This window comes from Vicugna pacos, chromosome 16, assembly GCF_048564905.1.
Source record: "Vicugna pacos chromosome 16, VicPac4, whole genome shotgun sequence".
In the NCBI taxonomy this organism is placed as follows: Eukaryota; Metazoa; Chordata; class Mammalia; order Artiodactyla; family Camelidae; genus Vicugna; species Vicugna pacos.
This window is the reverse complement of record NC_133002.1, coordinates 62155456-62286595: the sequence shown is the minus strand read 5'-3', so window position 1 is coordinate 62286595 and position 131140 is coordinate 62155456. Positions and strand designations below refer to the sequence as shown.

At 59.7% G+C, this 131140-nt stretch overlaps 12 protein-coding genes and 1 long non-coding RNA gene across 23 annotated transcripts in view; 7 read left to right on the top strand and 6 right to left on the bottom strand.

The window, feature by feature from the left end:
* SLC25A10 (solute carrier family 25 member 10) overlaps positions 1-2807 on the bottom strand; it is a 5827-nt gene extending 3020 nt beyond the window's left edge. The window contains exons 1-3 of one of the 2 annotated variants that reach the window (XM_072939839.1): positions 2448-2807; positions 744-797; positions 298-417 (exon numbers count right to left, since the gene is read on the bottom strand). In XM_072939839.1, the coding sequence (XP_072795940.1) occupies positions 298-381 (84 nt within the window). In that variant the 5' untranslated portion in view covers positions 382-417; positions 744-797; positions 2448-2807. The remainder of the gene's footprint in view (positions 1-297; positions 418-743; positions 798-2447) is intronic. The other variant, XM_072939838.1, reaches the window with a different exon arrangement.
* A 3516-nt stretch (positions 2808-6323) lies between these two features.
* MRPL12 (mitochondrial ribosomal protein L12) lies at positions 6324-9846 on the bottom strand. 2 transcript variants are annotated; one of them, XM_072939840.1, is made up of 5 exons: positions 9714-9846; positions 8930-9116; positions 8674-8757; positions 6791-6925; positions 6324-6715 (listed from the first exon to the last, which is right to left on the bottom strand). In XM_072939840.1, exons 1-5 carry the CDS (start codon positions 9785-9787, stop codon positions 6599-6601), a joined length of 597 nt encoding a protein of 198 aa, XP_072795941.1. In that variant the 5' UTR covers positions 9788-9846; the 3' UTR covers positions 6324-6598. The 2 variants fall into 2 exon arrangements, with proteins under 2 accessions (XP_072795941.1, XP_072795942.1); XM_072939841.1 differs by having other exon boundaries at positions 8930-9145; positions 9714-9845.
* A 263-nt stretch (positions 9847-10109) lies between these two features.
* Positions 10110-12446, top strand: LOC140686227 (uncharacterized). Its single transcript, XR_012059903.1, has 2 exons — positions 10110-10246; positions 10355-12446. It is a non-coding gene; the product is annotated as an uncharacterized lncRNA (long non-coding RNA).
* On the bottom strand, positions 11168-23722 carry HGS (hepatocyte growth factor-regulated tyrosine kinase substrate). Of its 4 annotated transcripts, none has more exons than XM_072939833.1 (21): positions 23571-23722; positions 22035-22119; positions 21728-21803; positions 21370-21462; positions 19700-19823; positions 19059-19111; positions 18560-18628; positions 17790-17914; positions 16709-16787; positions 16537-16635; positions 16349-16444; positions 15715-15753; positions 15497-15637; positions 15339-15398; positions 14636-14843; positions 13967-14280; positions 13709-13886; positions 12866-12999; positions 12658-12777; positions 12356-12445; positions 11168-11865 (listed from the first exon to the last, which is right to left on the bottom strand). In XM_072939833.1, exons 1-21 carry the CDS (start codon positions 23605-23607, stop codon positions 11755-11757), a joined length of 2331 nt encoding a protein of 776 aa, XP_072795934.1. In that variant the 5' UTR covers positions 23608-23722; the 3' UTR covers positions 11168-11754. The 4 variants fall into 4 exon arrangements, with proteins under 4 accessions (XP_072795934.1, XP_072795936.1, XP_072795935.1 ...); XM_072939835.1 differs by lacking the exon at positions 23571-23722 and adding an exon at positions 23304-23401; XM_072939834.1 differs by lacking the exon at positions 23571-23722 and adding an exon at positions 22605-22729.
* Positions 23723-23867: 145 nt separating this feature from the next.
* Positions 23868-26720, top strand: ARL16 (ARF like GTPase 16). 3 transcript variants are annotated; one of them, XM_072939845.1, is made up of 5 exons: positions 23874-23947; positions 24145-24205; positions 24635-24748; positions 25291-25406; positions 25543-26720. In XM_072939845.1, the coding sequence occupies exons 1-5, from the start codon at positions 23889-23891 to the stop codon at positions 25712-25714; spliced, it is 522 nt and encodes a 173-aa protein (XP_072795946.1). In that variant the 5' UTR covers positions 23874-23888; the 3' UTR covers positions 25715-26720. The 3 variants fall into 3 exon arrangements, with proteins under 3 accessions (XP_072795944.1, XP_072795946.1, XP_072795945.1); XM_072939844.1 differs by lacking the exon at positions 23874-23947 and adding an exon at positions 24285-24539 and having other exon boundaries at positions 23987-24205; XM_072939843.1 differs by lacking the exon at positions 24145-24205 and having other exon boundaries at positions 23868-23929.
* Positions 26721-29238: 2518 nt separating this feature from the next.
* CCDC137 (coiled-coil domain containing 137) lies at positions 29239-38272 on the bottom strand. Its single transcript, XM_072939837.1, has 6 exons — positions 38084-38272; positions 37592-37725; positions 36006-36228; positions 34820-34902; positions 34601-34680; positions 29239-34479 (listed from the first exon to the last, which is right to left on the bottom strand). The coding sequence occupies exons 1-6, from the start codon at positions 38212-38214 to the stop codon at positions 34219-34221; spliced, it is 912 nt and encodes a 303-aa protein (XP_072795938.1). The 5' UTR covers positions 38215-38272; the 3' UTR covers positions 29239-34218.
* An 80-nt stretch (positions 38273-38352) lies between these two features.
* OXLD1 (oxidoreductase like domain containing 1) lies at positions 38353-39894 on the top strand. Its single transcript, XM_031675923.2, has 2 exons — positions 38353-38497; positions 39362-39894. The coding sequence occupies exons 1-2, from the start codon at positions 38438-38440 to the stop codon at positions 39761-39763; spliced, it is 462 nt and encodes a 153-aa protein (XP_031531783.1). The 5' UTR covers positions 38353-38437; the 3' UTR covers positions 39764-39894.
* Positions 39895-40044: 150 nt separating this feature from the next.
* On the top strand, positions 40045-44612 carry PDE6G (phosphodiesterase 6G). Its single transcript, XM_031675926.2, has 4 exons — positions 40045-41593; positions 42982-43187; positions 43609-43649; positions 44073-44612. The coding sequence occupies exons 2-4, from the start codon at positions 43042-43044 to the stop codon at positions 44147-44149; spliced, it is 264 nt and encodes an 87-aa protein (XP_031531786.1). The 5' UTR covers positions 40045-41593; positions 42982-43041; the 3' UTR covers positions 44150-44612.
* Positions 44613-45145: 533 nt separating this feature from the next.
* Positions 45146-49091, bottom strand: TSPAN10 (tetraspanin 10). 2 transcript variants are annotated; one of them, XM_031675929.2, is made up of 3 exons: positions 48924-49091; positions 47418-47998; positions 45146-46089 (listed from the first exon to the last, which is right to left on the bottom strand). In XM_031675929.2, the coding sequence occupies exons 1-3, from the start codon at positions 49089-49091 to the stop codon at positions 45627-45629; spliced, it is 1212 nt and encodes a 403-aa protein (XP_031531789.2). In that variant the 3' UTR covers positions 45146-45626. The 2 variants fall into 2 exon arrangements, with proteins under 2 accessions (XP_031531789.2, XP_072796194.1); XM_072940093.1 differs by having other exon boundaries at positions 45146-46058; positions 48924-49046.
* A 3789-nt stretch (positions 49092-52880) lies between these two features.
* On the top strand, positions 52881-95943 carry NPLOC4 (NPL4 homolog, ubiquitin recognition factor). 2 transcript variants are annotated; one of them, XR_012059901.1, is made up of 18 exons: positions 52939-53110; positions 56443-56523; positions 61124-61236; positions 64556-64732; positions 66143-66191; positions 67504-67598; positions 69247-69370; positions 70220-70399; positions 72763-72849; positions 74762-74833; positions 75229-75355; positions 79518-79678; positions 86221-86292; positions 88754-88849; positions 89938-90054; positions 91246-91348; positions 93945-94191; positions 94732-95943. XR_012059901.1 is itself a non-coding variant. In XM_072939831.1 (17 exons), exons 1-17 carry the CDS (start codon positions 53096-53098, stop codon positions 94100-94102), a joined length of 1827 nt encoding a protein of 608 aa, XP_072795932.1. In that variant the 5' UTR covers positions 52881-53095; the 3' UTR covers positions 94103-95943. The 2 variants fall into 2 exon arrangements, 1 of the variants encoding a protein (XP_072795932.1); XM_072939831.1 differs by having other exon boundaries at positions 52881-53110; positions 93945-95943.
* A 2997-nt stretch (positions 95944-98940) lies between these two features.
* FAAP100 (FA core complex associated protein 100) lies at positions 98941-108767 on the top strand. 2 transcript variants are annotated; one of them, XM_006199579.4, is made up of 10 exons: positions 98941-99196; positions 99333-99451; positions 100209-101158; positions 102252-102408; positions 102999-103771; positions 103865-104001; positions 105199-105315; positions 107212-107298; positions 107710-107847; positions 108138-108767. In XM_006199579.4, the coding sequence occupies exons 1-9, from the start codon at positions 99032-99034 to the stop codon at positions 107839-107841; spliced, it is 2637 nt and encodes an 878-aa protein (XP_006199641.2). In that variant the 5' UTR covers positions 98941-99031; the 3' UTR covers positions 107842-107847; positions 108138-108767. The 2 variants fall into 2 exon arrangements, with proteins under 2 accessions (XP_006199641.2, XP_072795931.1); XM_072939830.1 differs by lacking the exon at positions 108138-108767 and having other exon boundaries at positions 107601-107735.
* Positions 108768-110450: 1683 nt separating this feature from the next.
* On the bottom strand, positions 110451-116028 carry FSCN2 (fascin actin-bundling protein 2, retinal). Its single transcript, XM_072939829.1, has 5 exons — positions 115052-116028; positions 111686-111842; positions 111337-111458; positions 110787-110954; positions 110451-110681 (listed from the first exon to the last, which is right to left on the bottom strand). Exons 1-5 carry the CDS (start codon positions 115875-115877, stop codon positions 110476-110478), a joined length of 1479 nt encoding a protein of 492 aa, XP_072795930.1. The 5' UTR covers positions 115878-116028; the 3' UTR covers positions 110451-110475.
* Positions 116029-130401: 14373 nt separating this feature from the next.
* The window catches only part of ACTG1 (actin gamma 1), a 2800-nt gene continuing 2061 nt past the window's right edge, over positions 130402-131140 (top strand). The window contains exons 1-2 of the mRNA XM_072939827.1: positions 130402-130538; positions 130890-131140. The exon at positions 130890-131140 is cut by the window's right edge and continues 118 nt beyond it. Of these exons, the coding sequence (XP_072795928.1) occupies positions 130896-131140 (245 nt within the window). The 5' untranslated portion in view covers positions 130402-130538; positions 130890-130895. The remainder of the gene's footprint in view (positions 130539-130889) is intronic.

Below are 131140 nucleotides of genomic sequence, written 5' to 3'. Positions count from 1 at the left end.
TGGGGCTGAGTCCAGGCCTCACACCCTCCTCTCCCCTCCCTGGGCTCAGTTTCCCACCCGAAGGTGGAGGTCTCGGGCCGCTGTGACAGTGGCTGACCCTGTGCAAGGCAGAAGCACCTCCCACCCCCACCCTGGGCGCTGTTGGCTCCCCTGCCTGAGGTTCCTCCCGTGTAAGCAGCCACAACTAGCCTGGGGGCCAGGGGGCAGCGACCTTCCTGCCTGCTGGGACTGAGTGCGGGCTCTGGGACCAGGACCTCAGGGACCCGCCACCCGGGGTGGGGGAGCCCCCAGATGCACCTGTCTGCACAGGGAGGCACTCAGCCCATTGTAGAGCGCCAGCACGCCGTCAGAGCGCACCACCTGCAGCGCCATGCCAGTCATGCGCAGCTTCACCTCCTGCTGCGTCTGCAGGTGCACCTGCGGGGAAGCGGCCACACCAGCTCAGAGAGGTACTCCACCTGGGGCCCATCCAGGCCAGCTCTGCCCTGAGCCCTTTTCACAACCTTCCACCTTTACAGCCTCACACTAACCTTGTGGGCCAAGTGCTACCAGCACCCCCTTTGGCAGGGCACCAGCCGGGGAGTGGGGCTAGGACTCTGTGTCCACACCCGGAGCCAACCTCCGCTGGATACCACCAGCCGACACATGAGCCTACCAGGCCCATGAGAAACATCCCACCTGCCGTGGGGCAGTCATCAACCCCACACTTTAGGTGAAGACACTGGGCAAGTCTAGAGGCCCACCTTGTAGCCACACCTGACTTCCGAGAGGGACAGAGTTACGGGGACTCAGATGACCTGAAGAAACATGGGAGACTCGGAAGACAGGGGTGGGAATCTGGGGGTACACAGGGAAAGGGCGCCCTGGAGTCCATCCCTGTGGACCCCACTCTGTCCAGCCCAGCCACATCCTGGGGGGACCCGCTGGGGAAGGCTATTGACTCTGCTGCCTCAGTTTCTCTCAGCGTGCAGTGAGCCGGGAACAGAGGGCCTAGGCCTGGGGGCAGGGTGGCCACACCGGCAGCAGCCCTCGTCCAGGTGAGAAACCACTGAGAGAGTTGAGCCAAGACATAAGGCAAATGGAGAGACCAAGTTACTTTAGAATACTTTTTCCAAAGACTGGGCAGAGAGATAAAAATCCTGGCCAGGGTCTCCCTCCGAGGTCTCCACAGCTGCTGGCACTTCCTGTTGCACCCCAGCACATGGCCACGTGCTTCCTGGGCCAGAGGGCGGCCAGGCTCCGGAGGCCGCAGGCCTCCCCACCCCCGCCCCCAGTGCTCTGCAGCAAAACAGCACCTGGGGGGTGGGGCAAGGGGCAGTGACGCCCAAAGGAGCCTTGGCCCACAGACCATGACTCTAGGCTGGCCTGGTGCCACGGAGGGCTCCAAAAGCTCCCGGAGGCTGTGCCCACGCTGGGCAGGGACAGTGAGCCTGATCCTCCAGGCGCGCGGTCGGGGGTGGGGGATGAGGGAGCGCAGGGACCTGCGGGGGCATCCAGAAAGTAAAACAGAACAGGCACGAGAAGGGAAAACGCACCTTCCTACCTGGCCCTGGGGGCTATCAGGGCCTGTACTGGCCTCTCCCAGGATGAGCTAGGTCTCAGAAACGCTCCCGGCTTAAGCCCCACCCCCAACTTTTGCTAATCCTGCCTTTGCTGGTGGACACTCTGAGGCTTGAGGGATGGCTGGGTCAGCCAGGGACACAGGTGCCAATCCCTCCCAGGGGTCCAGCGTGGGACCCAGGCTGCTCTGGGTGGCCAGGTGGCTGCCCTTGCCCACAGGACCCACAGGGCCACAGCCCAGGTTCCCTGGCGCAGGGCCAACGGCCAGAACATGCTTTGTGCCTCTGGCCCTTTGTTGTTTGTGGTGAGAGCACCAGAAAACCAACCTCCCTCGGCTGGCCTGCCCTGAGACAAGGGAAGCTCTGTCTTACTCTGCCCCACAAGCATTCTTAGAAAAAAAAGCGAAAAGTGTGATTACTTCTCGCTCTGGGAAACACCCTCACTGGACAGGACCTGCACGCAGGCAGAGCTCAAGGCTTCCAGGTGTCCCCCCCACCTTTCAGGAGGAAGCAGCCCCTAAGAGGGGCTATCGACCACATCCCGCCTCTGTCTCCCTCAGTGTGTGCCGGGCACCCGCTCGGCAGAGGGGGCGCGTGGGCCGTGCCGGTGTGTGCTGAAGTCCGGACGCCTTTTCAAGTGCCAACAGCTGTGCTCCCAGAGAACCACCCCCTCAACGTGTCACCCAGCAGAACGTGTGTCCGCAAAAGTGCGGCGGGCGGGTCGGGAAACAGGCTCAGAGAGGCCAAGGGACGGGCCCAAGGTCACACAGGTAGCAGCAAAGTGGGATGGGGGCCCCGAGGGGCACCGCCATCGCCGCCTGCCCGCAGGGCCCCCGACGGGGGCGGGAGCGAGGGCCCGGCCCGAGGCCCTCCGCGCGCCGCGCTCACCTTGAGCAGGTCCAGCGGGTGCGTGCAGCAGGCGGCCCCGCACGACGCCAGCCCGCCGAAGTACCAGCGCGACACGCGCGCCTCGGCCGCCATGGCCCGGACGCGGCCGCCGACGCCGAGGAGCGCAGGCACCCGCCCGACCCTGGCCCCCGAAGCCCGGACACCTCCCCGGCCCCAACCGGACTCGATCCGGCCCGACCCGGCCAAACCCGGCCCGATCCGCGCCGCCGCCCGCCGCGGGTTCAAAGTGCCGCTGGCCGCCCGCGCCCGGCACAGCCAATGCGCCCGCGCGGCCCGGGGGCGGGCCTGGTGGGCGGGGTCATCTAGACCCCGCCCCGAGACCGGGGGCGGGCCCCGGGCCTTAAAGCGGCCGCAGCCGGGTGGGCCCCACCGAGCCCCCTCGGGGACCCCCGGGGCCCAGGCCGCGCGGACCGCGGGGAACCTGCCGGGTGAGCCCTCCCCACTCCCCCTCGGAACCTGCGTCCGCCCCCTTCCTACGCTGGCCTGGCCGCCGGCCACTCCGGCGCCTAGGGCACGTCTGCGAAGGTCACGGCCCGAGTGGCCTGGGCGCTCTGCCCCCGACCCCTCCTGGAGGCCGGCCTCCCGCAAACGCCCGCCCTCGCGGGGCCCTGAACTTATACCCAGTGTCCCACCCCAGCCGCGCAGGCCCCGGGGGTTCGTCCTGGGACACGTCCCGCTGCAGGAGGGGCCAACCTGCGGGTTACAAGAAAACTAGGGGCAAAGGCAATTGGGAGACTAGCCGCTCCGCCTACCCACCCCTCCCAGAACTCCTAGCCGAGGCCAGCCTCAGGCCTGCTCTGACCACACAGCCCCTGGCAGCCACCCTGGGGCGGCCCAGGAGGGAGTTTCTGGGCGTACGGCTCACGCTCCTGGGAGGCGGCAGTCAGCAAACTGCCTGCCCCTGCCTGGCCCCAGCGGGAGACGCCCACCTCCCTGCTGACCGGAAGTGCAGGTGTGCTGCTAGCCCAAAGGCGCACCTGCCGAGCAGTGAGATCTGAGTCCCCAGGGCCGCTCTGGGACAGGGCCACATGGATCTCAGAGGAGGCGGAGAAATGTGGAGGAGCCCAGGGTGGGGTGGGGGGTAGTATCGCCCATGCTGGGAGCCTGCGTTATTTGAAAGGAAGGTAGAGTAGGATTGAGAAAAATGGCCCAGGGGCTTCTGGAGATCAGAGAGGGTGGGAGACACATACCGAAGATCCACAAGGAAAGGCAAAAACGTGTCAATGAGCAGCTACACACAAGAATCCCAGAGACAGCAGTTTGTTCAGAAAGCCGGCGCTAACAGACCTGACTGTTACGGTGCAGGAGCAAGCCGCTTCTTCGTCCATGGTCCTCCAAGCCCACTCCCAGCACAGACCCTGCTGCCCTGGCACCTGGATCTCATTTGGACTCAGCCAAGATGCCCGAATCTGCCATCAGCCCCAGGGCACTGTCAGGGCTCCTGACTACATTGCAAACACAGCAGTGAAGCAGAGATGACAGAAGCCTCTGGAGTCCCTGGGTCTCCATGACAGCCCAGAAGCGGGGAGCCAGGCCCTGGCGGGGGCAGCTGTCCCCTTACTGGGGTCATCAGCAAAACAGGGCCCTGAACCTGGTGCTGGCAGGGAGACCCCAGGGTTTGCTCCTCACAGAACACAGACCGTCCCCAAATTGGGAAGGGCAGGGCCCAGAGACTTGGGATTGGGAACTGAAGGGATATCACAAACATAAAAATATCAAGGGCAGCAGGGCGCTGAGACACCTATCTCCCGTTACCTGCAATGCTGTGAAAAGGCAGTCAGATGTGGGAGGAACCCTGGAACACGGGAAATGCAAGGCTGGAACACCCTCTTAAGAAAGGGGTGGATTTTGCAAACTATAGGCCAAGGAACTAAAAAAGATCCCAGCCAATTTCTCAAATGGACCGTGGAGACTCACGCAGAAGCCCGAGAGGGCAAAGGGGAGGGCGGGTGCAGTCCTGAGAACAGGGCTGCCCGGGCAGGCCTCTGGGTGGGGGCTGGTGTGTGCTCTGTGGCCCTTACACATCTCCTCTTGGTGCCTGGGCAGGGAGGACCGTGCTTCATGGGTGGCCTGGCAGACTTCTGGGGCCCCTGGAATAGGGGGGAGGTCTGTGGAGGTGAGGCACCTGCGGGGGCCCTGGATTTGCCTCCGCTGTGTCCTGTGACCGCGAGCCTGGACAAAGGTGCAACGCCAGCTCCTATCAGGATCTATAAGGGCTTCTGTGGGTGCCAAGAGAGCAACTCGTGACACGCAGCAAGCCTGCCTCCCGCTGCCAAGCATGAGGGCCAAGGCCAAGTGGGCTTCAAGGACCCGGGGCAATCCCCAGAGGCACACCGCACCTATCTCCAGGTCTGAGACACTTAAGAGCAGCTTGCAGTCCGGGGCAAGTCAGGGGGAGCTGGAGGGGCCAGGACCCCCATCAGGAGGCTGAGCCAGGATGCTGCCTAGGAAGACAAGGCCCAGGGTCTCCAGGTAGGACTTTTGAGCTCAGGCAGGAGCACCGCCCTAGTCTGCCATAAGTGAGGCAGGATAGGTTGGCCTGGTGGCCCTCAAGGTGCAGGGCCACCCTCACCTTTGATCAGCCACCCCCAGCAAGACCAGCAGAGAACAGAAAGCCCCATCCTTGCGGGAGCCCCAGTCTTCACCCCAGCTGCCTTGGGAAGATGGGGAGGGGGCCTAGAGCATAAGCAGCCTCCCCAGGTTACTGGCAGAGGGGCCTGTGACCATGCAGATCTGGGCTGGGGAGTGTCCCTGAGCCCTGGGAAAGGGCAGCAGGCCCAGCAGGCCACACCCAGCCCCAGGTAGCCGCAGTCCCCTCTGCTGAGTGAAGGCACGCCCAGTGATCTGCTGATGGTGAATCATTAACCCCCTGGGGATGGTGCCAGGGGCCACAGGCTTGGCCAGTGGGGCTCTGGTCAGGGAGTGGCCTCATCTGCTCCTTGGACCCTTCCTACGAGGCCCAGCAGGGAGCAAGACCTCAGAGAGGACACTGAGCTGGTGGGGGGTGGGGTGGCGGCTACGCATGCACACCAGGGAGCCTGGCAGCTCCCACCCAGACACAGTGTCCCTTTCTGGTCCCCCAGCTGACCTTGCAGCTCATTCTTCCAACAGGGCCAAGGGAGAGGGCCAGGGAGTAGGCAGCCTGGAGACTCAGGCCAGAGGATGCGGGCCTCCAAGGGTCATAGGAACAATGCCTCTCCAGAATGGCCACTCAGAACGTCTTGCAGCCCCCTCCACCCAAGCCCCAGGGGTCTCCCACCTGAGCCTGCGAGGAAGGAATCCACTGCCCCTTCCAGGCATGGTTGAGGTGGGGCCTGACTCAAGAGAAGGAAGCCATAGGTCCTTGGGCCAGGCAGGCACTGAGCAGGGCATGTAGGCTTGGGCAGCCACTGCCATCTGTAAATGCCACACTCTGGCAGCAGGCCACCTCCTTCACTTCCCTTCTGGCTCCAAGACGCAGCTCCCTGAGGCCCAGCCCCCAAGGCTCCTCTAAGCACCTGTGGGAGCAAATGACACCCTCAAGGGCTGCAGAGCACATCCTCCAGCCTGTCAGGCTGTCTCTCGCGGGGCTGCTGTACCCACCCAGGGTATAGGCCTTATTCCCACTGCCCGGGGCCGGGGCTGCATTTCCTGTTAAGGACCACCAATGTTTAAGGACAGGGAGTTCCACAGGTGCCCTACACCAGCTCCTGGGGGAAGATCTGGTACCAGCCATGCAGCAGCTGCTGCCCCTGCAAGCAGGATGCGCACTGCCCAGTCCCACCACACTGCTGTTGGCACCTGCCTGACATGGGTCTGGGAGGACAGATCCCTGCACCCACAGCCCACCCCAACACAGGACTCAGCACACACGGAGCCTGAACAATGCATTTTTCTCAACAGCCACCAGGGGGCGCGTGAACTCGCCGTAGGTTCTCGAGTCCTCCTCCCTGGGGCTTGCACGGGCAGTGGCTGCCACTCCCTCCCCATCTCAGTAGGTCCATCGTCTGTCCCAGAAGGGAACTGGCCACATGGTGCGGGTACCCGGTTCTGCTCCAGCGCAAGTGGGTCCGCTGAGCCTGGGTGCGGGGCGAGGAGCAGGTGGAGCCCTGCCCAGCGCCTGGGACCCGGTCCATAGTCGTCTGGACGGCCTACTCCAGGACCACGGTGCCGCCCACTGCCTCCAGGGCCGCCTTGATCTTCTCGGCCTCGGCCTTGGCCACGTTGGCTTTGATTTCCTGGGGCAGGGATTCCACCAGCTTCTTTGCCTGCCAGAGAGCAAAGTCAGAGCCAGCCTAGGCCGGGAAGGGGGCCGGGGAACCGAGCGGTGCCTGGAGACTCACCTGCACGAGGTTGATGCCCTGGACGTAGTTCTTGATTTCCTTGATCAGCTTCACTTTGTCCACGGGCTTTGCCTCTGTCAGGCGGACAGTGAAATGTGTCCGTTCTTTTTGTTTGGGGATGTCTTCTTCTGCTGCCTGGGGGAGGGAGGGCAAAGTGGCGGCAGGGTGAGAAAGGACAGGGTGAAGCAGGCAGATTCGCTCCCTGGCCATCCCGGCCTGTAACTCCAAAGGTGAGGCCTAGGCGGGCAGCCCAGTGAAGCCTACAATTGGAGCGGGAGGCCACGGCAGGCCAGAGAGGCCCATGCTACTGCCGGGCCAGTCCCTGGACCCCTCAGGGCTCTCCCTCCCTCATCTGCCCTCCCGTCTCCCAAAGGCTGCTCTGAAACTGCCCTCTGCCCCCACCACCAGCACTCTAGGTCCCTGTCCCTTAAAATTGTAAGTTACAAGACAGGAAGAGTGACACTGAAAGTGCTTTGCTGCAGAAACGGTGCTGCCGTGGTCTTCAGCCAAGCCCAAGGCCACACCGATGACAAGCATACGACCAAATTCAGCTCCATCTTCACCAAATAACCAGCTACGGGGCAAGAGGCATGGCAGAGCTCCTGCTGCCACTTGTGGGGACTGTAGCACCTGCTGGAGCAGGGCCCATGGGCCCACAAAGCCCTGGTGTGGGGCTGCTGTCCAATTATTAATGTTCTTAGACGTGCTCCAGTTTAAATAAGTCACGTAGTAATTCTCTCTTCCCTTGCCCCAAGTGTTCAGTCTGTAAAGCCACCTTCCAGCTCACAGCACAGATGATGCTGGTGGAACCACCAGACACATCTGGGACAGGGGCGGCTCTCCAGGACCCCTGAGCTGGTTTCCTCAGTAGGGTGAAGACTGGCAGAAGGGGAGCTGAGAGCGGTAACCGAGACTTAAGAGGTTCAAGAGACCCAACAACCAAATGCAGCAGAGACCTTGTTTGGATTTGGGCATGGAAAGTCTGGAACTATCGGTGGCACTCAAATAGGCTAGGGTGGGAACCCTGCTGGCTGCATCCACGTGCAAACAGCACACGACAACACGAGGAAACACCTGTGCCATGAGATGTGGATGCTCGGGGATACAGGAGGGACAAATCCAAAACCTGCCATAAGCTTCAACAGACAGGCGGGGCAAATGTGACAAAAACTTTATAACTATCAAGCCTGGGTGATGAGCATAGAAACAACCATGTTATTATTTCTATTTGCGGATAAGTATGAGATTTTTCGTAACAAAAATTAAAAAACAAAAAAACAAAGCAAAAACCCCCCAAAAAACTCCTCCAAAACTCCCAAATTAGCTTGTGGATTCAAGCCTTCCAGTTTCCACAGAGCCCCAGACGTGTCCCAGGCACCCAGAGGACGGACATGCCCCCTCCCTGCGCCCACTCTCTCCTCCAGCCCGACAGACTTCATGGTCACGTGTCCACCACCCCTCTGCGGAGAATGCCTTGTTCTTGTCCTCAAATCCTCATGTCCTCCCTCAGAGTGTCACGTCCTTGAAACTGTTCCCCTCCCCTCCCTTAAGCTTCTTCCTTCCCTGTAGCATTTATAACTGTCCTACTGTTTGGCACAATTTCTTTTTTTCTTTCCCCTCTCCTGTGGCTCAAGGACTATTCCCCTTCACAACAAACATGGTCTCCACGTGGGTAGGGACCTGCACTTCCTTGGCAGGGAGGAGGTCACAGGGAGGGAGGGGAGCCCACAGCCAAAAAGTGCACACAGATCTGTAAGGCATGTTGACTGATGCAGAACCCAGAAAAGGGACAGAAGAGAAACCTGGCTGCGTGAGGTGAGGCAAGATGGGGCCAGACACCAGAGAAACACTCTTCTGTGCACAGGACTCCAGCCTAGGCTCACCTCGGAGGCTGCAGCGGCAGGGGCAGCACCCGGCGCCACGCCACCCATCGGCATGAACCCGACATCCTGAATCTTCAACGTTTTCTGCAGGGACAGAGGAGAGCAGCTTCAGGAGCTGGCCGCCACTCCCAGACGCGCTCAGGGACACTCCTGGCAGTCCTCACACTCGGGGAGCCCACTTTCGACAATTTACCGAACTCTCAAGTTCCCCAGGAAGGGGTCCCAGATTTCCCCACCCAAGCCAGGGATGCTGTACCTTCAGGAGCTCGTTGAGGTCTGAGATCTCCAGCAGCGTGAGGCTGGCAATGTCCTGGACTAGCTGCTGGATCTTGGGGGGGTACTCCTTGGGGGCGTTATCCAGGGGCGCACCAGCTAGGGCCTCCCCCCTTCGACGGCTGCTGCATCTCATCAGCCTCAGGGCGCAGACACGTGGTACCTGTTGCCTAGCCCCCATTCAAACAGACCCGTCAGCCTGGCACGGGCGGATGACACAGGCCGGGCAGGTAGGTGCCATGAGTTCAGGTCTAGCTCCTTGGCGCCGACCCAGGGTCCTCAGACTCCAGGGTCCATGCCGACAAGGGGATCTCCCAGCTACTTTAACCCAAATGGCTGTTTGCAGACACGCCACCCACAACGTTAAGTTTCCGGCTTGAATGAGCCGTGTCAGCCCGTGCTGGCAGGACAGCTACTTGAATGCGTTTTGCAGCACAAAGCCTTTCAGAACCTGGGGTCGCCGGCGGCCGAACGCCGGATCCACTCAAGGGAGTCCTCGCACGTCACTGTGTTGCGGAGAAACTGACGCCCGGAAAGGGGCAGGGACCCGCCCAAGGTCATCGGGGCCACCCCCGCACTCTCGGCGGCCCGCGCGACTGGACGGTCGGCAGGCGGCGGCCCCACGCCGAGCACCCCCGCCGGGACCCGCCGAGTCCGGAGTGGCCTCCCGCCCGCCGCCCGCGGACGCCGCCCCGACCTGCACCGTCGGTGCCCGGCCGAAGGCCCCAACCCTGCCCGCCTGCCCGGCCCTCGGCGGCCCGCAGTACCTGGCGAGGAGGAGCGCGGCGGCCCGAAGCCCGAGACACGGCCCCCACAGGGGGCTTGCGGCCGCCCGCAGCATCGCTCCGCGGGCGGGAAGGTCACACGCGGATCCCAGGAGGAGGGACGCTCTAGCCGCCCGAGCCACGGGGCATGCGAGCTGCGGACGACACTCTAGCTGCCAGAGCCGCCGAGCATATGAGCTGGGGAGGACTCTCTAGCCGCCCGAGTCGCGGGGCCTAAGAGCTGGGCGCGGACGCTCTAGCCGCGCGTGGACTTGCCTCCTCTCGCTCCTCGAGATTACCCACAAGGCAGCGGGCCGCGCAGGCGCAGAGCCGCGTTGGTGGCCTCGGCCGGCTCCGGCCCGTGGCGCGCTGGGCGAACGAAGGCCGGAGAAGGCTGAGGCTTGGCGCCGGGTTCCGACGGGCCGGGACCTGGCCTTGTTGGACAGCGCAGCGACGCCTGCCCCCCGAGCCCGGGCTCGTGACGTTTGCGCTGCCTCAGGGCGGGCCGGAGGGTCCCCAGTGCCCTTCCTCGGCAGGTCTGTTCCAGGGATCCGGCTTGTGATCTCCTAGCGGGAGGAGCGCCCTGTCCTCTCGGCCGCCTTCTCTTCGATTTCTTCTTGTACCTAAAGCGACTGCTTTTCCAGGCAGCACGCGGGCACGTTTTGTCCTGTCGGGGCCGCCCTGGGAGCGAGGCCGCCGCCCTCCGGAGTACCAGCCCGCAGCGAGCTCGGGAATCGGCTAAGAGTTGTGACTGAGCTGAGCCCGGATGGGGTCCTTGGCGGAAGGGCCAGCATTTCACCTGGGAGAAGAGGATTTGTAAGCTTGGGCTCTGCCTCCTTTGCAGTGCTGCCCCCCTCTCTGTCCAGCTCCCGAACGTCTGGACGTGGGTGTCTCCAGCTCCTTGAGTCCTCTGTTGCTCTTGAATGCAAGCGGCAGCCCCCTCTCCCTGCTGTCCCAGATTTAAGGGCCCAGGGGGAACAGACCCCCACTTTAGGTCGAGTGGAGAAGGCAGGGCTGCCCTCTGCCCAGCGTTCCTATGATCCTGGCCCTGCCTGTGACCTGAGCTCAAGTAGCTTATCTGTGCCTATTTAGAAGGGCTGATGTGGAGGTCACTTAAGAGGTTTGGGCACTTAAGGTGTTCAAAATGTTAGGGTTGTCTTAAACACTTTTCCTAGGCTACAACTAACCAGCATTGTAGAATCGGACTGAAGCCCTGGGGCCTGCCAGTCTCTCCCAGGAGTCAGGGCAGTGCAGGGCTGCATGGGCAGGATGGTTGCTCAGCTCCTTGGTGCTTGGTCTCAGGGAGGAACAGCAGATCTGCAGCTAAGGCCAGAGCAGCGTCCACTGGTGGAGACTGTGGAACTGGGCCTGGGGCAAGGGACAGGCTGGCCTTTGGGAGCACCCCATCTAGAGTTAGACCGGCTGCCCTCCACCTGCCTTCTGAGCAGACACTTGAATACTTGTTGAAAGACGTTTTATTATCACCGTTCCATTCCGTCTACTGAGCAGGGCACTGGATGAGATGACAGCTCAGAAGCAGAGAAGCTGGAGACAGGCCCCCAGCCTTCCTGCGAGGGCCAGGAGTACCCCTGCTGACAGCGTGGGGGGGCCACACTGGAGGGCTCTGGGGAGCACTCACACGAGTCACAGGCCCACGGTCTCATGGGTAGGGGTGGGAGGGCGAGAGCTGTGAGGCACAGAGACCCCACTCCAGCCAGCCATCGCAGGACCTGACACAGGGGGCTGGGGGCTTCCTCTCAGAGAAGGTCCTTCCCTTCCACCCTCCTACCCGAGGCCCAGCCCTAGCGAAAGAAGTCAGACCGACTCACGGAGACAGGGACAGGGATGGGGCCTGGGGGGAGGAGGAGCCAGCAGGCGAGAACAAAGGAGGAGGCCTGGGATGAAGGACCACCCCAGCTCACATGGAGCAGGGACACTACAGGCAAGAGAGGAGAGAGCAACGCGGGTGGACGACGCTAGTTAGAGACGGAGGCAGCGGTTTGAACCGTAGTGTTACTCTGGATGGCGAGCTCCCCGGCTAGGGTCAGTCAAACGAGATGAGCTGGGCTTCGCTGCCCTGCACCGGTGGCCCCTGTGCAGGTGGCTGCTGGGCCACTGGGGGCTGCTGCTGGGGAGGGCCGCTGGAGGGCGCCATCTAGGGGGACACATGGGGGCTGTTGGTCTGTCCTCCCTCCCTCTTCCCTCCCTAGGCCCCCGCCTCCCCACCCTCTAATGGCTCTTCTAGAACACTTGTGTCCCAACCTTGCCCCAGGTCTGCAGGCCCCCAACTAGGCCCAGCCTGGGCTGCGCCAGCGGTGGTCTCTTGACTCCCTCTTTCCACTTGTCACGGGCTCCCGGTCCTCCTGTCCCCAGCAGAGCACAGACCCCAGGAAATTCTGATTAATGTCTATGGAGTTGAGCTGATATGGCCTAGGGCTCTTAAGTAAACACGTGCTTTCGACATCCCCAGGTGTGACTGTGTTTACGTCGGGTTCTGCCTGCAAAGCAGCAGTCCTTGCCAGCACTGGCCACCTTCCCAGGGCAGCCCTGCGGCCGATGGGGGCTCAGAGCGAAGCCTGAGCTGGCTTCCAGCACGGCCCTCCCTGGGGTCATGAGCTGTGATGGCGGCCCTGGGAGAGGCTCACCTGCTGGTACATGGGCTGCTGCCCCGAGATGTAGGGCTGCTGCGGGGGTGGCAGAGATGCATCCTGGCTGGGGAGGGTGGTCATGAGGTTCTGTGGAGAATAAAATGAACCTGAAAAGGGAGCTCTGAAACCAGAGAAACAGCATTTCTGACTTGGAAAATCAAATGCCAACCAGCAAAGAGAGCCCAGTGGAGAGGACATGGGGTGGGGAGAAGGGCGGAGCCTGACAGTGCACCCCCAGCCTCTTGCCAAGGGTCCCCAGCCCGCCCCTGGCTGCTGACCCCACAGCCACGGCCTCTCACCTGCATGCTGTAAGGCTGGTAGCCCATGGACACGGACTGGCTCCCCATGTAACCCATGGTGCCCGACTGTGGGGGCTGGGAGATGGCCGGGAGGCTCTGCGGGGCCTGGGAGGCCACGTTCTGTGGAGGGAAGGGGGAACGGGAGAGAGCTGGGCCCAAGTGCCTCACAGTGGGGCTTTGTGGGGAGAGACGTGGCCCACCCGCCTACCTGGTACCCCTGCGTAGGGGTGGGCTGGTAGGACGAGTAGGCTGGGCTGGCGGTGGGCCCTGGGGGGCCCTGGGGGGCTGCCTGGGTGCCAGCGGCCCCCGCTGGGTACATGTAGGCACTCACCATGCTGGGATCTGCAGGGGAAAGGAGGCATGAGCCCCCACCCTGAGGGTGGGGGGGTGCGGGGGGCCTTCCTCTAAGTTGTCCTTTTCGTTGTGACTTTGGAACCAAGTTCACGTTTCATGTTCTCACAAGAGGGTGATAAATGAAACTGACGAGGACGAGAGAGACCCCTGCAACGTGTGCCATCAGGAGACCCGACACCCAAACTGACGGGTGGTCTGCAAGATGGCGGGGCTGGTGCTCTTTGGGAAGTCTGTCACAGAACCCTAAGGCAGACTGAGGAATGTTCTAGATTAAAGGAGATGAATGAGGCAGAACAGCTGAACACAACACTTGACAGGTTTCCTGTTGGCACAAAGGGTGTCTCGGGCCATGCATGAGAGCCCAGCTGGGGGGGACACAGTCGCACCACGGCCTGAGAAGCCCCTGGCCTGGCGTCTGTGCCGAGGCCACACGGAAGCGTCCTGGTTGAGGAAACACACTGAAGCCTCTAACAGTAGAGGGCGCCCGGCTTGCCACTCACCCTAACCTGCGCCAGAAGCGAGTGCGCGTGGGAAGAGGCAGGGTGGGGCATGGGAACACCCGGGGAACCTAAGCACCTCTCTGAACCGCTCTTCTAGTAAGTCTGACGTCACATCGAGGGAAAACAGAAGAACAGGGTAGTGATCTGGGCTCGTCTCGGCTGCTCCGTGGCTCCCCCACCGCCCGCCAGCCCATTACCTGCTGTGGCCCCGGGCATGCTGGCGTAGGGGCCGCTGGTGGCCGGGGCCGCCTGGCTCATGTACATGGCGTGCATGGGGGAGCCCTCAACTGAGCCCGCGGGGCTGAAGGTCCCTGCGAAGCTTGCGGGGCCTGAGGGCTGGTACAGCACGCCCCCTGCCGCGGGCATGGCCTGGAGCTGAGGACAGAGACAGGACGTCAGAGCAGTTCTCGGTCCCCAGCGTCCCCCGAGGGCACGGGGCAAGGCTGAGCACGTGCCTGGGCATAGGGCAGGGAGAAGGCGGGCATCTGGGCCCGCATCTGGATGGTCTGCTTCTGCTGCTCCAGGCGCATCTGCCGCTCCTTCTCCTGCTCCTGCAGGCGCTGGATGGCCAGCTGCCGCTGCACCTCCAGGTATTCCTGCTTCTTCTGCCGCATGATCTCCAGCTTCTGGGCCAGCTGGATCTGGCGCTGGCGCTCCGCCTCCTCGGCCGCGCGGCGCAGCTTCTCCCGGTGCTCCTCCCGCAGGGCGCTGAGGGCCCCCCGGGCGTCCCGGATCTGCGCCAGCTTGTCCTGCAGCCCCTCGTAGTACACTGCGGGGGAGGGCAGAGCTGGGGGACCCTGGCATTGGCCAGAAGCACGGGATGCCCAGCGGTGGGCACCTGCTCCGGGCACTGCCTGGGCCTCCCTCGGCCCTGCCGAGTGCTTGTCAGCAGGACAGCGGGCAGCTGGGCTCCAGGAAGGGCGCACGTGTGCACGCACACACGCGCGCACACTCTCTCCCCTGGGCTGGCTGGCCTGCGCTTAGTGGGTATTTCCTGCCACGGGGGTGGCCTGCTGTGGAGCCCGAGGCCCACACCTCCCCCGGCCGGACAACGCCTGGCCCAGAAGGCACCCCCAGCCCTGAGAGGGTGCAGTGGCCCCTGACCGGAGCCCCGTGGCACCTACGCCTGCGCTCGTCCAGCTGGTTGAGCAGCTCGAGCAGCTGGGGGTGCATGCCGTTGATGGACTGGAAGAGCGACAGCACGGCCGAGTCGTTGGTGATGCTGCGGCCTCGCACGTGGTTGCTCTTCATGCGGTTGACGAAGGTGGTAACAGCGTTCTGCAGGGCCTTCAGGAACTGTGCGTGGCTCTCCTCCGACTCCCCGTTCTGGCACTGCAGGGGCACAGTGCGGTCTGGTGAGCACCTCCTACGTGCCCAGGCCCGAGCAGGCACCCTCCGTCCGGCTCTGCCAGGCACTGAGCTCCAAGCCTGCTGCCCACCTGACCGGGCGCTCCCGGCAGCTCTGTGAGGGGCACCCTCAGCACCCGGCTCACAAGTGAGGAAACAGAAGCACAGGCACAGCATGGCTGAGAAGAAGCTGCCCGGCCCTGGTCTCTCACTCCAACGGGCAACAAAATGCACAGCCCCAGGAAGGCCCCGGACTCGTCCTGGTGGTTCTGGTCTGCCCGAGAGCATTACGATCATTCAGGGTAGGCTGCGAGTGTCCGAGCTCTGGCCCACAGCCAGCCCAGACAGAGCTGATGGAGGGTTCTGAGCCGGAGAAGCCCAGCTCCAGGAGGCCACTGCAGGCACCACTAGGCCCTCCTGACACTCTGTGCTCCCGGACACCCAGATTTCCCCTAACCCAAGGAGGGAACCGCAGCTTACCTCACTGAAGGAGCCACCGGCGGGAGTTACAGGCTGAGGATCCATCTCCGGGAGGGGAGTCTGGAAGAGACGAGAGGGTGAATGGGGCTCCACCTTTGGCCTGTCCCTGTGTCCCCGTCCCAAGGACTGCGGGCAGCAGCCCGAGAGCAGCCCCTCACCTCCACACTCGCAGGGCCTGAGTGGCCCTCGGCGGGCTGGACAGTGGGCTCCGTCAGAGGCACTGGAGCGGACGGCGTGGGGCTCCTCCGAGCCTCCTCCTGCTTCTTCTCCCAGTAGTTGCGGTTGAGGTACCGGGCGAGCTGCACGGGCAAAAGGGGGTCACTCTCGAGAGCCAGGAGGCAGCGAGGGGAAATTGCCACCTGCAGGGCGTCCTCACCTCGGGGTCGATGTCCTCGGCCAGAGGCGCCGACGAGTTCTGGGGAGACGTGGGGGGTGTGAGGGGCCGTGGGCCAGAGGAGCAGCAACCCTGGCCGTCGCTCAGGAAGTGTGGATGGCGCAGTGCTGACAGTGGACCCCAGAGGCTGGCCAGAGCCAGTCCAGTCCCCAAGGGGCTGTACACAAGGTGCAGGGTGGTTCCCCGCCAGCCCTCCCAAGTACCCTCCAACACCCAGGAGGCAGGGGCAGGGCCACTCTCAGCCCCACCCCTGGAGCCCTGCACAACTTGCAAATGACTTTCTGAACCTTCTGTCCCACCTGCTACCCATCCACTTTCTACAGAGGGGACTGGGGCCAGAGAGAGGTTGGGCCATCCCCCAGAAAGCAGGCCTGGGAGAGCTGCAAGGGAGGCTAGAAAAAGGCAGGGCCCTTGTGACCCCAGGCTCCCCACCTCCTCCTGCCTTTGCATCATCCTCTGCCCGACAGGGGCCCCAGCCAGGGAGCAGAGGCCTGTGAGAGCCAAGCTGCACCATGACCACTGCCGGCGAGATGCCGTGTCCTTGCCCCAGCGCCTGCCCCCCACACCTTCCCACCCACCACGGGAAGGCGTCTAAGCAGAGGCTGGGGCGGCTCACCACGGGTGAAGAGTACAGGCTGCTGGCAGGGGGCGCTGACGAGGCCACGGGCGCGGGCTCCGCCTTAGGGTACGCGGTGTAGGCCGACTTCTGTCTCTGCAGGAGAACCAGGAAGAGGGTGTCGCCATGTGCTCCTCTCGGTCACCCCCACTTCCCTCCACCCGCCTCTGCCCCCATCCCCAGCTCACCATCCTCTCCTTCTCCTCGGCCTCTGACTGCGATAGGGCCAGTGCCAGCTGCAGCTCCTCCTCCTCCTGCAGGGCCGTCTCATCCCTCTTGGGGGGCAGCTGGGAAGGCAGGGCAGGTGGGTGGGGTGCCCGGGGCCCAGGAGCGAGGCGCAGCCTGGGGCCCAGGCGGTACCTGGGACTGCTGGGACAGGGGACTGGTCAGGTACTCCGGGGGCAGCTCCGTTGATGAGGCAGCCTTTCCCTCCGCTTTCCTGGAGGAGACAGGACACCGTGGGTAACCAGGCACCAGATGCCGGGCCCCCAAGTTCTCGAGGACACTGCCTGGGCTTCCCTCCCATGTCCCCACAGAAGGATGACGGAGGTTCCACCGGCCACTCCAGAGAGTAGCTGGACCCTCAAAGCAGCTGTCACATCCGGGCTGCAGGGCTCCGGGCGGGTCACCAGCCTGCGCTGCAGCCTCCCTCCTGGAAGCGAGGCTCCGACACCCACTGGCCAGGCCACGGCCCACGGAAAGGCCTCCCCATAGAACGGCCCGTGGACACCACCTCTCTGGGGGTCAGGACCCACACCCAGCGCTGGGACAGGTGGACAGCAGGGCCTCCAGACCAACCGCACAGAGCCCGACCCTAATCATGAGGAAATCTCGGACCCACACCCAGAGACACTACGATAACCTGAACCCCGGCAATGTCCTGTCACGAAAGATGAGGGGGCTGAGGCACAGCCGGGTTAGGCAGCTGAGGTGACCGGTCCTGACAGAACAGAACTGCCAGGGGCCCTCCTGGGACTCGGGAAGCCCGCACAGTAGGTGTCGGCAACTACTGACGCCAGATGCCCCAACTCCACGACTGCGAGGAGAACGTGCCCCTGGGCGGCCACGTGGGAGGCCGAGGGGAGGGGGTCCGGGGCCTGCTGCCCACCCCCAACCAGTCCAGGACACAAGGCGCATGCACAGGGACACAAGCAAGCGGGGCAGGTACATGCGATAAGTCAACGGGGCCACCTGGGGACCGGGGGAGGGGGCGTCCACGTGGGGTCTCCTAACCACTCCCGCCACCTCTTCTGTAAGTTTTACTCCCAAACCAGAAACTTAGAAAGACAAACTCAACCACCTGGCCGGCTGGTCTCAGACCCCGGGCGCCCGTCTGGCTCTGCCCCGAGTCTGGCGGGGCCGAGGGAGCAGGGCCCGGGTGGGCCCCCTAGACAGTGGAGACAGAAGGCCGGCCCGGCTCCAGCGCCCACGGGGGACTCACTTGTTGAGCTGCTCATAGCAGGGCTCGCACACCCGCACTTCCTTCTCGATGCCGAACTTGGGGATGGTTGAGTACTTGGAGGAGCACTTGCCACAGAAGATCTGGCCACACGCCCGGCAGTGGTGCTGCGACACAGGGCAGGTCAGGGCAGCCGGTCCGTCCCCCTTCGCGCCCACTCTGCCCAGCACCACCCACTGCAGACACCGTAGGCTGGGCCTCCCAGGCCGGGGTGGGCAGAAGGGCCTGGGAGGCCAGAGGCCCTGGGGGAGTAGGGCATACTTCCAAGCCCCGACTACAGCCTCCATTTGGGGGAAATAAGTATATATTGAAAAGAAGAAAATTTACAAAAAACGTGAATTGCCCTGATAAACAAAACTTTTGGTGGGCGGTGGGTGTGGTGAGTCTGCTCAGACGCCCGGGCCCAGCCCTCGCCACGGTCAGCCTGGACTTGGGTGGGAAGAGACGGTGGCCCGAGGGTCCAAGCCGGACAGGCTGAGTCAGCCGAGAAGACTCGGCTAATGGGCTGTTGGTCAAGGGAACGTAGACCCAGAGTGTTTCCGGCGGCGTGTAGCCTGGCCCGAGCTTTACCCAAGGGCACTGACCATCAGACACAGGACCCCAAGGTGACCATGCTCACCACACAGCTGGGGGCTCGATGTGCTCCCCCCTACCAGGTCCCCACCAAGAGGAGAAGGACCATGCTTGGGTGCAGTGGCCTCATGACAGCAGCGGGTGGCCTGGGGCCCCTCCCCCAGGGCAGGCGCACTCACCTTGCGGGTCACAACCCCGAACTGTACCCGGCAGCGGTGGCATTCCTCAGCATCCACCCAGTCTGGGGCCTGGGGACGGGCAGAGTCAGGGTCACCCAGCCCCAGCCCTCCCTGCCCAGATTCCCGCTTCCCACAGGTGGGAGAAGACCCCGGTGTGGGCAGGGGACTGGGGCCAAGTCACTGCAGACAGAGGAAGAAGTCGAGAAAGGCGCCCCCTCCAAAAACATTTCCTTTCTAAAGACACGACAGCTAGACTTCCCCCAGCTCTGGAGACATGTCACTATGTTTTAACTGTCGGCCCGTGAGCCGCAGCCCTAGGGCACCGTGAACCGGGTTCCCGTCTCCGCCTGCAGAAACGCACGTTCCCCTCGGCAAGGTCAGCGTTCTCCTTCTCAAGACCAGCAGCAGCTCCCCTGCTCCCAAAAAGTCCGGGTCCCAGGGCCCCTTCTGCTTCCTCAGAGCCACCCAGTCCCTGGACCCCAGCGCCCTGCGGACTCACTCTCTCTGCGGCGAACATGGCGTCACTCTCCTTGAACTCGGGGAAGACGTGTCCTGGAGAGAAGAGGCCACTGTCATGGCCAGGGGCCGCCCTGCACACGAGGCTCTCGGCCTCTCCAGTCCTCGCCCACCTGCCCTGAGGCTTTCAGGAGCTGTGTCCTGGCTCTCGGTATCTGCCTCCCCGACGCCTCCCCTCCGGGCTGGCACCTGCTGTGCCCTCAACAGCCAGTCAGCTCCACACTGGCCGAACCTGAGGCCCCAGTGGGACGCGGGCCCCGGCCTCCTCCTGCTGGTTCGTCGTCACGCTCAGGTCTGGTACTCTTGCCACCTGCTCTCCAGGCCTCCCCCGACCATGCGTCCTAGCCACCCCCATCCTCCTCTGGGGAGCCAGGTCCCCCTCTCGGAACCCAGCTCCTCCATCAACTCACCACTGCACTGCCTGGCCCCTGCTCTGATGGGGCATGAGGCCCATCAGAAAGCAGGGACTCAGGTGCCCAGAGCTGCACTGAGGCCACCGCTGCTCCCACGGAGAGGAGCCGCCCCCAACCTAGGTGGGGTGGACACAGCCTCCCTTGGGTCTGCCTGGTACAGGGTGCATCCTGAGCCTGGGACTGGACCCTCCTGCCCAGCTCCCCCGCTCACCTTCCACCTTCATGATCTGGTACGTGTCCTGGACCACCTTGTACTTGGGTTCGTTCCGGAAGGCGTGTGCCCAGGCCTGGATAAGGTACAGGATCTTGTTTCGGACATTTACTTCTACCTGCCTCTGCAGAGAGAGGAGAAAGAAGGGGGGGAAGGGGGGCCTTGGAGGGTGCAGGTACCAGAGACATCTTAGTACGGGGAGGCGGCTGGAAGACCCCACTACTCTGACAAACGGGGCTGGCAGAGGTGAGCACTGGGGCCACGGACTCACCCTCCTCCCTAGACACAGGCCTTCTCCAGGGCACCCTGTCTCTAAGAACAGATCCACTGTAACTGTCTGTCCACGCAGGGCCTGGACTTGTCTCTAACTGCCGGCAGAAGCCAGGGGTCCCGGAAGAGACGGCTTTCCAACCTACTTCCTGCTGTACTGGAACTACCTGCTCCCTCAACCCCGCCCAGGACTCCATCCGACCACCTCGGGAGCCCTTCAGCCTAAAACCCACTCTGGTGCCACTAATGGCCACCTCAAACAGGCAGAGCCAGCCAGGCTGAGGGAGCGAACGCCCAGCTGGCCAGCCCCGCCCTCCAGGCACAGCCACCCCAGGCACGTGGTGGGGGCGGCAGCTCCAAAAAGTTCCCCACATACAAAGCCATCACCTCAGCAGGTTAAAGCACAGCCAATCACATTTCTAAGCCTCTCTCAGGGACGCCGTCCACACTCGGCGCTCAGGATGGCAGACTGAGAAAGCTGCTTTGTGGAGACACCGACTGCAGCTCACGCACCCGGCTTGCCCCTCTTCCCTGTAATCCGTGTCAGGTCAGTGGACCCCCTTCCTGTGGCAGCTCTGCTTCTCCAAGGACCGCAGCCACACGCAGCACGAACAGGGCACAATTGTGCCCAATGGGGAGGGCAGGTCCCAATTTCTCCACCAAGGTCACCAGTCAGGCCCTCGGAGAAGCCCCACTGTCAGCTCAGCCCCAGACAGACTCCTGGCCACGAGACCCGCGGGCGCCCGATGGCAGCAGAGACAGTTGCCCACCCTGGCAGCCTCACGTCCATGGAGCCCTTCACTTCCAAGGGTGGCTGCACTGCCCAGCTCTGCATCACACAACCTCCTGGTGTCAGCACCCACGTCATAATCCCTGCAGGCAGGCAGTGAACTTGACCCCCCTAGGTGAGCCCTTGGGGCCCTGGAGGACTTTCTCTCCTTGGCCTGGGCAGGTGTGAAACCCACTGCCGCAGCGTCCCTGCTCTGCTGCACCCCCTACTCCTCCGCCACAAGCACACTGGACTTGTGTGCCTTCCTGCTTAGGGGCCTTCCCAAGCCTTTTGGGGCCCCCGAGGCCTCCGCTGGCATCTCCTGTCCGCAGCCACATGCCAAGACTACTTCCCCACCTTCTCTGCTGCTCAGTGAGCGTCCTCTGCCCTTCAAAACTCAGCTCCTGCCCCAAGGAAACCTTCCTAACCTCGCAGGAGGAGTGGGTCTCCTCTGCACCCCTTGGAAGAGCCCCAGCTGGCTTCCCGTAAGGCTTGACCTCATCAGGCAGGCGCCATGGACATTCCTGTTCCACTGTGCCTGACACTGTGCCTGCCATGCAAACCCTGAGAAGCCCATGTGCGGGGTGGCACACCCCAGGCCAGGCCTCCCCGGTCCCTGTAGGGTGCTCACCTTCAGCAGCTCCTTCAGCTCCTCCATGGTCTGCTTGTTGGCCACCTCGTCGTGGACCGTCTGGCCACAGTTCTTCACAACAGACTCCATGACCTGCAGAAGCCAGGGAGAAGGTGGGCCTCGACAGGGCCTTCAGGCCACCCAGCCAGACGGGAAAGCCCACAGGCAGCCTCCGGGGAAGGCCCTTCTAACTCCATGTTACCAATGACAGACAATGGAGTCAGCCTCGGGGCCTGCGTGCAGCAGCCTTGCCCTCATCCCGGCGTTCCACCGGGGCTGCCCTCACCCCCGGTGCCTCCACTGCTGGCAGTCCACCCAGCCCTGACATCCCCATGGTTGATGAGAGGAGTCTGGTTACCTCCAGGGCGTACAGGGCCACGTGGGGGTTCTTGTCATTGACTTTCTTCTTGATGGAACTCACGGCATATTTGGCTCTGACAGGAAAGAGCCACAGCAAAAGCAGAAACAGAAAGGGAAAGAGAACACAGTCTCTGAGACTCAGAAAAAGCCCAGCCGCCATCCGGTCCTTGAGACCTCAGGCAGTCGTGCAGGTGACCACACGCTTCCAAGCTGCACAGAAGTCCTTTAATGGCCCCAAGATCTCAAAGACCCCAGCATGCAGACCAAACAGTCGTCCAGCCCTCGGGAGGTGAGCGGGCACTCACTGTGTGTCCCCCTGGCGGATCAGATCGCAGATCTGGAGGATGGACTCCCAGTCAGTCTCCAGAAGCAGCTGGCTGGTCGCTTTGTCTAAGGCAAAAACGCACTTGTTATGGGGGCTCATCCTGCTCAGTGACTCCCTAGGTGGCCCCCCAGCTCAGTGACAGGCAGGAGGGACTGCCTCCTTCCCATGTTAGACATTTAGATCAAATGGAAAACCACTTAAAAATCTTCCTGTCTCATGGCAATAACCACAAGGGTGCGATCCTCCCCAGAATGGAAGCAGATAGCTTGGAAAACAAGAACAGAAAACGCCTACCACATACTTGTCACAAACCAAATGCTGTTTTGAACACTATGTGAACTCATTTAACCCTTACAGAACTTTATAAATCAGTTGCTATTTCTACTCTCTTACAGACAAAATGACACAGAGAGGTGAAGATGCTGCCTGAAATCACACAGCTCGCTGCGGACAGAGTCCAGGTTCAACACTGTACTCAGATGACTCTTCGCAAAAAAAGCTCTGCTGCCCTATCCCTCAGAGCCCCTGGTTTTTCCAAGGTTTAGCCTACCTAACTAGCCCTCAGCTGGGGCATGGCTGGAAAGATGCAGTGTGGACCCCAATCCTCTGCTTCAAATGTTTTGTGGGGTGAAGACAGGACGGACCTGCCAAGGAGAGTTCTCCAGCCAACCCCTCTCCTCTGTGTCAGACAGACGTGCTGTGAGGCGCTGCTGCTCCAGCCCAGCCAGCACCACCTCCCCTGGAGTCCTACAAATGATTGATATTGATCTGGCAGTAACTTCTGGGTGGACCACCAAAGGGCTGAAACACCCCATAAGCTGAGTTCCTCAGCCTGCATGTTCCACTGAGGTCTCCAAAACCACATTCAAGGAAAAAGGAGGGTGGGCTCAGGCAGACCAGGGAAGCACCCACAGCGCCTGTCCCAAACACAGAGCACACACAGTTTCATCAAGGGTGGGGGATTTGCCCATAAACATTCCTTTTCCTTCCTAAAACCTGCGACCTCCCGGAGCCTCAGAAGGATCAGCTACCCACCCCAACGCAGGGAACGCCTTCCTAAGCCCCAGACGCTTCCTGGAGCCAAACAGGGACCCACGGCGCTAGTCTGGCTCCCCAGGGAAGCAGCGCCCCAAAAGGCCTGGCAGGCTCCAGACAGGACACTGCTGGCTCCACCCTTCGGGACCCCATGTCTGGGTCAGAACTCCCAGATCCCACGCAACCTAGGCTTTCCTGGAGCGAGACGGCCTACTGAGGTTTTACTGTTTGCCTGAGTCACCCGGTTCCGTGACTCAGGACGTGAGGCTCGCTCGGCCGGACGCTGCCGGTCGCTCTCCCGGGGCTCCTGGTCGGTCTCCTGCGCGACCCTCACGCCCTCGGGCCGGCGCCAGGCCAGCGCCCCGGACCGCCGGGCCCCAAGTCGCCGGCGCGCCCGCCCAGGGCCCGGGTCGCGCGGCGGCCGCCCCGGGGCGCGGGGGCCGGGAGGCTTTCCCACGGAGGGTGGCGGGGGCCGCGTTACCTAGGAGACGCTCGAAGGTGCCGCTGCCGCGCCCCATGGCGACCCGAACCCCGATCCGACGCCGCGGCGGTCCCTGCTGCGAGCCGGCGCGCCCCCGACTTCCGCTTCCGCCTCCCCCTCGGGCGCGCGCCCGCGTACGTCTCCGGGCGGGTCCGTGTGCTGCTGGGCGCCCGTTGGGCCGCGCCTGCTGAGTTGATAAGAGCCATGAACCAATGAGAAGGCAGGAGGTGAGGCCTATCCAATGAGAGCGGGGCTGAGGGCGGGCCTTGCGTCGTCGCGCCGCCGAGATACGGGTGTCAGGTGAAGCGGGGAGCGGCGATGTGTCTCCTGCTCGGGGCCACGGGTGTCGGCAAGACGCTGTTGGTGAAACGCCTGCAGACTATCCTTCCGCGCCAGGCGGGCGGGATAGGGGCTGGGGGACTCCGGGGGTACGGGGGCGCTGGTGGGAGCGGGGCAGGGGCCGCCCGGGGCTGGAAGCGTCAGGGCCACGGTCCACCTGGGGCGGGGGGCGCCCGGGGCAGGGTCGGGCCAGCGCTCCCTCCTCTGCCCGCCTCGGAGTCCTTGACCGCCTCGCACAGCTGAGCTCCCGGGATGGGAAGGGCGACCTGGGCGATCCTCCCCCGACGCGGCCCACGGTAGGTGCCCGCCCTTCTGCAACTTTGGGAGAAGTGAGTCCCCCTGTGCGGTTAGGAAAGCGCTTTGGGTTCTTTTAAGTGGAAGCTGGAGTCCGACGGTCGGTGTGTTCAGCACAGCCCTTGGGAGGTGGTGGATGTCACCGCAGGGAGTTTGGCTTCGACGGGACAGAGTCGCAGGGGATCCGGAGCCGCCCGCCTTTCACCACCGTTCAGACTGCTTTTGCTGCTGGCCGCAGAGGGCGAATCCCGGTCGTGGGGTCCTGGACTTCTGGGAGCATCTTTAGGTCTCCTCTGTCACGGGTTCTGCCCTAGGGCCTGCGCACTCGAGATGGGGGTAACTCGCAGTGTAAAGGCTGGGCACGTTGCTATCCAGGAGTTCCCCGGGAAAACGCTTGTGTTGGCCTCTCTGCAGCCTGGTTTCTTCCACAGGTGGGCACCAACCTTACGGACATCGTGGCCCAGAGCAAGATCACCATCCGGGAGCTGGGGGGTTGCATGGGCCCCATCTGGCCCAGTTACTATGGAAACTGTCGCTCTCTTCTAGTAAGTCGTCCTCTTTTGAACTTCCTTTGGGGAAGTATGTCTCCATTCCAGCATTTAATCCCCAATTTCTCTATTTTTGGGGTAGAGTTTGGGTTCCTGGGTGACTGTGCTAGTCAAGGAAACAGGGCCCAGGCTAGAGCTGCTTCCCTCTGGGGCTGCAGCCTGATCCTGCTCCCAAGCCAACATAAAAGCTCCAGGACGGCTTGTTGAGGTCAGTGTTCATTCTCTGTAGGTACCTGTGACGTCCACTCACTGCCTTGCTGCGGTGATTGTGTTTTTTCATTTTATGTTTAAATTATATATTCCCCTGGTTCGTCCCGTTCTGTCAAGACCTGTGCCCAAGATTCCAGGAGAAGTAACCTTCCTTGGAGAAGTAACGGCCCCACGAGTAGAGAGACTTCCGTGGAGGTGCAAACAAGCAAGCAACGCCATCCTCCTGCAGGGCTCGCTCCCCTCTGCTCCTGCCTGTCCCCAGCCAGGCCTGTGATTCCAGGAGAGGAGAGCCCGCTGCAGGAGCCTAATCTCCACTTCCTCTTTCCCAGTTCATGATGGACGCCTCGAACCCCACGCAGCTCTCTGCCTCCTGCGTGCTGCTCCTGGGTCTCCTTTCAGCAGAAGAGCTTGCAGAAGCATCAGTTCTGATACTCTTCAATAAAATGTGCGTGTCCGTGAGCCAAGAGGGGTGCGGGGTGCCCCAGGGCGGAGCTCCCGTGGGGCAGCCGGGAGGGTGGCTTGTGGGGGGTTGGGGTGGGCTCCTGGCAGCCCACCCTGACGGGGCGCTTCTCTCACTCCAGTGACCTGCCCTGTTACATGACCACGGAGGAGATGAAGTCGTTGATCAGGCTCCCAGACCTCGTTGCTTGTGCCAAGCAGAATATCACCACAGCGGAAATCAGCGCCCGGAACGGCACTGGCTTGTTGGAAGTGCTGCGTTGGCTCCAGGACACCCACAGAGCTAACGGTTGACCGCAGGGCGGAGGAGCTTGGCTGGCCTGCTCTGTGGCAAGAAGGCAGAGGCGGCACTGCCTGGCTTCTGCGGTCTGTTGCTTCCATAAGGGCAGGATGGCCCAGTGTGAGCCCCAGGAGATGTGCTGAGTGCACGCAGGTCACAGAGCCTGCTGACTCTGTCCTCTGGCTCCTGCGCTCAGAGAGGAGGACAGGCCTGCCCAGTGGCTTGTGTCCTCCTGCTATCCTGGGGTCTGTCCCCCTCTCCCTAGGGGATCTGCTCTGTCTACTGCGGTACAAGTTCCAGCCTGTTGAGTTTCAGATACACCAACAGTGGGATCCCTGCAGACAACAGGAGGGACACGAATCAAGTGTTATAGCAAGAACTAAGCTTTGAGCTGAAAACAGTAAATGTTCATTACCCAGAGGAGCCTGGAGGGCACAGGGTTCCCACAGGTAGTCCAGGGTGGGGAAGCCGTGGTGGAAGGTGCCGGCCAGCTTGTGGCCAGGCCCTCGGGCCACAGTTCCCCAGGATTCCACTGTGTCCTTTTGTCTCAGCCGAGGCCGCTTGCAGCAAAACACCCAGCTGTCGATGCATTTGTGTCCTAGGCCCTGTAACGGATTAGCACAAACTGTGGCTGTAGCCACATAAACTTAGGGTCACAGTGCTGGCCTGAAATGCAGGTATCAGCAGGCTTGGTTCCTGTCGGGGTCTCCGCGAGAGAATCCGTTCCTTGTCTCTTCTGGCTTCAGTGGCTGCTGGTGATGCTTGGTGTCTGGCTGGTGGCTTGCCAGGACTTGAATCTTTGCCTCTGTCTTCACATGGTCATCTCTCTTCTTATGAGGACGCCTGTCATTGGATTTGGGGCCCACTCGCAGTCCAGAGTGATCTCATCTCAGGATCTGTAATTACACACGTAAAGACCCTTTTTCCACCTTTGAGTCTTCCGGGGTTTATGACTTGGATGTACCTTTTCAAGCCATTGTTCAACATGCTGTGATCCTGTAAGATACCCTCTGCTTCTGAGTGTGGTTGTGAGTTGTGTACAACAGCCTCTCCACCTCAGCTGGCAGGCTGGCTCGGTGGGCTGTGAAGGAACTCGGGGCTCTGCTGTCTCTCACCCTCCGTGCAGACCCCCAGCCCTGGCCCTCATCCTCCTCATGGCTTCCAGCTGGCCCCTTTGCAGGGGGAGCTCTGTTCCTGCAGAGGTTGTAAATGGTGCCCAAGCAAGCCCTACACATGCTGCAGGGCGACGCGGGCTCAAGTCTCTTCCCTCCCCAGCTGAAGTGGAAGGCCTCCGGTTGGGAAGGTTCCCGACTGCCTCTTGGCTGTCCACGGCCAGTGCCGCCGCCTCAGGCTCACTGTGCAAATCGCCCGTCCTGCTCCGCGGTCCCGCGTGCCACCAAGCAGCCGTGGGTGCCAGCGGTCTCCCTCCTGAGGCTGATCCATGGAGACTTTGGGGGACGCACGGTGACTGGCTGCCAGACATCCCCAATTCCAGGGCGCCAAGCAGAGCCTGGGCAAGACCTTAAAGTGTGGAACTACTAGGCGAGGCTGGAGCGGTGGTCAGAGCCCTGGCGGGGACACCCCATACCTGGCCCGGCGGGAGTGCTGGCCGCCAGAACGTGTGTTCCCTGGGCTCTGAGCCCACAGTTCTCACTGTCATCGTGTTGCGGGGCTTGTCACTCTCCCTGCAGGACCTGCCACCCCGCACACACCCCACACTCTGCCCCGGTGGCAGGTGACCTTCTGAATGCTGGGGTCCCACTAGGCCCCCACCTCACCTCCCAAGGTTGGCTGCCAGAGGGGCGGCCCGCCCAGACTCAGTGTCCTTGTTCGTAGGGTCACCTGAATGGCTTGTTGCCGCAGGGGCTGGGCAGGCCCGGAACTGCTGGCTCCTGGACTCTGGCTGCCCCGAGCCCTCCTTCTGCCAAGCCTTCTGCAGGCCTTGCTTCCCACCGGCTTCCCTCCCAGCCAGCCCACCAGGTTGTCCCCATGCCCAGTCTGTTCAGCGGAGTCCCCAGACTGCTTTGGGGGTGCAGTAGGGGCCTCCCAGGTGGCAGCGAAGACCGCCTCCTGCTGGCCCTAGGCGCCAAGCAGGCGTGGAGCACAGTTTTCCATAGCAGGGGTGGCCAGAGCAGGAATCCAGACCAGAGGTACATAGCAGAGAACCTGTGTCCAGAGGGCCAGCCAAGGCCGAGAGGAGGGGGCTGCGCCAGCACCCATGGTGAGACAGACCTCCGGGGCGCAGAGATGACTGTCGAGCCACCACTTCGCCCAGGACGTGAGGTTGGTTACAGGCAGTCCAGCACATTCTTTTTTTTTTTTCCCAGCACATTCTTAAGTGGAGGGTCGGGCTTTGTGCCTCTGCTCTGCCGTCTCCTGATGGAAGCTGAACTGGGTGCAGATGGCGGTGGGCTGCCCTTCTCTGTGGCCTCCCTGAGGCCCTGGATGCCACCGGGTGTGGCTTCACTTAGAGATGCCCAGATGCTTAAAAGTATACGAAACATAAATGCTTATGACGTGTAGACAGGTCCTCTTATTTATATAAAACGTTTACATAAAATGTATATATTACTCGTATAAAATACAAGTATGTAACAGTATGTTAAAGATAATTCACTTGGTGGTTAAAAATGAGTGAAAGAAAAATCGAGTTTTTAAATATCAGTGATTTGAGACAGTTTAATGAACTGTCTACAGGGCCCTGCCCAAGTGACAGCAGAACCCAGCATCACCTCGTGCAGATCCAGGCAGCCCCGGGCGAAGAGGCTCCGCCTGTAGTCCCTGGCCGGCATGGGCTGCCGTAAACCACGTCCACTGCCATCTGTGCATGGGACAGCTCTGAGCACCGCTGTCCGTTAGAGCGTTTCTCTGACACCGTCCCAGACACTGTAGCCTTCTTGGCGTTGAAGATCGTTTCACAGCCTTCAGCCGTCGGGGCGGCGTTAACTTGGGTCAGGGAGCAAGGCAGCAGACACCCCATGAGTGGAAGCTCCCTCATCCAAGGTCCCAGCAGCCCTCGTGGCAGGTGATCACAAGCTCTTGCCGTGAGCCCCAGTCCAGGCTCCGCCCGGGGCCAGCACCCCAGCTCCTACTGAGCCAGCCTCACTGGTCCCCACTTAGCATGTCCTGAAGGGCAGAGCTACACGCCCTGTTTTACAAGACCAGGTGTGAGAACGTCCTTCAGCCAGTCAGGCACAAGCTTCACCTTAGTTGATTGACTTAACTTGCCCCAAGCAGCTGCTGGTTGGGTTTCTCAGTGGTCTCTGCCTTCTGGCTTTTAAATTTCTCCAAAATGGGGTAAACAGAGTGGACTTGTTTGGGGCCCTTTAATGTTGGGGGCCAGCAGGTCCCTTTGGCTGCCCAGCCTAGGTAGCACTCTATAAAAATCTTTGCTTTAACCCTATCAATGTCTGTTTTATTCATCACACTTCTTAACAACCGCCCAAACATTTCCATCCTGCTCCGAGTCCCACGACTTCCCTTCCCCACTCCTCCGTGCTTTGTTCCACCTCTCAGCATTTGCTTTGTCCGTCTCATTTCTCAACAGCCCTTTAAAATTTTCCACTGTGTTGAGACAAGTCCCTTGACTCTCCCCTGGGCCTCTCCATCCTCCTGTTAATTAATGTACTGTTTTTATTAGCATCTGTGAGACCCAGGAGGGGAAGCTGAGACAGCAAATTCCTTAAGGCTTCCCAAACTGTTCTTCCATTTTGCAACAAAAAGGGGGTGACCATGTGAAAGGAGCCCCTTAAACACAGCATTGACACTGTGACCCAGGTAACAGGCATGTCTGGCGGCTGAATATCCCGAGCATCACAAAGCCAGCCCCCTGGGCGGCACACAGTCTACCAGCAGCTCCACCTTGGCCGTGGCAGGTGGCGCCCACAGGGGAGTGATGTTTGGATATGAAACATAAACATGTATGTCATTGTTTCTGATTTTTCTTTTATGGCCACTGACCTCCCCCAATTAAAATCAGTTTTCCTAGGCCAAATGTTATAGGCTTTAAAAATTTCAAGAACATTTAATTTTTTGTTTTGTTGGCTTTTGAGGGTTTTATTTTCATTTCGTTTTTTGTATTTCTTTTTTGGTTCTCAGGCAAGTTTTTGCACTTTCCAGGATTCCCCACAGGACAGGATGCCCCCGGTGGCCTGGGTTTGGCTATGTTTCTGGCGGCACCCCCCCCAATTGGGTAAATGCTGACAGCATGTAACGTCGCTGATGACACATGAGAAGTCGGGGACAGCTTTCATCGTCAGGGAGACCGTTCTGCCCAGTGTCCCATAGGGTCAGGTGTTACCTGTGCTGAAAAACCAGCCACAAATCAGCTTCCCCCGACCCCTCTTCAGGTCAAATGTACTTGCTAGAGCAGCCCACAGAACTCAGGGAGGCATGTTCCTTACTAGATCCCCGGTTCATTACAGAGCACGACTCAGCCAGGTGGAGGGATACACAGGGCAACACACAGCAACGGGGCAGAGCCCCAGGCCCTCTCCAGTGCACCCCTCTCCCCGGACCTCCATGTCCACCAACCCGGAGCTCTCCAAACCCTGTCCTTTAGGGTCTCATGATTGAGTAAACCACTAATCCGACCTCCAGGTCCACTCTCCTCCCTGGAGGCTGGGCGGTGGGGAGAAGCTGGGACTGGAAAGTTCAGACCCTCTAATCACCTGGTTGGTCCTCCTGGCAGCCAGCCCCCCATCCTTAGGTGGAGTCCAAAAGCAACCCATTCACCCAACAAGAGACACCTTTGTTGCTCCCATCACAGAAAATTCCAGGGGTTTTAGGAGCTCTGGGCCAGAAATGGGGATGAAAACCAAATATTTACCTACTATAAATCAGAATATCACAGGCCAACTCGACTGTTTTTCAGAATTCTGGTCTCCCAGTGGATATGGAACCCCCGGGGCAGCCTTCAACTCCACGTTCATTAACAAGGATCAGGACAGAACGGAAAACTAGGCGCACTCCAGACTTAGCTGTTCTGGCACACCAACTAGCCTGCACTCCAGACGATTCCACCAAGAAAACATCCAGCTTCCACAGAGTCCCCTCAGCAGTTCTCCCAGCCTGTCACTGCTGTACGAGGCCAGCACACTGGGAGAAAGACTGCTAGAACCCAGGACGCTGCATTCACCTTCAGTCACCCAATGTCCTCCCACCTCCCAGGGCCGGGACTCCAAGGAATGAGGAGCTTTTCCAAGCTCCCCTCTTCATCGGCTCCAAGAAACAACCCTCCAGACTGGGGATGAACTTCTCTCCGCCTCTGTGGGTCCTGATGCCATTCTCGGGGCTCAGCCCCCCTACTATAGAACGGCCCTGCCTCGGAGCACAGAGACAATGCCAGCAGCTGGATCTCCAACCAAGCTCGGCAAGCCACGGACAAAGAGCCTGGATTGGCGACGCTCGGTGCCCTTCCCACAGGGCGAACAGGCCACGCCCTCCTGCCCAGACTGCGGGGGACGCGAGGGGCAGGTGGACGCGCTGCTGCTGTGAGTTTCAGCGCCAGTGTGCAGACGTCCACGCTGCTTTCCCAGCAATGCATTCTCAGCAGATGACGTCAGATAAACATTATGCAGCATTGCTGGATCCGGGGTTGGTGTCCATATATGTTTCCAAAATACAATCCAGAACAACAGTCCACACTGCTCCCTCCCAGGCACTCCAAGTCGCCTGGTGGGCCATTTGAGGTTTGGCAAGTGGGTTTCACAGAGCTGCCCACCATCCCGTGGGTATAAGCATGTCTTGCCAGTGGTTGGCGTGTTTTCTCACTGAACGCTTTTCCATCTGAAGCTTTTCCAGAGACAGGCCACTGCCACCTCCGTGGCTAAGATCCCAAGGGAAAGGAACACTCACTGAGTTTCAGAGCTGTCAGGAAACGCACTATATCGGTCAAGTGTTTCAAGTCTATGTCGTTTGGCCAGCTCTCATCAAAACCCAACTGGCCTTTCCCGCTTGGGTCAGAGTAAGCGCCAATGAGCACGTCAGAAATCTCCCCCTAGCGTCAGGGAGCCGGCTGGCTCTGCAGCCAACAACCTGCACCCGACTCACTGGCTGACGCAGTTTCAGACACCCACGCAGCCCGACTTCCTGCCTGCCGAACAAGGGGGCATTTGCACAGTCGCAAACACCGCCCGGACAAACACCTTTGGAGAAGCAGAAACCGAGTTACACAAGATGACTCTCCCCGGTCCCGTGATTCGTCCAGCTGGCTACCTTCAGGTCCAGCGCCACGGTTTGGAACCATCACACAAATTGGGTGTCCTATTACTTTTCATTCTGCTTTGCCAAGTTATTTTAAAATTTTGTACCTGTTGCTTCTCAACCCCCTGCAGAAAGGACACGCTGAAGAGAGTGCCGGCTCGATGCCCTCAGATGGCTGCTGATGCTTGTACCTTCACAAGGCAGGACTCTAAGAGTGAAAGTTGCTGAAAGCCCCCTTTCTGCCTTCCTTGTTACTCAAACATGGCTTCATGTGGCTTCCAATCACCATGCACTTCCCTCTGACGTGGGACATGCCATCCAGGAAAGGTCCTTCCTGGCGCTGAGGGACGAAACACAATTCCACTAAAACTGATCAGGGATGCTCTCCAAGAAATATCTTGATCCAACGGGAGAAATGTGGAAACGAACGAAGGAAAGTTAAATCAGAATGGGGTCGGGAAGCCTCGAAGGGAGGGCTCTGGTGCCCCTGGCCACAGCCCACAGACCCAGCAGCAAGAAAGCCAGCAACAAGCTGCCCGCTGACTGCAGCTGATGGAAAACCGCCACAGCCCTCCAACTTCCTCCAAAAGCCTAATAAAAGCTCACCCTCCCTTTGTCTTCTCCAACTTGCCAGTTTGCTTGTTCCAAACTGCAATTTCTCTCATTCCAAACAGACTCATTTTGGCTAAAGATCTCATTTAATTTTTAAGGTCAACACCCTTAATCTGGGCTGGGCGTCGTGAATGGTTGATCCCACCTGGGCTCTGTCTCAGGGTAACCCTAGTCTGGGCTCCATTTCTGAGCAGTGACATCCAGCCTGGGGTCCAGCTCTAAAGTGCGACCCTGGCCTGGTGATGTCTCTAACAGTAAAGCCAGCCTGGGCTGAGCTGGCCAGTTTTAGGAACACTCTTGCAGGGGCCTGAGGTGACATAATTCCCGTATTTCACGTAACCAGAGGCAAATTTCCCTCACCAAAACCTGCTTCCTCACCCCCACAACCACAGCACACCTGCAACGCATCCAGGAAGCAAAGGCATTTCTCAGCGACCCCCCTCACCCCTTGCTCTAGCTGCCCTGCCCACCTTGGAGCCCTAAAAAGGATGCCAGCACCGAGCAAGAGGTGTGCTGCCCACCCCAGCTGCCACGTGACGGGGGCGAGTCCTGAGCACTGCATGGTAGCCCCTGCCTGGCCACCCCAGGCAGGGGCCAGGACCACCTGCCACCAGGAAATACACCCCTGAGAGGGCGACAGTCCTGATTCTAGGCACCGCTTCACAAATTAAATCTTTGAATTAGAAAATAAACTCCACTACATAGAACGCAAACTCGGGGAAGGGTAAGAGCCCACAGAGCTCCACACTCATCAGCGCCGTGGCCTGGCCCTGCCTCACCCAGCTGTCTGCGCCCCTCTGCCGGCCGGAGGAGCCCGAGCTGTTGCGAGCGGGGAGGGAGCCCGGGGGCTGTTCTTCTCCAGCGGGGGTATGCACAGCCCAACACCATCCCTCGATGCTGGACTGCCTGAAAGCCTCACCCCTGCTCTCTTGCCGGCACCCACATCTGGGCTGGATGCTGAGCCCAGGCGTGCCCTCCTCTGGCATCAGGGGGAGAAGCACACCTCAGCAGGCCCTGCCAAGGGCAGGGCCTCACGTGGCCCTCCAACCACAGGGAGTCCCAGGCCGGGCTCCCGTCCGCAAGGACGGGCCCGCCACCCTCCCCAGACCTCAGTGTGGCTGGCGTCAGTCTCCACACGGAACAAAAGCTGGTGTGGCTGCAGCTGCCTCCGCAGGGGCTGTGACGGCAGCGCCTGTGAGCAGGTGGAGGCGGGGCAGCTGCTGCCCCAGCCCCGTGTGTGCACGCTGCCTGCCTGGCCCGGCCCGGCCCTAGCCCAGCTGCTCTGCCAAGTCCAGCAGAGCCTTAGCTACTGATTTAGTCAGCCTGCATCAGCAGCGCCTACAGCTAACTGGCATTTAAGGGACAGGACTGTGGGACTAGTGCTCCCTAAAGTGGCCCTGAGTTGTCTCAGCCTGGACCTGTGTGTTCGGAACAAAGCTGTGAGCGATGCTAGGCTCAGGGGAACGATGCTGGCTACATTCCGCCTCAGCACGGTCCCCACCTACAGGGGCTCAGGGGACAGACGACACCCGATGTGAGACATGGGCCCGACAGATGGCCACTCACGAAATAGGAATCTTTAGGGAGAAAAAAACTGGAGCCCTCTCCCCAGCTTGAGGGCCAGGATGTGTTCCAGGGAACGGACACTCGACCACAGGCACCTGCCCGTCTCGCCCGACCCAGGGGCAGCAGCTCTGGCCCCTCACCACTGCAGGCGTGTCTCTGGCGTCTTCCTGGAAGCGGGCCGGGGTGACCCCGATGGCTGAGGCCCCTGCTGCTGCCGCTGCAGCTGCTTTAGCGCCCTGTAGGCCTGCACGGCCCGCTTTCGCTCCTCCACCACGATCCGCTGCCGGGCTGGCGAGGTGCTCTGGGGCTGGGATGCGGTGCCAGGGCTCAGGAACTTCTCCAGCATCAGTGCTCTCCCGCCAGGCTGAGGAGCAGAGCCAGGGAAGTGGAGGCACAGCTGTGGGAGGGAGGGGAGACAGCAAAGACCCTGAGCCCAGGGACAATGCGGTACAGGTCCTGTGTGCTCTGGGCCACGCAGCACTGGGGGGCAAACAGGCCAGCACCCTGCCCCTGCTTACCTGGCCCCTGCTCATGCTCATCCTGGGCTTGGCAGTCAGCTCCGGGGGCTGCAGCACCACCTCACCAAACTTCACCACATCTGGAGGGGCAGAGACAGCCACTGCAGTCCCGGCACCCGGCGCCACTGCCCGCCCAGCCACCAGCCCCGGGAGACACGGGCACCTGCACCCCACCCCGGCCCCCAGAACCAGGGCTGACGACTGCCGCGGGAAGAGCACCTTGGAGCAGCTCCTGCTCCAGCCTCTCTGCGGCCTCTTCCTCCCTCCTCTGCCGGGCCTTCTCCAGCCGCCGCTGCTGGAACCTGGGAAGAGAGCAGGGCCGTTCACACTCCTCTCATCTCACTGGACTCAGGAGGAGGCAGAGATCACCCCCTGCCCACAAGGGACGCTCCACAGCAGAGCCCCGGTGGCACATGTGATGTGGCCCCTTAATGTGACTGGAATCAACGTTCAATGAGTTTTAGAGATCACTGTGGCTTTGGGTGGTACCCGGGATGCGTCTGCTGTGCTGGAGTTTTCATTGGCTAATATGACTACACGTATGATTCAGACACGGGGAGAATCCACAAAGCTGAAAACAATCCAGTGTTCACAAGTTTTACAGAAATTTCTGGTGAAAGCTTGGTCTGGTTCATGTCAAAAGTTGCAGTGAGTGGGGGCGGGTAACAACTCAGTGGCAGAGCACACGCGTAACATGCAGGCAATCCTGGGCTCAATCCCGGGTACCTCCATCACAAAAAAAGAGAAAAAAATGTTGCAGGAAAGATAAAAATCCATCTCCAAAAGCACTTGTTTGCTGAGACCACCACCCCAGCCGCCACCGGCAGGCTCAGGGAGGTGGAGACTGGGTTGAGGGCAGAGGTGGGCCAGGGAGCTGCAGCTCGCGGAGGGCTTCCTCCTGGTTCCGATCTCCCGTGAGCCCCAAGATGCAGGTGCCAGTGTCTCCACTTCTCCCACCAGCTGAGTCTGAGAGGTCACAGAACTCGTGCAAATGACACAGCTATAGGCTTTCAAAGCTCTTTCAGGTGAAAGGTGAACCCTGGAAACCAACATCCCCCAGCGGCCAGCAGGCCCTCCTGGGAGGGCACCGAGCCCCACTTGCTACTGGTTCCCTGTACCCGACCTGCGTGGACAGCGGCCCTCGGCCCCTCTCAGCTCGTAGACCCCTGATGCTTTCCAGAGACAGGCACAGACAAAACCAGGCCTTCGGGGTTCCGTGGGTTCAGAGCCTTGCTGGAGCCGAGGTTAAGCAGGTCCCGTGCAGAGAGAAACACTGCCGACTGCCAGGTCTGTGCTTTCCCTGAATCACATGGTGGGGGAGGGTGCCCACCCGCAACAAGATGCTGTCACTGCAGGAGACAGTCGTGCACGCGGCTGGACCCCCAACCTCTCCAGCCCCACTCACGCCTTCTTCCGCTCTGACTTCTCCTTCCGGGGAGCTGCCCGTGCCTCGGGCTGCCGGCTGGCCTGGTTCTTGCTGAGGAACAGCACATGCTGGGCCTCCTGCTCCATGCGCCGCACATAGGCGCCATCGGACTCCCACTTCCTCTGCGTGAACTTCGGGACGGCGATGTCCGGCTCCTCTCCCTTTGCTTCCTTCTCCAACGTCTTCCTAAAGGCCACCTGGGCTGAGGACACAGGGAGACTTCAGAAGGGCGGGTCGTAGGGGAGGAGGGAGCAGGTGGTGCCAGGCTGGCTGCCCAGGCTCACCTCCCCTCCCGGGGCGACAGGAAGGGTAGACTAGGCTCAAGCAGGAGCTAAAAAGCATCCGAGCCGCCAGCCCGGGGCCCCCGACAGGTCATAGGTGTCCCCCGCAGCTCGGCTGGAAAAGGAAGCAAAAAACAACCTAAGTGTTCATCAATAGGTGGCTGAATGAGTGAATTCCCGTGTTCACCCAGAGACGTCACCGCTCCGCTGCAGGGCAGAGATGGGGAAGGGATGTGGAGAGATCTACAAAATCCACTGGAAGAGAAAACCTAGGACACCAAACAACGTACAGAACTAAGGTGCAGCTTTTACACAGTAAATGTGTGAAAATACACACTGTTTCCTCTGGGACGGCTCACAAGAAAACAGACGGGGAGGGAGCAAGACTCAGAGACGGGGCCGGAGGCTACCCCTCACCTCATACCGCTCAGAACTATTTAATTTTACCAAGTGTGTAAGCCTTTATCTTTTAAGTAACTTAACCAGGAAAACGGCTGATTCAGTAGAATGCGATTCAGAATGTCCCCCTCCCACCTGGGCCAGCGACCTCCTCTATCCCTCCCCATCCTCAACTCTTCATTTCACTATCCCTTTGGCAGCCATCTAACCCTCAACGAAAAGCCTAAGGTTTACAGAGACATTACAAAACCCCATTGTTGCAAAATCAGCCCTACATTTGGGAAACAAACACCTATACATGTACACAAAATGCAAACACGCTGGACTCCATTCCCCAGCAGCCAGGGTGTTACCCCTGGCAGAGGCCGACAGGTGGGCACCCTGCCTGGCCTTGGGGGAAGGGGGCACTTCTCAGGGCATCTGATCAATTCCCTCCGTAACCTCTGGAAACCATCCACTTCTCTCCACCATCGTTTCTGCCCTCTGGTCCATGGGACCACCATTTCTCACTTGCAAGAGCCTCATCGACCTGCAGTGTCCAACCTCACTCCCTCACTTGTTACACAGTGATTTTTTTTTCTACTAAGTCTGAATCTACCATCCTCTCTGATGGCTCTCCAGCACTCCTGGGAAGGAGAGGGGAGGGGAGTCAACACTCCCACCTCTGCCCATGAGGCCCAGGGGCTCCTTTTGGAGCCTGACCTGAAACCACACTGCCACCTGCCGCCAGCCCTGACACCAGCCTTCCCTCAGTCCTCTGCAGGCTCCTCGGACTGCTGGGGCCTGGCCGACTTCCTCTGCCTGAAACGCCGTTGAACACTTGGGCAATTAAATGGATTCGAACACACAAGGCTGTATTACCCCCGGCACGGGCCTGAACATTACCCTCTTTCTTCCTCTTCTTGTTACTGATGGGGTTTTTCATCTCCTGGCGGCTCCTCATAATCTCCCGGAGCCGGAAAGGGATTTCCTGTTCGTCCTGGTTCTTGGGTTTGCAATCCACTTTCTTCTTCTCTTCGCTGGGAAGGAGAACACGAGGGTGAGACACATCCCAAGTCAAGCAAAAGCAGAACCAGAGAAGCCGAAGCTGGGCCTAGACAAAGAAACTTCACAGGCCACCCTGGCCGCTGTGGTGCGTGCGGGTCAAAGGAGCACGGCCTCTGCTCTCGTCCTCACCAGCCCGGAGGCTGTCCCTGAACTGGCTCCTCGCAGGACTCTGGGCGAGGCGCTCCCGGAGCTCGTCCAGGACGGCACTGACGGCACTTGGAAGGTGGCAAGCGCCACCCCGTAGACTCCCTCGCGCCTCCACTCACCCGGCTGCCGCCGGCCGCGGGAGAGGCCCCGGGGAGTCTTCAGTGCGCTGAGACCTGCACCCACCTGCGCGGCCCCGGCCGCGGCGCCGAGCGTCGCTTCCCCAGCTGCTGCTGCAGCCGGCCCTGCCGTCGCCCCCGGGTCCCATGCCCCGCCGTCCCGGCGGGCGCCGCCGCTTCGCGCCGGGCTCGCGCCATTCCCAGGCCCGACACCCCGCGGCGAAGCCACTTCCGCACTCCCGCACAGTCCCGCCCGGTTCCCGTCACTTCCGCTTCCTGCGCTCCGCCTCGCGCCCTTTGAGGGGGGCGGTGCAGATCCCTGGAGGGTCAGGATTGGCCAGGGCGGCCGCCGTTGACGGCTTGGGCGGGGCCGACTGGGGCCGACTGGGGCGCGCACGCGCCATGGGCCGCGCCTCAGGCGATGCTGCTCCGGAGCTTGTCCCTGGGAGGCCGGGCGGCGGCCGCTGCTGCGCGGGGCCCGGCAAGTACCAGTAGGAGCAGGGCAGGGGCCCGGGTTGCGTTCGGGAGGCCGGGCCCCGCAGGGACCGAGTAGTCCCGCCCGCCTGCAGGGACCGCCCCCTGCCCTTTGTGTCCGCGCCTGGGGTGCAGGAGGGGCGCTCGGCCGCTGGGCAGAGCCAGGGTGGTACGGGCGGGTTCTGAGCTTGTCCTCTCGTGCGGCAGTACCTGTTGAGCGCCTGCTGTGCGCGAGCCCTTTGGGGAAGCCGCAGTGAACAAGGAGCTGACGCTCCTCACAGGAGGAGTTAGAGAAATAAGTGTGGGCTGTGTCAACTAGTGTTCAGTTCCCTGGAGACAGTGCAGGGAAGGGGACCGGGGCTGGAGCGGGGAGAGGGCTGCCCACGGGACCTTCTTGGGTAGACTGGGAAGGGCTGCCCACAGGGCCCTTGAGGATGACCTAGGGGCCTGGGCTCCTCTTGTTACAGAGGGAAACAGGGATGAAGGGGTGATGTGATTAGTCAGGATGGTTAGCGAGCAGGGGTGCAGCCATAGTGGCTGGCCAGAGAGGTGGCTGTGAGGGCTGGATCTCCTAGGCTTCCACCCACCAGGCAACTGCAGGAGTGCACCCCCAGTGCCAGGCCCCGAACCCAGAGCTTCCCATGAATCCTACATCACCTTGTACCAACAGTCACTTCCGTTTTACAGATGGGAACCTGAGTCTCAAGGTGAAGTAACTAGTCTAAAGTCACACAGAAACTGAGGGAGCAGAAAAGGCCATGGAGCCCCCTTCCAGTGTCAGGAGGCTGAAACTTCCCCAGAGCTGGAGAGCTGGAGACAGGCCGGGCCTCCCCAGCTTCCTGGAGACTCATGTGCTTATCTGCATCCTTAGGGGCCACCCTCCAGCTGGGACTGGTGCCAAAGGCTGCCTAGGGGCGGCAGCATTCTTCACAGTATTGGAGTGCATGACGGCCCCAGAGAGTTCGGGAAGGACCATACGGAGGTGGGCTCCCAAGCAGGTGCAGCCGACACTGGGCAGCCGAAGTCCTCCCTGCCTGGCGGGGGCCCCTCCGAGCCCCGGTACCCACCGCCGCCTGAGCTCCAGCCCCCCACAAACTGCTGCATGAGTGGCTGCCCCAACTGTGTGTGGGTGGAGTACGCAGACGCGCTGCTGCAGCACTACCAGGACGGCGGGAAGCGGGCCCTGGCCGCCCTGGAGGAGCACGTGGCTGACGAGAACCTCAAGGCCTTCATCCGGATGGAAATCCAGCTCCGCGTGAGGAGTGGAGGCTGAGCCCTCACCCAGACAGCCTCCTCCCGGGGACGCAGCACGGCCTCCTTTTTCCACGGCCCCTTTGTGCGGGAACGGGAAGAAGTGTTTGTGGACTTTCCGTGGGAGTAAATAAGTTCTCTGAGGTGGCTAGACAGGAGGCTTCCGTGTCGTTCTCTGTAGGGCTTGTGTCACCTCATTGGTGAAGGCAGGCACACAGTCATCGTCAGCCCACTGGGTACCTGTGAGGGTGAAGCTGGACCCATTTCCTTGACTGTTCATGTGACAGTTACCCCAGGGGCCCCTTCCATGTCCCAGCATCCCAGCAGTCCTGCCCAAAGGTTAGCTCTGGTTACTCTCAGTGGTGCAGCAGAGGGAGGACCATCTGGTCCAGTGAAGTTGCCGTTGGCCAAACCCTTGGCAGACAGCCTGGGAGGTGTCCCATTCATCCAGCTGCAGGCAGTCCCTCCCCACCCACCGGCCCTTCTGACCCACTTAGCAGCTCCCAAGGCAGTTGGCCGGGGCCAAGGGACCGGGAGGCCTCAGGCGTTAGCCCTGGAACCAGCCTCCTAGCATCAGACTGGTCTGGTTCTTGGCTGCTGACTGGGCCACTTGGACCATTGGTTAGAGTAGGACTTTTTCTTAGGGCCCTCACTGCCCAACCCCATCTCCTGCTCACCTTCATCCATGGAAATTTTCCCACTTCGTCTGCCTCCCCCACCCTGGCACCCAACAATTCCAAGCTCTGATACTGGTTTCCTGGACAGGTAGGGGTTAAAGGAATTTATGCCTGTTTTATTTCCTCCCATTTAAGGGAAATGACTTCACAAGGGATTTGAGCTGATAAACAGGCCTTCCCAGGTAGAGACCTTCAATATACAACCAGCATTTCCCCCGGAGACAGATCTTTGGACAAGGGAACGAAACCACACGGCCACAAGATGTGCCACTGTGCTAATGCCTGTGGACAGACACACCCAGCAGCATATGCTGTCACCTTGGCCAGTTAGTGGGTGTCACCCAGAAGGAGAGTTTTGGTTGGTTCTGAAAAATGTGATTCTGGTGATAAGTTGGTTAGACCCAAATTCAGAGCATCTGCTATCCTCCAACAGATCTGAAAATGACCCAGGAAGGGAAAGGTTTTCCCCACAGACAAAAGCACAGCCAAGCTTGGTGTGCTTAGGGCCCCAGAAAGCACCTGCAACATAAAGGTGGTTTATCTTGGGGCTGTAGGAAGAGGTTTACTGTATTTTCCTCAAAGTCATGTATTTGTAAAAGATACTCTGCGTGGATATGATGCTGGGGCAGATTTCTGAAGTCCCAGGAGGAGGGAGCTAGAGGAAAGGGGAGAGGTGTACAAAATGCAGCATGTGGGAGCAGCAGGTGCAAAGGCCCTGGGGTGGAAGGGGCTTGTTGGAGCACAGCAAGAGGGAGGGATGAGAAGTGAGGCCAAAGAAGTGGATTGGACGAGGCCATACAGGGCTTTGGGGGCCACAAAGGCAAGTCGCTCAGCAGTCAGGACTGAAAGGGGGAGGTCCAGCACAGCGGCCAGTGCTGTTTTGTCTTCACTCAGAGATGAGAGCTCTTTCCTTCGTCTGTCCGTGATCCCGTGTCCCTTGCCTGCCCTGGCCCTGTCCCTGGCTCGTCCTTCCTTCAGGCCCTTGACCTCGCTCGAGCCCCTCCCCCTGTCTCAGGGAGTCCTCTGTGGGGGTGCCCACCCCACAGTCTCATTAGTGTGGTGTCAGGGCACAGCCCTAATCAGCTTACCCAGCAGTGAGATAAATGCCCCGCCGGCAGCTTGCCGAGGGAAGCCTGTCACACACCTGTGGCCCCCGAGACCTGCCTCAGTACCTGGTGAGTAGTGCCTTTCCCAGGTTGTCTGTCCTGACGGCCACTTACCCAAGGGCCTCTGCCCAGTGGGTGGGAAGCTGGCGGGCTTTTCTCCATCATTCTGAGGTCAGGCTCTGTGGGAGTCCAGCTACTGCCCTGTTCAGAGAGGATGCCCAGCCTGTCACCTCCTCTGTTCCGCATGTCGAACAGTGCTGGTGCAGGCTGTCCCCCAGACCAGCAATGGTCTCGGAGCCTCGGGCCACACACGCTCAAGCAACTTGAGTGGGCTGAGACCTGGGCCGGGGTAGGTCAGGCAGCAGTTTCCATGGGGATGGGTTTCCATGGGGACAGCATCTAATAGTTGGAGCTTCATCAGGGCCCAGAACTGTCCATACCAGGCCCATAGCCTGGGGCTGGGGAAGGGGTCCAGCTGGGCCTGCACTGTCTGGGCTACGAGGAGTGGGTGTCATGGGTTTTGAGCCGCCAGAACCACCAGGCCTGCTGCCATCCCCCTTGGACACCTGTGCAGATCCAGCTCCCCACCCCTGGTTCCTCCCCGCTTCTGTTGGTCCTGGCACAGAGGCTGAACCTTAGTGGGGAAAGGACCATGGGGGCCTCCCGGTTGGTCTCAGCCCTGATGCTCCAGCGGGCAGCTGGCTGTGGCCCAAGGCTGGAGTCAGGCATTGCAGCCCACAAACCACAGGCAAGAAAGGGGACCCAAGGGGTGGCGCCTGGGGCGTCCAGTGCTGGGGCAGCAGCTCATGTCCGTGTCATGTAAGTAGCCCTAGAACCTTCTGGGCTCCCAGTGGCCCCTGAGGGATTAGTCTCCCTCTGCTGCTAATAGGCTTAGAGGAGTCTGAGCTGTCCCTGCAAGGGTCACTGGGGCTTAGGGCGTCTGGGGAGAGGCTCTAGGGGAGCAGGGGGGGGTCACCCTGTGTGGCAGGTGCAAGGACAGTAGTAGGTGACTGGCACCCAGAGCTAGCTCTGAGCACAGTGAGCGGCGGGGGGTGGGAATTTACCAGCAGAGGGAAGACACTGCTCCTGTAGCCTTGGTTACCCGGCGGCTTGGCTGTGAGCCGCATCCTGACACAGGCCCCTCCCCTGCCCAGGCTCCCCACCCTCCGGTCTCTCAAGTCACTCTTATTGTTAGCACGGGGTGAGACCTAGTGCCCCACCCCCGGGATGGGGTGGGGGATGCAGAAGGGGAGACTGTGGGAAGGGGCGCACCTGAGGGCCACCCAGCATGCTCTCCTGTGCCTGGCTCCAAGTGGAGCCCCACGTGGAGAAGGCAGGGGCTCCCAAGGGCCGGGGTCTTACGGGGGGTCAGGGGGTCTCATGTTTCAGGGCTTCCTCTGCTCTGGTGGGTCAGAAGCAGGAGGGCTGACTGGGATCCTGGCCTGGTCTGCACGCAGCCCACAGCGTGAGGGAGTCCAGAAGCCAAAGGTCGCTGCGGCGTCTCTGCCAACCTGGCCATGAACCTGGAGCCACCCAAGGCCGAGATCCGGTCGGCCACCAGGGTGATCGGGGGGCCCGTCACTCCCAGGAAAGGGCCTCCCAAATTTAAGCAGCGGCAAACCAGGCAGTTCAAGAGCAAGCCCCCCAAGAAAGGCGTCCAAGGGTAAGCAGGGCTGTGGGCGGGGCGCCTGGGGGGCGCGCCGCAGGGAGCGCGGCTGGCTGCAGGTCGGGTCGGGCTGGGCTCAGCCATCCTCTCCTGGCTGAAGGCAGTCTCCTCCTCCCGAGTGGGGGTCGGTTCCCAGGGGCCTGAGCTGGGCCTGTCTCTGGGCGGAGGTCGCGGGACAGGAGACCCTTTGCTGTTCCTGCCAACGGGTCTGGAAAGCACACCTACCCACTGCCACCCGGAGACTCAGCCGTGGCCCCGCCGACCACCTTGCGTCCCGCACTCACAGGCACAGGCCCCCGTGGACACACCCAGGACACACTCAGACACTCCACGTTGTCGGGAGCCTGCACTCAAGTGCCCGCAAGGCCCCGCTCGGCTCCCTTCCCAGCCACTGTCCCTGACTGCTCTGTCCTTGCAGGTTTGGGGACGACATCCCGGGAATGGAAGGCCTGGGAACAGGTATGATGGCCACGGGGGTCCGCCTAGGTCCCCCCCACCACCCGCTGCCCTGCTCTCTCTGGCAGGGGCTCATATAGGATCCTGCCCCCAGTCTCTTTCCTTTTCTTCCCCATCAAGCTTCAGACACCACAGAAGCGGGTGGTTCCTACTCAGTGGGTCCACCACATGCTTGGGGGCTGGGAAGGAACAAAGCTCTTGCTGTGCCTTCACCCCAGCAGCAAGAGCCCCCTTCCTTCCCCCGCGCCTGGCCTGCTGCACCCACTCTCTTCCTGGGCAGGGCACCCCCCAACACCCCCCCAGCTGGTGTGTCCTGGTAGGGGGGCTCTGCACTGGGACTTGTACTCTCACCGCTGGGACGGCAGGCCCCGAGGGGATAGTAGACCAGAGGACACCCCGGGACCCACTGGCCCCCTCACCCTGCAGACATCACTGTCATCTGCCCGTGGGAAGCCTTCAATCACCTGGAGCTGCACGAGCTGGCCCAGTACGGGATCATCTAGCCCTGGATCCTGACCTGGGCCCCTACCCTCCGCTGCCCGCTCCGACCGACTCCTGCTTCCTGCAAAGAGGCCTGCCCCCCAGGGCATCCAGTGTCCAGATGACCCTGTGTCTGGAGACCCTCGCAGGGCGGTGGCTTCAGGCCCCAGGAGCCCACCCCCTCCACACAGGATGCCCTCTTGGGGTGGCCAGGCCCTGCTTAGCTCCGCGGACCTTCTCCCCCAGTGGAAAGGGAAAGTGAGGACAGGGCCTCCCAGGAGTGTCTCCCACACCCTGGCCCCTGTCCTGCCCATCTAGGGGTGAGGACAAGCTGTCCCCACTGACCCTGTCGGCTGAGGCCCTTGGGCCAGCTTGGCGGGAGGTGGGTGGCAGGAGTCCTGTGGGCATCAGTGGGAGAGCGAGGCCCCTCCAGACCCATCGCACTAGCAGGAAGCTTGACCTTCCCAGCTCAGCCCGTGCTTGCTGTCCTTGTTCAAATAAAATTAGTGTCCTCCTTCCTCACGGATCTGTCTGGGGCTGTTGTCTGGTGGGGCAGGGCCCGAGGGTGGGGTCTCTTCAGCAGGAGTGGCCAGGTGAAGGCGCAGAGTGGCAGGGGCTGCGGGGCCTGGCCGGCCGAGAGGGGAGGAAACCATGGGGCGCTGAGCCCGGGCCCGTGACGGCTGGACCCAGGCAAGGCGGGCAGCCCTGCACACACACCTGTGTGAAACTGTCCCCAGCAGCAGTCATCTTCTGGGAGCTGCCCAAGCGCACGTCCACCTGGACGTAGGGGTCTGTTCACACAGCAGTGACCAGAGCGACTCTTGCGCAGGGGCCTCTGGGATCTTGTTTATGTGAAGGCCAGAAAAAGCTGTAGTAGCCAAAGGCAATGAAGGCCGAGCAGCAGCGGCCGAGGGAGGGGCCAAAGGACCTGCTGGGGCCGGATCTAGACCTGGTGGTGGGTCCGCAGGCGTGCAGACAGGTGAGAACGCCTCGTGCTGCTGCTCCGGGTTGGTGCAGTTTATTGTATGAGTAACATGTCTCAGTAAACCTCACTCCCCCAACACACACACACTAGAAGGAGAAGCCTGGGCCTCGCCCCGGACCACCACCGTGGACAGCAGAGGGGAGCTGCCTCGGGCGAAGGCAGGTGCCGGGCTGTGGTGAGGGCTGGGCTTGTGAGTGGGACTCCGAGGCGGCTGGAAGTGATCAGGGGTGAGGGTGGGGAGCGAGGACTGCAGTGGGGGTCAGGCGGCAGCATCTCACCCAGTCCCCCTCGCCCCCAGTTCTCCTTGCTGGCCAGGTGGCTTTGCCGGGCACGCTGTGTGGAAGGCAAACACTGACCAGGAAGTCGTCAGGCGGGGGCTTACACTCGGACCTCAGACCCCAGCAGCGCTTGCAAGTGAGCAGGCAGTGCAGGGGAAAGGGGACCCTGGGGAGCTGGGGCCGGCAGGTGGAGGAGGCCTGGGGGTCCACTAGGGCATCCCCTAGTGTCCAGGCAGTTTACTCTGACACCTTCCCCGAGAGGGGCAAGGAGGCCTGCAGCCCCAGACCCCGTTCCAGTGTCCTGGTCTTTCGTCCCATCCGCCAGTCAGCCGGGGGCCCATTTGGCAGAGGGTGGGGTACCGGGCCTGGGGGTCCAGAGGGCGGGCCCGCCCTCCCAGCTGCCCCCTTGTGGACAGCCAGGGCCCACACCAGCTGGATGGCCAGCAGGAGCTCTGCCCCCTGGACCACCACAACCACGATGGCATATTTGCCCGCGGTCCAGACGTGGCTGCGCAGCCACTGGCGGAGTGGGGGGCCACAGCCCTGCAGGTACACCACTCTCTGGGCCGCGTCCTCGTCCAGGCCCAGCACCCCGAAACCACACTGGTCGTTGACGGAGGCTCCATCTTTCCAGGGGTCGATGCAGCAGGAGGCAGGAAGGCTGCAGGCCTGGACCCCAGGGGAGCTGCAGTTAAAGTGCCTGCCAGGGCCCAGGGGGCATCAGTCCAGAGGGCAGGGCTGTGGGCCTGGGACCCCAGTGCCGTGCCAAACATCTCCCACCCGCCTTCAGACCTCCCAGGGCACACACGCTGTCCGTGCACGCACTCACATGCACACGTGCACGCACATGTGTGACGCACACAGCATGACTCCACACCGGCACGCAGGCACCCATGCACACGTGCACACACCTGTGCACACACAGACACACACAGCACTCAGCTCTCCGCAGCTCATCCCAGCGCCAGTAGCCCTCTGCGTGTACACACACATACATACACACACACGTACGCACGCCTCTGGGCTAGAAGGGGCGTACTGCGTGGGACGCTGGAAGGCGGCAGGCATTTGATGGGGGCTGGAAGTAGGAAGGCCCGGCCCCACGGATGCTGCTGAGTTGGCCTGAGCAGCAGGGCTGGAGTGGGAGAAAGTGGCAGAGGCTTTGGTAGGGTCAGCGTGTCGTGGTGGGGAGTGAGGGGCAGCGCTGGGCAGCGACAGGAGGCAGGAGGCTTGGGAGGGGCTCACAGGACCTCGAGGGAGTGCTGCTCTTGTCACCCACCTCAGGGAGCCCCCAGGCGCCCCTGGCCTTTGGTGCCCAGGGCCCTGCGACCTGCAGGCTTTCCCCTCGCCCTCCCTCGCGCAGCCTCATCTCCTGGAAGGGTGGGCCTCCCTACAGCAGGGGCTCAGAGGCCAGTAGGCTGGGCGGCATCACGGCCCCAGAGGAGCTGCCACCGGCCCAAGTCCCCCGCGGCCACCAAATGAGAACAAGCTCCTACAGTGCTTGGTGCATGGAAGGAAGGGCCAGCACGTCTCTTGGACCACTGGGGACAAATGGCTGGTTTTCAAGAGTCTCCCTGTGATCCTAAACACACATGTACAGAAACATACAACACGTACAGACACACACCGCACACACGTATACGTACACACGCACGCACGTGTACACACATGCACACACGTACACAGTGGAGGGAGAACGGTGACGTCATAGTTCAGGACGGTGTCTGAATTAACCTATACGTCATTTTCACTTGACACTGAGGCGTCTTGTACAATGTCCTTACCGAACCAACCCCACCCAGAGCGACTTTCTACGTCTGCTGGCTGAGCTTCTCTGTTGAGACCGCTGCCTGACCACCAGGTGTGTACACGTGCAAGTGTGTGCCCCTGAGTGTGCGCACACAGGTGAGTGTGTGTACCAGTGAGTGTGCGCGTGCAGGGGTGTGTGTGGCCCGCCTCCCCTCCAGCCCCAGAGAGCCTGCCGACCACCGCGGGGCTGGCCGCCTCACCCCGGGCCCCAGGACTCACAGGTTGCGCTGCCAGTCCTGGTAGGAGGCCGCCCCGCAGCACTGCAGCCCCAGCTGGACTTGGTCGATGAGGAAGCACAGGTCGGGGCTGTCCTGGTAGTGGGTGATGGCCACACGCAGGATGTGCTCCAGGCCATCCTGCAGCCGGCCCCAGAGGGCCACCAGCAGGGCCCCGGCCATGGCCTCCAGCACCAGAAAGGCAAGGACGCCCCCAGAGAAGCAGCGCAGCAGAAAGGTGTTCTCGCAGAGGGCACCCAGGCAGCCCGCCAAGCTCACCACGCTGACCGCCAGCCCGCCCAGCACCAGCCCCAGCATTGGGTCTGCAGGCAGGGGGCCCCCCCATCTAGTCCTCAGAGATCCCTTAACCGCCAGGCCCCAGAGCCCGACAGCCAGGGCCAGCAGGCTGAGCAGAGAGAAGAGGAAATTGGACAGAAAGATCAGGCCCTTGAGGCAGGGGAGGGAGTGGGCCAGGACTCCCCCAAGGCCTTCCCCCCGGGCCTGGTCCTCCCATGGCGCTGGCCCCGGGGGAATTGGAGTGAGCGGGCTGCTCCTGGTGCGGGCTGGCTCCTGATCCCTGGCATCCTGCAGAGAAAGGAGGAGCAGGGAGGTCTCACTAGTGAACCCGATTCACTCAGACCATGTGACAGTCAGCAGGGAGGAGACCTCATGGAGGGATGTCAGAGTCTGTTGGGGAGGAAGCTGGACTGGACGGTGGAGGCGGGGGGGGGGCACTCAGAGACTCTGCCATGCCAGGGTCATGGCAGCCTATAGGCCAGGCAGCAGAGGGGATGGTGAGGGTCCTAGCTCCCTTACAGCAGGGGTCAACAGCTGCCTGCAAGTCTGTGGTAGGAAAAAGGACCACCACAAAGGCACGCCTCTCCCTCCTGCCGTGTGATGGAGGGTGCGGGTCAGGGCCCCCGACTATCCTGCAGGACAGTCATCAGGCAGGTGGGGCCGCTGCCCCTGAGTCTGGGAGTTTGGAATGCATCTGTGTGGGTCGGTCTGCACACGTCGTCACGAGAGGGGCTTCTGCATGCGGGCCAGGAGGGGGGCCCACCAGGCAGAGGGGCCAGCCCAGGGGCCTGCCCTTTCTGCCTCCTCCTGTGATCCAGCCCCATGTCCCAGGAGCAGCTCAGCCCTACTAAGTGAGTGCAGACCTGTGCTGGGCCAGGCAGTGAGGGGGTCCTGGGGCAGGGGAGGAGCAGCCAAACCTGGTCTGGGGTGCAGGGCCTTCCAAGGGACTTAGCCCAGGCTCGGGGGCCCTGGCCTCAGCAAGGAGAAGAGTAAGGGTGCTGAATGTTGGGGGCCCACCCTCCCTCTAGGCTCCCGACAGAAGAGTGGCTCACTGATCGTGAGGTTCGGAGAAGCTTGAAGCCCTTTCCACTTGCCCCCTTGAGGGACAGTCTCTACATCAGATCTGCCTCCAGCCCCTCCGCCCTGCCCCAGGCCTCCTCCCACAGCCTTCTGAGCTGCCCAGAGAGCCCTCCAGGGCCCTGGCACTGCTTACCTGGGACAGCAGGGGCCTCTTCTCCCCCTCGTCCATCCTCTGCCCGGACAGGTGCACGGGTGCCAGGACAGGTGCGTGGGTGCCCCGCTGGCCTCTGTGGCTGGGACACAGGGGCTGGTGCTGCCCGTGCTCTGGGAGCTGTGAGCCCCACCGGGACGCCACAGTCATGACCCGATCATGTGAGGAGTTGTATTTTAGGGCTTAAGAGGACAAGCCTCTGCTGGCGAGATGCAGGATCCTCCCTCGGGAGCCCGGATTCGGCCCGGCTCTGTGCAGGCTCGACGTGGGTGAGGCTGGCGGGGGGCTGGCCTTGTGGCCAGCACCACAGGACCCCAGTGTGGGCCTCAGCCTGGCAGGTCCAGAGGATCAGACCCCTGCGAACTGGCTCTGGTTCCCATAACCATCCTGGGAGACCTGCCCACAGCTAAATGTGTTTATCCCGACTTGTCCACGGCAAGAAGGAAATCCTATGCATATATGTATATTTGAAGTGCCTTTCTTTTTCACAAACCACTGGCTACTAACCACTATATATAAAAATAGATGAAAAACAAATCTCTTCTGTACAGTACAAGGAACCATATTCAACATCTTGTAATAACTTTCAACGAAAAAGAATATGAAAACAAGTATGTGTATATGTATTCATGACTGGGACATTATGCTGTGCACCAGAAACTGACACACTGTAACCGACTGTGCTTCAATTAAAAAAAAATTACAATAGGGGGAAGGTATACCTCAGTGGTAGAGCACAAGCTTAGCAGGTACTATGTCCTGGGTTCAATCCCCAGTACCTCCATCAAACAAACAAACAAATAAATGAATCTCATTACCCTCCCATCTGTAAATAAATAGATGAATAAATAAAGGACCACACAGACTGCTGGGCTGTGGGCAGGTCAGGGCCAGGCCTTGTGCAGCTACACGGTGGCTCACCTCTTTGTCTGAGAGGACACACCCAGCCCTGTCAGTTACTGCATTGGGCTCCCAAGGTGGCTCTCAGGGAGACAGTGGTCACCTCTCTGGCTCCATCGCAGCCCTGTTCTGATACTGGGTAGCCTTTACCAGCACTGTTAGGGGCTGAATTGTGTCCCCTGCAAATTTATATTTGAAGTCCCAGCCCCAGCACCTCGGAGGTAGGACCTTTAAAGAATAATTAACTTAAAATCAGGCCTTTATACACGAAAACATGCTCAAAATCACTGATTATCAGAGAAATGCAAATCAAAACTATAATGAGGTATCATGTCACACCAGTCAGAATGGCCATCACTCAAAAGTCCACAAACGACAAATGCTGGAGAGGCTGTGGAGAAAAGGGAACCCTCCTCCACTGCTGGTGGGAGAGCAGTTTGGTGCAGCCACTGTGGAAAACAGTGTGGAGATTCCTCAAAAGACTAGGAATAGACTTACCATATGAACCAGAAATCCCGCTCCTGGGCATATATCCAGAAGGAACCCCATTTCAAAATGACACCTGCACCCCAATGTTCATAGCAGCACTATTTACAATAGCCAAGACGTGGAAACAGCCTAAATGTCCATCAACAGGTGACTGGATAAAGAAGAGGTGGTATATTTATACAATGGAATACTACTCAGCCATAAAAACCGACAACAAATGCCATTTGCAGCAACATGGATGTCCCTGGAGAATGTCATTCTAAGTGAAGTAAGCCAGAAGGAGAAAGAAAAATACCATATGAGATCGCTCATATGTGGAATCTAAAAAGAAAAAACAAACCCCATAAATATAAAACAGAAACAGACTCACAGACATAGAATACAAACTTGTGGTTGCCAGGGGGGCGGGGGGTGGGAAGGGACAGACTGGGATTTCAAAATGTAGAACAGATAAACAAGATTGTACTGTGTAGCACAGGGAAATATATAAAAGATCCTGTGGTAGCTCACAGTGAAAAAAATGTGACAATGAATATATGTATGTTCATGTACAACTGAAAAATTGTGCTCTACACTGGAGTTTGACACAACATTGTAAAATGACTATAACTCAATAAAAAAAAAAGTTAAAAAAATAAAAATAAAACCAGGCCTTTAGGGTGGGCCCTCTGCAGTGTCCTTGTAAAAAGAGGAAACTGGGATGCAGAGAGACACTAGGGATGCACCTGTAGAGAGAACAGACACAGGAAGAAGGCGGCCGTCCAACTGCAAGCTTCAGAAGAAGCTCAACTCTGTCACCTGAACTTGGTCGCACTTCCAGGCTCCAGAACTACGAGAAAATGGATTTAAGCCACCCGGCCTGCAGTGTGTTGCTACAGCAGCCCCAGAAGACAAACGCAACTACTCATATAGCTTCACAGAATCAACGTCATACCTTCACAGTCACATGACAGAGATGAAGAGGAAAGTGGGGTACGGCAGGACCGCACGCCTGTTGTCAAGCAACGCTCGCACGTAACTCCACTGGGAGACAGACGCGGCCAGAAGATGCAGCCCTGCGCTTCCCTGAAGGGATACACGTGCTGATAGGAGAAGCAGAAAGAGTCCGTTCTGTATGGGAAGAATGTGACAAGGTGACAGCAGGATGTGTCAGCAGAATGAAAACCGTACACCAGTCCTGGGGGCAACCCTCACAGCTCTTCCTCCGTTTGTCCAGGATCCAGCCACCTATAGGCCTTGGCTGCCCTCTGGACTATTGCATCAGCCTCCCCAGGGGTCTTTCTGCTTCTTCTCTGGCCATTTCCCCACTGTCAGTTCTCTGTTCAGCCTCCAGAAGAAGCCTAAAATGTAACACAGAGCCTGCCTCCTCCATCTCACCTTTCCAAAGGCCTCCTAACACACTTAGACTAGAATCCAAAGGCCTTTCCCTTTGTGGCAGGGTTCTTCATGACCTAGCCCTCCCCACCTTCTCTCTTTGCACTCTCTTTGCAGACTGGCCCCCTCAGCACGTCTCAGGCCCCTGGACCTTTGCATGTGCTTTCCCCTCCTATTCCACCCCTCTGTCAGATATCTGCATAGCTCATCTCATCTGGGACCTGCTCAGACCTCACCTCCTCAGAGATCTTTCTTGACCATCCTACTCAAAATCTCGTCTACCACTCTCTGTTCCTCTCCCCTGCTTTGGCACTTGTCCCCCTCTCCTATGTTACATATTTACATGTTGATCTCTGTAATCTGCCTCCTGCTGGCAGCTTGCCCCAGGGTAGGGGTCTCTCATTCTTGCTCTGTCCCCATACCACACACAAAGTAGACCCTTAATAAATATGTACTGATGTAATAATGAATAAGCCAAGTTCAAATAATTGCTGAAACAGGAGTTAGAGAACACAATGCTTTAGAAACACTGACTTTGGAACAGTAATAACAAAATCAGTGAAATTAAGATAGCAGGAAAGGGAGGAAGTGAGAGCAACGACTTCCCACCTGTTTTCAGCACAGTAGATAAACACAATCCGAAATTGAACCAAGGGCTTAAAAAACACAGGTTAGCCTCTTAGAGGTTTTCGTAACGTTTCCCCCACAGTCCCGGGCAAGGTCAGGCCCAAAATGTGGAAGGTGAAATGGGGAGCTCCTCGTTGAAAAGGATTAAAGGTGTCAAGCCAGAGACGGCGGAGCGTTGCACTCCGCGGGCGCCCATGGAGCTGGCCCTGGGGGCATGCATATTCCAGGATGTTACATCTCTGCGGCAAAGAAGCGTTTATCTAAAATGCAGCCTAAATTCATTTGTTCCTTTTGTGTTAGATTCAGGGGAAATGCCTTATTTAAAAAAATGTACCACGAAGCTCTGATGTCACCTTCCTGAAACTATTTCTCTACTTCTGTGCGACCAGCGAGGTGCCTGGGACGCGCGCTCCGCCGCTGCTCCGCTCGGGCTCTCGCGTCTCGCCACCGCGTGGCCAGAGGGGGCGCCAGTCCGCGCGTACTGCCGCGCGAGGTCGCCTGCGCATGCGCGGGCCGTTGTCAGACCGGAACCTAGTTGCGCGGCCGGAACCCGGTTGCGCGGCCTCGCGGCCCGGGGGGAGCGCGTCGGGGGAGGCACCGCACGTCGCGGCGGTGGCGGCAGGGCGGCGAAGCTGGAGCGGCGGTGGCGGCGGCGGCGGGAGGCCGGGGCTGAGGCCGAGGCCGAGGCCGGGGCTGCGAGGCCCGCGGGGCGGCAGGCGGCGGCGGCGGCCCGGGGCTTGAGTCCGGAGACGGGAGCGGCCGCCATGGCCGAGAGTATCGTGAGTGGGGCGGCCGGCCGGGAGGGCGCCGGGATGAGGCAGCAGATTTGCCGGCGCGGCCTGCGGGGAGGGAGGCGCCGCGGCCCGCCCGCCTCCGTCGGAGCTGGCCCGGCCGGCTGGGCTCCCGACCTCCCCTCCGCCGGCTCCTTTCGGCCCCTGGCCGGCGGGGGAGGCCGGGCGGCTCGCGGGGGAGTAGGCTGTCGCGGGGGGCTCGCCGGGCGTTCTTGAAGGGCTCCGGTCTCCCCTCCTCATCTCCTGTCGGCCTTTCCTGCCTCCTCCCGTCGCTTCAGTAAGTGCCTTGTCATGAGTCACCAGAGGGAGAGCACTTTCTGCAAACAGGGACCTTGCGGGACCCCCTCCCCGCAGAGGGAGCAGCGAAGAAGGGAAGCGGCGGCCTGGGGATGGCAAGGAGCGTTTGACAGTTATGTGTATGTAAAGGAATGTTGTGAAGGTTGACTTCACTTGGTACCTGACGTTAGGGATTGACACACTGCCTTTTACCCACCTTTAAGTTAAAAAAAAAAAAAGCCAATGAAAATCAGAAAAAACCGGCCAGGCGTTAACTTATGGAAAGTTTCCTCTCAAAAGTCAACGTGAGGGGGGAAAAAAGTCTATGTGGCAGGAAGAAAACCCAACAGACCAGCTGCACAGAGGAATTTTGGTCAACATTACGGAATCATTGGGATTTCCTGGGGGAAGGGAAAGTAGTACCCAGTGGCAAGTGATGTTCTGAACCTGGCTGTGCAGTGGCCTCTGCGGTTTTGCCCGGCGTCCAGAATGGCGTTCGTACTGCTCTCTGGATGTCCTGGGGCTGCAAGACCTCCAGCTGTGGCCTTTCAAGCTTTCTTCTAACGACTTCTCCTTACTCAGCTCTCCATTCAAGGGCCCTGCGGGCCCCCTCCTTGGTTCCCATCCTGCAGATGAGCAAAAGGAGTAAATGCCCTGGAAAAATGTGCCATCATCTTTTAAAATAAGATTTGCTAGGGGGAGGTATAGCTCAGGGGTAGAGCGCGTGCTTAGCATGCCCGAGGTCCTGGGTTCAATCCCCAGTACCTCCGTTAAAATAAGCAAATTAAATGAAAACCTAATTACTCTACCCACCAAGAAAAAGACTGATTGAAAATAAATAAATAAAATTTAAAAAATCAAAATAAGAGTTACGAATCAATTGGTGACTCATCCTAGAGTTAGCACTCAGATCTGCTTTCAGACTTTCTCTTCACTGATGTGTTTAACTGAGTTGAAGTAACTGTGGACAGCAGAGTTGTTTTGGAGAAGGCTGTGTTTTTCCCAGTGTGTGTATCAGGCTGTGCTCTCATTGATAGCGTGACTGCCTTGGCGAATTTCTCAGATTGTGAGGAATTAAAACATCCTTCTTCTGAAATTTATTATTTATTAATAAAGAGGTCTTCTAAAGATTTCTGTGGGCTAACTGGTTTTTTAATTTTCACTTTTTTGGTGGGGGAGGGAGAGAGTGTGGGCTAACTGGTTTTTATCTCACCAGTTCTTCGATTCCCCCAGGAAGTATTCTGGGCTTATTTTCTTATAAATAGGGAAACCTAAGTTACCAAGAAGTTGTGTGTCCTTGTTGCCAGGCCAGTCTCTTCTTGGGTATTTTATTTTATAGCCCATGTCAGAGGCCAAGCCAGAACTTCCTTCAGTATGAGTTCTGTTTGTCTCTTGGAGTTAAATACTGATCTTGGCTTGGAAACCTGGACTGCCATGCCCTGTTGTAAATAAACAAGGGGAATTACCTCTTAAGCTTTAGAACTCTCCAGAAGTATGTAATCCTGACCATTAGCTCCTCAAGGAGCGGAGTGTTATGCTCATGGTTCTGAGGGAACAAAGGAATGATCACAGAACCCCTCAAAGAGAAGGAGAGCTCTTTACTTCTTAACCTGCCTCAGTGTTGGAGACAGATTTCAGAAACAAATCAATGGAAATTTCTTAATGCCCAGGAGGCTGATTTCTAGGTGTTGAATCCAGAGTAAAGTGTAGCAGAAATCAAAAATCAAAAAACTTAATGTCTGCAGTGCATACAGATGAGCGAGAAAGCTAAACAGATGATATTGAGAAGCAAAAAAAAAATTATCCTTTTAACAATTGGGATTTCATGAGGAGTATTTTAAAAAATCTTAAAAATTGAGAAAATTATGAGGGTAAACCCTTTCCAGTCAAGTGAAAGTTAGTAAATGAGACAGAGTCAAGCCAGGAAAATCTAGACTGTTCTGAATTTGTGTGATAAAAGTGGACAGATCAAAAGCCATTGTGGTATTTTGTCATGTGTGTCAGTAAAAGCCTTTTCAAAGACAACTGCTTGTGTGGTTTCCATCTGTGTAGTTTTGTTTTAAATATAACGTACAGCACACTAACTGCTGAGAGGAGAAATTACAGCGGGAGAACTTTGTGGCACTTTCTGTCCATCATTCCATTCCTGTGGCAGGCGGAGCATCTTGTGTCTAGTTGGTGACAGGGCTTGCTGCTCCATGCTCCCTGGCTGAAGCAGGACCTTGTGCAGCTGGCCAGGCAGACCAGCTCACCTTCAGCAGGGCTGTGACCAGCCTAAAAGTCAGGTCTAGAAAGTGGTGCTCTTTGTCCAGTGTCTTTAGGCCTGGCACCTGTTTCAGGCTTGCTGTGAAAGTATTTTTTTTAAATCCTGCCAAGTTTGACCATGGTATTGAACACTTTTATTTCTTTTCTTTTAATCTTTCTGTTGACAGTAAATAAACTAGAAGATTTCCTGTGATTCTTTTAAATTAGTCTAACCTATGTGTGGATCCTAGAACAAAGTGAGATCTTTTCTAATGAACTTGGTCATTCATGACTCATGGTGGGTTTTTCCTGATTTTTTTTCCTTTTGGTACATCTGAAGAGAAAGATGCTAGTGTTTCAGATATACTCACTTTTTAAAAAATATACATTCATTTATTTATACTGAAGTATAATCAGCTTACAACGTTGTGTTGGTTTCTGGTACATAGCACAATACTTCAGGCACATAGGAACATACATGTATTCATTTTCACATTCTTTTTCAGATATAATCTTAATAAACGAATAAATAAGGGTTAGAAATTGAAGTTTGTATTTTCCTGAGTGAGACAATGGGAGTTGAGAATCAGGCTGTACTCTTAGGATGTCCTCCCATATGCTGGTGACTGTACCTCTGCTTCTCTTCTAGAAACCTTGGGTTGGGCGTTGCGAGGAGGAAGGGTGAAGTTTGGCGTTAAGTCTCTGACCCAAACGCTGAAGGACTGCAGGTGCTAGTTTCAGAGATAGGTCGGAGGACCTCACTAGTCTGTGCAGTAACCATCTCGTGTCATTTACGACAGATAATTCGTGTCCAGTCCCCCGACGGGGTGAAGAGGATCACAGCAACGAAGAGGGAGACAGCTGCGGCGTTTCTGAAGAAGGTACCTGTGGGCTGTCCACCTTCCCGCCCCACTGCCGTCGCCTTCCTGCTCTGTGTGTGTCTCTTTTCCTCATCTCCTGGTTCCGCCCCCTCCCAAGTTCAGCCTCTTGCATTGCTTTTCTCTGTCATGATTGGGGGGTCAGATGTGTCGCAGCTGACCACTGCTGCCCTTGTAGGACCAAGAGCCCAAGGGTAAGTAGAAGAGGATGTCACAGGAGTAATACTTATAAGCGTGAATAATCAGAGTGGAGAACTTGAATTGTCTATCAAAGGGGAGTTAAAAATGCGATTCCACTTCGTTCTAGAAAATATTAGAGCCATGTGCAACCCATCTATTGTGGGAGCACAGAATATGATTTGAAAGAGCACAAGCGAGATTCAAAAGGGGGAACACCTGGAAGGAAGGCCAAAGCGAGGAGAGCGGCTTTCGCTTTATGCCCATAGCACAGGTCGGTGCGCCGCGGCGCGGGCCTGGCCTGCCGTTTCCGTTGCAATGCGGCCACGAGTGCTGCTGTAGGCGCTGTCTGGCTGCTTTTGAGCGCCAGGGCAGGGCTGAGTAGCTTGACAGACCATGTGGCCTGCAAAACTGAAAATACTTACTGCTTGACCCTTCACAGAAAGAGTCTGCCAACCTCTATGCATTCTTTATTATTTGAATTTATTGCAAGCAGGTGTTATCTTTGTAATGATAAAAATTAGTGTTCTTCATTTTTCATGCTTTCATTTAGCATTTTATTTTATTCTTACATAAAGTGCTTTTTAAGGCTGATTTGGAATCGTGTTTATGATATAAACATAAGGAGGAGAATCCGAGTTGAATTAAGTGGGTAGGATCCCTTTGTGACACTTCATTCAGAGTCCAGCCTTCCTGAACCATTTTTTGTCTCAGCTGTCAACGTCCTTGAAGGGGTCCTCATCTGCCCTCTCAGGAGGGTCAGCGTGCCAACCGCCGACACCTGTTCTGCAGGTGCTGCTGCTGGGTTCCCTGCGTCTCACCCGTGGGGCTCAGCCGCCGAGATCGCCACTCCTTCCTTGACTGATCATTAAATGGCTTGTTTGGTAGAAATATTGGGGGGTGACAGTTGTTCAGCTTCTTGGGTGACAAGTCTGCGTGAGTCCAGGCAGTGACCGGTGTGTCAGCTCTGCTAAGACGCTGTTGCTGTAAGAGGCACCCATTCCAGCGATGTGAGATCTTACCTGTGATCGTTTGTAACCCGCTTTTTTTCACCTGATGACGGTTATGGACATGGTTCTATGTCAACAAGCGTAGATTTACATCCTTTTTTTTTTCAATAAGTTATTTCCTTTTTATTTTTGCAATGTCATTCCATATCTTTTTTTAATTGTGATTTTAAAAAAGCATAAAATTTGCCACATAAACCGTGTTTCTGCATGCCTTTCAGTCGTGTTAAACATACTCACGGTGTTATGCAGCCGTCACCCCCACCCGTCTCCAGACTTTCTTCATCTTCCCAAACGGAAACTCTCTCCCCATTGGACTGACTCCCCCTCCCCGTGCCGTGGCCCCCACCATTTCTGCTTTCTGTCTTCATGAATTTGGCTCCTCCAGGGACCTCATGTTAGTGGACTCATGCTGATTTATAATGACTCATGATGTGGCTGTGCATTTGTGCTCTATCATTGGACTTTGAGATGGCCTCCCTGTCCCCTCACAAACCTGTCTGCAAAGTGTGTGCTGGCCTCTGTGACATTGTTGTCTCTCGGTTGCTGTCTCCATACTTGACAGCCTTTACCCTGCTTTAATGTGTGGCTTTATGCCCTCTAAGGAAGTTGGTTCTGCAAGTGTGATGAGATGGCTTGTGTCAAAACTGTCTCATAGAATTTTGATTTACTGATTCCTTTGAGACCATCTAATGCTTCCTAGTCAAGAATTCCTTCTCTGTGCATCATCGGACCACAGACCCCTCCCAGACAGGCTCTTCTGGCTGTCTGTCACTCGAAGGCACCTTCCCTCTCCTCCAAGACCCAAGGCTCTGCTTCTGCTGTCGTCTCTCCCATGAAATGGCCCTCTCTGAGTCACCCTGGACCCTACCTGCCTGGGCTGGTGGCCGTGTTCAGTCCTAGCTTGATTGACCTCTCAGCAGCAGCAGGGGACACGGTGCCTTCTCCTTACAGTACTTACACGTTAAAAAAAAAATTATTTATTATTGTATTATTTAATTACTTTAATTTTAGGGGGGAGGTAATTAGTTTTATTTTTGGAGGAAGTTCTGGGGATTGAACCAAGGACCTCCTGCATGCTAAGCATGTGCTCTGCCACGGAGCTATACCCTCCCCCCTTAAACTTTTTTTTTTTTAACAGTGAAGTAAAATACCTTCTAGGAAATGCTTGAAAATGTGAACAGATTGATGATGAAGCAAACACGCAGGTCCAGGTGGAGGCAGTGCCAGCCTCCGGAAGCCACCGGTCAGCCTTCCCACTCCCTCCCCCGCTGCCACCCTCTCCTGCCCTGTTGGGTTGTGCCCACCTGTCCTGTGTTTCACCACCTCAGTATGCGTTCCTAAACCCTGCATTTAGTTTTGCCTGTTTTGGAACTTAAAATAAATGGAACCAGGCCATGCCTTCTTTTTTGTTACCTTCAACTATAAACATTTGTATTAATTTTACTCCATACCATGTTTCTGGTTTCGTTATGCTAGTTACACATCAGGATTACCTCAGGTGTGAAATACAGTTCTTAGGATTTTAGTCATGCTCTTGTAAGACTCTGCTAAGGTTTTTAGAAAATGCTTGTCACCTTAGGTTTCTGTACCTTTAGGTAAAGACCACACAGAGCTTACGGGAGCAGTTACTTTCACAGCAAAGAACCTAATGCATACATTTCTGTGTCTCGCAAAAGTGAGGTTCAGGGTATGTGAAGTACTGTTGCTGTTACCGTATTTGAAAAGGTAGCTGCATCTCAGTCCTGACAGAAAGGGCAGAGCTGGGTCGCGTGGTCACCGGGGAGTCCACTCTGTTCACGCGGCGGCCACGCAAGACTGCGTGCTGCTCTGGAGGCCGCGTTTCTTTCTTCCCGGGAGTGTTGCAGTAACTCACAGCTGACACTCTTGGAACAGGAGTTCTCGTCCTTGGCAATAGCTTGCCGTGCTTTGTCTACAGAAAAACGTTGTTTTTGCAGAATAGATAAAATGCCACAATTTGTAGTTGGAATTTGACACAACATTGTAAAATGACTATAACTCAATTTAAAAAGCTAAAAAAAAGCCGCTATTTGTTAATTTCTATTTGTATCTGTTTCAGAAAAAAGTCAAAGACATTCTTTTTAGTCTTTAGTCTCGCCTCTGTTTTTGCACTTGAGAATACAAATTTCATGGTCTTAATTTCCTGATACTTAATTTTATTAATGACACTTTTAACTTGGAGAAAAAAAATCCCATGGTATCAAATATTTATAATACATGATACAAAATCTTAACTTTGTCTTAAAGGCTATTTTTTACTGTCATTTTCTGAATTTGAGTAACAAGGTGATTTGGAATTACTTTTAATCCATTTTTTTTTAATCAGTAGAAAATAAGGTTAGTGCATAAACTTAATCATCAAATCAACTCTTGTTTTCCTTACAGTAAGTAATCACTAGGCTTTGTCAGTAATCCCCTGTTAAAGGACAGATCAGCCGTAGGTGAAAAGCAGCAGGGAGAACCAGGTGTACACTAGGGCTGAGCCGGACGCGGCCCGCTGCCGACCTGTGCCGTCCCTGCCCTGCCAGGCCCCTCTGTCAGCGGCTGCTGCCCTGCCGCGCGACTCGGAGCTGTTGCTGTCGCGTGCCCCCCGGGTGTGCGCTTCTGCCTGGCGGTCTTCAGCCTGAGCGATGTTGTGGGGGACGCCTGCCGGCAGCGGACACGCTCAGGCCTTGTTGACCTGAGAGCCTTTTCACTCTGCCCTTGTATTTGCAGGGAATTTTCTCCGGAGTGAGAGTCCTGAGTTGGCATGTGTTTCTTTCCGCCTCAGTCTTTCCGCTGATCTCTGGCTGATAGTGGTGTGAGGGCGACTTGCCGGACGTAGCTTTCTTTTTATTTATCCTTTGGCTTTGTTGAACTTCCTGGATTTGTTAGGCTTATGTTTTGCATCAAATCTGAGGGTTTCGGCCATTCTTTCTTCAAAGGTTTTTCAGTCCTACCCCTGTTCTCTTCTCCTGAGGGTCACTTGATACTGTCCTGGGTTGATTTTTCTTTCAAATCTCTGTCTTCCGATTGTGTTGTTTATGTTAACTGTCTTCAGGTTAATTGAGTTTGTTTTGTCATCTCCCTTCTGCTGATAAGCCCACCCAATGAATTTTCCACTTCATTTATTGTATTTTCAGTTGTAGAATTTCCCCTTGATTCTATTTTATCGTTTCTGTTTCTATGCCGAGATTCCCTGTCTCTTTAACTCTGATGACCCTCCAGCTCTGGCCCCTCTCCTGGTCCCAGACTCCAATTTCCTCATGAGAGAGCAAAATGACAAGAGAAATTTGATTAATGAGGAGAGTTTCTAAATTTAGTGAGTGTTTGAATAACGTCTGGTGTATCTGGTATATGTGGTCTGAGTAGCAATACTTAAATATTTTATTAAATCTCTGTTTTGGGGCTTGTTTTAGGTCGCAAAGGAGTTTGGCTTCCAAAATAATGGCTTCTCAGTTTACATCAATAGAAACAAGACTGGGGAGATCACAGCATCATCCAACAAGTCCCTCAACCTGCTGAAGATCAAGTAAGTGTCCAGCGGGCGGCGGGGTTGGGAGGCCTGAGGCCCCGGTTACGTGCCTGGGGCCACCCAGCGCTCTCCGAGCTCCTTCTCGTGCCACTGCATTCACGGTCCTGTTTGTCAACCCAGTGCCAGAGACCGTCCTTTTTGCCAGGTGTTTGGCAGCTACACTGGGGCTGCGGGTACTGGTAAGCGATTTGACTGACTTGCAGAATTCGGGAAGGGTGTTGCCGAGGAGTAGGAGTTCCCATCCCGGGGCGTGTGCTGCTGTACACTCAGCTGCTTCTCTGCAGGGAAAGGCCTTGATCGGAGCTCTGTGCAGAGTTCTGCCTCGGGGCCCATTGGGCAGATGGGGGGGTGGGGGGCGCAGGACAGGGGTCCGTCTCCCACGCCGTATTTCTCACTCGCAGGAGCCTCTGGAGTGCCTTAGAATTGATGGGTAGTGTCAGAAGGAGTTTCTGGGGTGCTGGGCCCGCCACCCCACTGTATGTCCTTTTACTTCTACACGTTCATTCATTTATGTGTTTGCACGCCACGAGGCAAGCTGAGTGACTGACAGGGACTGTATGGTCTGCAAAGGCTCTTTACAGAAAAGGTCTGCTAGCCCCTGTCTGAGCTGCCAGGGCCCACGTGCTCACAGATCAGTGAGCAGGACCCTTTGAGTCATTTCTGTCCTTGGGGAGCCGGTGGGGAGCCTGCTGCTGTGGCCCCAGCTGAGGGTGGGCCGGCCTTCACCGGCGTTGGGCCATGTGCCTTTTGCAGTCAGAGTGACGGGCTGTTTTATCAGTTTGTGTGTTCGTTTTCAGATTCAGGTTTAGTATACTGAGGGAAAAGTACTGGGTAAAAGTGTTAGTTTACCTGTCCTGCAGCCTGCTTGCTGCCGCCCCGGGGCGATGTGAGGCCCATGCTTGCTCACGTCCGTCTCCAGGGGGTGAGGGGCACCCTTCCTCCCAGCTTGTGAAGCACTTCTTCGTCCTAAGAGTCACTGCTCGCTGAGTTACACAGGTTTGGGTTCCTAACCCCACTGCTCACTGGCTGTGTGGCCAGGGAAGTCATGTCACCTGATGGGGCCTCCCACCCTTGTGTGCAAGGGGGTCGCAGCGCCTCCTTCCCGTGGTTGCCCTGCGGTGACGGGCACCAGGTGATGGACACCGCGAGGGTTCTAGCTGTGTTTCTAAAGCTGTTCCAATGGCCAGACCAGAAAGGGGCTGCGCAGTGAGACAGCTGGGAGACAGACCTGAGGTGTGCTCACACTCGGAGGGCACGCCTTTCTGAATTATCCCCGAGCTTGTCTTTCCAGTGATAGTCGTGATGCTTACTGACCAGCATGGGCGTCAACTTGAGAGCCGCCTTCTGTCACTGCCCGCGAGTTACTTGGCCCGTCTTTAAGGGGGGCCCCTTTGGAGCTCGAGGTGGGCCTCAGTGCACTGTCTCGCTCCCACTGCCGCAGCTCAGCGGTCTGCTCTAGTTCTGCGTTCACTTGTAGGCTCTGTTTTTGGTTCCCCCGGTTGCTTTTAAGCTCTGTTTGTTTTGGGGTCCTGTGGTTTCTGTTTAACCTGTCTAGGTGTGGGTCCCTGGTTGGTTGGTTGGTTGAGATGCTACCTGATGTAAGATGTATCTGCAGATCAGGTCTAGAAAATTCATGGCCCTTATCTCTTTAAATATTTCCTCTCCCCCATTCGATCTGTGTTTCAGTGATTGCATTTCCACTTTTTTCTCTGAGTCTGTCTGATTCCTCCCAACCCTGGCTGTTAGCGCTGGTGCTCAGGGCTCCTTCCGGGCTCCTGGTCTGCACGCACTGGCCTGCCAGACTGCCTGTGAGGACTCTGGTTCCCCTGCCACAGGCCTTCTGCCCGGGCCGTCTCTTACCTGTGCTGCCCTCCTGAGTCCTGAGGATCCTGTCGCAGTGTTGCCGGTGCTTTCCGTGGGTTCCTGTGTTGTCCAGCCTGTTCATCAGGGGACTTGGAAGAGCCACTGAGTGTGTGGCCCCGGGCCTGCTCCCCAGAGTCCCCGGACATTTCTGGATGCCTCTTGTTTGCATTCTTCTGGTCCATTTCCAGTCAACGTTCCACGCACACGTTTATGTTTTGTCCTGAGCGCCACAGCCGGAGCCCCTGGTGTCCACACCGGGCAGTTGTTGTCTGCTGGCTCTTACTTTGGTGGCTGTTTCTCTTGTTCGCTTGGGAGCTTTCTTTGAGAACTTGCGTGTGGCAGACTTGGTCTTGGGGGCCCTGAAGGACCTGGGCTTGGTGGCTTGTCCGCAGAGAGGCAGTTGCTTCTGTCTGCGCAAGGGGGCATCGTGGGCCCAGCCCTCCTTGGGGTAATGTCTGTCTTTGGTCTCCTGAACCAGGGAGCATCCCGATTCCACCTGGATGCGTGGCAGAGCAGGCCTCTGGTTGCTGCCTCTCAGAGGTGACTGTTTCCCCGCTGCAGGGTGGATGGAGGCAGATAGGATTCCTCCCTGGTTCCTGTTCTCAGCCGGTGGATTCTCCCAGCTATTGAGACATCCTTTGGATGTCTGGCTTTGTGTGGCGTTTCGGGCTCAGCAGCCCACCTTGGGCAGGTGGGCTCGAGGCCTCGTCTCCCGCGGATCCGGAGACCGGCTGTCAGCCAAGCTCAGGTGCCTGGGAGTGGCCAGCCAGAGGGCAGCTCTGGGCTGTGTTCTCCCACTGCTCTTGTTGAGCTGCTGTGGGTTTCTGGGACCCTCAGGGGATGCTTTCTTTATGGTCCACTGTGCATCTTGGAGCACATCTGTTAGAACTGATGGGCCAAGAGTCCTGTAGCTAGAGGGTGAGCAGCTTCGCTGCGAGACGTCTATTAGATGTAGACCATGTCCAGAGGGGTTTGTAGGGTATTTGTCACCAAAAGAGAAAAACAAATGCAGAAGTTGTGTCTCTGATCATCTCAGTTTGTGAGTTGTGGATGTCCGTCCATGTCGTGTTCACGTTTGTGTGTGAATGGAGAGAAGGAAATGGAAGGATGTGTCCCAGGGAGGTGAGTGGGGGAGCCGGGCAGCCCCACGGTCCATCCTGGGACTGCAGGTCTTCTGTGCGGAACCAGACATGTGTGGACACGTAGCGTGGACTCTGCCGGGTTCTTGTGGAGAAGTTCTATTACAGTCCAGAGAACCTGCCGCCGGTTCTCTGCACGGGGAGACGGGAGAGCGAACCCTGGTTTCTTAAAATCACAAGCCTCGATACTCAGGCCTGTGGAGCGGCTGGAGTTTGCAGGCGCCATAGATTCTCACGTGTCAGCTGCTCTCCTTTGCAGCTCAGGCTGGGAGGGAGGGCGGCCCCGACTCATGGCTGGGCTGTCGTTGGAACAGGCACGGGGACTTGCTGTTCCTGTTTCCCTCGAGCCTTGCTGGCCCCTCGGCTGAGATGGAGACGTCGGCCCCCGTGGGGCTGAAGGCCTGCGGCGCTCCCCACGTGGTGGAAGACGAGATCGACCAGTACCTGAGCCGGCAGGACGGCAAGATCTACAGAAGCCGAGACCCGCAGCTGTGAGTGCCCGGGCGGGGCGGGGCCGCAGGCGGCCGGAGGAGGCGGCAGGAGCTTTGGGTTGGACCATCTATTTTCAGCTTGCATTTCAGTGCTAGTTACTTTGTGAGCTTTCTCTCACTGTTTGAATCTTAGTGTACGCCCCATGTGGACTTTAAGGTTTCAAATGTTGGAAACTATGAGATTTGAAAGAAGGGAGGGCCTTACACCGAGTCCTCACCACGAGTGCCCCGAGATGCCTGGGTGCACGTGCAGAGTGGGCCTCGTGCGCGCAGCGGGGCAGGAGGAGGGCGGGTATTAGGCACCTGCTGGTGCCGGGTCTGCGGCCGTGGCACCTCGTCTGGCGGCGTCTCTGCGCAGCATGTTCTTTCTGCCGGAGATGCTGCTCCTTCCCCAAGGAGCCGCTTTGTGCCTGGTTGTGTGAAATGCTTAGGCTTGTGAACATGTGTGTCTTTTAGGTTCTGTGCTGTTCTGTTTAAGGAGACCAGGTAGGAAAGGCTGAGCTCACACTCAGTGACGTGAAATCATCTGAGGGAGGGTGGTTGGTCTCGGCAGTAGAGTCCTTGGTGGCTGTATCCGTCTGTGAGGGTGATGGGTGCTGCGTTAGCAGCTCATACGTCTTAGGTTAGAGCCCTGAGGGGTGCCAGGCTGCAGTTGGCGTGGGGCCACTTCCCGGTCAGGGCCGTGGGCTGGCTCACGGCCTCCATCTGCAGTCCTCCTGGGACCCAGCGACCGTGAGGCTTCACTGGGAGTCCTTCAGAGGGTGCACGTGTGTGTGTGTGCGTGTGCTCGTGCTCCGACCTGTCCCCCAGAGGAGCCTGCCTGTCAGGAGACACAGGCCCTGTCTACCTGGAAATGTAGAACGTGGTGCATCTACGAGTTGTGACTGCATGTGGGAAGTGACCTGATGGAGCCTGCCACCGCCCTTGCCACCTGAGCGTCACCTCCCCATTGTCACAGTGTGTGCGTGGAGCCGCCGAGGCTCCCTGACCAAAATGTCAGAAACTCACAGAGCCAACCACCTTTTATGCCCTTTTTACTGAAATGTGCACGAAGTGGGTGTTCTCCACACTTGGGTTTCTTACGTATTGGGCTCAGGGTTTTGCCGTGTCTGTGTACCAGCTTAGTCTTTGCGTAACGTTCCTGTTTAAATTGGCTTGAAACCCACTCTCTTCTGTATTTAGTCAGTGTCGTTCAAGCAGCTAGTACCCGTGAGGTCACAGGTTTGCTGTGCTGGTCGGCGTTTCCTGGTACACACAATGAGAGCAGTTCACTGGGCACCCCTGCAGGGAGTTTCACGTGCGTGGGGAAGCTCTCTGCTCGGTACAACGTGCATTTCAAGTGTCAGCCCGGAGTGGGCAGCACCAGCAGGGCAGGCGTGCTGACGCCACGTTTCTCTCCTGTGCCCTCAGGTGCCGGCACGGGCCCCTGGGGAAGTGTGTGCACTGTGTTCCTCTAGAGGTGAGTCCTCGCTCATGAGTCCCCGTCTGGCGTGACGCGCGGCTTCCCGGAGCCGACTAAGCGCTTTTGCTGGGTCCCTGCGTTCCCTGGGTCCCTGCTCTCCCTGGGTCCCTGCTCTCCCTGGGTGCCTGCATTCCCTGGGTCCCGGTGCTCCCTGGGTCCCTGCTCTCCCTGGGTCCCTGCTCTCCCTGGGTGCCTGCATTCCCTGGGTCCCTGCTCTCCCTGGGTCCCGGTGCTCCCTGGGTCCCTGCTCTCCCTGGGTCCCTGGTCTCCCTGGGTCCCTGCTCTCCCTGGGTCCCTGCTCTCCCTGGGTCCTGGTGCTCCCTGGGTCCCTGCTCTCCCTGGGTCCCTGCTCTCCCTGGGTGCCTGCATTCCCTGGGTCCCTGCTCTCCCTGGGTCCCTGCTCTCCCTGGGTGCCTGCTCTCCCTGGGTGCCTGCATTCCCTGGGTCCTGGTGCTCCCTGGGTCCCTGCTCTCCCTGGGTGCCTGCATTCCCTGGGTCCCTGCTCTCCCTGGGTCCCTGCTCTCCCTGGGTCCCTGCTCTCCCTGGGTCCCTGCTCTCCCTGGGTCCCGGTGCTCCCTGGGTCCCTGCTCTCCCTGGGTGCCTGCATTCCCTGGGTCCCTGCTCTCCCTGGGTCCCTGCTCTCCCTGGGTCCCTGCTCTCCCTGAGTCCCTGCACTTGGTCTGGGGTTAAAGGAGCTGCTTTGTTCCTTGCCCTGGGCCACCTGTCCCCACCAGTGCGGGCTGCCTGAGAGGATGGGCCTTTCTTTATGCGAGCAGGCTTCCTGTGGATAATGGAAGCTGCAGCCTCCGCGCTGCTGTGATGAAGGGCGGCATTTGCCCCAGGCCCCGGACAATCTTTTGAGCCCCGCACGAAGCCAGGCCTGCCGTTTTCCTGCTCGGCACTGTTGTGATTGACTTGGCGCTGACCCTCACGTCTCCTGTACCGATTCATTCTGGTGAGACTGAGAGTCACGCCGACGCGGTGGGCGAGCAGGGCCAGCCTGGCTGTTTGCTCAGCTCCTCTGGTGCTTTTTTCTTTTTTTGCAAAATGTACCTGACACTGACCTGACTTAGACCTTTGTATTTAATAGAGATTCTCTTTGACTTTGAAAAGATGACTGGTACCCAGAGAACTTGGCTCTGACCTAGAATGATAAGTGGGGACCCAGTGTCTGCTCCCCGACTGCACGCCACGGCACTGGCCAGTGAGGCAGTGGCGGCTGCGTCTCCCTGCGCGGAGCTGCCTGGTGCCTCCGGCCTCACGCGCCCAGCAGCAGGTGCCTGACGGCGTCCACTGTGTGTTTTGACAGCCGTTCGACGAGGACTACCTGAACCACCTGGAGCCTCCCGTGAAGCACATGTCCTTCCACGCCTATATCCGGAAGCTGACCGGAGGGGCCGACAAGTAAGCAGCTGGCTCGCAGGGGCGGCGCCGACGAGGGTCGGGGCTCGGATGTTTGTTCTCTGTCCCTGGCACATGCTGCTCAAGCCCCTGGGCACGTGAGTGAGAGAAGTAAAGATCAGAGTCTGGGCACAGAATGTTTGAATGTGTGAGTTTTGCCCCAAGTCTAGAAACGGGTGGGGACTCTGATGCCTGTGCCCAGGCGGGGCAAGGGCCAGGCTGGCGGGGCCGCTCTGGAGGCCCTGGGACACCTTGCCAGCCTTCCCTCGGGCTTGCGGTGCCCTGGCAACTTACTGCCTGTGAAGGTGGATGAGATAAAGTGTGGTGGTGGCCAGTCATATGTCTAGAGTCTGGGCTCTCCCTCTGTTTTGTGGAGAGCCTGAACTAGCCTGTGGTCATCTTGGCTCCGCTTCGCAGCTGCCATCAGCCCTTTGCCCTGGAGCCTGCCTCTCCATCCGCTTCATGTCGCAGCCACACGGGGCTGAGTCAGTGGCCTCCCCCGGCCTGGCCTTGCCAGGTCTCGGCATTGCCATCTGTGGTCTCAGCCGGGCGGGCAGCGGGGGCGACTGTGCCCTGGCTGCTTGGGTGCAGGCTGTGACAGCGGCCAGACGGGGCGAGCTGAGAGCATTTGACTTCTTTGAAAGCATGTCACGTCCTCGCCATTGCAGGCCCATCTGTTGCTGTTCACCTGACATTTCATCCCATGATTTTATGATCCCATCCATGCAACAAGAGGGGACGGTGGCTGAACCTGAGTCAGCAGCATTTTGTAAAGAATGTCGTGTTGGCCTGCTTGTAGTTTTTCTTGGGCAACCTGCTGACATCCTAAAATAACTTTTAAAAAGTTAGATGGGGAAAAAAACCTCAGCAGAAACCCATTCTTTCCCATCTGTGGGGTAAGCTCAGAAACGTTCTGACCCAGAGAATGAGTGTGCTGGGGTCTCTGGCTTTTTGTTGGTCTAGGTCGTGGCTCACTTGTCGCTGTCAGTAACGTGCAGGCTTGGTGGCAGTCGTGGCCTCCCAGGCGCCCTCATTCCAGCACGCTGCTGGCTTGGGAAGACAAGACTGAATCGTTGGACCATTTTGTGAACAGGAGACTGGCAGAGGGTGAAGTAACTTGTGCACGTTCACCCCAGGTTCAGAGTGGGGCCCAGGGCTTCCTCGCTGGCCATCTTCCGTCAGTGGTTTTTATCTTAGCTGAAGGGAGAGTGAAGGTATCTTTGTTGTGTGTCCTAATCAGGATTTTACTACGAATAAGAACTTTATACAGAAGCCTGAGGACTAGACTTCTAACGTCAGTGTTTCTGAGAAGCTGATGAAACGTGGAAAGAGCCCCATTTTCTCTCAGGGCTCAGGTTGGGTCGGTAGATACTCGGCAGTACCCTGGAAGATCCCTGTGGGTGCTGGTGATGGTGAGGGTTAAAGCTGTTTTGTAGGAAAATAGTTCTGTAGCCCTGTGCGGCCCAGGCGCTGCAGAGAGCAGCTGGAGCCCCAGGAGGACGGGCTTGAGCGTGTCCCCTGCTGCTGCCGCCGCGTGCTTAGCACCCGAGAACTCCGTCCAGGAGGAGCAAGACATCTGACGTTACATTTCCCGCCTTCTGCTAACCTTTCACCACTGTAATGTTTAACTAAGTGGCCTTTTCTTGTTCAGGGGTAAGTTTGTTGCCCTGGAAAACATCAGTTGCAAGATCAAATCAGGGTGTGAGGGGCACCTTCCGTGGCCCAGCGGCATCTGTACCAAGTGCCAGCCAAGCGCCATCACGCTGAACAGACAGGTGAGACGCCACCGGGCCTGCCAGCGCGGGAGCAGTGGGTTTGTGTTCACGACTGAGAGGTGCCGTGTGCGTTGCAGGTGGCGGGGTCTCGGGTGTTTTCAGACTGACCAACTGACCCTTCTGTGGAACTCACACACAGAAGGAGTTATTTATAAGATCTCCGGCTCCGCCAAGCGTAGAGGGGAGCCTTCGGTTTTCTGTTTTGTTGCCTTGTGTGAGGCAGAATTTTCTTGGTGATTTTTTAAGATGCTCAGTGGTTGTGACCTTGCCTTTTAAGAAACTGGGGCTCTGGCAGTTGGTAACAGAACTGTCCTGGGAGCAGCTCAGGGCATCTGTCTGGGGCCAGTTAAGAAAGGGGCTGGGCTTGGGAAGGAGGGAGAGCATGAGGGAGACTTATGTGAGGCTGCTCTGGCCGCTTCCACTCTTAATGCCCGGCCCCCCCTCCCTGCCGCCTGCCGCCGCTTAGCCCCTCAGAGAGTGCCACTGCGCCCTTGGCCGTCTGAGAGCTTCTTCCTCTTCTTCCCCCATCCCTCTCCTCTTTTTCAGCCTCCCTCCCGTCTTCCTTCCATTTTTTTTACCCTAGAGATTGTGAAAACCTGTATTTTAGGAGAAATTCCACTAAGAATAATCTGAATTAATTTGTTGAGGAATCCCACTCCAACCCCTCCTGCCCTCTGGAATCTGAAGTGGCCTTAAGGGCAGAGCACACTCTTAAGTGTGTGTGTGTGCATTTGTGTGCACACGCACACGTGGAGCTAGGTAAACGGCATTTACGAATGATTTGTGCTAAGCTAATTGTATATTTTTGATGGAGTGTTTTAATTTAGCCCATTGTTGTTAACTCTGCAGAAATACAGACACGTGGACAACATCATGTTTGAGAACCACACGGTGGCCGATCGCTTCCTCGACTTCTGGAGGAAGACGGGGAACCAGCACTTTGGGTACCTGTACGGACGGTACACGGAGCACAAAGACATTCCTCTCGGCATCAGGGCCGAAGTAGCTGCCATTTACGAACCTCCTCAGGTAGCTGTGAGCAGGGTTACAGTTTGCGGGCCTCTGCGTGTCTGTGTTTCAGAGGCTCTGCGGGGGGCGGGGGCGGGGGCACTTCTCAGAGGGCACGTTGCTTCCCTCGCTGCGTCCTTTCCCCAGTCTCCATCTCTCTGTACACGCAGACACAGACGCACACACAGATAGACACTCACAGACACACCAGACACAGACACAGACACACCAGACACAGACACACACACAGACACACACACACACACACACAGTTGAAGGGGTTGTTTTGGCCCCTAGGGTGTGTCCCACTGGGGACCGGCAGTCGACTACTATGCTCTAAGCTCCCACGGAAGGGCTCCTCTGTTTGAGTGTGCCACCAGCGACTTACATTTACTGTTTTATTTTTAGTACTTAGGGATTGGTTTTACATATATGTACTTTTTAACTTGGTGTACAGTTATGTAAGATATTTATGTGGTCATATGGTGTATGTTATGTAAAATACTTACTTCATTATATAAATTTACTACGAAAGTGGAGACTGGAGCCGTGCTGAATGCTGGTTCACGCCACGCTGAGATAGCTGGGGAGGGGCCTGTGCCTGCGGGTGTGTGTAGATGCAGCAGAACCATGACAGACCGAGGCTGACTGGAGGGCGACCAGAACGTAGTGAATGTTAAATATCTGAGCCTTGGTGGTGGGTTTGTGAACATTCACTGTAGAAGTCTTTAAACTTTGCTGTATGTTTGAAATTTTTCATTTAAAAAACAGGTGGAAAAGAGAAAAACCCTGCACATTTGCAAAGGCAGATGTGCAAACAGTGTATTCCCCTTCATCCGATTTCCTCTCCCCTCCCAGGGTCCCCCCTTTAAACAATTTTTGGTTTAGACCTCTAAATTTTGGTGTTTTAATGTAGGCGGACCCACAGATACTCATACTAGCCCCTCCTTTGCCTGTTCGGGGACCACAGTGCACACACTCGTGTCCCCGGGCGCCGTGTGCACGGGGTCTCGCCGTGATGGGTCTCCTCCCTAAACCAGCCAGGTTCTGGGGCTGTGGGCCTTGTGGCCGCTGCTGGTGCGCAGGCTTGAGGCTCCTGCACAGATGCCTCGTCTTTCCTTCCCTGGCTATGTTTATGCAGGTTTTGTGTGGTCTGCCCACCTTAGACATCTTCATCATGTATTGAGAGCTGCAGTTGAAGTGCAGGGCCTTTTGTGGTGGTTCAGTTGAAAGGCGACTCAAGATGGCTGCAGGGACTCTGCCCCTGCAGGTGCAGAGTCGCGCTTTAAGCGGGGGTGCTCTTGGAAGCACAGAATGCTCAGTGCGGTTTTGTGAGGGTCCCTCTCGTGAAGAGTCTGAACAGTTCTATGCAGAGTGTGATTGAACAAAAAAGTGGGACAGAAAGCTCTGGTGTCCAGCCACTGAAAGTAGCATCAGAGCTTCCAGTCTGGGGATCCTGGAGATGGAAAGAGTTGACCTCTGATTACCCCCAGCTCGTTAAAGCTCAGCGTGCACGTTGCCACACGTCAGGAGACAGAGTCCTGAGGTCTCTCCTGAGTCTGTACGTGGACTGTGCTCTGGAGGTGGTGGTGATCTCCCATGGGTAGTACCCAGAACGTGCAGTTCTTCTGTTGTTTTACCAGAACTGGACAGATGTACAGGGATGGTGCCCAGTTAGCACAGCTCGACTGGGGATCCCCGTCACTTTCCTGTTCTACCGCTGGGTCTTCGGGTCGGTACAGCGCCAGCCTTAGTGACCACAAGCTGGCTTTGTCCCCTGCAGGAAGTGGTCCCGTGGCCAGCGTTAAGTTGCGTGCAGCCAGCCCACGCCTGTCTGCTGCCCTGAGCCCAGCACTGCCCCTGCCGCTCAGCAGGGCACCGACGTGAAGTGCCTTCAGTTGGCTCAGGGTGTGTGTGTCGGTTGCTCTGCGGCCCTGCTTGCCTGGAAGCTAAGCGCTGTCCCTGCAGGAGCTCATCCAGGTTTCCCAGGGCTGTCTTCTGGGCACGAATGTTACCTTACAGCCCTCATGTTGCGTGATCTAGCCAAGCCTATTTGGAGTGAAACTATTTATACAGGGAAGGTTTGAAACTAACTTCTATCCCCGAGGAAGGAATCTTAAGGCGCAGTGAGCCTTCCTTAGTCCTGAACGACCCCACGTTTCACACAGAGCTGTCCGACATGAACCAGCCTGCCTACCGCCTTTTCATGGCCTCCGGGAAGCTTGCTTGAAAGCACAGCACAGTCCTGGCAGGGAGCAGCCTGGAGGGCTTGGCGCGTGTTACTTGGTTGTCTGGAGCGTTTGCTGCTGCCTTCTGGCCTGGGGCAGCGCAGCGTTCTTTCTCTGAGCTCACTCCTCAAAATGCGTCTCTTCCATGCCCAACAGATTGGTACACAGAATAGCTTGGAGCTTCTTGAAGACCCAAAGGCCGAAGTGGTTGATGAAATTGCTGCCAAACTTGGCTTGAGGAAGGTACTGAGCATTCTTGCCTTTGAGGGCGGGTCTGGGCTCCATACTGGGGACGTCTGGGGGATGGCACGGCCAGGCCTCATCTGGGGCTGAACTTCCAGCTGCACAAGGTCGGGTGCAGACCCGAAGCCTCGCTTGTGTTGATGGGTGCCAAAGAAAGGGTCCCAGTGCAGGGGCTGTTACTTTCCAGTCCACCAGCCGTACTTCATGAGGGCTGCCTCAGAGTGGGAGGGAAAGAAACTGTTGGAGGCAAGACCCTTCCTCCTGCCCGGGGGGGACCTGGATGCCAGGCTGTGTGTGCCGCCACCCCCCACTAGGATAGATCCTCCTGAGTCTGTTCACGCTGACCGTTCTCTGTCCCCCGCAGTGAGGCAGATCCTCCTGGGTCTGTGTCACGCTGACCATTCTCTGTCCTCCGCACTGGGAGCTGCTTGTGGTCCCTCTTCAGTCCTCACTCAATCTCCTGCTGATGGTTGAGGCATCAGAATACGGAAGCCTTCCTAGTTTTACTGGGCAGTTAGAAGTCGGGGGAGAATTTTCATTTTGAACCTGTTGCTCTAGTTTAGCTGACACCCTCGAAGAAGTTACCAGGAACCTTGCAGATGGATTCTTACAGGTGGCGTTGATCTGTGGATTTGAACGCATCTTAGAAGTTCACTATTGATAGCTGCATGAGTTTCATCTTTCATTTCCCAATCAACTTAGACAATGAAAAATGACTCCCTATAGATAAATGGGGGAACACTGGAGACGTGCTTTGTATTTATACCCCAGGAATGCTGTAGAGCAAAGTCATTGTGTCGTTTTAAGAAAACAATTTTAAGAAAAAATAATGTTTTATTGTTCCTAACAAGAAGTAGGCATCTTGATTTAGGGTCATATTTTGGTTTAAATTCTGGAAGTTTCTCTTGTTCGAAAGAGAAATTGGTGTAATTTTTTTAAACCTGTGTTTGCTGTAAACGTTTGGGTCGCGACAGGTGTAGTCACAATAGAGGATCTTCAAATTACTTAAATGCTTTTCTGCAAATTCTGGTTCCTTAGCCCTTACTTTTCTCACCTTGATTTTGGTTCTGCCTCATTTGCTGCTTAATTACATTTATCCTTCAAGTCTCATTTTCTCCACCGTCGCCCTCCTTGGGGGTTTTATTCATTTGGGCATGTGTAGAGAAGATGAAAGTCTCCACCTTTGCTTGGTCGTCTCTGCAGGAGAGGGAGCTGAAGAGCGGGGCTGAGGCTGTGCTGGGGGGTGGCGGCAGCACACCAGCCAGTGTGCGCCTGGACCCCAGCCCGCTCTCACACCTCCCGCCCGGGTTCTGGTTCTGGAAGGCCGACCGGTTACCCCGTGCCGGGGAGGCCGAGCCACCTTGAGCTCTGGGCCGGACGTTTCCGATCCCAGTACCCTCATGTGCTTCCTTCAGTCTGCGTCTGAGCTCAGAGCGGCTGGGCGAGGGCTCTGTTCTGTCACTCTTTATTTTAAGTAAATGCCTTCTCTAGGGAGTCTGCTTTCCTGTGTCACAGGGAGAGCTCTCGCGTCGGTCTTTCTCTGCTTGCTGGTTGTCTGCTTTCCTCTCGGTGTAAATTCCCTTTTCTCTGATGTGCTGCTCCTCTGGTTCACCTGGGCCCCGTGCTGGCATGGAGGTGGTGCCGAGGAGGGTTCCTGAGGAGTAAACAGGCTCTTCCCATTTGCACTTGTCCCCATCCGGCAGAACTCAGGGTGGTGGCTAGTGTCCGCGGAGGAGGGTGTGAGAGCCCTGGTGTGGCTGATGCTGGGTTGAGGAGCTGACTCACTTGGGAGGAAGGGACCAGCTCCCAGGGGCCCTGCTGAGGACCGGGGTCTTAGCTCAGGGGCGGAAGCTGGAAGACAGTCATCGTGTGCTTCAGGGAGAGACTCAAGGCATTTTTCTCTTGAATGCAGGTGGGCTGGATATTCACAGATCTGGTCTCGGAGGACACCCGGAAGGGTACAGTTCGATACAGTCGAAATAAGGTGAGATGGGGCGGGGGTGCCCGCCCGGTACCATGCTGCTGTGGCTGACGCTCCCTGCACAGCTCGCCTGGCTTTTAGGCCGCGCTGTTTTCAACACCATGTTCTTGATAAATAAAGGCTGGGTCTGTTCGTTCTGCCTTGTAGCTGAAAACCTACCTTGCCATGGTAAACCAGTGCTTTTTGGAGGTTGGCCGGTGGGGGTGGACTGCCTAGTGCTTCTGGCCTGACTAGTCCCGTGTGCCCGTCTGAGGGGTCTGCAGCAGGCAGGGGGTGCAGGCACTTCTCTCACCGCGGTTTCCAGCACGTTACGGTTTCGTTCTTACTGTTTCCTGTCGAAGGAGGAGCATATTTTGACGTGGCGCTGTAAACCTGACATACTGGTTCTCTTGTCTTAGGACACCTATTTCCTGAGCTCAGAGGAGTGTATCACCGCAGGAGACTTCCAAAATAAGCACCCCAACATATGTCGGCTCTCCCCAGATGGACATTTTGGATCCAAGTTTGTTACTGCGGTGGCTACAGGTATACGTGGGGGCAGGGCTATATTGTAAATATTATGATCTCGTTAACGTGTTTTGTTCCTCTTTCAGTAACTTTGCTTTCCTAACTAAGTTACAGTAGATTTTACTAAGGGACCTGTGAGACATAAGATTCTTCTTTTTCGTTTGTGGCTAAAATCCTGAATTTCTCAGCATCACGCAGAGTCCTAGCACGGGAGCGTCAGCATCGCCCCGCTCTAGTCCACCCTCTTGTCCTCAGGCCGAGTTCTCTTGGTTCTGGACCGGAGTTCAGGGCACCGTTGCCCCTTTCCAGTAACCAAAGGTGACTGGCTTTGCAGGAGGAGAGCCACGGTTCCTGTTACTTGTTTGTTTACAAGTGGGCGTGTCATTTTAAGAAACCATTTCCATATGGCTTTCTTGGAGTGATGCTTGTGTGTGAGAGATGCTGTATGTCATGTTACATGTTATGCAGGTCATTGTGTGTCGTAAATACGCATGTATATGTGTGTATGTCATAGGTAGTAGTAAAGGCTTGTGGCCCGTAAAAAAGTGCCACCAAACCTTTTATAACATATTTGAGATGCTGTCTTGGAAAAAAGCCAGGAGAGGACCATATGACTGAAAAAGAGAAAGAAGTTGAAACTTTGGGAACCAAGTCATAAAAACAGTCTCTTGTCAGTTTTTCAAAGTAGACACTAACCTGGAGCCTGTGAGGACCTGGTTTCTACCGTCCCAGAGATGATAATCTGGTTTGTTCATGGTAACATGCTTCCTCAAGTTGAGAAAACTCTAGTTCACAGTCAGCCCAAACATGTCAGCACCTGGAGCCTCGCTGGCCCCGGTTGGCCTGTCCACACTGTTGTGGGGGCCCTGAAGGAGGACACCGTTCGTGCTCTCTCAGTTGTTAAGATCCATTTGATTTGAGAGCCACTTAGAGTGACAGGCAGCTTCTTTTTGAAATGCATGTACTTTCGGGGCTGAGAGGCAGCGGCAGCATTGTCCATATGTTTGCGTGAACCAGTGGGATCAGGTTGATCTTCCCAGGTCGGTGTCTGGTCATCTGTTTAAGGAAGTGGGCGGGAGTTTTGAGTGGGACTAACAGAGGCAGAGTTCTGTAGCATAGAGGCCCTTCCGCAAGGGAAGACCGGGCGGGGCTGCCGAGATGGGAGACTGAATGCTGAGGAGCAGAGCAGAGCCATGTTGTACGTAACTCAGGATTTTGCCAAGCCGGCTTGTGTCTGAGGAAGGGGAGAAAAGTATTCTCTTTCTTGCCTGGTTATCAGCAAGCCCCCGCCCCCCATTGTGGGTACATGCATTTTGACTGGTGGTTCCCAGACCTGTCAGACTGGATGCCCTGTTTAGAACATTTGTGACACCCCTTTCCTGCCCAGAAAATACAGCTCATAGATGATACACTTGCCCACACAGCTGGCTGTGAAGAAGAAGGTAGGATAGTGGCCTGAGAGAACAGTGGAGAAGCGTGTGTACTAAGACGGGATGTTCCAGCAGGCTGGTGCGTGGGACCCACCCCTGCCGAGGGCCGGCGCGGGGCTGCGCCGTGTGGGATGGCCTCCGGGCCTGGTTCTCTCCACGCAGCTTGGAGCCTCAGTTCAGGCCGTGTCACACTCCTAGAGAGTCCACCGTGTGTTAAAACTGCGCAGCTGTTTCTGTGGCTGTGTATAAAATACAGTTGATTCTAATCCCAGGTCGTCACAAATGGGGGTTTTGCCGACACGCATGTGCGGGGACATTCTTGGCCCCATGGGATGGATGTGTGTCCCCTGAGCACAGCAGGACGTCTGGCTTCTTCGACTCCAGCTGAGACTGGCAGCTGCCCGCCCCACCCGTCCACCTTCACTGGGACAACCGAATGTCACCCCTGCAGGTTTCCAGAACCGCCCCTCGTGAGAACTTGTCAGGCTTCCATGGGCTCCCGGGGTGACCTAGCCCTTTTAGTTACTGTTTCCACGGGTAGTGTTTCAGTGGGCCACAAGAACTGGCCCCAGCCACGTTTTTAGAATTACCGTTTCTAACTTAGGGGCTGCCTGCACTTTCAGTTAACGAAGGTGCCTCTTCTTGGGAGTTTGGAAATTAGAGATCGTCCGTGGAATTTTTGTCTCTGAAATCGGCACTTTACTGAAAGGTTTTAGAACTGTAAGGCAGTAACTAACTCAACGGTAAAATCTGTGGTTAGTCTTCACATCTGTGCTGAGTTGTTCCTCTTGGTGATGTGAATCCTCAGACTCATAATCCCTCCTTCCCTGGGGCCAGCGATGGCAGGGTGGCGATCTGAAGTGTCGTGGACGCTCCAGCTCCACATGAAGCGTGCTCTTCTGCAGCATGGCTCCCGACTGGGGACCCGTTGTTCCCCTGTGGAGCTGTTTGAGGTGCCCTGGTTGGAGTCCCTTCCCTGAGGCCCTGATGGGACAGGAAGGAGCAGGCCTATGTGTTTGTGGCCATCTCCCCGGAGATGGCAGCTGTGTTCCAGGCCTCCTGCACTCCGCGCCACCTGCTGCCAGCCGCGCCCAGAGCTGCTGCTGCAGCTGCAAGCTCCGTGCTTCCCTCATGTCTGCGCTCCCTCCCACCCTGGCCTGGGGCTCCCGGGGGAAGAGCGGCAGTCACGTGTGCTGTTCGCTCAGGTGAACGTGAAGGAGCTTGTGGGAGGAGACTCGTCACAGAGCCCCTGTCTACGCTCCCTGCGCCACGCTGGCATCTGTGTCTCGGTCACCTGGCACAGCCACGCCTGTTTCTCGGCTGGGAATGTTATTTTCTGGGGCAGCCTGTCAGCCTCAGTAGCAGCTGAGTTCTTTATCCCGGCCCCTTCCCGCTGCGCAGTGGGTTTCCTGATGGACTGATCTGGGAAGGGAGCAGTGGCTAAGTTACCTTCGCCGCTGGGCTGGTATTAGGTTTCCAGCACGGTTAACTGAACCCCTTAGGACCTGGATTCTCGCTTTTCCATGTGGAAAAGGGAAGCTTGCGGTTCGTCTCAGTGACTTTGTCTTAAGAGCCTTCCATTTTACAAACACATTTCAATTTTTCTCTGGTTCTCACAGGCCAGATTTTCATTGCACAATCAGTCTAAAAACCAGTGCAGTTTCCCAGGGCGTACACGGGCAGCTCCTCCGCGGCCCTGCCTCGCCTTCGCCTCTGCTCCTTTGAAACCACACACTCACTGTGGTGTGACATTCGTTCCCGGAACACACTGGCGGGTGACGGTCCTGTGTTGGCCGCCTTGACGTTATTTGGTGGCCACTGCCCAGCATGTAAATTGAAGGCCTGAGAGAAGGTGCGAGGGCTGATTGTGGACGGGCCTTTGGAGCCCAGTGTGGCTTAGCGTTGGAAGCCAGCTGCTGTTGGCCTCTGGTGTGCAGAGTCACACAGATGGCAGGCCTGGCCTGTCCCTCAGAGGCTGGCCCTGCCCCACCCTTCACATTTTCAGATGCCTCACCTGCTTTTTGGTAAACGTTTGAAGGCTAGATGGAGCAGACTTATGCTTTCTGATCAGTAACTTATTCTGATTCTGTCAAAGAAACTAAGACAGATATTAAGGGGTCTTTAAAATCTCGAAAGCCCTGGAAAGTGAGGGTGTTCAGAGGGGTCTGAGTGCTAGCCAGGTTCTGCAGCCCTTCTTCCCTTGTCCACAGCCTCTGCCCTTGTCCCAGCTGTGAGTCCCTTGCAGCTTTTTGTGCGGGGGGAGGGAGAGTGGTGCGTGGTGCTGGGGGTCCCGCCTCCCGAATGTGGCGGCTGTGTAGACAGCTGAGGTTGGGGCTGCCGTCCACACTGTGCAGCTACTAGTGTTGTTTTTGACGAAAATGGATTCTGTCTTCTCCCATCCATGGCGGCATGTCTCTTGGCCTCCACAGATGAACTCATCCTGTATCCTGCACTCGAGAACAGAATTTGCTGGAGCGCAGGCTCACTCAGCACCTGGAGCCTGAGGACTAAGTAGCACCTGGAGGTTAACGGCCTTGCTTCGGATTCTGAGAGAATGTGTGGGTGGTGGGAGCTGTTTGAGGCGCCGCAGTGGCATCTCTGTGCCCTGCGTTCAAGGCCTTGTGCTCAGGGCCCCGTAAAACTGCCACCAGAAGGTTTTCTTACATAGGACATGCTCTGGAGTTTGTTCTGCTGGCCCAAAGGGAAGAACGTCATTTGGTGGATGCTCGTTGAAGATCTCTCTCTTGCAGGTGGCCCCGACAACCAGGTCCACTTTGAGGGGTACCAGGTGTCCAATCAGTGCATGGCGCTGGTCCGGGATGAGTGCCTGCTGCCCTGCAAGGACGCCCCTGAGCTCGGCTACGCCAAGGAGTCCAGCAGCGAGCAGTACGTGCCTGACGTGTTCTACAAGGTAACAATGGGAGGGCTCCGAAAGCGCGAGCTGGATGGGGTGCGGTGTGGACACGACCTGTCCTGGACGCCGCTGACTTTGGTGCACTCTGGCCATGCAGGCCGTCTGTCAGCCGTGCTTGTCCAGAGCCCAGCTTGTGGGTAAAGGAAGCCACGCGTTTCCAGGGCTGCTCGTTAGCTGCTCAGGCATCATGGTGTTAGGGCCCGTAACCAAGAGACGGTACGTAGCACAGTCCAAACTCGGCAGCACAGACAGCGCCCGCCTCTGATGAGGAGAAACGGTGTCTGCGGGGCTGCGGCTGCAGGTGGGCACGCTGGGCTCCCTGGAGGGGACCCAGTTTAGGCTGACTGCTTAGACAGACAGTCGTCCGTGTCCTGTGGAAGCTGTAAGATGACTTGTGTTGGAGACTGGCATGGTGTGAGCATTCGGGAGTCAGGTGCTTCCCCGTGGCCCAGTGCGGCTTTTGTGCTCAGCTCGGGCCTGTCCTGGCCCACTCGGTTCCCATCCAGCCCTGCTCCTCCCGGAGGACTCATTTAATGTTTCCTGCAGTGTGGAGCTCCTCTGGTTCATCCAAAAAGTATCTTGTCTTCTTTTCTGAAGGATGTGTTCACTGTGCAGAGTTGCAGGGTGACCGGCCTGCTCCCCTCTTGCCTGCCTCCCAGTGGCCGGCGGGAAGTCAGCTGTCACCCTGCAAGTTCCTCTGTCCGTCATGACAGCGCCTCTCTACCGCTGGCCTCAGCACCCGGTTCTTGACCTGCCTGGTGCCCCGGGTTTGGGGCTTGCCGGGCTCCTTGGTCTGGGGGCTGGCGGGTCGTGTTTGGCTGTTGTGTGTGTTCCTGTTGCTGCCCTGACAAATGGCGCAGGTGCAGTGGCCGCAGGACGGCAGCCCTTTATTGCCTCACAGCTCCGTGGTCAGGAGTCTGGGCAGAGCTCAGCCACGCTCTCTGCTTGGGCCTCTCCGGGCTGCTGCGGTGGTGTCAGCTGGGCTTTGATCTCGTCAGAAGCGTGAGGTTCCAGGCCCCCAGGCCATCCCTGGCCTGGCATCTTCTCCCCGAACCTGTGTGAACACGTCTCTGGCTTCTGCTGCCACCGGCCTGAGCCTCATGAGGGCTTGTGTGGCCCCCCCCCCCCGTGGGCTCTTCTCCCTCATCCTCCTTCCTGGGTTGGTTTCCCCGAACCAGGTGTCGTGGGTTTACGTGCTGCTGCACGTGGTGGGCGGGAACCGTGCTCTTTCTGCCCCGGAGACTTACCACCTGCACTTACCTTGGGCGGCCCCAGACGCACCTCCCTGGCCGGCCGCGGGTGGAGTCTCGCTGCGCCAGACCTGCACCGACCTGACCCTGAGTGTGGTCAGCGCGCTCTGTCTTTGTTATGGGCCCTCCCTGCCTCCTGCGAAGGCCGGCTCACGTCCGTTCCCGTTCCTCCCTTTTCTGCCTCCCGACCCCGGACGTTGGTGACAGCTCTGCATGCGGCTCCGGCGGTTGCCTCTTCCGAGGAGGGTCCGTTTCCCTGGGTCAGCTTCCTGACTCGTCTTTGCGGTTTGGTGTCTTGAGTCATAAAGAAAGTCTGTTGTCTTATCGTCCATGAGGTTCATGGTTTTGTCTCGCATGTTGGGGTTCCTGGTCCACCTGGAATTGGCCTACGTGTGTGGTGTGAAGTAGGGGTCTGGTTTTTCTCGAGTTTTCAGCCGTGTGGATGATCGGCTGAGCACCACTTACTGCAACTGGCCCTCCTTGGCCTGCTGACCCGTGGCGCTCCTCTGTCGTCACTTGTGGCCGTGGTCACGGCTGTGTGTCTGTCCTCTCTTCCGGCCGCTGCCCGGGCTCCGCAGCCGCACCAGCGCCAGAGTGGCCACGTCCCTGCGACTGTCCCGCCCCCGCCCATCAGGGCCCCGCCTGCTTTCCTCAGGAGCCCCGCCCGCTCCAGCCCGAGGGCGGGCGTGGGCTGCCCGTATTTTCTGGTCTTTGACATTGCTCAGAAGGTTAGGGGGCTTCTCCTTGAAAGTTTTTCTGTCATTTGCTAGCTTGTTCTGAGGTACCTTATGCTTTCTGCGTATTACGAGAAGCATCTTTTTTAAATGACATTTTCAAACTGTTGGCTGCTGGAAACTGGTGAACGCTTGGCTTTACCGTTCGCTCCCCTGACTGTGGGCTCCTGGGTCTCTGCACAGACTGCCTGCTGTCCAGGAGCAGGAGCAGGGGCTCTGGCCCTGCCCCCCATTGGCTCCTTGTGCCAGCGGGGCTTCGGAACAGGGTCTGGTGGTTCATTGCAGAGGGTGCGCTGTGGGGATTTCATCATTGACTGTGTTTGTTGTGGGGCTTTTGTGTTTTGCGATACCTTTTATCAGGTGAGAAATTTGTGTTTTATTTCCATGTCTTTTAAGTTTCTTGCACTGAAGGAGAGCTGACTCCCGTCACAGAGTGTGTGCCATTTCCTTGATCTTGCTCCTGCTTCCTCAGTTTGCTTCCCTGCCCGTTAGTGAGAGCCGGCCAGCAGGGCTTCTGAGGATTGTTTGTAGCCCTGTAGGACCTGAGACACTCATCTCTCATGTGTTTCAGGAAAACATCAGTTTGAGCAAAGAGACCTATGAAACTAAACATTTAAGTAATCTTTGTAGTCCTCCTGTGGGCTTTGGGGTCGGGTTTAAAATGTGCCTCGTAAACAGGACGCGCACCCGTGTTGTCTAAGGCTGTTCATCGTGGTGTGATCCTTGGGAACAGAGACGCAGAGCGACCCGGCAGTCCAGGGACAGGGGCGTGAAGCTGCAACACATCTGTGCGGGGGGCGTTCTGTGATCTCTGAAGTTGTGGTGCGGAAATTATTTGAAGACATGAGATAAGACTCACTGTAAAGTTTTAAAATGTGCCTGTGCACGCAGCACACTCCCGCCTCTCCTTGTTCTTGAAGGGGCACGTGCACACGTGTGTGTGCATGCAGGGCGGGCCTGGGACACGCGAAGGTCCACTCTTGTCTGCAGCTCTGTCTGTGCTGGGGGAGCACCCACTGTGGAAGTGGGGCGAGGGGCACGTGCCGGCACCCTGACGCGGAGGAGGTGCCTGGCGGCTCTAGACGTGCTTGCTGTGGGTTGTTCCCTCAGGGCCTCGGTGCCTCGCAGGGCACCTGGGCCTCCAGGTGGTGGGAGTGAGGTCTTCTGCCTTTACTTCTTCCCACCTGCTCTGCGCCGGCCCCACCTCCAGTGTGGTCCTTCCGTGATGTGAGGCAGGAGCTCCTGGTGCTCACGGTAGCCGAAGGCAAGACGTGAGGAAGACCTGTTCAACGATAACTGATAACCCAGTAACCACTGCTGGCGGCTGACGTGGTTCCTTCACGTTTCCTCTTCTGCCAAGTACAGATGCAGGCTAAATGTGTCCACTCGCTGACTACATGGCTGGATCATGATGTGCTGAGTCTGGCTTCTGCTGGTGGTGTGGCGGTGAGGTTCGGGGCCTGGTGCCTGCGCCTCTGCCGCCGCCCTGACCGGGGAGCCACGTGGGCCCCGCAGGTGGGAGCTTGGAGGCTCAGTCTGCTCTCAGGAAGCCAAGCTTTTGGCTGAGGGTTAGGCAAGAAGCAGAGGTGCTGGAGGTTTTTGAGGCGAAGGTCTGGGTGAGGGGACGCCTGGGGCTGGGAGCCGGGCCTCACAGTGTGTGGTCCCCATTCAAAATCCCGTGTGCATCAGGAGCCGGTTTTCCAAACATTAATGCGCAGGCTTATTACTGTGACACCAAATGTCTGCTTATTTTGGCAAGTCAGGAATTCTAGGTTAATATGAAAAGGGGAACCCCAACACCCACCTTCACCTGCCCCCCTGCACACGGATGCCACTGGGTCTGCAGCCCCTGCACTCGGTCCAGACCTGGACGGGGTGCTGCTCCCGTCCTGTCCTCTCAGGCCGTCTGTCTAGGTATCACCGAAGAGGGTGAGTCAGCTGGGTGGGGAGGGAGCCGTCCAGGGGGCCACACGTCTGGAGGGCATGTCCAGGGGGCCCAGGCCCCGGCTAGCTCGAGTGCGCCTGTGATGGGGGTGGTAGGCGGTGGGGAGCCACAGAACAAAGGACAGAAGGTGGTTCTGGAATGTTCCTGCTGGATGTGGTGTGAAGGGCGGTCTGAGGCAGGAGGCTTTTGCAGCAACCTGAGTGTCAAAGGCCAGTGGCTGAGCCAGGAGGGGCAGCGGGTCTGCTGTCAGGCCCTGCAGGGCAGGATGGGGCTGAATGTGCCCACCCGCAGGCGCGGCTGCCCTGCAGGAGCAGAGGCGCGAGTTCTGATGCCGAGATCCTGAGTCGATGTGCACGGACTGGCTTTGGGCTGTTGGATCTCGGGCAGGGCGACCCCTTGTAGCCCTCTGTGTCCTCCTCGTGTGATGGGGACCCCGTGGCCTTGTGTGCAAGGGGTCCGGCCTGGCCCAGGCTCTGCGCGGGCCTGAGATGTGTCAGCTGCGGGTGCCCATGGGCGCCCGCCGACCCCGCTGTTTCCCACACGGGGACTCTCTTGTGCCGAGCCGTCTCCCATCAGGCTGCTGGTTTCCCTTGTCGCCTTCTTGCCCTCTCTTTAAGGAGAACAGCGGTACAGGAGGGTCTCGTTTGCCTTTTCCAAACAAGTGGCGCCAACCGGTCAGTGCAGTTTGCTGCTGTCCTGGCATAGAGCCCACTTGCCAGTGAGCGCCAGAGATGGATGGACGTTTCCAGACGTGGCTGATAGCGGGTTGCGAGGCCTTGGGGACCTTGAGTCCTGACTCCCAATGTCTTACTCCAGGTGGAGAGAAAACTGCGGATGCTTGGTGGCTGCCAAACATAGGACTACGGCGCCTTCTCCTCGTGGGTTCTGCCTGACATTTGCTCAGCCCGTAAAAAGTCATTGCCTTTAAGTGGTGTATCGGGTAGAGGCTGGCTGGCAGGAGCATTTGAGTGAAGGCCTGGGGAGAGAGAGAAGTCATCTGCTTGCTCCCCAGGGAAGAGCTGGGAACCAACACCTTTATTATCTTGGGGAGCAGAAGGGTACGGTGGGGTAGTTAAATTTGAAAGAGAATAGCACGACACACACAAAAGAGAGAGGGGGGCTTTTAACCAGAAACCTCCCTAGAGGCGAAGATTAAAGCGAACAGGTGCTGGGAAGTGTCTCTGCATATTAGAGCCTAATTAGAGCTGAAGAGGAATTCCAGACGGGCTCATCACGCGCGAGTTGCTGCAGGGTGTTTCTTGTAGGGCAAGCGTGTATTTTTGGAAATGGTGATTTAGTTTGATTAGATTTGATACTCCCACCGTATCTCCTCTGTGGCCCCAGGACCCGCTGAGTGGGCCTCACATCTTGGGCTGCCGCTGTCAAGCTGGTGGGGCCACAGAGCCGGGCCCAGCTCCCCTGCGGTGGAGACGAGCAGGTGAGGGACGAGGGACCCACTTCAGAGCGGAGCGTTGTTTCCAGGGGCGTGTCCTTGGGTGGGCTTGTGCTCCATGTGTGGCGGCTTCACGTGTGTGACCGTTTTCTGAGCGGCAGAGGGGTGGGTTCTTGCTAGTGGCCCTCTGGGTTGTGAACAGAGAAGAGGTAGGGAAGGTGTGAGTTATCGGAGGTGCGCTGCAGACCAGAGAGTTTACTTTCCGAACTAAAGGAGCAGGGCCTCGTGGGGCCCTGGGCGTCCCGTTAGGATCACGGTCTCGGCTCAGCCTGTGAAGGTTTCCCAAAAGACAGCGCAGCCTCTGTCATCTCCGGAGGGTGCCCTGTGCGGGGGTGGCCTTGCATCACCCTGCGTGCCTTGGGGGAATCTGCTTGGCCTCCATTAGGGCCTGAGAGCTTTTAATAAACCTGAACTTTTATGTAAGGCCCCGTAATTGGACATTATGGATGTATAATTTATATGACTCAGTGAATGGTTTATATAACGTTAAGTGATGATTTAGATAGAAAATATGACCCCCTTTTGCAGAATCTTTAAAGAAGAGCGTTGGTTCTTAATTTATTTCTAGAGCTCTGTTCGAACTCAGCATGCTTGACATAAATCAGATCTAACTGTCATTTTATGATTAATGAACATGTGTTGGCCGTTTTCCCCGTAATTAAACTGCATGTTCGTGCATCTGACAAAGCAAAGCAAGTTCCGACTTCGACGGGTTGGCGGTGGGGGTTTCCGTGAGTGTGTGTACGTGTACGCACGTACTCATTTGTTTGTGTGTTTATTTTACTAATGGACAAGGATTAAGTTTCCACAAAGTTGAGTTTTCAGACGTGTGAGTGAGGCTCTTCCAAGTCAAGATTCAGATATGAGGCCGAGAGAGCGTGTAGAGGAGGATGGGGCACAGGTGGGTGCCAGGGCGCAGGGGCCCTGGGTCTGTCTCCCACACAGCTTCAGTGCCGGGCGGGGCAGAGGGCAGGGCAGAGGGCAGGGCAGTAGGGGAGGCCTGCCAGGGGTGCCAGAGGGTGGAGTCACTCTCCTCTCTGCCTTTCATGCGCCTCAGCAGGAGTTGTAGTTCGGGGGTGACGTGAGCATGTGAAAGGAGACCTGTCACTGCTCAGCTCCCCTGAACTCACGCCCTGGACCACTGTCTCCTGTTTCAGGACGTCGACAAGTTTGGCAATGAGATCACCCAGCTGGCCCGGCCCCTGCCCGTGGAGTACCTGATCATCGACGTAAGTGTGCGTCCCGGGCCGCTGAGCTCAGGACGCCGGGGCCTCCGGCACCCGGAGGTGTTTAAATCACCAGGCTCCTGGCATCCCTGAAAAGCTCAGAATTTTAAGGGCTCTTTCTTTGGTTTTTTATTTCCTTAAAAACAACTGGAAGCACAGCAGAGGCCCACCGCCTGGGCCAGGCAGCCTCTGGGGGTCAGCGAGCCTCTCCCTGGCTCCAGGTGCGGGAGCTGCCACAGCTGGGCTCCTGGGCCACTCTGAGTCACTCCCCAGGGATGGGGCCGTGACTCTGTTCTTGAGAGAGGGCTTAGGGTAGCTCTCCAGGAGCCGGGAAGGAACCTGGGACTGACAGACACACCTTCCCCAAGTCTCAGCTCCTCCCAAGAGTGGGCCCTGCTCCCGGAGGTGTGGCCGCAGCGCAGGGGCAGGGAGGGCCAAGGGCCGAGAGCGGCATATGTGTGCAGCAGTCAGGGCTCTGTCCGGAGGGCACGGGGGGGCTCGTTTCCTAACTGCTGCCTGCCAGGATGAATTCGGGCTGCACTCGGGGTGGGCATGTGGTTCAGGCTGTAAAATGTGACTGCACTTGGAGTAGTGGGTCCCCGTGAGCCGAGCCCGTCGATGCTGCATTCCGGCTGACAGCTCCCAAGAATGTCTCTGTTACCTCGGCCTTAAAGGCATCTGGTTTTAGACCCCCTAGGGTGTCATTAAGATGAGAACAGATTGATGGCACATGCACTTACGAGGGTCTGCGTGACTGAAAGCCAGCTTCCCAGGTCTTCTCTCCCAGTGGCCTCCCTGCCATTCCCTCCGCGCAGGAGCTCCCATCTCACCTGCGGGCTTGCCTCGGTAGCGTTTGGTTGATGAGGGCACACCCTGTGCTTTGGTACCCACGTGCTGTCTTCCTGCAGAAGGAGGTTGGAGCTGGTGCCCAGACGGGTGTGCTCAGCTCCTTGTCTGGCCCTGGACCCTGCCTGACCAGCAGGTCTGATGATGTCACATCTGTGACCGGCTGCTTGTTGCGGCTTCTGTGGTGGGCTCTGCAGGTGGCCAGGCGTCAGCTATTGACCAGATGGACTGGGCTGGGAGAGGGTTTGAGCACAAGACAGGGCGCCCGACGCCCTGCGTCCTGTCCCCCGAGCGTCTGGGGTGTTCACAGACTGCCCTCTGAACTTTAGTCCTGTCGCTCTCCAAGGGGCGGTCGCAGGTCTGCAGGTGCTTCCCTTAAGTCCGTGTTTGCTTACTAGTGGGTATCCCGTTGCTGGCAGTCCGCGGAGCTCTGCCTCTGCAGCACAGATGGCCCCTCTGCCACCCTGAGAATCCTGACAGCCGCTGGGCCTGCGCCCCACATGTGCCGCCCTTTCCGAGGGCCCGACGTGTGTGAATGCAAGGCTGCCCTCACGGCAGCCTCAGGAGGCACAGGTGCTCCGTCATCCCACCTGTCAGATGAGCAGAGCGAGGCCTCGGGCCGAAGCCATGGAGGCCGCACAGTGGGACGTGGTCCCACGCTCCAGTCCACGTCCTGTGGCCCGCGACTGCATAGTCTCCCCAGTAACAGCCCGGCGGGGCCCAGCGCGCCGTTCGCAGCCCTGGCCCAGTCACAGCGGGTTCCGGGCCAGCCAGCTGGCACAGCTCCTGCCTTCCCTGACGCAGAAAACAGACCAGAGCGACATTTCCATTCCTTAGAAATAGTCCCAAAGGGACCAGAATAGCTGCCCTAAGTCTGGGTGAGGTGAATTGCTGCCGCTAGTGTCACATTGCAGAGGAGACATTGCGTCAGCTGAAAGGTGGTTGGTAGCTCACATTTGGGTGCTTTTGTGAGGAGGGGCACCTGCCAGGGGGAAGGGAAATGGTGTTCGTACTGGTTCTTGCACACCTGCCGCTGTCCGGCAGCTCCCATCGGCTGTCGTTGGGTTCAGAATGCCCTGTCACTACTGAAGCACGTCTGAGCCGGGGGAAGGGCTGAGGCTCCCCTTCGGACTTGATTGAGCTCTTGATTCAGTCGCTTCTGCAGCCCCTGGCGTCCCCCCCGCCCAGATGCGCCTGCTGTGCGCGTGCATGGTGCCTGGGAGCCCAGAGGGGCCTCAGCCCACTGGAGGGCTGGGCTGCACGTGCCCCCCAGCCACGCCCTGAGACGGCGCTGGTGCCCCCCGCTCCGCTCCCGCGGCCCCTCTCCAGCTCACCTTGGGCAGAGGGAGGGCAGCTGTGTGCGCGGCTGTCTGGGGGCTGGATTTAGGACACTGCCCACCGGCACCGAGATCTCGACCGATATTAAGGATGATACTTTAGTTTGTGTCCCGGAGTCAGGGTTTCAGAGTTCTCATCTCGGGGCTGTGCTGGTGGACGTGCGGTCCCTCAGCGGGAGCCGGTGCTGCGAGTAGCTCGGGGCTCTGGGCGGGGTGTGCTCAGCCCACACCCTCTTTACAGCACAAGTGATTTACCGTGGGTTTGTGTTTCTGTCCATTAGATCACAACAACTTTCCCCAAGGATCCTGTTTATACTTTTTCTATTTCACAAAATCCATTTCCTATTGAAAACCGGGATGTGTTGGGTGAGACACAGGTAAGCTTTTTATCTTTAGAAACATAACTTAAAGTAACTACTGCTTGTTTGTCTAGTGACACTGTTGTTTTCCAGAAAGTCCCAAGGTTTCTGACTCTCCTGATGTGTCCTTGTGACAGAGCCTGGCTGGGCCTTTGTCTGAGACGCTGTTGATCACACGAGCCCCTCTGGGGCGAGGTGGTGCAGGCCGCGGGAGGTGAATCCCCTTAAGTCAGGCCTGGGGCCAGGAGGACCGTTCTCAGGGGCCTGCTTCCCTGAGCATCTTGTGTCCTCTGACAGCTGTGTCGCTGCTCAGTGGTAACGGATGGCCCGGTCTCTGAGGCCGCGTGCTCTGCCCTGCCTCTTCACCCCGCCATGTTTCTCCCACCATCGAGCTGCAGGGCCTCAGGCGGCCTGGCCACCTGGGCGCTGGGGCACGCAGCGCTGACCTGCTCCCACCTGCACGCCAGGCCAGGTCAGGGCTGCTGGGACTGCCTTGTGGTGCCACAGCCTGAGCTGTTAACGGGCATCGCAGAGAGGGGCCTGGTGGGAGGACGCGCAGTGAGGTTTCCTTCTGAAGCGGCAGTTAGTCTACGGAAGCTCTCTGGTTTCCTCGCTGCCCCTCCGCCAGGTGCTCGTAGGGGTGCGGAGGCTCTTCCTGGGGGAGGGTCTCAAGTCGCTTGTTTCGGTCCTGCAGAAAGTGCTAGTATCACACACCCCAGCCTGCCCCTCAGTGCAGCACAGCTAGTCAGCAGCAGCGTCTGGACAGCCGGGTCTGTCCCCGCCCCCAGGCGCCCTCCCCACGCCCTCCCCCACCTGGAGGGAAGTCGGGACGTGTCTCACAGCCAAGCCAGCTTTATGAACATGCGTGTCTTCCATAAGTCAGGTGCGCGGAGAGCGTTTTCCTGGGAGATGAGGGCGGATTCTGTAGCTCTGGGCTCCTCTGTCTCAGGGTCCCGGCCAGTGGTTCTAGAAGCAGAGGGCAAGGCGGCCATCAGCACTGAACGTGGTCGGTCTCGTCTTCGTAGGACATGGCTCTCCCTCGGGTCTGGCTCTGGGGACTGTCATGGAGCGTTTATGTCTTTCTCCTCCCTCGCCCACCGCTCCAGGACTTCCACAGTCTGGCTACCTACCTGTCCCAGAACACCTCATCTGTGTTCCTGGATACCATCTCGGATTTCCACCTCCTGCTGTTTCTGGTCACCAACGAAGTCATGCCTCTGCAGGTGCGGGCCAGGGTGGGAGCATGGCTGGAAAGCCGGGTCGAGGTCCCCCTTATTAATCTGTCCCCTGGGCAGCAGCTTTGCACAAGGGCCTTGACAGAAAGGTGAATTTTTCACACTTAGCATTTGCACTGAGACAGCTTCTTGGAAGGTGCATGATGAGGCCGGTTCCTCTGTTAGAATCGTGTGGAATGCAGAGGCCGCTTAGCTCTGTTTCCTTCTAGTGTGGAACGTTAGGGATCCAACAATTTAAAAAATTCCTGTCCGAGCAGTTTCAGAATTACAGCCTCTGCTTCATCCTGATATCTCCCCTCCTCCCAAATCAACTCCGGTTTATTGCCTTGGCCCAGAATGTTGGCCAGCGTCCAGGCCCCGGTGCACAGCTTGCACAGCTAGCGTTTTTAAGACTCTCTGTGGTTGGGGGGAGGACGGGTCTCGGATGGCGGCTGCCCCCTGAGCAGCACAAGGGCAGCGGGTCCAGCCAGGAGGCCCCGTGCGTGGGCTGTGTCGTGGATGTCCCGTGGATGTTTCCTGAGGTCACAGCGTGGAAAGGAGAGCCCCCACCACTGCTTCTCCATATCAGGTGGTTCTGTAGCTGCTCTTGTGTCCTGCTGGGCTTGTCTTGTGTCTGTGGTTTGTCCCAAAACTGCCCACTTATGGTATTTGACACCAGGCACCCTGAGTCTTGCCGCTGGCTTTGCCTTCCCTGTTAGGCCCAGAGAGTTGCACCTCCGCCTGGGTTCGAGTGCTGGCTGGTGGGCCAGTGGTGGAAGCGTAGGGCCTCCTCACTGAGCGTGTGCTGTTTCACTTGTTCGGAGGCCTTTTCTGTGGGTGTCGTCTGAGTGTCCCTGGAAGGCTTTCTGCATCTCCATCGTGTGAACTGTTTGGTTCTCTGCACGTGGACCCAGGAGGCCTAGGATGCGGAGAAGACAGGGAGCCCAAGGGGAGCCTGAGGGATGAAGGTGGACTGCGTGGCCAGGGCCCCTGTCAGCCATCCAGGCCCTCGGGAGGGGGCCTTGGGCCCAGACGCCCCGGGTGACAGTGCTCTTTACAGACCTAAGTGACCACAGTGATAGTCTGGGGTTTTTGAAATTTTCTCTGAATTGTGTCTTGATGTTGGGGGAGGAGAAACTGTGAGCAAGTCTGTTTACTGTCAGTGAAGCGAGTTGAACTTCCTTTTTTGGCTTCTTGTAGGACAGCATCAGCCTGCTGCTGGAGGCCGTGAGGACCCGGAACGAGGAGCTGGCCCAGACGTGGAAGAAGTCTGAGCAGTGGGCCACCATCGAGCAGCTCTGCAGTGAGTGTCCTCCGCCGGGGCCCGGGTCGCGCGCGGCCCGCTCCGCTTGCACAGCAGCTGTGCCGTTCTTTGGGCATCTTGGGGGCAGTCTGGAAGTCAGCGTTTTAGAGAAACGGGAGCTTGAGGTCCACACACGTGTTGCTTGCGGGCTGTTCTGCCCCCTCTCCCTCTCCATCCTCGGCTTTCTGGATGGATGAGGAGGAGCAGAGTTAGGGAGTGTGGGCTCTTGTGTCTCCAGGCCCTGCGCCTCCGTGCCGCCCAGCGAGAGCTCGCCCGTCAGCCTGGGGGTGTCCCTCGCTGCCTGCACCGGGGCTGCTGACCCCCCACCCCCGGCTCAAGAGGGCAGGCGGCCGTGGTGGCCCTTCCCTGTGGCTTTGAGAAATACTGGCACACCCCCTAAGGCAGCCCTGAAAATACACACAGAGAAGTGTTCTGGCCATTTTCTCAATCAAGGGGGAAGATACTTGAGCCAAAATCAGGAAACCTGATGGAATCCAGGCCACAAGGGAGCCCAGTAGGCTCTCTCTTGACACGAAGTACCTGGGAGCTGAGTGGTCGGGCGCCGGGCAGTCATCCTGCTGCTCCCCCTCTTCAGTTTTCCTTTGCACAGTTCTGATGGCCACACTGGGAATGTGGCTGGACGTGCCGCGTGGTCTTCCTGCTCCACGTTCTGAAACAGAGGACACTCTGTTCCCACCAAAAGCCTTACAGTGAAGCCCATGGCCTTGTGTCCTCCCGTGGACAGTGGTGCGGTGCCGCCAGCAGTCAGCACCTGGTGCAGCTCTCACACCCCCAGCACAGCAGCCCTCCGGCTCAGGTGCTTCCCACGGAAACGCTGCTGGCAGCAGTTTGGAGCCCTGTCTGAGCCCAGAGAGTGTGCACAGGGAGGCTGGGAGGTCGTCCTGGACAGACATGGGCCCTTCGGGGGACAGGAAAACCAGATCAGAGGAAGTTTCAGTCTGAGCATTTGGCTCACTTCTGCCATCCCCACTAGACATGAGGGAAGAGCCAGTGACCTGCAGGAGCTCGTGCACAGACGGAGTGAGAAGGAACCCAGCCCGTGGCAGGCATCAGTCCCACGGCAGCAGGGCGACATGGTCTGGGCCCACTGCCTGCAGCCCCTACGGGAGAGGTCCCGGTGGTCCCTGACGCTGCTGAGAGGGGCTGCACGATCATCAGATGTGCTGCGGTTGGTGACACAAGTCAGCGGTAGTGCCACACGCAGAGCATTGCGGAGCATGAGTGACCTCAGTACAGGAAACAAAAGTCACCGGAAAGCTCTTTGTGGGAGGCCAACACTGCAAAGGAAGAGCTAGCAAATGGGAGAGAAATAGCATCATCCTCGGTCGGAAGACAGTACAGTTCTAAGATGTCAGCTTCCCCCAAATTGATCGGTACAATCAAAAGCCCCATAGGCTTTTTTTTTTGTGCAGGGGGAGGGAGGGTAAAAAAAGCTGTAAAATTTGCCCAGGAACGCAGAGGGCCCAGAAGGCAGCGTGAGGCGAGAACAAGCCAGAGGATGCGGTAGTGCGTGTGCCCGACGTGTAAGCTGCCGTGAGCAGGCGGCGCTGTCAGCAGGAGGACGTTAGACCCCCGGGCCAGGTGGGGGCTGAGCAGTGACCGGAGGAGGCATCCTTTTCAGAAAAGTGCAAGGAAACCGCTGGGGATCTGTGTGGGTAGAATGAACCTCAACTTCTATAATACACACCCACGTCAAAAGCGACTCCGGATGGGTCAGAGACCTCGCGGTAAAAGCTGCAACTGTAAAGTGAAACTCACGTGAAAAAACAGAGTTAAATCTATTCAAGACCTTGGGGTAGGACAGAGAAGAACACTGACCGGAAAACACTGTTCAGCTGGACTTGATCAGAATGAAACACTTGTGCTCACCCAGGGATGCTGTCAGCACATGAGAAGGTACTTGCCACCCCTTCTGTGACGTGGGACCCACATCTGACAGACACAGCGATCCCAGCACGTCGATGATCAGAACCAAGGGCATGAGTGAAAACTGGGCAAATGGCTTAGACATTCCCCACAGAGAGATACAGGACGGTCACCACCAGTTGTCAGAAAAATGGAAATTAAAGGAGATACCATAACATTGTGAGTGTGAAATGAAATGAAAATCCAACCTCACAGAGCGACTGGAACCTCACACACGCTGGTGAGAAGGGAGGCCATCTGGCCGTTTCTCAGCCGTTCACTTACCCTAGAACCCAGCAAGCATGCACCTACGTTTTACCCAAGAGACAAGGAAACACGGATCCACACAGCCATTGGTGCAAGAATATTCATGGCACCTGTGTTGAGAGTCGCTCAGAACTGGAGGGGGAGGGGGGCCGCGGTGCAGCTCACAGGAGCACTGCCGCCCACCAGCACAAAGGGGACCCTGACAGGCGGGCCCGGGCCCGGCAGGCGGACTGGTGACCACAGGCGATGGCTCCCAGCTCTGCAGATGTGTCTGTCTGTCGGGGTTGTGTGTGTGAGCGGGGGGCCAGCGGCGGGGGTCTGGCGCCGCACCTGCTGCTTCCACCCCGGGGCGGGCAGCTTCGCTGTGCAGAAATGACACTGCTGCTCTCTTCCCGGCCCACAGGCACTGTCGGCGTGCAGCTTCCCGGCCTCCAGGAGTACGGCGCCGTTGGGGGCTCCGTGCACGCCGCCTCGGCCGCCGTGTGGGCCTGCCAGCACTGCACCTTCATGAACCAGCCGGGCACCGGCCACTGCGAGATGTGCAGCCTCCCCCGGACCTAGGGCTCCGCCCCCTGCTGGCGGGACTGGGCCCACCCCAGCCCTCTCTGAAGCCAGGATTGTAACCGTGCCCCACACCGGCAGCCATGCAGGTGGGGCGGGGGGCAGCTGCCCTGGGGTCTCTGGCCCACGAAGCTTCTCGGCACCAGACTTCCCTGGAGGGAGGGAGCCAGACTGGTGCTGTGCAGGCTGCAACCGGTCTCCTGGTGGGGGCACGGCCCTGCCCTGCGCAGATGCAGCGCAGCAGCCCCCTGCTGCGGTCGAAGGACCAGGTGCCTCTCAGTCACCACCTGGAATCCGGGGGCGGGAGGGCTTTTGCCGCCATCCAGCTTTCTCTCCTTCTTTTTGGATGCTTTTTGTTCCTGCCCCTCCCATGTTTTCGGTTGGGAGCTCTTGGTGGCCTCTACCCTGTTGCTCTGGGGCAGACCTGTCCCCTCCCAGTAGCCATCGTCTGCCGGAAACGCGTGGCCACGGGCTCGCTGGCTTCCCGTCCGCTTGGTCTGCAGGCGAACCTGCTGCCCACCCTTCTCTGCTCTTACCCAGCGTCCAGGGGGATTTTAATGTCTGCATTGGTTGTAGTAACAGTTAGCGGCAATTCCTGCCCAGAAGACTTTTATTTATTTTTTTTTCAGATAAAAACTACATCAAAAGGGCGTGAGAGAGACTAGTTTCCACTTCCTTCCCTCCAGTGAGGCCCTGCAAGTGTGTGCAGGGTGGGTGAGTGTGGACGGGGACCCATAGTCAGTCTCCTCGGAAGTAAACCTCAGTGCCTGAGACCTTTCCACCAAGCCGCACAGCTGGGACAGCTGTGGACACAGGTGGTCCGAGCAGGAGCCTCGTGGTGGCTCCCACCAAGGAGGCAGCCCCTCCGGGCAGCCGATGCTGCTGACCAGGCCTGCGTGGGGTGAACCGGACAGCCCAGGCAGGACCAGACGCTCCAGTCCCCTCTGCCCCATTCCTTCCTGTTGCCCGGCCCCGGCCCCGGCCCAGGCCTCTGGCTCAGTGACATGGTCACGAGACAGGCCAGGTGAGGGAGCAGGCGCTTGGCCTGTTCTGAGGGCCGAGTGGGGCTGCTGTGGGGATCTGTAAAGGTTGACACCGGGCTGAGGTGTGGGCCCAGGCCAACCCTGGACAGAGGCTGTGGTCAGACCTTGCACGTGCCCTGGGGTCCCGGCGTTTCCCTCTGGCCGGCTACAGTCTGGCCCTTCCCCAGGGATTTTGTGGACATCTGATGCCTCTTTGCCTTAACAAGAGCTGTATCTCTGAGCTGCATTGCATCCACCTGCAGGAGAGGCCAGCCCAGACACAGACTGCTTGGGGCCTGTATGTCTCTATCCTAGGGGCAGGAAGCAAGCCTGTGTGACCCTTCCTTACCTGCGAGCAGAGAACACCTGGGGGTGGCGTTCATCTGTGGCCAGGGCCAGCCTGGCACCTCCAGGTCCACTGGCGTGGGACACCAAGTGGCCGATGGGGTTGCATCTGGCTACGGTGGAGCTGTCTGTTCTGGGGGCAGGAGGGTGCGGAGCAGCCAGTCTGAAGCATTGGCTCCCCAGCTCACCTGCCGAGGAGCTGGGAAGACGGTCTGGTCGTGTTCCTGGCAGCTGCGCTGGCTGGAGCTCTGGCCCCGCGTTGTCTGCACCTGTGTTCAGATGTGAGGCTGCAGGGGATCCTGGGGAGCCGACCTCGGACTCCATGGCCCCCCGATTCTGTCCTCACTCCCGTCTTCATCCACCGAGCTAGTTTCCTTTTCTCCAACCGTATTCTGCTCACTCTGGAGTTCTGGCATCTGCATAGTTTGTTTTCTTTTGTCTTTTAGCTAAACAAAAAGTGTTGTGATTTCTCTGCTTCTGGTTTTGAGTCACTCTTTGTTCAGTATTGCACTTTATTTTATTGTCCAAAGAGAGTCGGAGCTCAGCAGAAGTGGGGGGCCTTGCCAGCTGCCTCAGGCACAGGGGAGAGGCCCCCAGCGCCACCTGCATCCTGCCAGCCCGAGGAGCACTGTAACCCAGTGAGGGTGACTAGGATCCCGGCCTGCGCCCACCAGGCTTCTGGTGCTCCCGCTTGGGGCTTCCAGGTGTGGCTGTGGGGGTTGCAGCAGCATCGCCTGGACCCCAGCCCTCAGGTGGAACCAATAAAAGCGCCTGAAGCGCTGCCAGCTCCCTGTTTGTCCTTCCTGCACCCGAGACCGCTCCCTGCCCGGAGCCTTGCTGCGCCTACTTTGCCCGGTGACTTGACGCCCTCCACATGGCGCTGTCCTCCGCTGACATGCGTGGATTGTTGGAGGGTAGAGACCCCACGCCTCTGCCCAGGCTCCTCGGCCCTGGGCCCCAGGGGGACGTCCACGGCGAGAGCAGAGCCCGGTTCCTCTGGGCCCCTTCTGCCCCTTTCTCACCTGTCAGCCAGGTTGCTGCTCCCGGCCTCTGCCAGGTGGGTCAGGTCCGCTCGGCCAGGAAGGATGAGGCCCGGAAGCCCTCGGGTTGCACAGGTGCGGAGGCGGGGTGGGAGCAGTGGAGCCATAAGTACTGGTCATGTGACAGCCAGGAGGCGTCCCTCTGGTGTCAAGGGGTCAGCTTTCACACCCACCTTTCAGCCCACTCTGTCCTCTGGCCCCTGACTCGTTCTTCGATCAAGTACATAGCAGCGCCTGCTGATGTCCACAGGGCCCTGGGGTGAGGCAGGCCTGGCCTAGCTTCTGGATGAGGGTGGGCAGGCCCTCAGCGGCCAGCTCCAGTCCTGTCCCTGAGCTGGCCTGCGTTTACCAGCAGTACCCTGCCCTCTGTGGCTCAGGCTGCTGACTTGCTGGTTCTGTGAATTGATGAGGTTCTGGAACAGCCCCCACCAAATCAAACAAATGGAATATGCTGCTTGGAAACAACTCGGGGTTCTGCCACCCCCTTTCCTGGCACACTGAACATGTTGGTGGGCCTTGCTACCTGCAAAGCACATGACAGTCTGTGGCTTCCCTACATGAGCTGTGTCCTGTCCCCCCCACACCTGCCCCATGCACTCTCGTGGTAATTTGTCCTTGGGAAGATGACAGCCTCCACGTGTGGCGTGGAGACCACAGATTATCAGCACCACGCTCTGCTGTCTCGCAGGCCTCCACCAACACAAGGGGTCCCGTCATTCCATTTCACCCCTGAACCGTCTAAGCCCTTTGCTCATGTCTGTAATCTCCAGGGCCTCCTCACTGTTTAGATGGACTGTTGATGGTCACAACTTCCTGTATCACTGAGTGTGGGACTTGCCTGGGCTTGGGGCCAGGAGCCTGTGAGTCCGTCTGAGCAGAAGGGAGTGGACAGAGGAGTGACCAATGTAACAGTGCCTGGCCAGTCAGGGCTGAACCTGGGAGGTGAGGCCTGCCCAGTTCAGCCCACCTCCTCCCAGCTCCCTTCCCCACGTGGTCATTTCCTCCAGGACATTTCCGGTGTAGTTCTGTTGGTGTCAGAAAACAGTCTGGCAGGACCTGATGGGAATCAGTGTGGGTGTGTGTCCCACGAGGACCGGTGGTCAGAAGGCCAGCCGAGAACACCCGTGCCCTCGGGGACTTTGGAGGGGTGTCTCGACAGGAGAGTGTCCTCACTCCCGACTGATTCCAAAGGCCAAGTGGAAGCTGGTCTCAGGGCAAAGGACAGACTGCAAATGCCGCACTCGTTCCGGTCCAACCCAGAAACACTGGGACAGTGGCTGTCCCTTGCCCTGGGGTTGAGTGCCCACCTCACCTTCAACCACTGTGCTAGTGGTTGCGTTTTGGAAGGTACACCAACCTTGGTGAGGTGAGCTTAACACCCAAGCCCAGAAAACACTTGGCAGCAGGGCCCCTTCAACTTGTCTGTCCAGCCACGACCTCCAGAGGCCGCTTCTGTTCACAGGTGTCTGGCCTTGGCGATTTTCTCATTGGTGTCTTACAGGAGAGGGACGTAACAGACCAGCCTGCAGGCCCCTTTCAGGGGTCTCAGAGTCTCTCGTCCGGAGAGCTCTTGGCCCCCCTCTGGTCAGCACCAGTCTCCAGAGCCTTGGAGGGCAGGGATGGAAGCAGCCAAGATGAGGGAGCAGAGGCATCCTGGCCTGGCTTCACCCTGACCCCCAGGCTAACTGCTGGTGAGCTGGCCCCCTTCCTGAGGCCCAGCCATTTTCTTTGTGGTCCTCTGCCCTCAACCCAGAATTCCTCTTGCTGACTCTGTCCCCATTGTCCAGTCAAACCAGCACACTCACGGACAGCTGGTGTTCAGGCATAAAGGGAGGGACACACCTGTCCGCGTTAGGCTCAAACACTGCATGTCCTGGCGACGGTGTAGGCGTGGGGTGGCCCAGCAGCGCAGAGGAAGGAGACCCGCCTCTAGGCCGAGAGCCCCTCGGCCGTGGAAATGGCCAGACCAGACACTGCCCGCCCCGCTCCCGGACTTCGCGGGTCCAGCCCCTCCCCCAAGCCCTTAGCAAGTCGCTTCAGGAGCGGGCCGCTCGCTAGGAGGAGATGCGCTCTGACGGGCCCCCGCCCGGGGGGAGCCCGGGTACTGGCTCGGGTCCCAGACCGGCCCGACCCTGGGGCGCGCGAGGGGGTCCGGTGGAGCCCGAGGGCCCCCGCACGGCGGTGGGGGGCTGCGGCTGCCCCGCAGGGAGCCCCCAGGAAGGCGCCTCGGGCGAGCGGCGAGGCCAGGACCTCGGGCTTCCCGCCTTTGGCGTGAAACACGCCGGCCCTTTGCCAAGCCGCCGAGCCCACCAGCTTCCCCGCCGCGCGCGGCCCGGCCCCGCCCCTGCCGCGCCGCTTTACGGCCCGGCCCCGCCCCTGCCGCGCCGCTTTACGGCGGAGGCCGCGAGGCGACCTGGGCCGCCGTAAAGCGCCCCGCCCCCGGCGCCGGCGCCGGCGCCGCGAGGCCGACCCCGTTCCCGCGGCCGGGCTCCCCGCCTGCCCCGCGCCCCGCGCCCCGCGCCATGGCTAGCCGCGCGCCGCGGGTCGAATACTTGGCGGGCTTCCGCTGCCCGCTCGGGGGCCTGGCGGCGGGCAAGCCCCGCGTGCTGTGCCACGGGGCGGAGGTCTTCCTGTCCACCGGGAGCGAGCTGGTCTACGTCTACGACCAGGAGGGGCGGCTGCTGACCGTGAGCGCGGGGCGGGGGCCTCCAGAGGGACGGGCCCGGGTTTGCACAGAGGGGTCCGCGCGTTCGGGGAGTTTGTCCTCCGCCTCCCCCGGCCCCCCGCCTCCGGCCTGACGCTGCCTTCTCCCTGGACGTCCAGGCCGTGTACAAGTTTCCCGGTCAGGTGTGGCACCTGGAGCTCCTGGCCCTTCGTAGGGCGCTCTACGTTTTGTGCGCCCAGAGCGGCATCTATTGCTTGTCCTTGGACCAGGCGGGCAGGTGAGGAGTGGTCGCTGGGCAGCCTGCTTTGGGAGGGTCCACACTGGCCTCCCCGTGGCTGAGGCTGACCTGGCCTCATACGGGCTTCTCACTGCATCTGACAGGTGCTTCCTGCTTTGCCTCTTCACTCCCTGCCCCTGTGACCTATGTTACCCCTGGACTGCATTCAGAGTGAGCACTCACTGGCCCTTGCAGGTGGGGACAGTGGGCTCAGGGCCAGCTCTGGAGTCTGGAGTGCTCGTGCCCCCTGCCCCATTGTCCTCTAGCAGGCTGCTGCTTACAGAGAATCTTCAGTAAACGGGGTCCAGGCAGCTGAGTCTGCAGCCCTTGAGCCTTGGTGGGGGTCTGTGAACCGTGAGTCAGTGCTCAGAGGACCCGGCCCCTAGCACCAGCGCAGAGCCTAGACGTGACATCTGCTCATTGCTGGTTTAGAGGATAAGAAGTTAGCAGGTGCGGTTCCCAGCTGAGGCCTCAGGGTCCAGCAGTCCTGCACTGATGAGGATTTTCTGAGCCCTGTTTCTGGAAGCCCTGTGACATGCGTGTCCCTGGATGACCGAGTGGGGCAGAGCCGTCCCCGCAGCAGGTGGGGGGCACTGTGGCATGCTAGCTGCTCCCTGATGAGCCTCTCCCACACCGCTGAGGGTCACTGAGGTCACTCCCTGTGAAGACCCCAGACCTGTCATGCTCAGCGGCAGGTAGTTGTGAAGAGAGCTGGTGAGGGTTAGTGCTGTGACCGTGGTTCCCTGTATTCTTGAAGGTCCGTGAGCCAGGATGGTGGGGACGGCGGGGATAGCCAGGGCACTGAGGACGAGCAGGACGGGTCGCCTCCCTCCTCCGTCATCCCCGTGGACCCAGGTGCCTGTGTCCTGCCTGACGCCACGCTGTGCGCCTTCACCATCCTCGATGACGTCCTCGTCACCCTGGCACAGGGCCCCACCCAGTGGAAGGTGCAGCTGTTCGAACGGCCCTGTCCCGGGGAGGACCCCAGGCCCGGGGGCCAGATTGGCGAGGTGCACTTGTCCAGCTGCACCCCCACTGCTGGGAGCCCAGGAGAGCCCGCAGCCCCCCGCTTCCTCCCTGTACTGTGCTGTGCATCACCGCCGGGCTCCAGGGCCCCGCACAGCTCCCGGGGCTTTGCCCTCGAGGGCGCCCTCTTTGGGCTGCTCTTTGGGGCTGGTGCCGCCCTCCTAGAGTCGCCCGCGATCCTCTGCGGTCTCCCTGATGGCCAGCTCTGCTGTGTGGTCCTGCGGACCCTGGTCACCTCCAGGTCGGCCCCGGGCGACCCCAAGGCCCTTGTCAAGATCCTCCACCACCTGGAGGAGCCTGTTGTCTTCATCGGGGCCTTGAGAACGGAGCCGCTGGCCGAGGATGTGGAGGACGAGCATTCCGACTGCCTGGTGGTGCTCGGTCACCACGGCCGGACGCTAGCCATCAAGGCCAGCTGGAATGAGGCGGGGCATCTGGCGCCAGAGCTGCGGGAGTACCGCCTCCCGGGGCCCGTGCTCTGTGCAGCCTGTGGTGGGCACAGCCGTCTGTACCTCAGCAGCCCCTCAGACCTCTGTGTGGTGGACCTGGCCCGGGGAGGCTCCCCCTGGGACCCCGCACAGCCCGATGGGGCCCTAGGAGGCCTGCCCTCTCTGTTGTGTCCCACCAGCTTGAGCATCTGCAGCGTCGTCACCCTCTCTGTGTCATCCAGGACACCTGAAGGTACGAGCCTCAGCTTTAACCTGAAAACCACAGCCCCAGGGTGGGTGGACCCTCTGCTCTGGTGTCCTTTCTCTGCCTCACCCATGTCCTCCATAACCCTGCCCGGCAGGCCTACCCTCACTTGACACAGCTCCTTGTCATGGGATCCTGTGTGTCCTGCGTGTCCCGCGTGGGTTGTGGGGGTTAGGGCGCTGCCTGCCTGGGTGGGGTCTGCACCTGGGCGGCCCAGGGCAAGTGTGTCTCCATGATGGGCCTCCCACGGCAGGTAGTCCAGGGGAAATTCAAGTCGGTTCAGGTTAGGTCTTTACCTTTCTTTTGAAGGGATAAAATTTACTGTGTGGCCTCCAGTGAGCCCACCCTGCACTGAAGACGGGCATCCCCAAGCTCTCGTGTGTGTGTTTTCCCTGGACAAGGCCGGAGAGGGTTTCACCCATGTTTGTCCAATGCCAGGGGTGGGGGGTAGATAGATGCCCCCCACCAGGGGATATTCCCGTTAAGACGGTCCACGAGCGCATCGTAGGTCTTGCTGTGGACCAGACTTGAAGGGGAAAGGCTGTTGTCTCTACTGCAGGGAGAGGGCCCCTCCTCTGGCCTGGCTCAGGGACATGGGAACCAGCAGGTGGCAGGAGGTGGAGCCGGTTTCCCGGGGAGCTTCCTGGTAGCCCAGGAGCAGAAAAGGGGGCAGAACTGGTAGCTTCCAGAAAAGCCCCAGGGAGAGCCGGCCAGACCGTGGAGGAGGCCAGGGCCTGCGTGGCGCCTGCCTCTCTTAGGAAATCTCGGAGCAGCTGTGCTCTGGAGGGCCTATTAGAGGGGGGCACCCCCGGCTGATGTGGTCGCCCCGTTTAGTCTCGTCCACGTACAAGGAGCCGCCTCTGCCTTGCTGACACCGCCTCCCGGGGACAGCCCTTTCCGACGTGTGCACTGGATGAACACGGCAGTGAACACGGCTCTGCCCGGCCCAGGGCACGGCCCGCGCTCTCCTCACCTGGCACTGTTGTTCTGCCAGCGCTCATCAGGAGTCCCGGGAACTGCTGCACGTTCCCAGCAGTGGGCCCTCCCTGCCTGTTGACCCGGCCCCACGTGTCCACTGCAGGTGGCGCTGAGCTCCTGGCCCTGTCGGCCAAAGGCCGGCTGATGACCTGCAGCCTGGACCTGCACCGTGAGACGCCTTGCCCCACCAGCGTGACCTCGGCGAACACTGGCCAGAAAATTAAGGAGTTGCTGTCTGGCATTGGCACCGTGTCTGAGAGGTGAGCAGCTGGCTGCGGCTCGGACAGAGGCTGGCGTGGCGTCCACTGGAGGAGGCGTCCTGAGTGGTGGTGCTGGGCCGGGCCGGGCCTGATCCTTTGCCTCTGGCCCCAGTGGTGGCCCCAAGTGCCATGCTGCCAGGTCAAAGGCGGCACTGAAGGCCAGTTGTAGGTGCCGAACCCTTGGGGTTTAGAGCCAGTTCCAGGCTGCCTGCCGCCCTCTGGGCTGTCACAGTGGCACCGCATAAGGGACTGACTTGGAAATGTCAGGGGCACGGCGGGGGCAGCCAGCCCCACAATGGACACCACCTGGCCCATGCGGCCCTGATGGGATGTAGCTTTGTCAGCCCGGTGGTCTGGGCCAGGCTGCCAAGTGCAAGCTGCCCCAGGTACATCCTCTGCCTCGTTTCTTGGTTGCTGGAGAGGAGGGTGGGGTCAGACGGTTGCAGGGCAGGGTGAGAGGTCCCTGAGGTGGGGCTCCTTGCTGGTGTCCAGGAGTAGCAAGGCCTGGTCCCTTCCGGCGTTGGGAGTGGAGGGGTGGCACCCAGGATGAGGGCTCGTCGTCCCCCACCAGTGGCCACATCTCCCTCCAGAGTGTCCTCTCTGAAGAAGGCAGTAGACCAGCGGAACAAGGCCCTGACGTGCCTCAATGAAGCCATGAACGTGAGCTGTGCCCTGCTGTCCAGCCGGGAAGGCCCCAGGCCCATCTCCTGCGCCATCACCACTGCCTGGAGCTGCCTGCAGCTGCAAGACGTGCTGACGGCCACCTGCCTGCTGGAGAACAGCAGCAGCTTCAGCCTGGACCGGGGCTGGGCCCTGTGCGTCCAGGTGCTCAGCAGCTCCAGGGCCTTAGACCTGGGCTCAGCCGGCTCGGCCGTCACCTACACCATCCCCGTGGACCAGCTCGGCCCTGGCGGTCGGCGGGAGGTGACGCTGCCCCTGGGCCCCGGCGAGGACGGTGCGCTCGACCTGCCTGTGACCGTGTCCTGCGCGCTCTTCTACCGCCTCAGGGAGGTCGTGGGCGGGGCCCTTGCCCCCACAGACCCTGCCCAGGACGCCTGGTCGGATGAGTGCCCCCCCGACGTCCTGCCTGAGCAGGATGGCGTCTGCCTGCCCCTGAGCGAGCGCACGGTGGACATGCTGCAGAGCCTGCGCTTCCCCAGCCTGGCTGTGCCCCCCATGCAGGCCCTGGGCCCGCTCAGCCCCGCTGGGGACCCCATCCACACCTTCCTGGGAACTTGCCGTGGGCCAGGCGGGCAGCTGGCAGGACCTTCGTCCCTGCGGGCCAAGTACCTGCCCCCATCCGTGGCCACCATCAAAGTGTCGACAGAGTTGCTCAGGGCTGCTTTTGGGGATGGGCATGCAGGTTGGTGGCACTGACTGGCTTCGCTCTGGCCTCAGAGCCCGCCCTCCCACTCACAGATCTGCCCAGCCTCACAGCCACACCTCTCCCCTCCAGGCATGTCCCTGGGCTGTGCCACCCTGCAGTGGCTCCTCGCTGAGAATGCCGTCGGGGACATCGTGAGGGCCCAAGCACTGTCCTCTGTCCAGGGAGTGGCCCCAGATGGCACTGAAGTCCACCTCATCGTCCGCGAGGCAAGCAGGGGCCAGCCCCCCTGCCCCTGGGGAGACTGGCCTCAACGGCAGCGGTTCTGAGTGGGTCCCCGGGCGCCTGAGAGGAGTCAGACCTGTGCCCACCCCCCAGAGGACCCGACGCGGCCAAGTCTGAGGCAGGCTGTGATGGTGCGGCCTTGTGGGGCTGGAGGCAGTGTCACCCTCCCAACTGAGTCCCATGAGGACCAGCCCAGTCCAGCGCTCTCCACGTGTGGTCCTAGCCCAGGGTGGCTCGTCGTTTGTGCTCCGGGAGCAGCGTGAGCACCGCTAGACCCCTAGAGCACCAGGGAGCCGGGCCCTGTCGCTGAAGCTGCTTACGTGGGGGCTGCTGAGACACCAAGATGGGGCTTGGTCCTCCAGCCCTGCCCCCACGCACACCTGCCTTCCCGACACCCTCGACGGCCAGGGGTCTTATCCAGCTGTCCTTCGTGCTGCAGCATGGAGGCTCTGGCAGAACAGCCTGGGCAGCCAGGACTCATGTCACCAAGGGTGGTGGGTGGAGGCTGCCCACAAGACGGGCCTTTCAGGTCAGGCCGGGAGTAGGCACTGTCCAGGTTGGAGTGTCCTGGGCCCTGGTTCTGGGGCCTGGTGGTGGCTCTGCAGGTGGTGGACAGGGGTGGGTGTCCCAGCACATCCTGCGATTCCAGAAGGAAGAACCACCAGGCCTTCCCGAGGCCTCCAGGATCTTGCCTAGTGTCTGGCACTCACCCATCTTTCCCAGCTCTTACGTTTGCCTGGAGAGCGCCAGGCTGACCTCGGCTGTCCAGCCCACACCCTGTTTTCACACCTGGAACCCTGACCCTGCTGTCAGGGGACCCGAGCTGCCCAGTGTGGCCCGTGAGTGTGGGTTCCAGCCATGGGCTGTCCGTGGCGGTACACCCACAGCAGTCCTTTCCAGAGTGGGCGCCACAGATCTGCGTCCTCAGGGAACGCGGTGCTTCCTGGACACACGCTTCCAGTTGAGCAGACTTGCTGTTGCTTGACTAGCTAGTTCTTCGAGCGGGAACTCATGTTGGATGCGGAGAGACAGGCCCAGGAGCCTGCTGAGCTTGGCCCACGCTAGGACAGGGCAGCCCAGGCCAGGGATTCGGGTCCCCTGGGCCTCGCACACCCCTGCCAGCTCGGGGCACCCCGAGGGCTGAGCTGCCCCACTCCAGCGAGGTCCCTTGTGTGTTGCAGGTGGCCGTGACCGACCTGTGCCCAGCAGGGCCCATCCAGGCTGTGGAGATCCAGGTGGAAAGCTCCTCTCTGGCCAACATGTGCAGAACACACCACGCTATCATTGGGCGTCTACAGGTCTGTTGGCCGTTGTGAAGTTTCCATGTGGTGGTGGGGATGCAGGGCTACCTGGCTAGCAGTTGCAGGCGAGCTGTGGGCATTTGGGAGGTGGGTGGGGGACTTGCTGCTCACCGTCTTGGTCTGGGCAGTAGTTCCCAGTGGCCGTGTGCGCGTGGCCTGAAGGCTAAAGGGAGCCCCGCTTGTTCCCTGTCCCAGTCAGCGTGAGGTCTGCACTTGCCCGGGCGATCAGAGGCTGCGTGGAGAGGCTGTGCCCCCGGATCAGACACGCTGGGCTCGGTCTCAGAACAAGGTGTCTGCTTGTTTGAGCCTCCACATCTTTGTCAAGATAGTGGGAGCTGGCAGCCAGCCCTTCACACACACACAGGCGCGCACCCGTACATGCACACGTGCACACGCACGGCCCCGGGGACCTCGCTGCTGCTCCTGCAGTGCCACACGGGGCACTGGGGCCACAACTCTGGGACCTGCAGGAAGGGCTTCGTGCTCCAGGTGGAAGTCTGTCAGCTGGTGCCCTTGGCAGACGGGGCCCAGGGTCAGCGGCCCAGCGCCTCCCACCTGTTCTGAGTGTGCGGCCTTCGCTGTGCAGCAAGTCTGCAGTGGCAGCTGTCAGCCAGTTTCCAGTTTCCCCGAGCATGGACTCTGCGTGAGCTTCACTGGCAACTTCTCGGTGCACATCCCCAGTCCCCACCCCAGACCCCGAGAGTCAGGGAACCTGCAATCCGAGTTCTAGACTCACCAGTGCACCCAGGCCAGCCTGGGAGCCGAGCCATGACCAGAGGACCCTAAGCTCAGTGCCGTGGCACATCTGTGGCTTCATGCCCGGGCTCTGTCCCCAGAGCAGAGCTCCCACCCCTCCCCGCACCTCCCCCCACCCCGGGAGAGCACCCCACTGTCGCTCTTGCCGTGCTGAAGCACACAGGGCCGTCTCCAGACCCGCCAAGCGTGGCGGCCAAAAGGTAGACAGTGAGTGAGAAGCCCAGGGGAAGAGCGTGTTGACCAGACTCCCAGCAAGAGGAGGAGTTAGTGTCCTGGGGCTGCTGGGACAAAGGGAACAGATGGGACCCGGGTGCCAGCAGGGCGAGTCCTCCGGAGGCCTCTCCCGGAGCGCGTGCGGGCCTGCCCCCGTGTCCTCACCGGGTCGTCGTCCGCGTGTCTGTGCCCTGATCTCTTCTCAGAAGGACACCAGTGCTGTGGGATTAGGGCCCACGCACGTGACCTCATTTTACCTTGGTCGTCTGTGAAGGCCCTCTCCGAATAGTTGCCTCTGAGGTGCTGGGGGCTGGGACTTCCACATGAGAATGTGGGGGGCATGATTCAGCCCGTGACAGGGTGCTGCCGACACTGTGCTCGTGGGACGGGAGTGTCCTCGTGCCATCCATTCACCTGGCCGCTCGGGGTCAGATGTGTGGCTGCTGCCAGTGGCCAGCACCTCCTGCTGCCCCTCAGTGTCGGGATCTCTTCTCAGTGCTTTGCCCCAGAGGCCAGTGGTAGCCTTGCTGCCTGGACAAGTCTGGGAGCTTGGATCTGAGCCCCAGGGCCCACCAGGCTGTCTCCCAAAGCAGGACACTGAGCAGCCCTGTTGTGGGCCATGCGGAACCACTCGAGCAGCAGCGCGGTGCTGGGGCCTGAGGCCAAGGACAGTGGGGAGGCGGGCAGTGGAGGGGAAAGGGCCTGCATGAAAGTTACTTCTAAGTAGACAGCCGTGAGGCTGGGGCCTGTGTGCCCTGCTGCCCGGGGTGGAGATGCTGCAGAGGTGAACTGGGGGCGAGGTGGGGAGGCCAAGATGGACGGCTTGGGGACTGGGATGCGCCACCTGGCCCTGAGGGCTGGGAGACAGGTGCCCGGAGCCCACAGGAGCACTGTCTCCAGCTGCCTGCCCCTTGCTTCCCCCAGAGGATGGTTGTGGAGCAGGCCGCCCGGGGCTCCAGCCCACCTGACCTCCGCCTGCAGTATCTCCATCAGATCCACGCCAACCATGAGGTGAGGCCCTTCAGGGCTGCCATTCCCTGCACCTTCCACCAGCCTGGGGAGCGAGGACTGTCCCCGGCCCTTGGGGGACACACACAGGCACTTGGGTGCCGCCCAGCCTGGTGGAGCCTCCCAGTCCTGACAGCCAAGAGTTGGTCTAGGCTCTTCTTGCCAGGGAGGGAGTGGGGGCAGGGACAGGGACAGCAGGCATGGCCCCACCCCTCCAACCTGCCCCGCCTTGGCAAGGACACTCCTGGGGGCAGGAGGTATGTCCCCCACATTAAGGCCACAGGCAAGTGTCTTTCCTGGGTCAGCTACCATGTCCCGAGTGGGACCTGTGCCTGGCGGTGTCCCCCAGAGGGACCTGCTGACATGCCCAGTGAGAAGGTGGGGGCCTAGCCGCTGCCGCCCCCCGACCTGTAGACGTTGCTGCGGGAGGTGCAGACCCTGCGTGACCGGCTGTGCACGGAGGACGAGGCCAGCTCCTGTGCCACTGCCCAGCGTCTCCTGCAAGTGTACCGACAGCTCCGCAGCCCCAGCCTCCTCCTGCTGTGACACCAGGTGGGCCCCCACCCCGCCCTCTGGCAGCTCAGTGCCTTTGTGGTTTTATGGAGAAAACCCGACTACTTCTGTCTCCTGACCCAGGCGGCTCTGTGGGCCTGGTTGCAGCCAGGGAAGGTTGGCCACTGCGTGGCCGAGTTCAGCCTGCCCCGCAATGGCCACTTGGAGCCCCCTGGGTGGGTGTGCTCAGAGGAGGTGGTGGCACAGCGGTTGTGTTTGGGCAGCAAGGCAGTCTGTGACCCCGCTGGGCCTGCTCGTCCCCCCCGCATCACTCCTCTCTCCTCCCGCAGCCACCACGGCCTCTGCACTCAGCCTCAACACTGCCGGGCACCCCCTGCCCAGAACACTGGGGCTGGATCAGCGACGTCCCCTGCATCCTGACACCGGGTCCAGACCCCTGAGCAGGAGCACTCTTGCCCTTGCGGCTTGTGGCGGCCAGGGAGATGGGGCTTCTGGTTTGAGACTCGGGCGCATCTGGGTCAGTGGTTGTCACATTCCCACCGCCACGCCCAGAGCCAGGGCTGCCCCTCTTGGTGGCACCACAGCCCACCCACAGACCTCTTGTCCAGCACTGTCCACACCTGCCTACCGCTTGACTCTGGGCGCCTCGGCCCTGCTTCTCTGCAGCTGCTGGGGCCACCAGGTGGGAGGTGCTCCCTGTGACCAAAGCACAAAGATGGGGTGGGGGTGTTCCCTGCAGGTACCCTAAGACCAAAACACTCAACAACTGGTGCCTCCAGCTGGGGCCACACCCAGCATCCAGCACTGTGCACTGTTCCCAAGGGTCCCTCAGGGCGGGCAGCCACCCCCCTTGGCCCTGGTGCTTTTGGGGAGGGTGACTCCCCGGACTCGACACGGTGCTCTCCTGTATGTGCAGGGCCTGCGAGGCAGGCCTCAAAAAGTGACCCTTTCTGTTGCAATGCCGTGGCCTTGGCTGTTTTTTTACCCTCCCCACCTCTGTCAGATGGCAGTTTCCATCTGGATTCCTGGTGCCCCCCCCCCAGCTGTGCACCCCTGCCAAGTCTGGTGGCCTCTGCACCACCCATCCCCTGCACAGAGGCTCTGCTCTCCATCCCAGGGGCCAGGGCAGCCTACTGCCACACCAGCCCCACTCCTGGAGCCCCCCAGGTACTCTTCCCTGCCTCCCCCTCCAGCTGCTGCCCTGGGCTCTGTGGGCTCCACTGAGTGTCTGAGGCCAAGTGCACTGGCGAAGCTCAGCAAACAGGAAACCCCTCTTCAGTGCCCCGTGGAGTTGGGGAGCCCCGAGAGCACCTGAGCGCTGCACTTCTGGTAGAGCCAGCAACTTTCAGGCCAAGAGTGCCCCCCAGGTGGGCCCCCAACCCTCCTGCCCCAGGTGCCACCAGGGGGCAGCACAGGCCGCAGCTCAGGCCAGCTGCTCATTCCTACCTGGCCCCTGGGCTCCCAGGTTGTGCACTCCAGGTCAGTGGGAGCCTACTTTGAATTGGCTGGCCCATGTGGGTCCTGGCTCTCCTCTGTCCCTAAGGTCGGCGAGGCTGGGAGTCAGCCAGGGGGACCCTTGGGAGACTGAGGACGGGTCCTAGCTAGTCCTTCCTGCCCCAGGACACCTCATGATCCCTTCCTGTCCTCCCAGGCCGTGTGTGTCCCCTGTCTCCTGGAGCCTGCTCTGCACCCGCCTCCCTACTGCCCTCCTTTTGCAAAGTGCCCGCACTGGCCAGACTCACTGGAGGGGGCTTCAGGCCCCAGGCAAGGGCGAGGGCTGCCCAGGGTGTGGGAGGGGCTGTGGGGCCCAGGAGAAGGTCTGGTGAGGCCATCTATCCTCAGTCTTGCCCTACTCCCGGCTCCATCACCCCGGTCTTCTAGGTTCAGGCCAGTCCCAGGGGACACACCTCCCACCCCACCTCTACCCAGGTCACCCAGGCCATCCAAGAGGTGTTGGCCTGGGTAGGGGTCCTCGCAGGCTGGGGGTTTTGGGTGCCGGCTGGTTTAGGGAGACACGTGGATGGACCGTGGACCTTGGCCTGGTCATCCACCCTTGCTAAGCTGGGGTGGGGCCGGGTGGCAGCAGGCCCGTGCAGAGGCTGAGAAGGGCCCTCTCCTCGTGGCTGGCCACACACAGCCCTGTTTGGGAAGGGTGTCACTTCTCCATCAGGTGCTTCCAGGATCCCATAAGACCCTGCCCCTGGGGAGGGGAGCAGTGATGTACCCTCCGACCCGCCTGACTTGCGGGGTTTGGGGCGGGGGCCAGGCGCCCCACGGCGCACCCCGTCCTTCTGCGTTGGTGGGGGAGTCCTCTTCCCTGGGCTTGGGGAGGAGCTGTGTGCCAAGGGGCGACAGCCCGCGGGCGGGGTGGGGCGAGACACCAGGACTGGCTGTCCAGGATGGGGCTGCGGGACGCTCAGGCCGCTGGACTCTCCTCCGAGACAAGCGGCCCTTGGATTTTCTAGGCACCAGGGGTGGCGGGGCCGAGCGAGCATCGCAGGAGCCTCAGGGCGGAGGGACGAGGGAGGGCCGCACCGCAGCACCCCAGCCGAGCCTGCGGCGGGTGGTGCAGGCCCTCGGCGCGCCCCCCTCCCACCGGAGCGGCGCCACGGACACCGACGCGCGAGCCGCCGCGTCGCAGACTCGCTTTAATGGGGGCGGCGGGGCTCAGTACTCCCAGAGCGCGACCCCGGCCGGCGCGTCCGCGTCCGCGCGCAGCAGCCCCGAGGCGCCGCCGCGCAGGTACTTGCCGCTCCGGGCGCGGATGGCCAGGCGGCCGCGCTCGCGGAACTCGAACAGGAAGTCCTCGGCGCGCTCGCCGTCGCTGCACACGCTGCCGTGGCTGCCCGTGTGCCAGAACCCGCCGCCGCGGCCTGCGGGCGGGGATGCGCGCGGGTCGGCGGGGCGCGCGTTCCCCGCCGCGCGCCCCCGCCCCGCGTCCCGCCCCGCGCGCCCCCAGCCCGCCCGGCCGCCCGCACCTCGGATCTGGTAGGCGCCGTCGCTGAAGCTTAGGTGGAAGACGTCGTAGACCGAGCGGTTGGTGTCCAGCTGGTTGGAGCCGCGCCGGTGGCAGACGAAGCCGTCCAGGCCGCGCAGCACGAGGATGGGCCGGTTGATGAGCTTGAGGGTGAACTCCTCGTCCTCACCTGGTGATGAGACCGGGGCTGAGGGGCCGGGCCAGGCCGGGGGGCGGGGGGCGCGGGCCGCAAACGGGGCTCACCCCGCCCAAGAGCTCCGGCCCGGACTCGCCGCCCCGTCTGTGTGCCTGCATCTGCCACTGCCACTGCCTTATGTGACCTTGGCGGGGGCCCTGCAGCCGTGGAGCCCCCGGTTCCCCAAATGTGCAGCAGAGGTGAGGGGCTCTGGGCTCTAACTGCTTCCTACACGAGGAGCAACTATCAGGAACGGCCAGGGCGGCCGCAGCTCGGGGCAGGGCGGATCCTGGATGAACATAAGGTCTCTGAGCTGCCACTGTCCCTGGGCAGAGGGCCCAGCCCCGGCCCCCCAGGGCAGCTGGGGAGTGCTCACCCACAAAGTCGCTGATGGCGGCCAGCTGCCCATTCTTCTTCATGCACACGTAGCGCCCGTTACTGGCCTTGAGGGCCACTCGCCGACCCCGCCACTCCATCTCAAACATGGTGTTGGCTGAGCTGGAAGGGGCAGGCAGGGTCCCCTCAGAGAAGCAGGACGTGGGAGCTCAGGTGGGCCTCCCCATCCTCCTCCAGTCCAGTACGCCCCCACCTCAGTGGGCGTTTGGCCCTGGCTGGGCTGCTACAGTGGGCCCCATGGTGGTGGATGGTGATGCAGGTGGTAGTGGGGATGGAGGTGGTGATGGTGATGTGGTGCAGGTGGTGGGAGAGGTGGGTGCTGCACTCACACTTGTGTGGCTGTGGCCTGGATCCCCCCGTGGGTGACCAGGGTCCAGTAGCCGCCAGTTCTGGCATAGAAAGTGCACTTCTTTGTCTCCTGGTCGATTTGCATCAGGAAGGTCTCATGATCCAGTTCTTCGTCTTGGTTGGCTGAGACATTGACCCCTGGAGGGAGGAGATGGGAAGCTGTCGCACCTCACCCTGAGTGGGGTGGGGAGCAGAGGGATGGGGAAGCATGCCCTTGGGGCCACTGTGAAGTCAGCGGGGTCTCATCTGGAACCCTCTGGACTTGAGAAGATTTGGAAGACACTTCTTAGGGACTCCAGGAGCTCTGCCACAGGGCCGTGGGGTCACATTGTGGACCCCAACACACGGTGCCCTAAAGGCGTGTGTCCAGCGCCTACCACGGCCCCAGGAGCCGGACCTTCCGTGCCGGCAAATCCTTGGCCTCTGCTAATCACCAGGTAATCTGCTTGTTTCTGCTCTCTCGACCCAGAACTTACACCAGTCTCTATTTATAACTACCCCCTAAGCCACTGGATGCACACAGCGGAGTCCCTATCCTTTCCCAGTGTGGCCCCTATCCCCTCCCCAGCCCCCGACTCATGTGCGTGGTCTCCCAGGAGTGCTGAGGGAAGGCAAGACCACTTGGAGCTCTGCCTGAGACCCCTGGGACGGGGCCAAGGAGGGCATCCACGACCAGGGAGGGACCCCAGGCAGGCAGCGGAGCCTCCCCAGCACCTTCCCATATTCTGTGTTCCTCTTCTATGGCAATCAGCCACCCCAAGTGACGTGGCAGATCACAGAGCACCCCCGAGGCTGGGCTCCAGCAGGGAGTGGGACAGAACCCCATCAGGGCCTGAGGGTCGGGGCTCGGCCTCTCCTGCCCTGCCCTGGGGAAGGGAGGGTGGAAAGCAGGCAGGGCCAGACTGGAGAGGGCAGGACCTGGCACTCTTCACCAGTCGCCAAAGGCTGCTCCCTCCCACCCCACACCCCCCAGGCTGGGGTCTGTCTCCACTCTTACATGGATCACCACTCAGAGCCCAAGTAGGTGGCCCAGCCTTCCCACCGCCGCCGACCCCACCATCCCATCAGCAACACTGAACAAAGTAAGCGCCTGCTGCCCTGGGCCTGCCATCCGCCGTAACAAGACAGACAGCGATCCGGGCCCTCCCCGCGCTGGTCCACTGGGAGCAGCGGACAACAGAAAGGGTGTGTCTGACGCCTGTGGATGCTGTGGGCTTGGACCAGGGATGGCCTCATGGAGGAGGCGACGCTGAAGCAGACCCCAAGGGTGAGGGAGCGCCCCTGTAGGGCCTGCGGGAGGGGCGTGGCAGGGGGGCCTAGGCTGCGGCTGCACACCTCCACCCTATCTCCGAGGCCAACCCTGTTGGTGTCCCCAGCATCGCCCCAAACACACCCCCTCCAGACGGTTGCGGCCCAGGGGTTCCGTCTAACACACCATCTGCTCCTGGGGCTGCGACCTTGAGGCTGGAGAGGCTCACGGAGTCCTGGATAGTGGCGGCAGAGGGTGCGGACCCTGCCGTCCCAGCAGGACTGGTTGAGTGTGGGTGTGTGAGCGAGGAGAGCGAGGGCTTTTACGGAGGGCTTTCCTTACTCCTATGAAGACACAGAAGAGTCTTTCCTTTGGGCTTTGTCCACTCTGGATATGAGGCCTGGAGCAGCAGCAGCCGTCTTGTGCCCGAAGGCAGCAGCCTGAGGTCAGAGCTGTCCCAGGAGAGTGGTTCCTCGAGGAGGAAAGAGCCAAGGACCCTGGTGATGCTGCTGAGCCGGCGGTGGTGTCCTGCCTGGTTCCCCACCACCCCCGCCTGCGACTTCCACTCCTGGGAGATCGTCAGCATCCTTACAGTGTAAGCCAGTTTGCAGCCATTTTTCTGTTACTTGCAGCCACGAATGCTGCCTCCTGGGCTGCCTGTCAGCAGCACCACGCTGGTGAGGGCCACAGCGGAAACAGGCAGACTCCGGCTGGTGGAGGCGGCCAAAAATAAATCAACATCACAAGGAGAAGCCAGGGTGCTCACAAACCCCTGGCAGGGAGGAGGCCGGCTTGGGGGCTGCTTGGCCAGCCAAGTGGCGGGACGGAGGCACCACCAGTCTGCCGAAGCCGCCACTCCAGCTGCCTCGGAATCTAGCGGCACCACCTGCTCCTCTCCCAGAACTGAGATGCCACACTCTGCTTTGTCGAATCACTGGTAGCCAAGTCAACATCTGAATATCTGAAGGCCAGGCCCATGCCCTCAGGCTCACTGCAGGGAAAGCAGGGAAGCGAGTGTGGGGTCCTTCCAGCCTCTGCAGTGGGAGACGTAGCTGGTCCTTCGTGGGGGAGCCCCCCATCAAAGGGGTGGGGTCAGATGCAGGGTGGTCCAGGGAGTGAAAAGTGGTTTATACAGCCGCCATCCCTCAGCGCTGTCACCATCGTCTCTGTCACTAGCGCATCTCTGTCCCAACGGCCATCCTGGCCGTCACGCCACCGCCACCGCCTGTACCACCAGTGTCGCCTCTAGCTTCACCACCACCACAAGTCTCACTCACAAGCTGGCCGTGGACAAATACTTTGCATCTAGCATCTCCTGTGACTCACGGAGAAAGCTTTTCACACCGTGGCCTGCCTTTTACTGCCAAGGCAAGCATGTGAAGGCGGTGTGGCTGAATGGTAGGGCCTGTGATGAGAAGGGCCTGGCTGCTTGTCCTCTGTCATTCCCCAGGACCTGACCACATGCCACAGGCGCTCAGGGGTGTTTGCTGAATGCTGGTCCCTTTTCTGCACTGGCCTTGAAGACCCGTACTGCAAGCAGGGGCCCCTAGAGCCACAGCTGGACCACCCCTCCAGGTGCTAATGGCTGGGCCTGGACAGGAGAGACCCCAGGCCCCTCCCCACCCCTGGGGCCGGACGAGGACTCCCACTGGTCAGGCACATGGAGCTGTGGGAGCAGTTGCTCTGCCCTGCCTCCACTCCTGCTGGATTCCTGCCCTGCCTCCCATTTCCTTTAAAGTTCAGAAGTTGGGTGGTGGAAGGGAAGGGGAGGGCGGTGGGCAGGCCAATGTGGGCGGGGCTTGCCCTCCTGCCCCTCATGGCAGCAGACTTGGGCCTCGACCACGTCCCGCTACACGCTGCCCATCCCGCATTCGGCAGCTGCCCAGCAGGCCCAAGGCTCAGCTGAGACCTCCCCCAGCTGTCCCGAGAACGACCCCCTTTCTAAGATCCTAAAGCCAGCAGCCCTGAGCGGGGACTCCATCCCTGGCCCCCGGCCCACCCACCCACACTGCACGCTGCCACCCCCCAGCCACGGTGCCCCTCCCTGCACGACCCCCACGCTGAGAGCTGAGAGCGAGGCCAGCCCTGCAGCCATTACCTTGCCGCACAGACACATAGCGGTGGTTGGCGGCCACCAGCACCACCTGCGGGTGACTCTCCTCCAGGTCGAAGAGCTCATCTTTGCCGGGCCGCGTGTTCCGGCCAGCCCTGAGCGTGCCTGCCGGCCCCACGGGCGCCAGGTAGCGGCCGTCGCAGTCCTTGAAGGCCAGCTTGCCCGCCTTGAACTCGAGCGTGTAGCAGGCGCGGGCCTCGGGCTCCCAGACGAGGCGGCCATCGCTGCGCAGGAAGCGGCTGTCGCAGGACTTGAGGCAGTACTGCCGGTTCTGGAAGATGAGGGTGATGAGTGCGTCCACACCCCATGGCGTGTTGCTGTCCGCCATGATCTCGTCCTCCCGTGGACACAGGTGCGCGTAGCGCCGCCGGCTCACGCTCAGCAGGTGGGCCTGCGGGTGGATGGCCAGGTGCACAGTCCACAGCTCGGCCGGGGTGATGGCCGTGGCGAAGCAGGACAGCTGGTCCTCGGTGCCGCCAAAGAAGCGGCCGTGCGGCTCCGATTGCAGCGCCCAGCGCCCGTCGGGCTGCGGCAGCACCAGGAAGCGGCAGTCACGGCCCGGCCGCTCCGCCTCACAGGCCACCCGCCCATCCTCCTCGGCTGACAGGTAGCGGCCCAGGTGACTGCTGCGGAGCAGCACGGCTGCGTCCCGCCCTGGCTCAGGCTCCAGCACCCATGTCTGCTTCCTCTTGAGGCTGGGTGCTGAGGCGTTGACCTTGAAGCCGAAGCTCTCAGCTGTCAGGTAGCGGTCTGTGTCGTTGACAAGGCCAAACTGGATCTTCAGCACCTGGTGCAGGCCGTTGGTGGGCATCTTCGGTGCTGGCCAAGGTCCCCCAGCAGGGCCCAGGAAGCGCTCTCTGTGCTCACAGTCCCCGTCGTCCCCCAGAGGCCCGACTCAGCTGGGTTGGCCCACGGGCCCTGGGCCCGGCCGGCGTCATGGACCCGCTCGGACGCGGCCTCTAACCAGCGGTCTCAGACCCGGGCAGCTCTTACATGGCCAGCGGGCAGCAGAGGGCGGGTGGGAGGGAGGATCAGAGCTGTGCCGGCTTAGGAACAGCGGCGGCCTTTTGTTACCCCAGCTTGGATTTCAGCCGCTCCCGTCGGCCTGGGGGCCAGAGCCTGGGGCTCACAGGCTGGAGCATACCACCCGCTGCAGGGCGGACCACCTCCTTGTCCTTGCTGACGGCTGGCTGGCCCCGGCTCGGGAGCTGTGCCCCGCCCTCTGCCCCCTGCCCCTTCTGGTCTCTCTTCCTTGCTCCCCACCTCGGGTCCCCCAGACCCACTGCGCAGACCGGCCGGCCCAGCCCAGCTCTTTCCCAACGTGGAGAAAGCCGCCTGGTGGAAAACTCGCCTGTGGCCGCAACCCGATCGCAGCCCTCCACCCTCGGCCACTAGATCTAGTTACTGCTTCTCTGATCCCTGCTGCCAGGAGCGCCGCAAGGCCCCCCACGGGGCACCTCAGCAGCCCCAGGGCACAGCCTGCAGCCCTGGGTCTGGTGCCTCCCAAGGGTGGCCCGCAGCTGGGAAAGTGGCAGGCAGGGATGACAGTGCCAGTGTGCGGGCCAGGCACCCCCATCCTGGCATCTGCGGCACCCAGATCCGAGCCAGGCGTGGAGAGGCAGCTGCCTGGCTGCGTTCATGCTGGCCAGCGGCCTGGCTGTGCCGGGCCCAGGGGAAGGGCTCCTCTGTGATGGGGACCGTGACACCCGCTGCAAAGGTCGCACAGCAGGAGGGTGACGTGGGAGCATGGACGTGGAGCAGACGTCATCCCAGTCGCTGGACCCGGGGTGAGAGGGCTGGGCTCTCAGCTGACTCCTGTACTCCGAGCAGCTCTCGGGGCCGTGAGGTGGCCCCTCCCTCTGTGGGTGAGCTCAGGTGAAGCCAGCCTTGATGGGCGGCTTGGGAACCCCACCCTGCCGTCATGTCTCCGGGGGGAGTGGCTTGACTACGGGGTCTTCCTGAGTCAGATCTCAAGGCCACAAAAAGCAAAACCTTCTCAGCAGAGGGATGAGGCCAGCAGGCTAGGAGAAGCCAGAGCTGGCTACCTCTGACCCCGGCACCTCCCAGGCCCAGCCGCTGGGTTAGCCCGGTTACATCCACTCTACCCTGAGACCGAGGGGGCTGTCACTAGGGGCTGCAGTGGCCCTGCTCAGCCTCATCCTGCCTGTCTGTCTCTTGCACCTGCCTCGGGGGCCAGGAGCCAAGTAGTGAAACCAGAGCGGCCCGTGCTGGGCCATGGCCAGCCCTGGTGTCCCCTTCCTCATCACAGCCTGTGACCCTCGGGCCTCCCTGGGGACCAGGACTGGAAGCCACGGGGCACGTCCAGCCATGGCCTCCAGAGTCTTGCCCATCCTCATGGGCGCTTGATGCTCTGGGCATCATCCCTCCATCCCTCTGGAGGCCACGTAGGGTCCAACAGAATGAAAGGGCCTTGGGGTGGGCATGCATGAGCCCCAGGGGGCAAGTGGGCAGACAAGTGCGTGGGTCCACAGCCAGGCAATGGGCACGGGGTCAGAAGTACCTCCCCCACTCTCCAGGCCCTGGGCAGTGACCTTGCCAGGCACATGTGGGTGCTGAGAGGAGACCAGGAGACCCCCCTCACTTGGGGGGTTCACGTTGGGGTTTGGGGAGACAGGCCTGTATACAAATCCCCATGGCAACGTGGCACCCGCCATGGGTCAGCTGAGCGAGGTGCTGATCCTGGCTCTCCCTGCAGGCTAGTGTCGCCCACCTCTGTCACTCGCACGTGTTTATGGGGCCTTGAGTGCGTGCCTGGCTAGGCTGCGTGCCGGGCACCTCATGGTAGTGAGATGCAGTCTGGGGTTGCATCCCCTCTCTGGACATGATGCCCACAGAACTTTCCCCCAAATTCCCAGGGGACTGGGGGCCCAGGCCTTGATGCCAGAGAAGTGTCCTGGTTTGGGGCTCATCTGTGCTGGGGGGCTCTTGGGCAGCTGTGCCCGTGGCCACCCCTAGGCAGGGGCACTGGTCACTCCTCTGCACCCCCAACTCCCAACCAGGCTGCGAAGGAGCCCAGCGCATCCAGATCAGTGTGACGCTCTTGTTAATCAGCACTGGCTGGTGCTGGCCAGGCACTCGTGGGCATCACGTGCCCAGCGGGAGGAAGCCCAGCGCCGGGCGCTAAGCCGACTTGGCTTCAGGCAGCCCCTCAGCGGCAGAGCCAGCTGTGCCTGTGGCCTCTCAATTCCAGGGTCCCGCAGCCCCAGGTGAGGGTGGGGTGGGGCTGCCTGGCACTGACCCTGGGCATGAGCCATGAGGTGGCCTTTCTGGCCCCCAGGGGACTCTGAGGGGTGGGCCTTCTAGCCCAGGAGGGAGGTGGTTTGTACAGACATGGGGGGACATCCTTGGAGGGAGGGGGTTTGCACGGAGGTTCCCCCCGCTTCAGGATCTGAGGTCCTTGCCCAGCTGCCTGCTAGGGTCATGGACTCCCTCTGGGTCCCCCGCAGGGTCCTGGTGTTTGATGTGGGGGTTCCTGTGTGATGGGCTGAGCCTCTGCAGATAGACGCTGCAGTGAGCATGTGCGTCCGGGCCTTTGTGTGTGTGTGTGTGTGTGTGTGTGAGCATGTGCGTCCGGGCGTGTGTGTGTGTGTGTGTGTGTGTGTAGGTCAGGGGAAGCACACACAGACAGGGACCGGGCAGAGTGAGCCGCGGCCACGTGCTGGGCCAGCCCCAGCCTGGAGGTGCTGCCCTGGGTCCCAGCCTCAGAGCCCACTCGTGGCCACCCAGTAGGGCCATCAGGCTGTGCACAGCACAAGGGATTCAGTTTCAGGGACACCACTCACACCCAGGTGTGTACAATTATGAGAGCCTGGGGTGGGCTGGGAGCTCCAGCCCCGTGGCAGCGTCCTCAGGCAACGGGGGGTACCCCTCTCGTAGGACCCCAGGCAACCCTTTGGCCATGCCCCCTGCCCAACCACCACCCACTTGGGGTGCACAAACCTGCCCACCACTGCCCCGTGCAGCCGGCACTCTGGAGCATCCTAAGTCCCTGCCACTCCGGGAGCCTCTTTCCCCTGCCCCTGCTCTGGTGGGGACATGTCCCCAGTGTGTGCCCACTTCCTGGACCAGGCTTGGGCACAGATGTCAGGCCACCCAGCATGCCAGCTTAATCACATTTGGAGAAGTGTGCCTTTTCCTGAGGCAAGCAGCGCCTCTAGCCCCCACTTCAGGGAGTGGCTGCCCGCAGATGGACACAGCAGATGGACCCTTCTGGTGTCCGGGGGGTCCAGAAGGTAGGGTTTGCCTCAGCTGTCAGAAGCCGCCAGCAGACAAGGCCTCCTGCCCCTCTTAGTGTCCAGCCGGGGCCAGGAGCAGAGAGGGCCTTAAAGCCCCCAGGCCCCTGGCATCAGCCCGAGCTCTCAGGAAACTGTTCCTTACCCGGGGTGCTGGAGGATGAGCAGGCCTGGCCATGGAGGGTCCCCCTCCCACTCCACCCAGTCAGGCCCCTCTGGGGCCACCAGGGAAAGGACCCCCACCCCTGCATGTCCAGACCACTCGCCCTAGATGCTAGAGCCCAGCCTGGACTCCTGCCAGCAGGCTGCCGGCTGCCATGGTGACCGGCTCATGCTCCAGGCTCGGTGTCCCGGCAACGCCGACGCTGGTTGTGACCTGCACACGCTGTGTGTGTGCGCGGGCTGGGGGAGGGGCCGCTCCCCACCTCGGCTGGCCTGGAGCCCTGGAAACTGGGAAATAGCCCAGGGTGGAGGCTGGGGCGGCCCTACTGGCTGAGGGACCTCCATAGGCCACATCTGTCCCAGACTCAGGTCTGGACCCCCTACTCTGAGCAATGGCCAGACAGACCCTTCCCACAGGGCAGCAAGTCTCTGGGAACTACTCCCAGAGGAAATCCCTGCCCCCTCCCCAGAGCCTGCGCCTCAGCCCCGGGCCCTGACCAGCTGCTGCTCCAGCTGGCACTCCTGTCCACCCCACCGCACCCCGGGGGCTCTGCCCCTTCCAGGACTGGCTCCTCTGGCCAGCCCCCTGCTGGGCCCCTGCCCCTGGGCTCCTCGTGCCACAAAGTGACGGCCACCCTGCTGGTCCCGGTGCTGCTGGGCACATCCCAGAGCCCTGATTTCCTCACCCGTGGGCCCATCACCTGCTCCCAGGGTCCAGCTTGGCAGGCGCCCAGGGCCCAGCCTCCTGCCTAGTTCCTGAAACAGTCCCCCAGCTTGGTGTCCTCATGATTTTTTCATGGCGGAGCGCTCTGCCGCCCCGCAGTTCCACTTACACAGGCGGGCAGGGGCCACGCTTCTTTTACTCGGGCTGGGGTTGGTTTACCGAAGGCCTGCAGGTGGTTTAGGGTGACAGCTCCCCTCAGCAGGGCAGAAGAGAGGGGGCTCCGGCATCTCAGGCTCCCAAGACCCCTCCCGCCCCCCACCCTGTGCTCCCCCCTCAACCCCAGCACGATCCCACCTCCATGCACGCGCGCGCGCACATGCACACACGCACACACGCACACCCATCCTGGCAGGGCATCTCCTTGAAATCCTCTCCACCTGGTCCCCCTCCCCCTCCAAGCTGCTGGCTGGGCTGGGGAAGCCCCCTTTAGGGCTGTCACAGTGGGAATCTGGTGCAGTCTCCTGGCTTCTGTCTTGTAAAACCTTAAGGCAGGGGCAGTGACGGAGGCTGTATCTGGCAGGAGAGGAGGGAGAGACCTCAGGCCTCTGGGCCTCAGCAAGCCTGAAGTTCCCTGAAGGGGGCACGAGGACAGGCTTGAGGGCACCTCAGCACGCCCAGATGCCCCATGACCGCTGGGCAACTTCTGACCCCCAAGCCTCGGGCCCTTTGCACGTTCTTGGGATAAGAGAGGAGCGGTCACAGGAGGGGAGGGCAGAGCGCATGCTTAGCACGCACGAGGTCCTAGGTTCAACCCCCAGTACTTCCACTGTAAACAAACAAATAAATACTTAATTACCTACCCCCCACCAAAAAGAGAGAGTAGCGTTCACAAGAATTCTTGAGACCGAGTCCCTGCTGCGTGGGGCAGAGTGAAGACCAGGTCAACTCCAGCAAAACAGATGGCCATTTACTGCCCACCAGGCTTGCAGACACAAAGTGCACGGCTAGGATATGTCAACACCCGGCAGGCACAGTCAGGAGCCCACAACTCTGCAGGCAACCATGGGAGCCACGGCCCAGCCCCTGTCTGTGTGCACCTTCACGAGAAAACACACACCTGCCTGGACCTGCACACACACATACACACACACACACACCCACGCACAAGGCCAAATCTACCTTCAGAGGCTCAGCCCATCGCAGAAGAACCAGACTTCTCACATCAAATAATTACAGCGGTTATTAAGTACCTACTCTATGCCAGAAATCTTGCTAGTGGTCCAACAAGGAAGAGTCCATCTCTGACTTCTGGGACAAAGCAGAAACAGACTGTCACCTTGTCCTACAGTCAGACAGGCCCTGCACATGGTCATGTTTCTCTGTGGGGCAATAGTGCTGGCCTGCTTCTAATAAAAACTTTCTCACCTACAGGTGACACTTTGAATGGTACAGAGAACAGGAGAGAGACCCTGGGGATTAAATATATTACAGGTAATGACAACTGAATGCAATATGGGATCCTGGATTAGGCCAGGAAAAAATGCTACAGAAGACATTATTGGGACAACCATCGTCACTGAAATGCGGACTGCAAGTTAGATGAGCAGTGTCAGATTGATGTGAAGTTGCCTGCTTTGGGTCGCTATACTGTGGTTATACGAGACAATGTCCCTGTACTTAGGAGAAAGACACAGAAATATGAAGGGGTAAAGGGCAGAATGTCGGAGACCTACCCCCAGATGGTTTAGAAATGAAAAGTGGAAGTTAAAAAGGAAATAAGGCAGGTGTGACAAATGATCAACATTCAGTAAGTCTGAAATGATCTCAAAATGCAAAGTTTAAAAACTAGAACAACTAGAATTTTAAATCCACAGCAGGGTCAGAAGAAGTCAAATAAACATTCTAGGAAGTTAAAGGAAAAGACAGAGATAGTAGAAAGAATAAGAATACTAAAGGATTCAACTGGGAGATGTGAGCAGCCAGTTCTGAGACATCCCAAAACAAAAGGACAGAGAAAGTAAAACAGGAAAGAGAGACATTGTGAAGGAAACAAGAAAATCCCCAAGAACTGATGGCTATTGAGGGCCTGAAAGCAGCCAAGAATGAGCAGTCTTCACCGCAGGCATGCCCAGGAACTCGGATCAACTGGAATACAGGGAAACCCCAAACGCTTGCAGAGAAACACGAGAAGTCATGGGCGCTGGATCCAGACTCAGGTGACAGCCATTTCCCAAGGGCCACAGTGGAAGGAAGAGCTGGCAGTCAGGCCTTCCAGACTGGGGGGGAGCATTTTCATCCTGATGCCCCTGACTCACCGAACTACCTGTTGTTCCCAGGTGGGTAAAACGTGCAGATATGCAGACTCCAACTGCCACTTACAGACCCCAGGCCTGCCCCTTCCCAGCTGGTAGCCTTTCAAGCTCCTGCTAAAGTGGGGAAAGAGAATGCTGCGGGGACGGCAGGCGGGGCCTGGGAGTGAGCTCGGCACTGCTAACCTTCAGGCTGGCTCCTGTGGCTGGGGCTGCTCTAGGGGGCAGGCTCCCTGCAATAGTTCACTCGCATTGTCCCTGGTGGACACATGGGTCCGGGACAACCCACCTGTTACCCAGGGAGGCAGAGGTGCGGCTCTGGCCACCTGCCCATGGGCAGCATCTGTCCTTTCCCAGGAATGACCTGACCCCAACCTGGCCCTGTCCCCGACCCATCCCCCTTCAGGGTGACCTCTGGAGCCTGCCTTCTGCTCCTCACCCACCTACCCCAAGGCTGGCCTGATGTGGCACTCTGGGGCCCCCTGAGGCTATCCCCCTGCCAGTGCCCCCTTCCACCTTCCTGGGACTAGCTCAACCCCCAACAACCTAGGCCCACAGCTCACAGCCCTAGGAGGGCCCCTGGAAAAATGGAATGAACTTATACCCGTTTGTCCCCTAAACCTGGCCTCCTGTAGCCAGCAGGGTGTGCATACATGGGGGAGGGGGCTCAGAGTCCCACCCTCCAATCCTGCTGTGTGACCTGGAACCAAGCTCAGCCTCTCTGAGCCTCCCTCTCCTTGTCTCTGAATTGGTCATCTACCCAGGCGTCCTAGCTGTTGAAATAACCCAGGGTGCCCAGTGAGCAGACAGGTGGGGCAGCTGGCATCAAAAGCCGCCCAGGGAACCAGCTGTGCATTCAACAGACACACCCAGGTCCAGGCTCTGCCCAGGCTTTGGGTCCCTCTGGGGGTGCTGTCTGCCCCTGAACAGAAGGTACAAGGACATAGGGAGGGCTGGCCCAGCCTGGCTGAGTGGAGGCCCTGGCCCTCCTCTCCTCCATTGCCCTGGGTGCAGGCTGACCCTATCCCACCTTGTCTCCCTGCGTCAGCACTGGCTGAGGTCACAGGCCACTCCCCAGCCACTCCTTGTCACCCTCGGGCAGCAGTGACTCAGCGGCCACTGGCAGCACCCTCCCCAGCCCAGGTCAGCGGCTACACGGGGTCCCTCTGGGCGCTGGGGAGGGCGGGGCCAGCTCGGTTGGGGTCGGGGCGGGGCAGACAGGTGCAGCCCGTACTCCTCGCCCGGCCCCGGGCACCTGGCCTCCATAGCAGGACCCACCTGGCGGCCCACCTGGGAATGACACCGGCCGGCCTCGGAGCTGGGCGCTAGGGGCTGCCGCGGCTGGCCACAGCGCCATCTCCTGGCTCAGGCCGTCAAGCTCACCGCCCGGAAGGGACGTCCCCGCACCCAGCCCGTGCCTGACCGCGAGGCGCGTGCTGAATCCGGGCATTGCTCCCGCCTCCCCCGGCCGCAGGGCCTCCGCTGCCGTGCCCTGCCCGCACCTCGCCGGGACAGAGGAGACGCGGATTGTGCGGTGGGGGGGAGGGGGTTCTGGCACCAGGTCTGACACCACCTAACAGCAGGGGTGCAGAGTGGCCGCGGGTGGCGGGGCACCCCAAGCCTCCGGCCCCAGTTTGCGCTGCTTCGGTGGCAGCCTCTTCCGCACTCCCTCGGCCTCCGGCTGGATCCCGTCTCTCCGGTGCTGACCCCGAAAGGCTCAGGGAAAGCTGGTGCCGGGATCGAGCTCCTGCAGGCGGAGGCGGACCTGGTCAGGGGAGGGGCGTGCGGGGACCAGTGGCCCGGGAACGGGCCCCGGACCAAATTAGGACATGCGGCCCGGTTTCCCCCACGCCCAGCCCGGTAGGATCAGACCCGCTCCCCGCGGCGGTGTGCGCCTAACAGGCTGCAGTGGGCGGGGCCGAGTGCAGCAGGCCCGCCCCCCGCCGGGCGGGTACCTGAGCGCCGCTTCCCCGGGAAGTCGGAGCCACGGAAAGAGGGCGCGGGGAGGGCCAGGGTGACCGGTTTGGAGCCCGGGCTCGACCCCAGCCTTGACCGTGCTTCTCTCCACAATGCCCACCCCAGCTGCAGCCTTTGGAGCGGTGGCGGGGAGGACACAGCGCCCAGAGCAGCGGCCTCCTGCCGGTATCTCGCCATGCAGGCCTCCGGTCCCGGGATGGGGACACCTGTGGCGGCACCCCTGACCGAGTCTAGCTCAGGAGAGTTCTGCTGGTCGGGCGCGCCCTCCACCGCCCGGGGCCAGGGCGGGAGGCACAGCCGTGAACCTTCACTGTTTAGGACCCACCCCACTCTTGTCCCGGCAGCCCTGCAGGCCTACCAACTGCGGGGCGGGGGGAGGGTCCCTGGGGGCGGTCAGGCTTCCGGGCTCCTTCCCTCTCAGCTCTGGGGCCATGTCCTCCCTTGGCGTATTGGAGTCAGGGCTGGGGTGACAGCTCCTCTGACGCTCAGGGAAGGAAGGCCCTTCCCTCCTCCACAGATGGAGCCCCTCTCTCCACTTCTTCTCCCTCCACTCCTGCTTCCTTCCCACGTAAAGGTGCAGGGGATACCAGCTTCACCACTGTGTTAGGACAACCTACTTTCTGGGGCAGATGGCAGGGACAAGCTGAGTAACCAATATTCAGGTGGGAGGTGGGGACTTGATCTGAGGCCAGGGGATTACCTGGAGGCCTGCAGGGAGGAGGCAGCCAATGGGAAAAACTTTCTGGGAAGGTGCTGGTCTTGGGCTGGAGGGCAGAGAGTGAGAGGGGCAGTCAGTGAAGGGGTGGAGGGTCAGGCAGAGCCGCCAGCACAGGGGAAGCGGCTCACGTATGTCTCTAGGCAGGGGGTGTCATGGGGAGCAGAGTGGGACGATTTGTAGCATTGATTGTGGGGAATCAGACACAGGTCAGAGACGTGCAGGGCGTGCTGTGGTCTGGCGGGCATCCTGGTTTCCCGCTTTAGCCATATGTAGGGCAGGACTGTCATGAAGCAGTGGGAGGTCTGGATTCCTGGGCTGAATCCTTGGTTCCCCTTTGCAATCTGGGAACCCATCTCACTGAGAGTAAGAACTATGCAGAGGTGAAAAGTCACCCTCCGGGGGAGGGAGCTGTGGGGCAGGGCCCACATCGGTGTCTGTGATACCACTCCTGCCAGTGTGCCTACTTCCGGACCACCGTTCAGGGTTTGTGGTGTCGGGAGTGGTGTCGCTGTCTGCCGAGACCCAGGGAAGCAGGCCGGGGGCTGCACCCTGGGATGCGGAGTGAGGAGGCTGCTGCTCCTGGAATCTCAGGTCTGACACACAGAGGTGCTGAGTGAGTACTTAATCATTACAGAAAACTGGATGCCTGGGGATATGGAGGCCAGAGGTCTGGGAAACCTGCGGTGAGGCTTGGAGAAAGTTCACTGGGCCATCCAGTGGCCTCCTGTCCCCAAACCTGCACCAGTGCACCAGAGCCACCAGCCTCAGAGCCTCTGATGGGCCCCACACCCTTCACATCACTGGCCCATCTGCTGTCTTTACAAAAATTGAGGCCCAGAACTCAGGTCCTGACTCCCAGCCCAGTGCTCCTCCAGGAGCCTCCCGGGCTCCTGCTGCACCTTAGCAGCGTCTGAGAATCTCTGGTGAGGCCTGTCTGCAAAAGGCCTGAAGCCCTCCTCTGCCGGAGCAGCGAACCCTTGGCTAACTCCCTTTGCAGGGACACACACTGTGAGCCTCAGTTTCCCTGCCTCAGGCAGTAAGGACCGGATGACATATGAAGAGGCCTGGCCAGGGGCATTCCGGCCCAGGACACATGGCAGCGTTGAGCACTGAGCACCTGACTCAACTCACAGGTGCCTGAACGTCCAAACAGCTGGCCAACACAAAGGTCCACGGGGCTTGGGGCTGGAGCCTCGGCCTCCGGGTGTGCCTGTCTGTAAAGTGCTGAAAAGCCCCTGCTGGGCACTAGACCAGAGACAGAAGTGTGTGGCTTGTCCTCTGACCTGAAACTCAAGAGGTAGGCATGTCAAGCCAGCAGAAAACTGGCCTTGCCTACCAGGGCAGCCTGGGGACCACTGTTCCAAACAGACAGAGCCGCTCTGGGGGCTGCTCCTGTGGGAGCCAGCCCTGTGTCCAGGAGGCCTTAGGTGGCAAAACGGTCATCTTGCATTTGATCTGGCCACAGGCCTGGGAGAACAGGACAATGAGCTGAGGGTAGGGGAACTTTGGTTTTCCTTGACATTTAGAAAATAAAATTTTAATTACGAGGTAATTTTAGATTTACAGAAAAGTTACAGAGACAGTTAGCATTCCTGTAGACTCTCCACCCCGTTTCCCTAATGTTAACATCTTGGACAGTCACGGTACAATTGTACTGAGAGATTGACTTTGGTACTTAGTATTAATTAAATTTCATGACTTCCTCTGCTCCTGCCCTTATTTCTGTTCCAGGATCCAACATTGCATTTGGAGGGAGGTGGGGGGAAGGTATTCCTGGCAGGTGGAGTGGCAGAGGCAAAGGCCAGAAGCAGGGACTCATTACCAAGTTCCCTCCCCTGTCTGCCTGACAAAGAACTGGCTAGATGAAAGGTGCTGAGAGGTGGGAGGCAGGTGGTGTGATGGGCTGGGGGTCGGGTGCGGAGGTGACTGGGATCCTGGGAAACATCCCTGGAGGTTGGAGCAGGGAGATGACAGGCTGACGGAGGTGTCAGAGGGGCGGAGCAGGGCAGGACCCTGAGCTGGGGTTTCCTGGCAGTGCCCAGCACTGGAGCTGCCTTGGGCTGAGTCTCAGCCCTGCCACACTTCCTTGCAAGGTGATGTCACCTCCCTGCACCACTGTTTTCTCAGCTGTTAAATGGATGGAAGATGAAACAAGATGCAGCACAGCCACAAGAAATCCTCCAAACCAACACAGAGCTAAAAAAAAACTTTAAAAATTCCCATCAATTCACATCATTGCTCTGAGCCCCAAGTCTCCATCCTCAAGATGGAAAGGACACACCTGCTTCTGGGCAGAAGTGCAGCTGCTGACTGTCCCTCTTCCCAGGGCCTCCCTGAGCACCCCTGAGCCAGGGGCTGCTACATCCCTGCCACAAGGGGCTCCTGGGCCTCTCCAGCTCCAGGACGGGTGGGGGCAGCCCTGCGCTTCCAAGCGCACAGCCCTGAGGTGACCTTGGGAGAAGGCCTCGCACTGCCCAGTTGCAAAACAGAAAAATCACAGCGCAGAATGCGGTGTTCCCCGCCCCGTCCCCCAATCCCCTGAGCAGAGTTTGGAGGCCTCGCTCTACCTGGGGCCAGGCCCCTGGACCCGCGGCATTCACTTACTCCAGGTTCAGGGTGATGCTTCCCAGGCGGGTGGTCGCCCCCTCTCCACCCCCGCCAGGCCTCCAGCTACGCTCCCCCACCCCGCCGCCACCAGACCCCTGGGGCCACGTGCACTCCCCACCCTCCACTCTCGCAGCCAGCCGTGACGCGGTGCAGCCGGGCCTCCTGGACCCCCGAGGGCCAGGGAGTCGGGGGGGAGCGGCGGCCGGCCCCCTCCCCGCCCCGCCCCCTCGGAGGCTCCCGGGCCGCCCCGCCCCCGCCCCGGCCTCCCGCCGCCGCCCCTTTGTTCCGCCGGCCAATCGGCGGCCTCCTTGACTAAATAAGGCGAGGAGCGCGCCCGGCGCCCCCTGTCCGTTACTTCCGCCCCCCGCCCGGCCGGTGACTCAGGGCCGGCGGCGGGCGGAGACGGGGCTGCCAGGGCTGCGGCTTCCCGGGCGACGGGCGGGGCTCCGGCGGCGCCGAAATGGCCAAATATGGCTGCGCCGCGCGCCGCCGTCCCGACCCGCACACCTGCGGCCGCACCTTGACCCATTCCCCCCACCCCCGCCGGGTGACACATCCGCGGAAGCAGCAGCAGCTCCCCCACCCCACCCCGCGCCGGCTGACCGAGAGCGCCCGCTCCCCTCCCCCACAGCCCCGGCCCTGCGGGTTGGGGGCTGGCAGCCTACCGAAGGGGGAGCCCCGGAATCTCGGGGCTCCAAGACCCCGCCCCCTTCCCCTCATGACCCTTCGCCCGTGTTCCCAGCGCCTTGCCAGGTGGGGAAAAAGGTAGGGGGGATCGGGACAGAGGTCCAACGGCCTCTGCCTCCTCCCAATCTGTCCCCCGAGATAGCCTAGGCACACCAGACAAAGGAGTGCCAGAGCGAGCTGGAGCTTGAGGAGACGAAGCCCCCGCAGTCTAGGGGGCCTGACTGGAACGTGGTGTGGGCGGACACAGGGCGCGAGGCCTTGGATGCTGGACACTTCCCACTTCGCGTGTGATATCTTGGGACCCGCGTGTTGCAGGCGTCCTCGCACACTGACGCCCCTACCTGGGGGTTGAAGGCCCGTGTTTGTGCCCAAGGGCGCCAGGAAGCGTGGACTTTCTGGAGGCCCAACCCCAGGCTCTCCCATGGGTGGGGCACACATCTGATGGACAGCAGCCTTGCCTAGCGCCCTGTAAAGTGGGGAGTCGGGGACCAGCTAGGTCTGGTGGCAGGAGTGGCCATAGGCAAAGCCTTGGCGTCTGGGTGCCTGCAGTCCGCGGTGAGCTGGGCGGCTGCTTTACCTGCCTAGCCCAACGTGCTTATCCGTTAATGTGGACACAAGATGACCTTGCAAGGATCTTGGGACGCCCGGCCTTGCCTCCTCACCCCCATCAGACACCTGCTCGGGTCCACCCCACCGGGGCCTTGGACGAGCCCCCACGTTCACTCTGCCTGACCCACTGCTACTCCTCTTGGACAGTGCTCTTCCCCCATGCCGCCTCTGATGTTTAATTCTGTTCTGAGCAATCCTGAAGGCTTACAAGTCAGTCCGAGGAAACCAGAGTACCTGGTTCCCTCGGGGCATAACCAAAGCACTAGCGATGGAAGGTGTGACCAGGACCCTGGCAGGGATGACAAGTCTTTTAGCACAGGCTCATGGGGAAAAGGGCGCGCCCCGGACCCAGGAGAACTCGCAGCCCCAGGCAGCCAGGGGCCAGCAAACTCACTTCAGCCGCGGCCCTTTCCCAAGATCATAAACAGAGAAGGTGAGCCCCTCAAAGTCTAGGGAGAGCTGACCGTTCGGGCAGTCTGCACTGCCCTTCTCTGCCTCAGTTTCCCTATAATGCTCAAAGGTTATTTAAATGACACAAAGTCCCACCCCTCCCCCAGCGGATGAGGGGGGGAACCCCAAACCCGGAGTGGAGGCCGCGCCTAGGAACAATTGAGCCTACGGTTAGAGGAGCAGGATACATAGGGTGTGGTAGAATCGGGCCTGTCTCTGGACCGTCAGGGACCCCGGGCAGGGCGCCCTAACTCCGGCAGAAGGGCCTACGCGGTAGTGGCCGCGCTGGGGGACGGGCAGCTCCTTCCCATCGTGACGGGGGCGACGGCGAGGTCATGGCTCCCCGGCACTCCCGCGGACCGCGGGGCACAAAGTGCCGCAAGGGCGGCCGGTGGAGACCCCCCTACTCTTCCCTCCCCTCCCCCAGCCCGGCGCCGGGAACCGGCCTTCACGGCCCGGGACCTCTGCAGGGCCTCAGAAAGAAAGCTCGCAGGGGGCGCTTGGGAACCAAAGCCCCCTGCAGGGCTGGGCAGCGGGGAAACACCCGGCTCCGGGTGCCGCCCAGCCCCGGGCCAGACAGTTTCGGGGTGCAGCAGCTGGGCCCTCCCCCACGGCGCGCGGCAGTCCCGGGGCGGGGCGGCGAGGCAGCCCCGCAGCCTCCGCAGCGACCCCCGGGGAGCGCCCACTCTCCCCGCCCGCCCGCCCGCCAACCCGCGCGGGGTCCCTCTCGGGGGTCTCGGGCGCGCGGGGGTGACACGGGCGGGGCGGTTGGGGGCGGTGCGGGCTGGGGGCGGGACCGGGCGCGGGGCCCCACGTGCCCTGGCCGGACGGGCCAATGGGCGCCCGGCGTTCGGAAAGATCGCCATATATGGACATGTTCTGGGGCCGCGCGCGCCGCCGTTCCGCGCGCGCTCCCCGCTCCGCTTAAATACTGGCGGGGGAGGCCGCGGTCGGTCTCACTCGCCGCAGCCGGCCCGCGCTCCGCGTCCTCTCGCCGCTCCGCCGCTCACTCCTCCGCATCCCGCCGCCTCCGCCGGTAAGTGAACAGGTCTTTGCGGCCTAGTCCGTGTCACTGTTCCCTTGCCCTTTCGCGGGCCCGCTTCCCGCTCCTGGGCCCGGAGGCCGGGCCGCGCCGCCGCCAGGAACAAAGGGCGGCCCGGTGGCTGGGCTGGGATGGTCCCCGGCGGGGCCGCGGCGGGAGTGCTGCCGGGAGAGGGGGCCAGGGCGGGGCCGGAACGACTGGGGAGTGAGGGCGTTACGTAAAAAGCTTGTCTTGGTTCCAGGCGGTTATTCCGCTGCCAGGGCGGCGGGCTCGGGGGAGGCGGGCCTCTGCAGGGGCCGTCCCGGCGCTGGGGGGAGTGTCTGAGTCGGTCGCCTGTTTGAACAGATCGCGATGGAAGAAGAAATCGCTGCGCTTGTCATCGACAATGGTTCTGGCATGTGCAAAGCTGGCTTTGCTGGGGACGACGCCCCCCGGGCTGTCTTCCCGTCCATCGTCGGCCGTCCCCGACACCAGGGCGTCATGGTGGGCATGGGGCAGAAGGACAGCTACGTGGGCGATGAGGCCCAGAGCAAGCGCGGCATCCTGACCCTCAAGTACCCCATTGAGCATGGCATCGTCACCAACTGGGACGACAT

What these genes read in the sequence shown, in the direction of transcription:
- MRPL12 (XM_072939840.1), bottom strand. Translation starts at nt 9,787, where the DNA reads ATGCTGCGGGCGGCCGCAAGCCCCCTGTGGGGGCCGTGTCTCGGGCTT. An exon ending in GCCGCGCTCCTCCTCGCCAG is followed by an intron (nt 9,117 to 9,713) that starts GTACTGCGGGCC and finishes AATGGGGGCTAG; the next exon opens with GCAACAGGTACCACGTGTCT. An exon ending in AGGGCATCAACCTCGTGCAG is followed by an intron (nt 6,716 to 6,790) that starts GTGAGTCTCCAG and finishes GCTCTCTGGCAG; the next exon opens with GCAAAGAAGCTGGTGGAATC.
- HGS (XM_072939833.1), bottom strand. Translation starts at nt 23,607, where the DNA reads ATGGGGCGCGGCAGCGGCACCTTCGAGCGTCTCCTAG. An exon ending in CCAGATCATGAAGGTGGAAG is followed by an intron (nt 19,112 to 19,699) that starts GTGAGCGGGGGA and finishes TCTTCTCTCCAG; the next exon opens with GACACGTCTTCCCCGAGTTC. An exon ending in CATGCCCGGGGCCACAGCAG is followed by an intron (nt 13,000 to 13,708) that starts GTAATGGGCTGG and finishes TTTCCCCTGCAG; the next exon opens with ATCCCAGCATGGTGAGTGCC.
- ARL16 (XM_072939845.1), top strand. Translation starts at nt 23,889, where the DNA reads ATGTGTCTCCTGCTCGGGGCCACGGGTGTCGGCAAGACGCTGTTGGTG. An exon ending in CTCCCCCGACGCGGCCCACG is followed by an intron (nt 24,206 to 24,634) that starts GTAGGTGCCCGC and finishes TTTCTTCCACAG; the next exon opens with GTGGGCACCAACCTTACGGA. An exon ending in CTGATACTCTTCAATAAAAT is followed by an intron (nt 25,407 to 25,542) that starts GTGCGTGTCCGT and finishes CTCTCACTCCAG; the next exon opens with TGACCTGCCCTGTTACATGA.
- CCDC137 (XM_072939837.1), bottom strand. Translation starts at nt 38,214, where the DNA reads ATGGCGCGAGCCCGGCGCGAAGCGGCGGCGCCCGCCGGGACGGCGGGG. An exon ending in CCGCGGCCGGGGCCGCGCAG is followed by an intron (nt 37,726 to 38,083) that starts GTGGGTGCAGGT and finishes TCTCCTTCCCAG; the next exon opens with CGAAGAGAAGAAGAAAGTGG. An exon ending in CAAGAAGAGGAAGAAAGAGG is followed by an intron (nt 36,229 to 37,591) that starts GTAATGTTCAGG and finishes CTGTGTCCTCAG; the next exon opens with CCCAGGTGGCCTTTAGGAAG.
- OXLD1 (XM_031675923.2), top strand. Translation starts at nt 38,438, where the DNA reads ATGCTGCTCCGGAGCTTGTCCCTGGGAGGCCGGGCGGCGGCCGCTGCT. An exon ending in CCGCTGCTGCGCGGGGCCCG is followed by an intron (nt 38,498 to 39,361) that starts GCAAGTACCAGT and finishes CTGCATCCTTAG; the next exon opens with GGGCCACCCTCCAGCTGGGA.
- PDE6G (XM_031675926.2), top strand. Translation starts at nt 43,042, where the DNA reads ATGAACCTGGAGCCACCCAAGGCCGAGATCCGGTCGGCCACCAGGGTG. An exon ending in CCCAAGAAAGGCGTCCAAGG is followed by an intron (nt 43,188 to 43,608) that starts GTAAGCAGGGCT and finishes CTGTCCTTGCAG; the next exon opens with GTTTGGGGACGACATCCCGG. An exon ending in AATGGAAGGCCTGGGAACAG is followed by an intron (nt 43,650 to 44,072) that starts GTATGATGGCCA and finishes CTCACCCTGCAG; the next exon opens with ACATCACTGTCATCTGCCCG.
- TSPAN10 (XM_031675929.2), bottom strand. Translation starts at nt 49,091, where the DNA reads ATGACTGTGGCGTCCCGGTGGGGCTCACAGCTCCCAGAGCACGGGCAG. An exon ending in AGAGGCCCCTGCTGTCCCAG is followed by an intron (nt 47,999 to 48,923) that starts GTAAGCAGTGCC and finishes CTTTCTCTGCAG; the next exon opens with GATGCCAGGGATCAGGAGCC. An exon ending in CAGGACTGGCAGCGCAACCT is followed by an intron (nt 46,090 to 47,417) that starts GTGAGTCCTGGG and finishes GGGCCCTGGCAG; the next exon opens with GCACTTTAACTGCAGCTCCC.
- NPLOC4 (XM_072939831.1), top strand. An exon ending in CCATCACGCTGAACAGACAG is followed by an intron (nt 69,371 to 70,219) that starts GTGAGACGCCAC and finishes TTAACTCTGCAG; the next exon opens with AAATACAGACACGTGGACAA. An exon ending in TGGAGTACCTGATCATCGAC is followed by an intron (nt 86,293 to 88,753) that starts GTAAGTGTGCGT and finishes TCTGTCCATTAG; the next exon opens with ATCACAACAACTTTCCCCAA.
- FAAP100 (XM_006199579.4), top strand. Translation starts at nt 99,032, where the DNA reads ATGGCTAGCCGCGCGCCGCGGGTCGAATACTTGGCGGGCTTCCGCTGC. An exon ending in AGGAGGGGCGGCTGCTGACC is followed by an intron (nt 99,197 to 99,332) that starts GTGAGCGCGGGG and finishes CTGGACGTCCAG; the next exon opens with GCCGTGTACAAGTTTCCCGG. An exon ending in TCCTTGGACCAGGCGGGCAG is followed by an intron (nt 99,452 to 100,208) that starts GTGAGGAGTGGT and finishes GTATTCTTGAAG; the next exon opens with GTCCGTGAGCCAGGATGGTG.
- FSCN2 (XM_072939829.1), bottom strand. Translation starts at nt 115,877, where the DNA reads ATGCCCACCAACGGCCTGCACCAGGTGCTGAAGATCCAGTTTGGCCTT. An exon ending in CAGGCCACAGCCACACAAGT is followed by an intron (nt 111,459 to 111,685) that starts GTGAGTGCAGCA and finishes TGCCCCTTCCAG; the next exon opens with CTCAGCCAACACCATGTTTG. An exon ending in CGGCGCCTACCAGATCCGAG is followed by an intron (nt 110,682 to 110,786) that starts GTGCGGGCGGCC and finishes CCCCGCCCGCAG; the next exon opens with GCCGCGGCGGCGGGTTCTGG.